Raw genomic sequence first — 144,179 nt, 5'->3', positions numbered from 1 at the left:
CCAATGTGCTATTGTCATCAGTGTGTCTTCAATTTAGGGCATTCAATATTATTTTGATGTTTGTGACTCTCTCCCTTATAGATGAAATTGTCTAACTTTGCATATAATATTCTGAAGTGTGTTCGCATGACAAAAATCATTAACATCAATTGTAGTTGGAACACTTAAAATTAACTGGTCAAAAAGATATATTATGTTTTATTTTTCTCTTTTTTGTCGCTTTCTAATTTTTTTAACCAACAAACCATCAATGTATCCTTCTGTTCGAGTGGTCCCGGATTGTCGCCATATCTTTGACAAACATCGAATAATTCAATAAGAGGCGACAATCTCCGTCCTCTGCTTTGCTCAATGACTAGATGAGCCACCTGAAATAGATATAGCTTGACGCTTGAATTGCTTACTTAGTTGCAGCATTTTTGCCTTATTTAATTAAGTTAATGAGTTGCAGTATTGGGGATTTTTCTTTGGTTTTTTTTGTTAAAATGTTTCTGTCCTTTTTTGTTATACTTTATTAGTTTATTATTACATAGTTGGAATTGATTACATGAATACAAATAAGGATCATTAAATTTGATTTTTATGAATTACATTATAATGTACCATATAAGTGAGAACTGAATGATATTGCTTTGAAATTTTTCAGTATTTACTTTTGTAACAAAAAAGGGGAAATAAAGAATTTATTTATATATATTTAGAAAGAGAATTGAATATACTTATAACTGCCATGTTGGTATTTCCCGATACAAGGGATTGTTCTTTCGAAGTAACGTTGAAGACCAATTACTAATTGTTCAATTTAATTTAAAATCCCTATACACTTGTTTTTAATCGTACTGCCAAGATTTACTTTATTTGAAATACCTTATTTTCAATAGTAACATTTTGTTAATATGAAATATGTGTATTGTATATATTTATCTGTTTATTATTCATAGTATGTGTTCGCAATACAATATCAAAACTGAAAAGCGCTTTGAACGTACATGTATACAATAAATAACGTGTTGTTTTCATTTTTTATTCAATTTTATTCCAACACGTTCATTAATACTTCTCCTTCCCATTATCGTCCTTTTTAATACAAACCTGTGTGTCAAATACATTTTTCAGTTTTATGCCAAACTGATGGTACAAAGCAGCACTGTCTCCTGAACAGGAGTGTATAACCTAAAAAAAGGGAAAATGTAGAATTATATGTATTCATCAAAAAAGTCATTTGGGTAGTACTTTTCTGTTTTTTAATTATATAAGAACTAAAGAAGAAGACCATATTGTCATTGAGACAACAATTTATTTAAAATAATGTATGCATTCATACGTTGTACAACACAATTGTGTAATGTTTAATGTCTTAGGTAATGACTCTTTGCTATAGTTTTTTTTCTAATTCTCCTACTCAAAACCGGTCTCTTATGATATTAAGCTCAGAATTATTATAGATAAACTGTGAGCTTTTTCATGACATTGTAAACATTGCATTGAATACCAATGAATACCGATGCTTCCGGTGTCTTCCTCAGAAAATCAAAAATGTGTTTGTTAAATGTTAAAATGCACATAAGCTTAATTAGTTATCCAAGTTACCAGGGTTATAATTTAGTACATGTACTCCTCAAAGTGCCGTTAGGTCAACCATACACATGCAAGAAAGATCCAGGAGTATTAAACAAAATTCAGACGCTAATACAATCTTATATAAACTCAGTGCCGTCATTTCACATTTGTTAAGTATTAATCAACAAGTTGAAATTAAAAGCAGAGTGCTGTCAGAACAAACCAAATTCAAACATTCAATTTAAATATTTATTTATGGAACAGAACATGTATTATTCAAATCAAGTAAAATATACGAGATCTCTGGGTTGACGCAGCAAATTCAAAAGATATATGGACAGATTACAAACTATATTACCTTTACTGTCTTTTCAGATTGTAATAGATCCTCTACGTGTCCTTCCTTAAATAATTCTGGCTTTAATCTAATATCAAAAAGATAAACTTTGTTGTCCACTGTGCCGATCTGTAATAGAGTCAAAGGGCCTTCTTTTCCCAAATTAACTCCTTCTGCGTCCATGGCTATAAAGTGATACTTAGATAACTCATCAATGATATGCGAAAATCTTTCCGTTTCTGTAACTATCTCTACATTATTACCGGAGGCCATGATTAAATTCTGTAAGAAAATTTACCCAAACATATTGTTTAAGTACGTCTTCACAAAAGTCTCTTAAAAGATATTGCAGGCCTAACTTCTCACTCTCTACACAAATTGTGAATGAATAGATTTCCAAATCTCAATTTTCAAAACATATATTCTCGTTAACAATTGATATAGGACAACAAATTCCCCAGAAATATATACCGTTTGATTTTCCAAAGCTCAGTTTCTTAAATTCAAAGCATATTAATTTTCGGCGGTATGTGTTAAAAAAAATTCAACATTAATAATTTAATATCAAATATATACAAAAATATATTTTGTTAAAATCCATATCTTAAAATTCTCTCTTTGAAGTACCCTTACAACTTATACTGTTTATAGATTGTATTCGTGATTAAAAGGAAAAGTGGTATTTCACTCAATAGAAAAAGTCAAACAAGACATAGATCGTTGATTGAATGGTGTATTTTCCTTACATAAATATTACTTATGAACAGTATACAACATCATTTTTTATTCATTTTCTGCATAAGGAATAACAACAATACTTATTGTTACATCATTAGAAAAAACATCTTAATATATACTAAAATTGAGAATGGAAATGGGTAATGTATCGAAGAGACAACAACCCGACCATAGAAAAAAACAACAGCAGAAGGTCACCAATAGGTCTTCAATGTAACGAGAAATTCCCGCAACCGGAGGCGTCCTTCAGCTAGCCCCTAAACAAATATATACTAGTTCAGTGATAATGAACTCCATACTAATTTCCAAATTGTACACAAGAAACTAAAAATAAAATAATACAAGACTAACAAAGACCAGAGGCTCCTGACTTGGGACAGGCGCAAAAATACGGCGGGGTTAAACATATTTATGACATCTCAACCCTTCCCCTATACATCTAGCCAATGTAGAAATGTAAACGCATAACAATACGTACATTTAAAATTCAATTCAAGAGAAGTCCGAGTCTGATGTCAGAAGATTTAACCAAAGAAAATAAACAAAATGACAATTATACATAAATAACAACAGACTACTAGCAGTTAACTGACATGCCAGCTCCAGACTTCAATTAAAAGATTATGATTTCATCAAATGAATATAAGGCACAATCTTTCCCGTTAGGGGTTTAGTATCATACCATCATAACATATATGAGAAGAACATAACCCGTGTCATGCCAACTAATAACTGAATACTAATAACAACTAGTGATTTTTATTCCTACAAAAGGCGTACTCTTTGATACAATATTGATCGACTGGAGCATGTTGAAACAAAAATATGAAAGTAAATCACGTTCAAAATATCTGTGAAGGAGATACTTCAAATAACACGATTTGAAATCATTTTGTCATTTTGATGCAGCTAAATACTTATAGAAATTCTTGTTTCGTTTTGAATTATGGAAAAGGTTATGAATAGAGGTCGGTCATTTTAATACGTATCAACCGTATCGTTTACGTTGACGTATCCGCATCTGCAGATTTGTCAAAAAACAGTATGTGATCTCGAGCTTCAATTTTATGTACTTTCCATAATGCAAATGAGCAACTGATCAATTTCTAATGCAAAAATTAAAAAAACAATTAGGAAATATCGAGTTTTTGTGGAACATGCAATCCAACTTTTAAAGATATTCCGGATAGTTGGAACAGTTTACAGGCATGATAGGAGCGAATACGGTAAAATCGTTTGTTTGTGTGCTAACTTGTGCTCAAGTAGAACCAAATTGTTATTTGACAAATAAAGTGAAACTCAGTACTGTTTTACTAAATGTACATGTATTTATATGACATCTGAAGACAACTCGTGTTTCTAATTTCTAAAATGACCGACCTCTAATAGTAGGTACATATCGGTCGGTTCAGGACCAAACAAAATATATGGTAAAGACATTTGCTCAAAGGAAATTTTAATACCCAAACTTTTACAAAAGAAAAGTGTTTATTTTTAAATACGACCAGCTCACTCAGAAGATATCTATGACACTTAGATGGTTGCTGCTCACAAGGAAGCTATTAAACCAAGAGTTCCAAGTTGTGGAGTTAAAATCATCCCTTCGTATATTTTACGGACGCTATCACGAGTTATGTAATAACAGTTTCACAGATGATATCGGATATGTTCATTACGTCGTAACTACAATACCCTTCCCTTTTTATCAATGTGATCTACCGATTTAGACTATTCTCATGGTATGTAATAACATGAGCAACACAACGAGTACCACATGTGGAGTAAGATCTGCCTACCCTTCCGAAGTACCTGAGAATACACACCTTATCTACAAATTACCTATATTGAGACAGTCAACGTTGATAATGCATGCATGTAAATAAAGAAGATATTGTATGATTGCCAAAAGGACAAATCTCCACAAGAGACCAAAATGACACATAAATTAACAACTAAAGGTCACCGTACGGCCTTCATCAAGGAGCGAAGCCCATACCGCATAGTCAGCTTTAAAAGGCCCTGAAATAACCATGTAAAACAATTCAAACGAGGAAACTAACGGCCTAATTTATATATAAAAAATGAACGAAAAACAAATATTTAACACATAAACTAACGAAAACTAATGAATTACAGGCTCCTGACTTGGGACAGGCACATACATACATAATGTGGCGGGGTTCATACTGCTGATTAATATAAATTGGCCCTAGAGACAATTTTAATAATATAATAGAAATTGGCCCCAGTGACAATTCTAATAGTTTAATAGAAATTGGCCCTAGTGACAATTCTAATAATATAATATAAATTGGCCCTAGAGACAATTTTAATAATATAATAGAAATTGGCCCCAGTGACAATTCTAATAGTTTAATAGAAATTGGCCCTAGTGACAATTCTAATAATATAATAGAAATTGGCCCCAACGACAATTCTAATAATGTAATAGAAATTTGCCCTACTGACATTTCTGATAGTATAAAAGAAATTGGCCCCCTAAAAGTCCTAACAGTATAATAAATATTGGCCCCAGTGACAATTAAAATAGTATAATTTATAGAAATTGACCCAGGTGACATTCTGGATGACACAAATTGTAATTTGTACAGCCTCTTTTTTTACAAATTATACAAAACGATAGCATGTTTACAACATATATATGTATTAGATCGATGGAAAAGTCTAAACAGAGCTTATTATTATTGTTTCTGTCATTTATATATCGATGAAAAATATTTCAGGCAAATACAGAGTTTGAAGACGAAATTTTCTTTATCTATACATCTGTACTGTATGACGCGGAATTAGGGTCATAAATATCGAATTTAGCATATGCTTAAATCATTTTAGCATATGCTATATTATATTTTAGCATATGCTTAAATGATTTTAGCATAAGCTAAATTCATTTTAGCTTAAGCTTAATTTATTTTAGCTTAAGCTTAATTCATTTTAGCACAAGCTGAATTCATTTTTGCATAAGCTAAAATCAATTAAGCATATGCTGAATTGTTTAGCTTATACATAAATGTTGGCGCGGAATCAAGGTCATAAATATTTAAATAAAAGTTTATTTTAGCATATACTTAATGAATTTAGCTTATGCTAAAATGATTTTAGCTTATGCTAAAATGATTTTAGCTTATGCTAAAATGAATTCAGCTTATGCTTAATTATTTGTTTTATCCAATCAAAATCTCGCTTGCTTAACTACTTTTATAGGACTTTATACTGTTCTCTGGTATAAATAAATAGCCACTTTTCTCAAATTAATAATTTTTTTTCTAATGTAAATTCATATATAAATAAGGGGTACTATGGCCCTCTGTCATTCCGCTAAATCCGTCTCTGCTGCCAATTAAGCTGATTTTGTATAAAAAATTAGGTCTCGCATGTTGGAAAATTTATTTTAAATTCTTGACACGTGTTTGTTGTTTAAATAAAATTCTATGTGTAATTGTGTATACATTGTATTTGATCTTTTAACCCGTAACAGTGCTATAGATACACAATGTGTAAATTTGATGCCGATTTCACTGCTGTGTGGGGTTTAAAGGTCAAAAACAAAATACAATTAGATGACAAGTTGAGATTCGAACAAATGATGTTTTTCAATCTTGTTCAATGATTTAGCACTATCAGAAATACAGGTCAATTTCTATTTGCAGCACAATCCCATTAAAATTTTGTAGTTTTCGAGTAGTCCTGTTTTTAATCATTCTTAACTTTTGCCAATCCTTTTTACTTGTTACAGGAGGGGTCAGTGCCACACCTCCGGGGACTTCGATGTTTTTCAATCTTGGTCAATGATTTAGCACTATCAGAAAGACAGGTCAATTTCTATTTTCAGCACAATCTCATTTGTAGTTTGAGTAGTTGTTTTTGATCGTTCTTAACTTTTGCCAATTCTGGAGGGGTCATGCAGTGAAAAGGGGGGGGAGCTTTGTATCTTTTTGATATTTTGATTCCAGCTTTTGGAAGAAACATATGTTTTTAAGATGAAAAAATATTTGTTTGTTTCAACCTCAGCTAATGCTAAAATTGAAAGAAAAAAATTGCTTTATGTATACTTGGCGCAAAAAAAAAAAAATATTAAAATAAACTTTGTCCGGACAAAATCCATAATCCCCTTTACCACCCCACCGTCTTGAAATCAAATGGTTGCTGCCTTAGTCGTAAAATCACTCGAGAAGAATGAATACATCCAAGCAAGCAGTGCATAAGATCTTGAATAGCTAAATCGACTTCTCGGCCATTCACGAAAAACTTTGGATCCCGTTGTTTAACTGGGTAAGTGACCAAAAAACGTTCCTATTATATTGAGCGTAGCAAGAATTTCTTCCCCTGAATAAAAAAACCTGATCAATTGATTTGATTAAAAACTGTGCACAATGTTGTAGTGCTTAAAAAAAAGGTCAAGCACAGACACTTTTCTCAGAAAAAATATAACTGAAACCTTAATAAAAGTGCCTGTGAGGCCAAATAAATTTTCAGCTCAATTACATTTGTAGTTTTATATCGAAGTATGTTGTTTTCAAATTATGTATCCCCCTTTTTTCCAGATATAAAAGGGGGGATAAATCGAGTCAAATTTGATTAAATGTACATTTTTTGTTAGTGTTAACGAGGCATTAGACGGTGACTGGATTTCCTACTTAGAGCTTACCTATTACCTTAACCATGAAAAAACTTTAAAACAAACCATATTCCATATAAAATATTGTGGGCTTCCATCTAGACTATAAGGATGTTAGCAATTAAAGGCTACCATACAGCCTTCAATAATGACAAAAACCCATACCGTATGGTTGGCTATATTTTATTTTACAAAAAATCAAAAATAAGTCGACAGACATGAACCATCGAAAACCACAGTACTATAATCTTCTAACTTGGGACAGACACATACAAAATATGCATGCAAATATAGTTAAACATGCATGTGAGCGTTCAATTCATCCTTGAACTTGGACAGTGGTGTAACAGTTCAACATAAGAACAAACTGTAAAATCAATTAAAAACAGATTAACTTTAAAGATCGGTACGAAACCACTAAAAAAAACACACTAACATTATTTTTAGATAATAGCTATAGACACAAAGCATCGAAATAAGAATATGTACAATTACTGAAAGTGTGTCCAAAGGCTTTTTTAAGCATTACACTAAGACTGATATAAATCTTGTTCTCTAAGACTCGAGTATCAATCACTACATAACCAACATATTTAGTCAGAAACAGTCTGATGGACGCCTCCGGGTGTGGGAATTTCTCGCTGCATTGAAGACCTATTGGTGGCCTTCTGCTGTGATCCAAAGGTTTTTGAACATCGAAAATTTGCAATAAAAATAAAAGTTAGGATTGACTAGCACAGTTTCTTTAAGTTCCACCATCATCTACATATCATATACTGTCAAGACAAAAATCGACAAATTACTGTATAGTTTAAGATTATTCCTGAAAAAAATCAAATGGTTCAGGTTTTAAGTCCGACTGGTTAAGCAAAATTGAGTTAGGAAAGCACAAAGAAAAAATGTCATGAACACAGCGATTTCTTCCTACCAATTGATTTTGTTTTTACACTTATTGTATAATTACACCAAATGCCAAAATACAAAGTACAGTTCCAATGGTCTAACAGGCCCAGGTGGTACAAGTCATGGTTTGTCCTCACCATAGGTCCAAACGTATGTCTGCAAGGCCTAACAGGCCTACCCCTAATTTTTAAAAATCTTACAAAAATTCCCTTTGGTAAATCATGTTTACCCACAAGGTACAAATGATAGGTAATGGTCTATGGTTCAATGGGCATAAATGCCAAGGTGGGACAATTCATGGTTTGTTTTCACCATAACTCCAAAGATAGATATTTTATGGATGTCTTCAAAAGGTCCGAACTTGGGTCTAAATAGTTTAACATGCCTACCCCAAATTTTTTAAAGAGTGTCAAAATTTTCCTTACTTTTTTACCTACTAGGTGCATTTTATAGGTAATGGTCAAATGTCTAATGGGCCAAAAGGCCCAGGTTGGACAACTGATGGTTTGTCCAACATGCCTACCACTAACTTGTAAAAGTCTGTTAAGTACGTTTGAATCTTATGCAAATTTTAGGTTTATAGACATATCTAATAATCATCGTAAACTTCATTTATGTCATTCAATAAAAAAAAAATCTGCAATATTCGACGGCAGGTTTATTTTCATTTAAAAGATTCTCTCAAAATATATTTAGAAGAGTCCACTGGGGCATTCATTTTGTTTAAAAAGAAGACCTTCTGGAGCGTCCTTGGAGTCGCATAGATATAGCCGGGAACCAATCATTGTCATCCGAGAAACGCAAACACTAAACATATTTTTTCCGAAACATCCCAAAACATTCTGGTGACATGTTTTTATTGTGAACGAATGAAATATGCTTTACTAGTATACAGTAGAGATCACTTCTAACCTGTCTTTAAATCTTTCAGTTTTACTGTCAAGAGAACTGTTCTGGAACATTAAGTAGTTCTCATGACACCTTTGTGGCACCGTTAAAGTCCACAATAATAAGTCCTCACATATGTTTTTATTATTAGAAAATCAGGTTTTATTTTTGTCCCAGTAGTACAATACAAAGCATTGGTTTTTATTCTTAGTAGTTACAAATGTAGATCAATAAAAAAAAAATACAGAATCTATAGAAGATTTTGTTTCGTTAATTCGATTTTTGTATTATGATGATCAGTTCAGTGAATCAAATAGGCCAATTTGGACATCATTTCTGATAAGTTATCTTGTCATTTGTACTTTTACTTATAATAATGGTTTACTTTTACAAATTGTGACTTTGATGGCGACTTGTCTCCTTGGCACACATAGTACTATGGGCGTCATTCGGTTTATTGGAGAGAAATGATAGTGAAAAAACACCTATCGGTGACCATCGGTGGTAAAGTATTACGATCGGTATCAGATCGTGAATTCAACCTTAACGAGTACATATATCCAGGGTCAATTACTAATCTAATTTGATTAATTACATTGACAAAGTTACAACAAAATAAAACTGCCTGTCAACTTGGTTCATCATTATGATCAGTATGTGAGAAAATCTAGTTTTAAAAGTACATCGTTTTTACAAAACTATCAAAGGCCGAATCCTCCTCGACATTTTAATGACATTAAAAATGTAAACAAATATTTTTTTTTATCATAATTCGAATGACAAATTTACTTTTCTCCGATACAGGTCATTTCATTTGAATGAATCAAATATTCTTCAAAGTTATTTTGTGTAATCATTAATCATTTTGTCGATTTTTTTTTTTTACCGAATCATGTTTTATCCTCATTTAACTACTATTGCTTATCACACTTCTTTCTCTTTCGAAAAAAATCAACATCTGACTTATCTGTGGTTATTAAACCTACCGAAATAATGAGATTGCACGAATTTCAGAGAGCGAAATTTCGAACCAATAAAAGATTTTGTGAAACAGTTCTTTCAATACTTGGCCACATTTAAATTAGTTAAAAAATGTTGCATCTCCTACTTGGCAAGACTGAGAAATAATTTTTTTTTATCCTGATTTAGATTAATTTCTCGCAATTTGATTGGCTGATATTGTTCTTATTTTCAGTACAATTTTTTACACACACTGTGTAACTTATAGAATTAACCCATTAGAATACTGCAAACAGGAAAACGTGAACGTGATGCAACCAGACAATTTGACGTCAGAAACTCGTCTTTCTGTCCTTCCCACAATGACACCGATAGAAGAGATTTGTTGAAGACCATCAATGACCAGATCAACACGCAGTGACTATGCAACTTCAATAGAATTTGATTACGCAACGTCATTTGCGAGACAGACATACAGCCGCAACGGCAACTGCTAATCAAATTGCTGAATGCCATTTTGCACAGATTTATGCCTTAAATGTTTCCCTTTAACTGAACTGCCACAAAATCGACTGCAGAAAAACTTTTAAAGCCTTAAAGTTTCAACTGCATAATTGCAAAAACCCATTGTAATGGGTGGAACAACGATAAAATCAAAAGTTGAAAAACAGAACCCAAAAACGTGCCAAACATAATAGGTTGACTCTCTAGCAATCATTTTGGCGTTTGTTACAGACAGTCATTGCTTTTGACGGTTATTCGTTCATTGGTAAGGGGGAAACCAGGGTTTTAGTATAGACCACAATATCTGAACGTTGAAAATGACGTAATCAATTCAACTTTCGACCTGGAATTTTTTTTTAACAATGAAGCAATGAAAGAACTTTTTTTTCACAAAAATTTAATATGTGAAAATGGGAATAACAAAAAATAATCTAGACTAAGTGTTGCGTTTCTACAGTCGGTCAGTATATATGCCTGTCCCAAGTCAGGATCCTGTTTTTCAGTGGTTTTCGTTTGTTAGTGTGTTACATATTTGTTTTTCGTTCTTTTTTTTGGACATAATTTTGGCCGTTAGTTTCCTCGTGTGAATTATTTTGCATTTGCCATATCTGGTCCTTTTATAGCATGGGCTTTGCTCATTGTTGAAGGCCGTATGATGACTTATAGTTGTTTAAAATTTCTATGTTATTTGATCTCTTGTGGAGAGTTGTCTCATTGTAAATCATACCACATCTTCTTTTTTTATATCTACATTATATATATAATTATCATACCAATACTGGACACACTGAAATGTCTTCCCTGTTTCAGTATTTATATCAGTGAGTTTATTTCTACTACATGTACAAGCATTACATTAAATTGACAAATCAATTAACATAATGTCAAGGTGAGATAAATCTTTTCATTGCCCTATAATTTCATTCCATGCAACCAATCAATGTACAAAAATTATTATTGCTTAAACATGTTAAAGGGGCACTAGCTATGAGATACATAGAAAATTTAGATTATGACTTTTTTTGTTCAATCATAAATGAAAGTGAGATAGGGAAACGATAATTCGGTATGTGCTGCAAGTATGGTTTAATTTTTTTCAAAATAAACAAAAAAAATCGATTATGAATAAGCCGGAGTGCATAGAGAAAGCATAGAGCAAGCAACGACCATCGTCATGTAGATAACGGACTATATCCTAGAAGATCGTGATATAGTGATTACTGCATGCAAATAAACTCTTTTGATCACTCGGCAAACGAGGCACATGAATTTCTTTAAATAATAAAAAAAAAAAAAAAAAAGATGTGGTATGATTGAGAGAAATCTCTACCAGAGAACAAATGACATAAAAGTTAACAATTATAGGTCACCGTACGGCCCTCAACAATGAATAAAACATATACCGCACAGTAAGCTATAAAAGGTAATGAAATTTAAAATGTACAGGCGGAAACCCGGTTGAAATAGAACAAAAGAATCGAAGCTCTTTGTTAGAGAAGGCGATAAATGCTTACAGTAATGTTACCTATAGAAACAAACAATTTAAAAGTTAATAGAGAATAAATAAAATGAAAGTTTTCTTCTCAATTCCGAAGTGTTTAATTTTTAAAAACACCATTTGCATAAGCTTTCAATTTATCTATTACATAGTTATTCAGTACAATGAGATATCAAGTCGACGACATGGGTATCTATCAAGTTGGATGACAAAAATGCATAACCTCCGATTTTCTTTTAAAAAATTACCACGAACGGAGAACACATCAATCTATTAGTTCAGTAATTTTCGTATCTGCCCTTCCATTATGTGACTCAAGCACAACGACTTTGTGCACTGTTTTTAAACAAATCAGTTGATCAGTGTTTGATTCCGGGGGAGAGATTCTTGCTATTCTCAATATAATAGGAACTTTTTTGGCCATTTACCCGTTTCAACAACGGGATTCAAATATGTTCGTGAATGGACGAGAAGTCGAGTATGCTATTCTCTCATGCACCGCTTGCTTGGATGCATTTATTCTTCTCGAGTGATTTTGCAACTACGACAGCAACCATTTTGAATAAATACGCCACGTATGCACCAGGTATTAATCATCTTCATTAAGATGGAAAACAAGAAAACTTAAAGAAGAATTTGATTTTCGGTTGGGGTGTGGTGGGGGGGGGGGGGGGGTGTAGGGGGTTTGGGGGCAATAGATTTTTTCCCCGGACTAAGTTTTGTTTTCAAAGACAAGTCGACAGCAATTTTTTTCTTTCAATTTTAGCATAACATAAACTGGCAGCTGAGGGTGAAATAAAACTTTTCCAAAAAATCTTTAAAAAAAAAAACGTCCCCCCCCCCTCAGAAAATCAAATAGTTGCTGTCTTATTTCGATTTTGCATATTTTTTTAAATGTTCTTTTTTGGAGATTTTCGTAAGTCACTATGTTTTTTACTTGATTTTGGTAGATTGTTACTACTGAAGAAAAGTTGCTTTTTATACTCAATCCATCAACACCATCACAAGTAAATACATTGGGATCCTATATCAAAAGGTCATTAGAACTGAGGACAGGGGACACTGGAATATTTACTGTAAATGAATGATTGTGTGGTATATGAATTATGATTTTATTGTTTACTGATTTTGAATGTTACAAAATTAATGTTTAAAGTTTATATGGCAAAAGATATTTGAATTGAATTGTTACTTTGAAATCTGAAAGTGGGTTGGGTCGAAGTCCACGGAGGTGTGGCACTGACCCCTCCTGTAACAAGTAAAAAGGATTGGCAAAAGTTAAGAATGGTCAAAAACAGGACTACTTGAAAACTACAAAATTTTAATGGGATTGTGCTGTAAATAGAAATTGACCTGTATTTCTGATAGTGCTAAATCATTGTTCAAGATTGAAAAACATAATTTGTTCCAATTTCATCTTGTCATCTATTTTAATGTATACATTGTATTTTGTATTCGACCTTAAAATCCCACGCAGCAGTGAAATTTTCATTTATGCAATCGGCAACAAATGTACACATTGTGTATCTATAGCACCGTTACGGGTTAAAAGATCAAATACAATGTATACACAATTACACATAGAATTTTATTTAAACAACAAACACGTGTCAAGAATTTAAAATATATTTTCCAACATGCGAGACCTAATTTTTTTATACAAAATCAGCTTAATTGGCAGCAGAGACGGATTTAGCGGGATGACAGAGGGCCTTAGTACCCCTTATTCATATATGTATTTACATTAGAAAAAAACTTATTAATTTGAGAAAAGTGGTTATTTATGTATACCAGAGAAAAGTATAAAGTCCTATAAAAGTAGTTAAGAAAGCGAGATTTTGATTGGATAAAACAATTAATTAAGCATAAGCTGAATTCATTTTAGCATAAGCTAAAATCATTTTAGCATAAGCTAAATTTATTTTAGCATAAGCTAAATTCATTTTAGCATAAGCTAAATTCATTAAGTATATGCTAAAATAAATTTTTATTTAAATATTTATGACCTTGATTCCGCGCCAACATTTATGTATAAGCTAAACAATTCAGCATATGCTAAATTGATTTTGGCTTATGCAAAAATGAATTCAGCTTATGCTAAAATGAATTCAGCTTAAGCTAAAATGAATTTAGCTTATGCTAAAATCATTTTAGCATATGCTAAAATCATTTTAGCATATGCTAAAATATAATATAGCATATGCTAAAATGATTTAAGCATATGCTAAATTAGATATTTATGACCCTAATTCCGCGTCATAGTACTGCCTATGCAAATAATGCCATTTTTTATATTGATATAATCAAACGCCCAAAAATCCGGTTCTTATAATACGACCTAGATCTATTCCAAACTATCCTAAAACAATGAATAAAGACGGTTTGCATCAATTTATAGTGGGAGATATTATGGACATAATTGTGCAAATCGTGATACAAGCATGAAATTTAGTATAAAGATTAACGAAATGATACTTATAAAAAATCCGCTGCTGGCCAGAAAAAAAAATCATTTTTTCAAGATGGCCACCACACATTTTGAAAATGGCGTCATAACAAATTAGCCATTATTTGTTAATCCTTTGAAAGGTGTGTTTTATGTAAAATCCATTATTAGATTTGATAAAAAGCAAATGACAGTTCATAAATAACCACTAGACAATACATCAATGAAACTTTAGGTGACTTCCGGTTTCAAAATGTCGGCAAAAGAGTAAAAAAAAATGATTTTTTTTACTTTCAAGCAATTTTTCAAGGGATTTTAATCCTTGAAAGATGTGTAATGTATAATCCAATGTTAGTTATGATAAAACGTTAAAAATAGCTCCTTAGTACGACAAAACAACACTTAAATGAAGAAAAATAGTGGTTTCCGGTTCCTAATTAGAGGCAAATACGTAGAAAATATTTTAATAATTTTCACCAACTTAACAAATAATAACACAAGCATGAAATACAAACATGAAATTTGGTATAAAGGTGGACTAAATGATAAGTAAAAGGAATCAGGTGCTGGCCATCAAAAATTTCTATTTTTTCAAGATGGCCACCGATCATTTTGCAAATGGCGTCATATCCAGTTGTTATCCTTGAAAGTTGTGTTATAGGTATAATCCAATGTAAGTTTTTATTTAGCGTTTATTACAGTTCCTAAAGTACGAACAATCAACACATAAATGACAAAAAAATTGATTTCCGGTTTCAAAATGGCGGCAAAATTTTGGAAAATGTATTTTTTTTTAAATTTCACCAACTTAACAAGTGATATCACATTCTTTGTTAAGATTAAATGCCTAATTTTGATAGAAAGACAGGTTCGTGATCTTATAATTATCTGACAGTAGCCAATAACAAAACTCGTCCAAGGAAGGACAGAACGGTAGCGTTTACAGTCACCAACACAACTGGATTTTTCGCCTCCTCATTTCAAAAGTTCCCGACAGGAGGATGCTACTTTAACGGCAGCCGAAGAAGTCATTTTTGGTTCCCAACTGTTATCGATTTTTTTTCTTTCATCCAACCCCAGTGTTCATGAATTGGTACATAAATCAGGCTGAGCCCAAACTTATCCTCCTTGATACGCTGCTCTTTGGATGTGCTCCGGGGAAAAAAACTCTTGTAGGCGGAACTACATCACAATGCCGCTGCTACCTGGGTAAAAATTTACATTGTGCCTCGTTAACAGCAAGTTGTGATGTTGTTCTGTCAGATATGATGCAAACTAATGCTTCATTTATGTCCATGTATGTGTCCTTATACTTCAGCAAAGAAATAAGTACGTCCCTTGCATGTTGAAATACTTCCCATGTCATCCAAACTGACTTATTCCTTTAGTGTTATATCCACTGAATGAATGAAAGGAAGAGTAGCTATACGAGGACCAAACGAATTTGATATATCACGTACAGGAAGCTATTAAAAGTCTTCATTCCTGCCAAAACCTTTTCACAGTTTGTTCCACCATATTTTTGAAGTGCTGCAATTCTTAATACTACTGCATCTGTATCGGTGCTACCTTAAATTACCGTCTTACAACAATTTTCATAATCATGCCGATCATGGACAAACAATCGTATATCTGCTTCTCCATGCTTACAAGGGGTAGCTGGAAAGTATCTTTATTAGTCTATACAGAAGCATTTCTGTCGGCAAAAAAATCGTTTCGTTGTCATCTTCATAGAGAAAACTACTCCAGAACCCAACTTTTGTCTTTTCTCAACTAGCCTTTAAATGATTCATTTAGTAAATCTAGCACAATGTCTTCTCTTGAATACTTATCGATGAAAGATTTTATTTAAGATCGTATGACACAATTGCAAAATCATAAAATAGTGCTGCCCTACAAGGTGGCCTGGAATTAGCCATTGCTGCCCCATCAACGGTAAATGCGTCAGAATTTGCATCTGCAAATTGCAAAATGTTTCAAGTGTATCCATTTGCACCGATTGCATACCACTGTTCAAACTGACATCCGAAGGCAAAAACGGAGGAGCAGTTTGTCTTTATGGATTAAGAAATATTCCAAATCAGTTTGTCCACTGCGACAAGAAATAAAAGTCTAGAAAAGATATCTACAAAACGTTTACAGTTTTATTTTACCGACATAATAGGAAGTTGTTCTTTTTGATCTGGTTATAAGAAACCGGTTCTCAATCGTTTTGTATTTGCTTCAAACGATCTTCAAATTATTTGCCTTTGATCTTTTTAAAGAAATCCTTTGTGTTCATTAAGTCGTTCATCTATTATAGAATGCCTCAAACCACTAGATCTTGCAAATTTATCTGATAGTCTATATAGCTACTGACTTCTGGTCCAGCTACCATCAATATGTCTAAGTGAGGTCTTCGGTTAAGCCTATGACAACACATCGCCCTTTACAATTGTATTATTTTGAGTTTTTTGTCTGATCCATTGTGTTATAAGAAAAATATTTGGTGGTCTTACGTACAGTGAAATTATCATTTTCAAAATCAATTGCCATCTGTGGGTGACGTAAGAGAAGGGAAGCCATAACTTGGAAAAGGCCGGTAGCGATCGAGAATATGTTACACGATCAAGACCTAAATGAATACGGTATCATGCTTTATATGGACTGTTTGTACAAAATCTGACTCATGAAATGAGCATACTACCAAATTCACAAAAAGTTTTTATTTTATGATTGAACGCTAGGAATTGAACTGTGGTAGAGATGACTTTATTTTCTTACACCAGTCTATCAAATCATTGAACATCACAGACATGATTATAATTTCTGTGTTTAGCTTTCTTAAGCCGATATATACAATTCAAGCTAAAACACATAGAGTTATCTGATGCGCGTGTCTAGTCCTAGGTACATTTGAACATAAATACAATAATATGCCGTTCTAGGTGTTGCAATAATGGTTTGAGTTAGGACATATGTCTACTTTCACGTAATATACCACCCAGAATTTTATAACAAGTCATTTCAATGTGAAATCCCCCTGACATGTCGATAAATTTATCTTCTTTGTAAAAATCAGGCGATTCCCACTGAATATCCATTACCAAAATTGGCTGATCTGCCGTTACTATTGATGTTTTTCTCGTATTAACTAAATTTTCCGTCTTATCCATCAAATTCCTGATCAATGAAACTGGATGGGCTTGTTTTTAAACAGTGGCATTATAGATTTTACACTTACTTGCTTTTTAGAGTAATGAGATGAACTACGGTTTGCCCTCGTAGTGCATTCAAATGACTCATTATGTCTATAAATAGTTTGCGCATGCGCAAAATTTTGAAATCGTGTCATAACCTTGAAGAATGTTATTAAACCAAATCATAATATCATTGAAAATCCCAAATCACTTATTTTATAGTAAATAGTTAAAATATTTTTTAATGAATTTTGTTTCATTTTTCGCGCATGCGCAAAACCTGTTTATGTTAAATACTCATGTCTAGTGAATTATTCACATGTAAAGAAGGTAGCTACCAAACCTGACAGCTGTTTTTCACTAAAAGAAGGTAAACGAAGTGTTTTCCAGAAAAAAATCAGTATTTTCAAACTGAAAAACAGTCATTTTAGAAAACGACGGTGGCCATCTTGAAAAAATGATTTTTTTTAATGGCCAGCAGTTGTTTCTTTAAAAGTACATAATAATGATGCTTTGTGGTAATTTTCATGCTTGTATCATCATTTGCACAATTCCCTCGATTTTGCCTGCTAATATCTTCCACTATTATATTGACAAGATGGTTTGTCGCGTGTAATCATGCCCTTTATGTAAAATTGACATCTGAGACAAAAGACTTAAACATTTTTTGACACTTCGTTCAAATCATTTCACTTTTTTATAATTTGACATTATTTTTATATTGGCGCATAATATCTAGAGTCGAAACATAAGACGATCCAAAAACAACAACACACAATTGATTTCTAAACATTCAACCCAAGCAGTATTTCGTCCATAATTTTCTTCTTGAATGCATACATAGTCGGGTAAAGAAGACGCGATTCTATGAAATATCTAGTTGTATCTTAGGGGGAGTGGGATTTACTCTTCTCAGATAACTATCAATATTCTATGATCACATAAAATTTTGCTCAAGTTTAGATTAACAGTTTTTATTTATTAAATCGACAGGAATGTAATACAATACTGTCAATGGCAAGTGATTTTCATCTTTCGAAGACCTTTTATGGTTGAAACAACAATCAGATATGTAGGTTACAGGAAGTTCTATGAATTAATATGTTGGTTGGTGTTAAAATTAACGTATAAAGAACAGTTATAAAGTTTATATCAGATGATATAGTGGTACAACATACACCATTTTTCATAATGCAATGTACAACGAAGGCTAGTGATTATAGTTATCGAAGGTACCAGCCCTATTAGAGATTTCCAATAAAATGACTTTACTCGACATAACCGACCTAACTCAACGTATTTCGTCCTATTGCATTGAAGCATGACGGAGGGGAGCATACACTGCCGTCAAGGAGTAGAGTTGAAAATATTCATCACATTCACCGAGCTACACGAAGGACTAGATAGAATACCTATACCATCAATTTTGTCATTGCAACCATATGGTGTTGCAGTTCCCAATTGTTTAATCCAGTGGTCCTCGTTTTGTCTACGGTGATGCGTTGCAAGATTAGGATTGTTAGAGCTATGGTATATTTTTTCGGTAATGCAAACTGTCATAGAAACGATGGAATGATCGGGCTGATTAAAATGCTGGTAAAGAATGTCGTTTGCATTGAGGTTAATGTCTGATCTATGACCGCAAATACGTTTGTTTAGCCTTCCTTTCGTTTCACCGACGTATACTAATCCGCAAAGATAGCAATCTAATCCGTAGACGACATTTATCGATTAACAATTCAGATCATCGTAACTTCTGGTAAAATATGACTTCTTGGTTAAATTGCTAGTGAATTCAGCATCTGTTATTAAAATTTCACAAGTTTTGCAGCTTTTGTCTCACATTTCGAAATGCTACAGTGTTGTTGTGAGTCATCAAAATCCAAAGTGTCTTTAAGGAGAACTGAACATGGTTGTATATGTGAAATATTGCTATCGTCATAAGTATGATGATCTGAATGAGTCATGTTTGAGATACTAGCCATTTCTGGCGATGAGGGGACACCTGTCGTATCAGACGACACCTTGTTCATGGTGACGTCTGTTTCTGACCTTTTTATACTTGGCGACGTCCGATCCAGTATCCTGTTTGATCTTCGTAATTTCATGCAATTATAATTTTTCTACTGGGCGGATGATGTCCTCGGGGACAAAATGTCCACCAGCAGAGACATCGAACCAGTGGTTATAAAAGAGGGACGAAAGATACCAGAGGGAAAGTCAAACTCATAAATCGAAAATAAACCGACAACGCCATGGATAAACATTAAAAAAGAACAAGCAGACAAACAATAGTACACATGACACAACAAATAAAACTAAAGACAAAGCAACACGAACCCCACAAACAACTAGGGGCGATCTCAGATGCTCAAAAAGGGTAAGCAGATCCAGCTCCACATGTGGCACCCGTCGTGACTCTATAATATATATAGATATTAAACATGAACCTTACCTCATCAGATGATTTCAAATATTTAACTGCTTAATAACCAATATTGACTAATATTCCAATCTCAAATTTAAATAAATGAATGTCTCTTGTCATACAAATACAGTGATAAATGGATATGAAGATACGATATCACACTCGAATTTGTAAAAACCAAGATCGTGCGAATTTTAAGCATTGATCCGCATTATCTAAGCGTATTTTTACTGTTATGAAATATCTAATAGAGTATTATTTATTCAGTCATGGAAATGTTTTTATTGATAGCAGATATATAATTGTTTTCTGCAGGACATATAAAAAAGTCAACCGTACATAGAATAGCAATGTTGTGTTCGTGCTGTGATGTATCAAATCAATGACAAATTTACAATTATTGATTGTTAAAGTTTCGTAATTTTCAGCATTACAGACAGGTTTTTTTCTAATAAGTTAACAGTTTCAGAGCAAGTTAAAGTTTTTATCTATTTTTAGCTCACCTGGTCTCTAATTGTCGACATCTTATAAGGATGACACTATAAAACACTGGAGTCAACATACTTAACTTACACAAATATATATAGTACACGATTAAAAAAAAAACACATCGCATTGTACTTGATTTTTCCAAAAATGAAAAAAAAACAATAAACGAAGAATTTCTTCCATATCTCCATTTATTTTAGTATTTCTACATTCATACAAAACAAAAATCAGATATTGTTATTAGACTTTCAAACGTTTGTTATCCACTACAATGTATTATACATATCTATTCTGAATTTAATGAAGTAAAGTAAAACGCAAAAAACAATTTCAAAATTTATCAGCGATTAGATTGCAAGCTTTGTATGCAGTAGCAAGAAACAAAAAAAAAGTCAAACATCAAACAATTTGTGGCAACAAAATTTTCGATATAATGAGTAAGAAGAAATACCTAAACTTCATGTATTGAAATCCAAAACGTGAATTGAGAGAATGGTAAACATATAAGCTAAGCACCGTATGATGGGACCTAATGATCATCACCGTCCAAAAATGAAAAATTAACGATAAGGTACAAAAAGTTGCTCCTATTCTCGTAAGTTTTGAATACAGTTTCCAGTGTTTATCAAATATATATGAATTAAAGAATGGATAGTTATTGTGTTTATGTTTGATATATTTAAAGTAAGTTTGTAGCATATTTTGAAAATTGTTGAGTATTTGACGAAATATATTATCATTAAGATGACGGTTAATGGTGTTGAATATATCGATTAAATAAAATTAGGCAGAGCATTTGTAGATTGGGAGTCCTCATTGAGATCCATAGTATTTTTTTTAATAATTTGTCAAGGAAGAGAGACGAAAGATACCAGAGGGACAGTCAAACTCATAAATCGAAAATAAACTAACAACGCCATGGCTAAACATGAAAAAGACAAACAATAGTACACATGACACAACATAGAAAACTAAAGATTAGGCAACACGAACCCCACCCATAAACTGGGGGTGATCTCAGGTGCTCCGGAAGGGTAAGCAGTTCCTGCTCCACATGTGGCAACCGTCGTGTTGATTATGTGATAACAAATCCGGTAAATAGTCTAATTCGGTAGGTCACGTTCATGAAAGGGAAGGAGATGGTAGTTACGACGTAAGGAACATATCCGATATCATTTGTGAAACGGTTATTCCATAACGGTCAACCAACTCGTTATGGCGCCCGTACAATTAACGAAGGGATGATTTCAACTTCACCATTTGGAACTCTTGGTTTAATAGCTTCCTTGTGAGCATCAACCCTCTATCAAGAAAATCATGATAGGAAATGCAAGCACGGGAATACCGTATCAATTGGGAGATATATATACCCCGTATGCAGGTGCTGCTGGAATGTTGCTACTTAGAAATGGAAAGTTCACAATTGGAAAGCTGAAATCATCTCGTTCGTCGTGAAGTTTTGTTTTCAACCCTCATTTCTAGATGTAAGTCAAGATGTAGTTGATATCTTGCTTTATTTAAAATATAATAACAAACATTGGTCACTGTGGGTTTTTTTCACGCAACGGGTTGATCAAAACTGTCAGATTTTGTATAGATTATGCATGGAAAAACCAAATTTGGGTGATAAAAAAAAAAATACACCATATAATTTCAAGATAGAATATAAGAATATATAGCTCTATTAATATGCTTTTAGATAATAAAAAAATATGGGGTCACGGGACTCGTATTCTTGTTACATAATCAAATAGGTAAATTCACAACACATTCCATTATAAAAGTTACTGTATCGATTTCCACCCCTTAAATCCGAGGTATCTACTCTTATATGGCAAAACTTTAAAAACAATGAAATAAAAATAATCTAATTTTTGAACAAATACTGCCGTAAATATGATATCACACATAATTTTCTATATAAACATGAAAAGTCTTACGCATGAATTACAGACTTCTCTCGAAGTTTGCGAATTTCATTACATATCTAGACCAATTGTTTTCTGCTTTTTTATAAATCCAAGATAGCGGAAGACACCCGAGCTACCTTAAGACGTTTTTTTTTTACTTTTAAAATTTTGACATTAACTTAATTCCTCTAAATATGATAGAAGGTAGGTTTTATGTAAATCTCTACCGTGGTTTTTTAATTGTGAATAGGCACGCTGATATGTACAAAGATCATTTGTACGAACTTATCATAGAAAATCGTCTGTTTTTGTCGATCATTGGACTATAATGTTGTACACGGAAGAATTCATATTATTAGTTAGTTGTAAACAAAGCACTCATAACTATCATATTTCAAGTACAAAGTTGCAATACAAAAACGAATATAAATGGGAACCAATTGTGTCCCCATTCTTCTTGATTGTTCATTTATTCTCAGGCTGACTTCATACAAGAACATCTAAGGACGAAAGAAAAGAAGTTATCAATTTTCTTTTAACTTTACTTTCCGCTATAAAGGTGATGTTCTCTCACTAAATAATTGTGTTCTTTGATTTTACAACTGTCTTGTTTATGAAAGAAATATGATAACAACTAACATCACTTTAAAGCACAACAGCTTTATTCCCGTTATTGTGTAATTAAATATATATTCATAAATGTAAAGTGCATCAGTATCCAATCAATACTATGTATTTTTTATTCTCGTCATAATACAACATTTCTGACATTATTGATATATATTCAAAGGTATGTTAGTGTTCTGACCCATTCTTTTTTTACATACAATTTGATATCTTTACATAGTTATCATGTTTATGCAACGTATAAATATTGTAAAAACTTATCTATACAAAGCCGAAACTCCTCCATTTGTTAAAAACATAAAACGCATGTGTAGTATTCAAACATTTTATTCAAACGTTCACTGTCATGAATGTATACAAGGGTAACCATAGGTCAACATATATTGGGTGATAACTAGGTACCAAATCTAGACTATAGAAGTTGAATTACTGAAGCGATTTAATGTCCGAAGGGGATATTGAAAATAACAATAAAACCACTCTCAGACGAAAAAAAGCAGTCTTTAAAGAGAAACACTTTATTTCGAAGATATACTTTATTCAAATCAATAAAGACGGCATATATTTCAATATTGCATTAACAGTCCAAAAAGAATAAAAAGACAATAAAAGCGACAAAAACCATTGCATTAACAGTCCAAAAAGAATAAAAAGACAATAAAAGCGACAAAAACCAAAAGGGCAATGTTACTTAAGTCGAACGCAAAATAACAACGTCATAGACAAAAACAACTTGATGTCTTAAACAAAATGGCTATCCATATAAAATATCTTTTGTACGAAGTATTTTGAAAAGATTAGAAAAATTACTTGAAATATACAATTTGGTTCATTAATGATTAGATTCAAATACGCTTTACACTCTTTAAACTTCTATGGATGGGAAAGAAAAAGGCAGGAGTAAATATTCTTTATTTACACAAACATATAATCAAACCATTGAAGAATAAGTACACGATAAAAAAAAAGGAGGACGGGGTTGTGTGGAATATATCCGTCGTCATTTGTGAAACACAATGTCGAATTGGTCTATCTTTGAAATATTTAGTCAGAGGACAACATCTATATTAGAATGTGAAGTTAAATGATTATGCTGATTTTCAATTAAAGCTTCTGTATAATGTGAGCCTCATAGATTATGTAGATTGTTTTTGACAAATGATCGTGTAGAATTTATATATAAGGTTTAATGTGTTTAATTGGCTGATTTAAAACGTTCACAACATAGAAAACCAAACTCTTAGCAAAAATTGATGTTTAACTATAAAGTTTATATTTACTTGTTTAAGAAGTTAAACATCCTTCTCATTTGCTTCCCCCCCCTCCCGACAAATGAGACTGTAAAAAATAGGGTCCCCCTTAGTTACTTCCCTTAGCAACGTAGAGTTGATGTTACAGGTGGTTATTAATAAAACATCTTTGGCATTTATTTATTCATTAGAAATAACAGTTGGGTTAGGTGATGATTTATGCAAACACAATTATTGTATGTTCTTTTTCAAACAGTTACTGCTACTACTATTGAATTTTTCGGTTGAATATTCCTAATGAAAGCAAATGATAAATATTACGACAACATATATGAAACAATTTAATTTCTTCAAGTTGTTATTATATATTCGCAAGCTTGTCTATATTATCAGCGCTTTTTTATAGAGCTTTCGTTCTTACCAGGAAACTAGTAAACAAACTATTTTGCAGTGACAACACTGATGTCATCGTTGTAAATGGTGTGCAGATGTTTCCAAAAATAAGTGTGTCAGTAACTATATGCATGGATAACACATGACAATTTGATTATCAACAATAATGCACAACCAAGCTCGTGTTTACTTTATGCAGACTCTATCCCAAAGTTCGATTTGTGGTAGACGACAAAATTCAATGAGAGCATATGTGTTAACCCCGGTTCAAATGTGGTATAGTTGCTCGTTGTGTGTGTTGCATTTTCGTGTTGTGCTTTTGTTTTGTCATATTTCTCCTCTTATATTTGATGTTTTTCTCTCAGTTTTAGTTTGTAACCCAGATTTGTTTTTCCTCAATTTATTAATGAATTTTGAACAGTGTTATACTACTGTTGCATTTATTGTGCATTTTTTTTCATGTCATGTGGATTTTTTTTAGGGGGGTACCTTTTGTTATTGTGTTGCATGTCATTCTCTGATGTTTATCTTTTTATTTCTTCATGAGATTGAACTTTTGTCTGAACAAGGTAACATTTTTGAATAATTAGATTTTGGATGTAATGTGTCTTCTAATTGGCTGATGTTGTTTTGTTTATCTACTAAAAATATAATGTGTTCATGTGACCGTTGCGTGATCAACGGGTTTTTTTTATAAATTTCGTCGATTTAAAATGGAATTCAGAGGTAAATTATAAGGAATGAATAAAAAAAAATGGTCATTAGTTTTTGAAGGAATTTCTTCATTTTGAGAAATGACAGTAATATTTTTTCTTTCTATTCAAAATAAAATAAAAAAAGTGTGGTGTGCACACTTAATTTTAAACCGCTACGGCGATTATTCAGTGTGCTTAATATTTTTGAAGGTATGTCTGAATAGACAGAAAAAATATTACAGTCCTTCCTTAAATAAAGAAATTCCTTCAAATTTTAATGAACATTTTTTATAGAGAAAATAATTAACGTTTTGATTTCTTATTAGATATATGATATATAAGTTTTAAAAGTAACTTGTTAAACGCATGATAACGGTCAATTGCTAAACAGTTCCATTTTTTGTCACCAAAATAATGAAATTACATCTCGACTCCACTGCTCAATTGAAATCCTTCTTTTGTTTGATTTAAGTTAATCTTTTCAAATTTTGACCTTACTCTTTATAAAATATAAGCTTAAAAATTTGGAACAAAACGAAGTGTTAAATATACGTTGTTAAACATTGTCAAATGCACAAAAAGGCTTATCGCTGACCATCTTAACAAACCAAGCATTGTATCTGCTATATAAATTTATTAAAATAACATGTAAATATTACATCAAACTATTGAGTTTCACTTTTAAAGCTTTAATTTGGAGAAAGCTTCTATATCAAGCCGAATAATTTCCTTTTCCGAACGTTTTGTCTAAATTATCGATATATCTTTTTGCTTTCATTTGTACGTTGTATGGAACTTTTGCACTGCAGTTATATTTTAGCCATTTATATCTTCCTTGTGGTATACTATAGCTTCTCCCAGTGATTTGTAAGTTTTCAATTTCGAAATCTATGTCTTTTTCTTGTTTTTGCCAATAAAGGGATAGTATTATGGGGTCGATAGTAGAGTCATGTGGATTTCTTGGTCGAATACTCTGCAATGCATCTTTCTCGTATGGAGCAATAAAGTTAATGTGTGTATCCAAACTGTACTTTTTTTCCATGCAAGCTAGAAATAGTGTATCTAATGTTTTCTGAAGACGTTTTGCATATGTTTGTATATCTCTATCTGGTAGGTACTGGTAAGCTCGTAGGAATTTATATGACCTCGCCTTTGGAATAAAATTGTTGCCTTCTGTAGACAGTTGATCACTTAATTCCTGTAGTCGTAATTTGATGGATTCAATCTTTAGTTGTTTGATAAATGGGGACACTACTTCTGCTTCATATCTGACATGGTGTATAGCATATATGTCATCCTCATCTGTTATATCGAGGAACTTGGTATCCTTGTTATATTTTGTTCCAATATCTTTTAAGATGCAGTTCACACTTTCATCGATTCTTGTTTGCTTTATTTTTGAAGCAGCTTCATCTATATAGTAGTTGATTTCATCTTCAACCCTTGTCTTATACTCAGGTAGTAATTTATTCTCTTCTAGGAGTCTATAATAAAATATATATATATAGCGCGAGGGAAAAACTTTTCAATATTTGTGAAATCTGTTTATGAAAACTTTTTTGATTGACGTCTTCACGTCTTCAGGTTCTAATTTACCCTTAGCTCTAGGTTGGATTTTTTTATGGCAATTGTACTCTTGAATGTACATCTAATAACAATTTTCAGCATAAACAAATTCTTAAAGTATTTTCTTTTCATTTATAACTGGTCAGTACTTACCACTATGATTACTTTTTGGTCTTTTATAAACTCAAAGCAAAAGTAACTTTTGTCCTTGTGTTATGTCAATTAACAAGTTAATCAGAATAGTATAGACATGCTACAAACATATCAGCCTTATCTTAGTGGTTATTGTCTGTTGATGTGTTCTATTTGAGATATTTGTTTCTCGTATTTCACCAGTCATGATGGGGCGTGCTGTTAAGTGTGAACCATGGCTATGTGTAAAAGGTCGTACTTACACCAATATTCGCTCACGTTTACACTTTGTGACTTGATAAGGGTTTTTTCTATTGTCACTCATACCATATCTCGTCATTATTAGAATTATAGTAAACTAAATACATCAACAAAGATCCTGATTTAACGCTATGCTGACATATAACTAAATGACTGTGACATTAAAGGTAATTGTTTTCGTTTATCTATTATGGCGATGTCGTTTTAAATAGTTCTCATATATCTGAACAATATTGTTTCGAGTCATTTCCAGTCTTTCATTAACCTTTTAGATTTATGCACTGCGGTAAATATAAAATGCCACAGACACTTCACTTCCCGTCAATTAGGATCTGCAAGGCTATGTTCAGATTATTTACGTATTTGTTCACAAAACAACACACTGATTATATAAATGTTTCAGAACAGTTCTTTATTGATTAAACAGTACTTCATTGACCTATTTCGAAAAAAATAATCTAAAGACTGACACAAAGCTGTATGATTTATTTTTCCGACTTTACAGATGCCGATAAAATCAAAATGACCGTGACGCACTTAATTCAATTACTCAAGTAGGCGAACGAACGGCAGTGGTATAAGGCAATTGTAATATGAAAAATGTTATCAAAATAGATATAAAAAAAATCAAAGTGACCACCTTTTCTGATTATTATACACTGTAGGTATTAAGGCTGTGACGTCATTACTAGCGTACTCAATCATCTCAGCTGTTAACGGTCTCCTAGCCCATAGCTCCCCATCTTCATTTGTCCATTTCACCTATTACATAGACACAGTTTTAGAGCCCTATTTTCCTATAGTCCTACTATAAAGGTTGTTCAAAATGCTTTTACTGAATACAAACTCATACCTTTGTCTCTTCGGGACTCTGTTCCCTTAAAACAATTTCCGTATAGAGGGTATGTAATTAAGCCGAACAACACAATGTCATATATTATATAATGATCAAATAAAGGCAATAGTAGTATACCGATGTTCAAAATCTATTCAAAATACACTTGATTATGATATTGCCATTGAAATTTAGGTTTTGTATGTAAAAATTAATCTTGCGTTAATTCTATTTCCTTTTGTATCTTTTTACATTTTCTTTCTTTCAATATTGTTTTGCATTGCATTTTTAAATTCAAGTATACAAACCTTTAATTTGTCTTTCTGATCTAGTGATTGCGGATTATCACTGTACTTTTGACATATATCGCTTAATTTCAAAGTAGGAGGAAATATTTGTCCCTTGTTTTCCGAAATGATAAGATCAGCCACCTAAAATATCCATTATCAATTACAAGTTTCAAGAAACATGCATCGTGCACACAGATAGGTTTGCCTTTTTTAATTCTGATTCATATTCCGAGAATAATTGTTGTGCAAGACATACTGTCCTAAGCCATTTATAATACGCAGTTGTGTATAGTCTGCACACCTTCTTATTCCCTTAAAACTATGAAACAAAAATATTAAAAAGAAAAAATAAATAAAATATAAAGGGTTTGACCACTGTAAACATCATGTGATAGGGACCTCTTAATTAACGTTTTTCATCTTCATTTAAGTCTATTTTTAAAAAAGTATTATTTTTTTGTTTTAATCTGTGATCATTATATTAAACACCTGTCAAAAGCTGGTATTATTATTTAACTGTTATATATCCGTACTTAATTCTCAACTATCACTTTTGATTACTCACTCAGAACGTCACACCTTTACTTTTAATATTAAATTATGAAGAGAAAAAAATTAAATGTTTTTTTTTAATAATATAATAAACATCTCCGATGAACATAAATGAAGAAAAACGGTAAATAAAACATTTTTTTTTTTTATATTTAATCCAAAAACCGTATTAAATTGTGTAAAATTCGAATCCTAGATGAATTTGGCTATTTATTTTAGGTGTTTTTGACATATAGCTCTTCAACGATTGTCGGTACTTATACATCTTTGGATTTCAAATGTTTGGCTTTGAGCGTTCCTGATGAAGGTAAATCTAGAAAAGCGCTTCGGATGCAATAAGTTATTTAACGTGTTGTTTTCCATTTTGTACCAACTACATAACTTATGTAAAAAAAACAAAATGTGGACTATACACGACCAATCTCAATGTTGAAAAGTTATTTAAATAATGTCTATCAAACAAATTTAATGAAGACGTACTATGTTGGTGTTGGTGACTAAATCGCTTACAGCAACGAATTCAATATTTGAAGTTTTATCTTAAATTTCGTTAAACTTTTCAGTTACTTCATCAGGCTCCATATAATCGCATACGTGGTCTCGTTGTAGCTTTCTCGCCTCAAGGTTGGAGGTGAAAAATCTGAATCAAAGTGTCTTGAAAATATGTAATATGTGCTTCTTTGATGATATTTTTCAGGTGGTAGGAGAAAAAAATACTTGTCTGGTAGTACGTTTTAGTATAAAATAACATTAAGAATGTGAAAAGGTTGGGTGTCTTTCTGCAAACTATTAACATGTAAACTAACACTTTCAATATCAGCCAGATGTTATCGAGTAAGAACAAAGAAAATTTATTAATATCGTAAACCTTTTAATATTTTAAATCTTATTATACCAATATGATAAATTGATATTGCAAGTGTACTTAACTTTTTATACTGTAACTTGTAAGTTGTGTCTAATACTGTATTAAGTAATTTCACATGTTTCATCTTGAAATGTGTAAAAATACGTGTGTTCTGCTTCATCTGCACCATAAAACGTCGCGTTTATTTAACATACCTGTGTGTCAAACACATTCGTCAGCTTTATTCCAAACTGGTGTTATAATGCAGCACTGTCACCTGAACATGAGTGTATAACCTAACGACAGTAGAGTCACATAAAAAAACTCATTAATATGTGGATATTATTATCATGATATAAAATATAATAGTGAGGCGGAAGATCCTTATTTCAAACTCATAAGTCGATGATAACACTAGGGCTAAATAAGAATACGGCCAATTACAAACACCAACTCATTTCAAACTCATAAGTCAATGATAACACCTGTGCTAAATAAGAAAATTCGGCCAATCACAAACACCAAAGACATTCTCCAAACTTGCAACTTTTTTTTATATGAGCCCGCTTTCAGACAGTACTTGCAACCTTAGGCGTTACTGTTTTACCGATCAATCAGTGGTCATCGATCAGTCACCGATCAGTCAAGTTCGCGTCAAACTCGTGTCAGCAATCCGTCAGACTTATAGTAAAAGTAATTGACTGATCGGACTGATCGGACGGATAGTACCGATCGACCTTGCTGACGGATTAAACTTTAATACGTCACATGACAAACTAACACAAATTACGGAATCTCAGTTTCGTTTAGTTTAATTAAAATGGCTACCCGTGAAATACGAACGTTCAAGTACAACTGATACATTATTTATTAATTATTTTACATAGTTTTATGAAATGACATGGAAAAAACAGTACAGATAAAAACCTAAATTAGAATATTATTATTTAAGAATGGTCTTTTCCGTTTTCATTTAGGTTATGATGTTTTCAAACCTGGCGAGTTCTAAAACTGTGTCTATATCGCGATTTTGATTTTATTATTTTCTAACACTCGGGAAAACGAAATGAAAGGATCAGTTTATGAAAATTTTAGTCTATTATTTTCAATATTTTAAATTTATGTATCCTTATCATTATAACATTCTGTAAAAAAATGTTGATCACAATGACGGCCTTTCTATATTCTTGTCACAATCGAAACAATAAATTACCAAAAATTTTGGGTTTTTTTAAACAAGAAATATGAATAATTATGAACAATGCAAACAACATTTCATTATATTTTACTTCCAGTCTTTTTTGCCTTATTGAAAAACATAACCATTCTAAAAAAAAATAGTACAAAAACCCAAAGGCGGTCAATATATTCCATAAAAATGGAGAATAATTTCATGTTTGTTCAACAAACACAAAACTTTAAGCAGATTTATTCTTGAATATCCCCGTTGTGTACAAAGTACCTACATATGAAATAACAGCTCATTGCAATTGTAGTTACAATATTTTCAAATATAAGGGAAAATGTTTGCATTTTAGGCAACGCATACAACAATTTAGTATCTTTTCCCTTGAAGATTGCATATATTATGAAGAACAGACAATCTTGATGTTCAAAAAGTACTGAAATAATATGACGGACAGAAAGTCACAGGACAAAAAGTCACAGGACATAAAGTCACAAATTTGGTAGGACAAAAAGTCACAAATAAATTGTTGACAATTGTTTGAATATGTAAGAGAAATATCTTGAAAGATTTACTTTTAAATACATATCTTCATATTAAAGTTTAGATAATGTGTCATTATACTTGAAATATAAAGATTTATTTAATTTCAATCGTGCAAAAGAAAGATTTCTTTGCACCATGAAGCCATTTTTAGGGCCGAGCCACTTTGACATTTTGTTTTTTCAACAATTATTTAATCATCTCTGATATCTTTTTGATACACTTTGTTTACAAAGTTGGTTTGTATACAATAGTTCAAGAAAAATACAAAAATATTTGTGTGTATATAAACGTGTTTTATTCTAAGAAAATAATCAGAAAAAATGATTTGGGACTTTTTGTCCTGTGACTTTTTGTCAGAGACTTTTTGTCTATGACTTTTTATCCTGTGACTTTCTGTCCTACATTCAAAAATTTGTATCAAAATAAAGTATTATCTTCATTTATTTCCACAAAAATAGAAGTTTGAGTTTTTTAATTCTCATTATATCTCAATTCTAATTAAAAGACTTGTCTCGAGATGTTAAAAAATAACTGATTTCAAATAAAATAGTATCATTTTTAATAAAAAGAAGAACAATTTTGGTTATTTTAAATAATGCGAATAAAATTTTTGTATGATTTCTCTGAGATTCTTAAATTTTATGAAAAAAAACTATCTATTCTAAACTATATACAGTAAACAAAATCAAATTGTGGTCAATAATTTCCATTCAAATGAAGAAATGATTGATATCTGATTCAACAAAATCAAAAATAAAAGATACTTATCCTTCAAATATTTAACTTTATACAAAACTATTCATAAAAAGGAATTAATAACAATTGATTGCAATTGAAATAACAATATTTTCAAATATGAGAAGAAATATTTGCATTTTAGGCAACGCGTTCAAAAATTCAATATCTTGTTCCTTAAAGTAAACATAATTTATGAAGAAAAAACAATCATGATGAACAAAAAGTACTGAAATCATATGGCGGTTAATAATTTATATTAAAAAAAATCAATATCTGCGCATGCATTCTAATTCCGCAAAAATAAAAATTTAAGTATTTTAATTCTTATTATATATTTCAATTTTAATTAAAAGACTTGTCTTGAGATTTAAAAATAACTGATTTCCAATAAAAAAAAAAGTATCCTTTTTGATAATATCAAGAAAAGTTTTGGTAATTTTAAACAATTATAAACAAAATTTTAGTATGATTTTTCTGACATTCCTTTTATTCTATGAAAAACAACCTACTCTAAACTATAAAAAGTACAAAAATCCAATCGCGGTCAATAATTTCAGTAAAATGAAGAAATATTTGTAGTTTAGGCAACGCGTACGAAATTTAGTATCTTTTACATTAAAGAAGGCATATTTTATGAAAAAAAGGTACTGAAAAAATATAGCGGTTAATAATTTGTATCAAAATAAAGTAATATCTGCATTCCTATTTCACAAAAATAAAAATTTAAGTAATTTAATTCTTATTATAGCTCAATTCTAGTTAAAAGACTTGTCTTGCGATGTTAAAAATCATTTTTAATAAAATCAAGAATAGTTTGGGTAATTTTGAAACAATTGAGAACAAAATTTCGGTATGATTTTTTTGACATTCCTGTAAATCTATGAAGAAAAAACGTACTCTAAACTTTAAAAAGTAAAAAAATCCAATTACGGTCACTAATTTCAGAAAAAAAAGAAATATTTGCATTTTAGACAATGCGAACGAAAATTTAGTATCTTTTTCCTTAAAGTAAGCATATATTATGAAGAACAGACAATCTTGATGTACAAAAAGTACTGAAACCATTTGGCGGTTAATAATTTGTAGGTTATTTGACTTATCTAACGGATCCTATGGGTCACCGATCACCGATCACTCATCAATCAGTCAAACATCCGTCACCGATCATTCACCAATCAGTCAAGTTCACGTCAAACAGTAACACCTAAGGCTGCAAGTACTGTACCGGAAAATTATTAAAAAGACGTTTATTTTTTTTTTCAATTCGCGCTTCTCTTTAAAGTTGAGTTTTCACTAATAATTCAAAGTTACCTAACTTTATTGAACGCATATATATATATCAAATCAAAGCTTAAAATGTAGAATGAAATTCAATAGGCCTGATATCTCTTATGAAATCATTTAGGTGACACACTATAAAGACATGACTAAACTTTACAAATGATGTTTAGATCAAAATGACCGTTTAAGATTAAAAAAGTCAACTACTAATACTGGTTCAATTAATTATAAATGTTCGTTTAAAAACAACAAAGTAACATCACCAATTAAGTAATTGATCTTCATATGAAAAGAGATTGAAAAAAATAGTAATACGTCTTAAAAACATTCGTTTACCTTCACTAACTTCTCCGATTGTAAAACATCTTTCAGATTCCCTTTCCTTAAGATTTCTTTATTTGTTGCAATATCAAAAAGATAAACCTTTTCATCCACAGTCCCGATCTGTAACAAGGTCAGGGGACCCTCTTTTCCCAAGTTGATGCCCTCAGCATCCAACGCTATAAAGTCCAACTTTAATAAGTGTTCCACGATAGGCAAACATGTATCCGTGTCTGTAACTATCTCTACATTATTACTGGAGGCCATGACTCAATTCTTAAACGACAATAATGCGTTCAAGTCATATGAAACCAGTTTCAAAATATTTTAATATTAAGGCAGTTATTAAACCAACGCAAGCATATATACAAAACTAATTCCTATATGCACGTTTCTCACATTTATCACGAATCTATGACGTATAATCGACGCAAAATATTTCATTATGTTAATGTTGATCGAAGGCGCATTAACTTTTGATTTAATTGCCGAAGTTTAATGTACCGTGACATCCATCAACACAGAAGCAGGTACAAATAAAGGGAGTTGGAAGAGCGATTTATTTTTCTATCCCATATGTGGATAATAAACTATATTCAGCAGCTGTTGTTTAAAGATTTTTACTTTTACTTAGAATCAGTTACTATAAATAGTAACCTTCCAGTGCATGTATGTTAACATATCATCTATCATCATGGTGTTTTCTTGCACTTTCGCTGTACGGGGGCCGAACGTTTAACCCCAGTTTTCGTATTTAAGGTCGCTGCAGACGTAAATATCGCCAAATTAGTTTAAGGGGAATAAATTAATCGCAGTTAGTTTCTGACAATATACTGGTTATCATTTCACTAGAAAGTACACTTGTTCTTTGATACAGCTTATCTTTCTAGATTTTCAAGATTTTTGAATAAATTTTAAGTTTCGTATGACTTTATTTAATGTTATTAATCGTGCAAGTAGTAAACCTGTTTTAATTTGAGTGTGTCAACCAACATCAAATTCTCTTAAGACAATGATATAAAAACTAATCACTGACCCATTGTATATTTTTGTACTTGAGCGTCACTGATGAGTCTTACGTAAACAAAACGAGCATCTGGCGTTCTAAATTATAATCTTGGTACCTTTGATAGCTATTCTTTGTACCAGCTGTTTTTGTCGATCTTGTAAATTTTGTATCAACCGGGATTAAAAACTCGTATGGACACAAAATATGTCAAGGAAACTTTGAAGATATATTATCTGGCCTAGAAATGACAGAAGAACGAAAATGAAAAGTATGTCCATTGAAATAGATGACAAGGCAGGAAATATTTGTACTATTTCTAATATAGTGTATAAACGTCTTAAATGTATCAATCATTTGATCCTAAAAATTAAGGGGGTAAAATGTGTTTACACATAAAGAGACACTAGCTATCAAATTCATGTTCACCGATTTTAACCAAATTCTCATATTTGATTTATAACAATGTAAAACCTTAATTCAAACTATTCCAAGTCTCAAATGAACAATTTACAGGATACGGGTATGAAAATACATAGCTTCGTTTAGTGTGTATTTTAGTCTGTACACCATCTAATTAACTATCGAGTTGACCTCTAAAGACATCCGATGACTATATAAGCATAAATACAAAGTATTGTGAGTTCGGATGTTTATAATTTCTTAAATCATTTAAAAAAAATTGGTACACACTTTTATCAGCATTTTTGAACAAACTTGTAGAAAAAAATGGGGACAAATCTCTCTCAATTATATTTTATGTTTGAATTACTATATTTAAACAAAAGGATAGTATATGATAAAGATAAGACAACAAGAAGGAAACTTGTTATTTCAGATGGTTACTAATTAGAACTTGTTATAATGGAAAGAGTCTCATTTTGGCCACCAGTATCATCCATTTGCAGTAATCATTGTCTAACCAATATAATATTTCAAGTCTATTTTGAGCTTCAATACATTGAAATAATGTTTTTAACAAAAGAGTTTTCTTTGCCTGAAATAGATCATAGAATAACAAATAAGTGAAGTAGAAGTCAGTAGAGCATTTTTGTGGAATATTCATGATTCGTTTTTACTTGTCTGGTTTTGGTTTTAAATCGGTTGAATCAGATACCTTGTTTACAGTTTACAACAAACGATGGAAATTACTGGTCATCGTGAGTAATGTAAATTGAATATAAGAAAGTTTAATAATTTATACAAAAATGTGATACATGACATATTACACCAGTGTTCATCAAAATTGTCTATAAAGTATTTGCTTTAATATTTGAAAATAAAAAAAAGAAACTCACCTTTGCAGATAATTCCAAATATTTAACTAAATTTCGCAATATATTTTACTAATTTTGGAACGTAGTTCAATCTCCAGTTTGGGAAAAAAATATGTCTTCTCGAAAATTCTATAATTGAAGTATTTAAGACTGACTTTTTGCAACATGTGTGCAGTTTCACAACGAAATCAATTATGTATTTATGCAGATTAAATGCTTAACTTATACTTGTTGTACGATTTAATGTAATGTAATAAATAAATATATTAATTACGGATAGGTGCATCGGTATGCAAACAGCATTACATTCTTTCATTCATATTAAAATTTATTTTCTTTTTCCCATTTTGCTTATCCATACAATTGAGAATTTATGTTTAAACTTAATCTTTAAAATAAATCAAATTATGAGCATCTTCTCATATCTTCAAATAAAAGAAAACATTAATAAGACAGTGTCACGAACAATCTAGGATTTGTTTATCCTTGTCATGTTTTCTCTATGCTTATGATGTATTGACGCTAAATAAGAGAGCCGTGGTGTAGTGGTTAGTGCATCGGACTTCTAACACAAAGGTTTCTGGTTCGATTACCGTTTGGGTTGAAAATTTCAGGAACGCAATTTTCGGCTCTCCTTTGACACCATTTGCGAGTATGACCTTAAGGAAACGATGATAGCCCGTCGGAAGGGGACGATAAATGGCTGACCTGTGTTAAGAGAGAGCAATATCTCTTGCAAGTTAAAGACACCCTTGTAGATTTCGAAAAAGAGTAAGCTAATGCCGCTACAATGCTGCACTCGCACCCGCAAAGTGGAAAGAGATTAATATAAGTTGCAAAACTTGTTTCCCAATCCACTATAAAATAAATATGTTTTAACTAAATAAATTTTATTCATATTTTCGTCTGTAGTTACAGGTAAATTACGAGTGCCACATGGAGATCCGGACCGGCTTACCCTTCCGGATCACCTGATATCACATCAGTTTTTGGTTGGGTACGTGTTGCTTAGTCTTCAATTTTCCATTTAGTGTTTTGTTTACCATTGTTTGTCCGTTTAGCTGTTTCTTTGTTAGCCATGGTGTTGTCAGCTTATTTTTATTATTTATAAGTTTGCATGTAAATCAGGACTCTTCCGTCACTCTTTTTAGAAGAAGTTGCCACTGCTGGTGGACGTTTCGTCCCCGAGGGTATCACAAGCACAGTAGTCAACACTTCGTTGTTGACATGAATATCAATGATGTAGTCATATTTACAAACTTCATGTTTACAAAACTTTGAATTTCTTCGAAAAACTAAGGATTTTCTTATCCCAAGCATACACCACTGGGTCGATGCCTCTGCTGGTGGACGTTTTCTTATCCTAGGCATAGATTACCTTAGCCGTATTTGGCACAACTTTTTGGAATTTTGGATCCTCAATGCTCTTCAATTTTTACTTGTTTGGCTTGATAAATATTTTGATATGAGTGTCACTGATGAGTCTTACGTAGACGAAACGCGCGTCTGGCGTGCAATCCTGGTACCTTTGATAACTATTTACACCACTGGGTCGATGCTACTGCTGGTGGACGTTTCGTCCCCAAGGGTATCACCAGCCCAGTAGTCAACACTTCGGTGTTGACATGAATAACAATAATATGGTAATTTTAACAAATTTCCTGTTTACAGAACTTGATTTTTTTCCAAAAACAAAGGATTTTCTTATCCCAGACATAAATTACCATTGCCGTATTTGGCACAACTTTTTTGGAATTTTGGATCCTCGATGCTGTTTCATTTTTTACTTGCTTTGCTTGATAAATATTTTGATATGAGCGTCACTGATGAGTCTTATGTAGACGAAACACGCGTCTGACATACTATATTATTAACCAATTAAGCTATCATTTAATGTTTCGTAGAACATTTTTTGGTTTACTACATATAAAAGGAACATCAGCTACGATAAATAGAAAAATAGAAAATTAAATTATTTTCTTTTCGCGTATTGTATAAGCGGAATCTTAATATGATACTTCATTTTAGGCAGTCGATTTAGCCCAAATTTGTTGTAAAAAAATCAACCTGAACTTCAATTTAATCCCTTAACATGGTTTAGTTTACGCATGGACTAGGCGTGTTTAGCTGTTATTGACAAAAATATGTTCATCGAAGGTAAAACAAGTGTGAACCATTTTATAGAATGATTCGATCCACGTTAAATTATTCTTATACTGGTAAAAACAATAATTTCCATAGTTTTAACCTATAATATGAAATCAAGCAGACCCAGAAAAAAAACATTGGCTCTAGTCGCTATCTGTGTAGATTCATATTAATGTTAATATTTAGGTTATATGGCCGTCGACAGTCTTCGGTGATTCATTCAATGGTTGATTAGTCAGCGTCTAGACTAAAATACACATGAAAAGCTGATGCATTCTATAGAGTCAATGCATGGCTAGTTGTTGATTTTCATTTTTTTTTTATTTGGATAGAAGATGAGGTGATATAGTCCACTGAATACACAAAAATGTTAAATACAATCAACATTTATTAGAACACATTTTTGTTTTACTTTTGCTATCCAAAGTAGACGGATGTTACAATATGTCCTTCTTCTATTGCGTGTTATGTTTTTCTCAAATCTTGTATGATGGTATGATACGAAACCCCTCATGGATTGTCGTGATATTCATATGATGAAAAAAATATTTTTCAATCATTTAATTGAGGTCTTGAGCTGGAATGTCAGTAACGTCTAGTAGTAATTTGTTAAAATATGTATCGTTGTCATTTTGCTTATTTTCTTTTGTTACCTACTCGGACTCGGACTTCTCTAAAATTGAGTGTTGCTGTGCGTACTGCTGTGTGTATGTTTTTGTTTACATTAGCTAGAGATAAAAGGAAGGGTGCGGACATGTTGAAACTGTCGCATTCTTGTGCCTGTCCCAAGTCGGGAGACTCTGGCCTTTGTTAGTCTTTTTTCATTTTTAGATCATTTGTTTTTTTCAGAGTTCAGTATGACTTCAATTGTCACTAAATAGTACAGGGGCCAGCATAAACACGCTTTTGAGTGTGGAATTTTCTCGCTGTGTTGAAGATCAATTGGTGGCCTTCGGTTTTGGCTTTACTGTCCTTTGGTCGGGTTGCTGTCTCTTTGACACATTCAGCAAATGTTATAAAAGTCCTATTCGTTAAGGCAGAAATATAACGTTTCCATTATGTACTGCCTGCATAGATTCATTTAATTGACGTCATTTGTTTCAATAAGATAAAATATTTAAATGTGTGTATACTTTTATAATGCATTTTACATTATGGAACAGTTACTCGTTTTGTATTTTACTTTATCTTTAAAAGAACAAGAGCTTATTTAAATGACATAGCTATTAGTCTTTCATATGTTTGTAAATATCTAGTTGTAAATTTTGTTTGCCAAGTCTACTGTTTTGCGACTATCTGATTAATACTTTTTTTTTATCAGTTTGATGCTTAATGTGAAACTATTTTTCCGAGTTTTAATAATTAACGAAGTATCGTTTAATTGTATCGTAATAAAATGCAAAAAAAGCAAAAAAGTGCTTTATGAAAAAACTATATATAATATCATAACTACAAAATCCAGTCATAAATATAAACTATTTTAAGGAGTCTTGATAAATTAAGGCAACAGTAGTATACCGCTGTTCAACATTCATAAATCGATTGAGAAAAAAACAAATCCGGGTTACAAACTAAAAATGAGAAAAACACATCAAATATAAGAGAAGAACTACGACACAACTGAAACACAACACTTCCTTACTATGAATTTTGCTGGACAAATAACTTCTAATTAATTTGAAGCTTTTGACATTGACCCGTGTTAATGTCAAGCTGAATATTTCCCCTTTCCAAATGTTTTGTCCAAGTTCGCAATGTGTCTTTTCGCTTTCATTTGTATTCCGTTTGGTACATTGTCAGTGCAATTAAACTTGAGCCACTTATATTTTCCAAGTGGTATATTATAGTTTCTTCCATCAGTTTGTAGTTGTTCAATTTCAGAATCTATCTCATTTTCTTGCTTTTTCCAATAAAGGGATAAATGTATAGGATTGATACTGCGGTCATCTTTGCTCCTTGGTCGAATACTTCGCAATGCATCTTTCTCATATGTCTTGATGACATTGAATTCTGTTTCCTTCTTGTACTTGTTAACCATGTCAGCTAGAAATAGCGTGTCTAAGGCTTTTTGAAGACGTTTAGCGCTTTCTTGTATCTCCTTATCTGGGTGGTACTGATAAGCCCTTAGAAATCCATATGATTGCCCTTTTGGTAGAAACCTATTTCCTTCTTTGGAAAGTTGATCACTTATCTCCTTCAATTGTGCTTTGATATCTTCTGTTCGTAGTCGCATGATTAATGGGGATATTCCAACTCTGTCGAATCTGATATTGTGTATCGCATTTATTTCATCCTCATCTGTTATGTCTGCGAATTTGGTATCTGGTTTATGTTTTTGTTCGATATCTGATATGATAGAATCGACTGTTTCATCAACTCTTGCTCGTCTTCGTTTCGAGGGAGCTTCATCAATATGGTAATTAATCTCATCTTCAACTCTTTTTTCAAATTCGTTTAATGAGTTACTTTCTGTTAGTGTTCTAAAACAAAATATACAAGATACAATGTAGGATAAAATTGAGAATGGAAATAGGGAATGTGTCAAAGAGACAACAACCATATCAAAGAGGAGATAACAGAGTTTAGTTTTATAAACTATGACATTATATACATCATTGCCCATAGAGAACTATGAGTTATTTTTCACAATTTTCTTAAGGATTAGGTACCCTTGTGTTGATGCAATGCTAAACATAAGGAAATTTTATAGAAATTCCACAGCCCTTAACCTTTTACCCTCATATTTGTCAATTTGATGACTGATTGATATAGGATTATTGCATGCAGTGCTAGCATCGATTTCCAAAAAAACAAATTTATTAATGTAGTTATTGGTTAAATCAAATAAAAGTATGGACCAAATCATGTACACCTTTTAGGGTGCGCTCGACTTTTGTGACTCAGCATGATGTATCTAGAATTAACAGGTTGGTTAGAACATTTTTGCAGAAAATGAACACTCGCACATGATATAAAGAAAGCAAGTGATCTATCTATTTTTCAAATTTTATAACGAAAACCTCTGTATTAAAGGCTGTGGATTTTCTATAACAATCTTGGTTTATTTGCCACACAGTACTCTTTTTCTAGTAAATGCAACGTTGTGGAAACATCGTCCGCAGCCAAGAAACAACAAAATAATTTATCAGAAGCATTATTATAACTATTGACAAAATCTCACTAAATATAAAGTTATTTCGTGGGTGCTCACACACTTTTTCAATCTAAAATATACTTAGAAATTTAATGAAAAACAAAGAAAATCACGAAATTTTACAAAATATTCAAATAAAGTCATGATTTGTTGCCATGGTAACTTGTTTAATGTCCAAAATTGTTTTGTTTTTTCTGAATACCTTGTAACTTAGATATTGCACAATTATTTAAAAATATGTATTTTGTTTATATAGATTAGACCGTTGGTTTTCCCGTTTGAATGGTTTTACACTAGTAATTTTGGGGCCCTTTATAGCTTGTTGTTCGGTGTGAGCCAAGGCTCCGTGTTGAAAGCCGTACTTTAACCTATAATGGTTTAATTTTTAAATTGTTATTTGGATGGAGAGTTGTCTCATTGGCACTCACACCACATATTCCTATATCTATGATAACTTTTAAATTTGCAGTAATGTTTGGGCCAAATAAGGAAAGCTTACAAATCTTAGAAAAACAGAAGATATAATAGAAATTAAATTACCTTTTCTGATTATTGTACACTGAAGGTATTAAGGCTGTGACGTCATTACTAGCGTATTCGATCATCTCGGGTGTTAATGGTCTCCTAGCCCATAACTCGCCATCTTCTTTCGTCCATTTAATCTAAAAATGATATACAGATAAGTTGAGAGTTACTGTTCATGAGTAAAAACAAACATACAATTTCTTTGATACGAAAAGAGAGTTGAAAATCAGACTGAGCATATTTAATATTAAAACAACATTTGTGTAATAATTTGTAATTTGTGCAAATTTAAAAAAAACAATGACAAAATTCAGATAAAGGAGGTCATCTTGCAGGTAGGTGAATATAAATGCTGATAGCAAGGTTGTTTAAAACTTTTAAATAATTTTAATCGAAATATTGCTTAATTACTTCACTGTATTGTGTTAATTTATGAAGACATTTGAGAATATTACAGCACATATTTTTTTTTATCGGAGGTTTTTCTTTTTTATTTGCTAAATGATTGATTAAAATAGCAACCTCATGTGTCCAAAAATAACATTATACCCTATGTTGTTTTTTATAAGCACGTGTGTTCAAAATAGGAAGTCCCTATTCAAATGACAAAATCAAAAGCTCAAACACATCAAACAAATGGATAAAAACTGCCATATTCCTGACTTGGTACCGGCATTTACTAACGTAGAAAATAGTGGACTTAACCTGGTTTGACTGCTAGCTAAACCTTTCACTTGTATGACAGTTGCATTAAATTAAATTATATTGACAACGCTGTGTGAACATACATAATAGGTACAAATGTCTCAAATAGGAGTACAATGACAATACACATATTAATTTTTTTTTTTTAAATCGGTATAATGCAAATTGCAACAATAAAAATGAATCAATAGTGATTTTAAAATCTTTCGATTAGCTGAATTTGATAAATACTAAAAGCCTTTAATATATTTTTAGCCTTTCACCGATAAATCGTCATGTTGTCGTTTGTTTTTGTTTGTAATCTCATGATACGAAAACATGTATGAATAGAGAACGCTAAGAAATTAAAGTTCAAAATTAAACACGGGTGAACATTGTTCTCATCGAAAAACATATTTTTTATAATTAATCTATTTCTAAATATAAATTACCATGTTCATTTGAAAGTTACTTTCATAAACTACGAATGATAAATTCCAATGGTAATCACGACAATCCTTTTTTCTCGAACTTGATACGACAGAAAAAGACATCATTACTGAGTTCGTACGTACATTACACGAATGGCAGCTGCCATAATAATACAAGTACCTGGTTTTCCTTCAAGAGCACTTTTTATAATGCGCGGTTTTTTTGGTAGAGTTCGTGCTCCTTTAACCTTTATATTTCCCTTTGTTTGTTTATACTATTTTTATCGTATTTTGTTTTTCAATGTGACATTGTCGCCAGTGTGCATTCAATATAGAGGATTCAATATTCTTGTGATGTCTTCTGACTGTCCCCCAATATGAATTCGTCTAAATTTCATATAGTTTTTCTGAATTAAGTTATTATGATAAAAATCATGAACGTCGATTGTTAAGTTGGTTTTTTTTTGTTTTTTTTTTTTGGGGGGGGGGTATAAATGTAAGTGTCAGAAGGATCTTCTTTGTATCAAGGTTTCTCTTTTTTTGTTGTCGTTTCTTATTTTTCAAACCAACAAACCATTAATTTATCCTTCTGTTCGAGAGGTTCCGGATTGTCACCATATCTTTGACATACATCGCATAATTTAATGGCAGACGGCAATCTTCGCCCTTTGCTTTCCTCAATGACAAGATGAGCTATCTGAAATATACATATATCTAGAGGCTTGTATTGCTTACTTGGTTACAGCTTTTTGACCTTACTTAATTAATAAAATGAATTGCTGTATTGTGAACTTTTCTTTGTATATATTTTCATGTTTGGACAATTTCATTGTCTGTCATTCTTTGTAATAATTCATAAGTTTATTATATCATAGTTGGTTTTGATTGCATGAATACACATAAGGATCGTCAAATTTGATTTTTGTATTTAAACTATATCATACTGTACTCTGTAAGTGAGAACTTTATCGATATGTATTTAATTTAATTGGCAAATTTTTCAGTTTTTATTTTTGAACAAGGGGCAATATTTAGAGAGAGACTGGAATCTCTTTATAACTACAAGGGTTGTATTTTCCGATACAAGGAATTGTTCTTTTGAAAACCTTTGAAGGCGTTTCAACATTATCTTTCTTTTCAATTTCAAATACACGTATTTAAATTGTACTGCTTAAATTTAGCTGATTTGAAATACATTATTTATCAATAAAAACATTTTGTTAAAATGAAATATTTGTAATTGTGATATGATAATCGGCTTATTTCTCATAGCATGTGTTCGTAATGAATGTTATATTCAGAAAAAGGCTTCGGACGCATGCAATTATCAACGTGTTGTTTTCATTTTTAATTCAATTCTATTTCTACACGTTCATTTTTTCTTTCGACTTCCCATAGTTGTCTGTTTCACACCTACCTGTGTGTCAAATACATTTTTCAGTTTTATGTTAAACTGGTGGAACAAAGCATAACTGTCTCCGGCACAGGAGTGTATGACCTTAAAATAGAAAATGTAGATTCATTTAAAAAGTCATTTGGTTGTTTATCATAAGTTTTTTATAAGTATACAAGATCCCATGTAAAAAAAAACATATTGTTTTTGAGACAACAATTCAACTAAAATTAAGGTAACCTTTATAAGCTAAAATATGCTGTATACATTCATAGGTTAAACACATAGAATTTTGTAATGTGTTAAGTAATGACTCTTTAGTATAGCTTTATTCCCATCTTCTATCTAAAACCTTTCCATTGCTTTTTCAACAAAACCGATATCATTTTTTGTTACTGTTACAAATCAAAACATGTACATTCATAATCAGGTAAATAACCGAGATCTATGGATTAATGAGTCAGTAAATGCAAACGATACAGGGCATATTACAAAACTTGATAAATAACAAGTTTTGAAAACAAATGTACCTTTACTGTCTTTTCAGATTGTAATAGATCTTCTAAGTGTCCCTTCTTTAATAAGTCTGGGTTTAGTTTAATATCAAAAAGATAAACTTTGTCATCCACAGTTCCAATCTGTAATAGAGTCAGAGGACCTTCTTTTCCCTAATTAACTCCTTCAGCGTCCATTGCTATGAAGTCATACTTGGATAATTCATCAACGATACGCAAGCAAATATCTGTTTCTGTAACTATCTCTACATTATTACTGGAGGCCATGACTCAATTCTGCAAAGAAATTTTCAAAAAAATATTGTTTAAGTAAGTCTTCACAAAAGTATCCAAACGGTATGGCAAGCCTCAATTTCCACACCCTAGAAATATTGTAAAAGAGGGACGAAAGATACCAAATGGACAGTCAAACTCATAAATCTAAAACAAACTGACAACGCCATGGCTAAAAATGAAAAAGACAAACAGAAAAACAATAGTACACATGACACAACATAGAAAAGAATGAACAACACGAACCCCACTAAAAACTAGGGGTGATCTCAGGTGCTCCGTAAGGGTAAGCAGATCCTGCTCCACATGTGGCACCCGTCGTGTTGCTTATGTGATTACAAATACGGTGAATACTCTAATTCGGTAGGTCACATTCATGAAAGGGACGGGGATTGTAGTTACGACGTAAGAAACATATCCGATATCATTTGTGAAACAGTTATTCCATAACGGTCAACCAACTCGTGATGGCGTCCGTAAAATTTACGAAGTGATGATTTCAACTTCATCAGTTGAAACTCTTGGTTAATAGCTCCTAGTGAGTCACTATCAAGAAAATCATGATAGGAAATGCAAGCACGGGAATATCGTATCAATTGGGAGAAATGTACCCCGTATGCAGATGCTGCTGGAATGTTGCTACTTAGAAATGGAAAGTTCACAATATGAAAGCTGAAATCATCTCTTTTGCCCTAAATTTTTGTTTTCAACCGACTCTCATTGTAAATTTCTAGATGTAAATCAAGATATGAAGCCGACTAAACTGTATCTGTAGTATCCTTTATCTCCAGTTCGATGGGATAGATGCGTTCTTGAATCTTGAATTGTTTAGTAAAAGTACATCATCTTTATAGCGGAAAGTATATGAATAGATTTTCTTTGTAAGTATAAAAAACACAATTTGTGATTATAAATATCAAACACCATACCTCCTAAATGTTTTTGATATTTTTACATTTTCCATCAATTTTATTATGTGTTGCAAATTGCTTTTAAAAAAGACAGAAGTAAAACGTTGTCATACTTTTGTAGGAAATGAAATCCTTAAAATGTAAACATTCAAACCTTTAACATTTGGTTGCCAATGTTTCAAAATAACAAAAAAAGACATATAGAAACTAGCCAAATCCATCTAAAGCCAACTTTCCCTGAATAAATTGATAGTATGGTCACAATTATTGAAATAATGCATGGCATAATAACCTTTAAGTATACACATAAAACCCCAATACTGTCAATTTAAGTAAAGGTTTTAGGCCTAATTTTAATGGTAGATTGTACATATCTTCAGACAATTTAGCGCTATCTCTATACGACAAATTTCCTGTTTTAAATTGAAACTTTTATTAGGTATAAAATGTCACAACATGCAAGAAACCTAATATCAGAAATAAAAGAGAGAAAATAATTTGTGGAAAGGAAAAAAAAAGCTGCCGATTTTCAAAAATAAATAGTGATTATCAATTTCAAAAATTCAAATGTAATTGTGAACGTGTAAGAGATAACGACTAGTTTTAACTTGTTGGATATTTTGAAGAGTAAATTCATGGAAAAGTGTCATTGATGAATGATTTCTTATTTTTGAAAAATATACAATGTCCTTCGACATGTTTGATTTTAATCTGATTCCATCTCTGCTGTATATGTCTCGCAGTAATAGATTCTTTCATTGTAGTAAAAAGAATTTCTTTAGGAAGAGACCTGTGATCTTGGTATAGGCATCTTAACATTTGATTCAGATTTCGGTTACTCGGAATGTTTATGTACATGCATGAGAGTCAACGTTTGGTTTTAAACAATAGACAAGCGTGTATGAATAAAAGCGTTACCATGATATGCGAGCAAAAGTATATTTCACACGTTTAATTGATTTTCATTTTCCAAATCTTTATTCATTAAACATGCCCATAGCCCATACCGCTTAGTCAGCTATAAAAGGCCCCAAAATGACAACGTAAAAAAATCAAACGAGAAAACTATGTAGACTTAATGAATCAGCAGAAGTGAAATGAATGCCAATGAGACAACTATCCATGTAATCATAACACTAACTCTTATATAATATACAATATTCATCAGAATCAAAATATTTAAAAATCGAAATTCAATATTGGCATGTTTACAAATTTCAATTTTCCAAAAATGTAACCTTTGTTTACAATTGATATAGGACAGCAAATTCCCCAAAAATATATACCGTTTGATTTTCCAAAAAACTTAAGTTCATTAAATTTCAAAAAATATTGATCGTCGGTTTATTATAAAATTATTTCTCTTTTATCAATATAATGTTAAATATATATGAAAAGTATACCTTTTGTTGAAATCTATATCTATAAATCTCTCTTTGGAGTACCCATAGAATGTAAACTGTTTATCGATTTTATTCGTGTTTGAATTGAACAGTTGTATTTAACTGATAACAAAACGTCAACCACGATTTAGATCATTAATCAAATGGTGTATGTCCCTAGAATAAATTTTACTCATGACACAATCATTTTTTTTTCTTCCATTTCTTCCTAAGAAACAACAACATTTCTAATGACCGTCACATAATTAAAAATGTGATGTTGATTTTGAAACAAAAATATAAAAGTTAATAATTTTATGCAATATATCTGTGAAGAAGGAAATTGAAATAACACGTTTTGAAATCATTTTGTCATTTAGATACAGCTATATACTGATAGACACAATTTTCAATTCCGTTTTGAATTATAGAAAAGTTTCTCGGAAGCATACACATGAATTGTAGATACACATCGTTCGGTTCAGGTCAGAAAAGGATATTAGGCGAAGTCAGTTATTCAAACTACTAGTTAATAAGAATACAAAAACTTGCACACTTGAAGAGTGTTTAATATCTAATATGACAAGCTTCCTCAAAAGACATATATGCCACTTAGGCAAATATGTTCGTTAGAGTAACAAATGCACACTTTGCATTGATCAGTATCATAATTAAATACGGTGGTTCCAAGTTTAAATGACGCTTGAGTCATCAGCTTTACTTTTAACGGAATCATAAAATATACTTCCTTTATCTTTGGTAACAATTCGTTTTCAATGGAGAACTTCGTTGTTGATTTACGTGTTGTCCTATACATACTACATTAGCAATGCGAGCTCACATAAAACAAATGTCGGAATTCGGAATAGTACAAATTCGGTTGAAGATAATAAAACTAGGAAGCTGTTTTTAATGATATAAGCAAGTCTAACATGGCACTGGGGATTTATCGTATCGGTCAACAACACATAACTTTAAAACAAATACAGTACTTAATGATATCCACAATTTTTGTCTATCTGTTCCATTTCTTGTAGTAGGGAAGATTTTTAAAAAGTTATCCGACCAACAATAAATGTCAAATTATTAATGACAATATGACGTCAACATAAAAATAATATTTAGTTTAACGCTTCTGTCTCTGTGATTATTTAAAAATATACTAATTTGAAAACAATTAACTCACCTATTTGGATAATTACATACACAATACTATCAAATAAGCAATTGTCTATAATCAATATTGACAAGTGAGCATATGTAAGTTTTCAAATAACTGTTATCTTTGACCTGCATTTCTCGAAGTAGGGAAAATAAGATAAGGAAAAAAGGAATGACTTTCTGGAAACCGTTTTTTTAATTCAAAAACATCTAATAATATACCTGACGTCATTGGTTTATTGATTACTAAAATAAACTGTGACTGGGGACACGAATGGCCATGCTATCAAGCTTCATGCAAGCTAAAATGGATGGACGATAAACGGACAGACAGATAGTTAAGGGTACCACTTAATGCCCTTGTTGACTACAGCGGGTAATCATTTAGAAAGAAATGTCTGTGATTATTTAATCAACAGCAATATATATTTCTATAGTAAATAAAGTATAATGTCAATTTGCCGGAAAAACAAACAAATAAATACAATCAGACTTTAATTATTATCTTGTGTTGTCTTGTCTTGTTCAGTTTTCTGGTTGACCAGGTGTGAAATATGAAACAAATCCAACTTCGATTTTAACACATCGTTAAAACAATTATCTCAATTGCAAATATTTTACATAAAAAAGTACAAATTGGCTTTATGATAATAACAATGGTGTCAAGAGATAAAAATGTAAGTGCGTATCATAAAAATTCTTAACAAGATTTTCTTTATTTATTTTTAGAAATAAAAAAGGAAAGACAGTTATTTTGTTCAACTTTTAGTTCAACCATGATTTGTCTCATTTTTGTTTTATTCATGGCACAAATAATGTGTGATACATTATTTATATAATACATAAATTCAAAACAATTTACCTTGCCTTTTTGGATATTCACAAAACAAGACTTAATTCATCAAATGGCAACATTTTCAATAAACAATATTGGCACGTTTCGAATTCTCAAGTTTAAAAAATGTAATAAATACCTCGTCCACTAATTATCGATGTAAAGCTAATTTTTTTAAATATATTTAGTTTGATTTTCTGTAAACCATGATATTTGAAATCCTGATCTTTTGTTACATGACTTTATTTAATATGTATTCAGGTATACAGATATTTATCAACGTACCTGAAAAGTACATACTATGACGTCAATCATTTGTAGAAAGGATGTTTTTTTTCTAACAAATAAAAAATCAAATACGTGTATATGTTTTGTACATGTTTTCATTTTGTACAATTTCAATTTGGATAGTATGTGTTCTAACAATTACCCTTTGTACAGAATTTGACTACGATTCATTTATAACTTTATAACATTTTAAAGTATGGAATTTGTTATATAAAAGCACTGCTATCCACTAAAGAATTTTTATTCAATGTCCCTAAAATCAACCTAATCTACAAAATACCGATATGGAGACAGTCAAAGTTGATAAAACATGCATGTAAACAAAGAAGATGTGGTATGATTGTCAATGAGACAACTCTCCACAAGAGACAAAAATGACACAGACATCAACATCTATAGGTCACCGGACGGCTTTCGGCAATGAGCAAAGCTTCAACTGCATAGTCAGTTATAAAAGGCCCAAGTCACTTTATGATAATAGTAATTAACCCCAGTGACAATTCTCACAGTATAATAGGAAAAGGCTCCAGTGACAATTCTAACAGTATAATAGAAAAAGGCCCCAATGACAATTCTACTAGTATAATAGAAATAGGCCCCAGTGACAGTTCTAATAATATATTGGAAATAGGCCCCAGTAATAATTCTAATAGTATTACAGAAAAAGTCCCCATTGACAATTTTAACAGTATAAAAGAAAAAGGCCCCATTTAAAATTATAATGGAATAATAGAAAAAGGCCCTAGTGACAATTCTAGTAGTATAACAGACATTGACCCACGTGACAATTCCGATATTATAATAGAAATTGGTCCCAGTTACAATTCTGATAATACAATAGACATAGACCTCAGTGACACTTTTAAAAGTATAATAGAAATTGGTCCCAGTGACATTTCTGATAGTATAATACACAAAGGCCCTAATTACAATTCTACTAGTATAATAGAAATAGGCCCCAGTGATAATTCTAAAAGTATAATAGAAAAGCCCCCAGCGTTAATTCTAACAGTATAACAGAAAAATGCCCAATTGACAATTCTAATAGTATAATAGAAAAGGCCCAAGTGACAATTCTTATAGTATTATACAAATAGGCCCCAGTGACAACTCTAAAAGTATAATAGAAATAGGCCTCAGTGACTATTCTAATAGTATAACAGAAATAGGCCCCAATTACAATTCTACTAGTATAATAGAAATAGGTCCCAGTGATAATTCTAAAAGTATAATAGAAAAAGGCCCCAGTGTTAATTTTAACAGTATAACAGAAAAATGCCCAATTGACAATTCTAATAGTATAATAGAAAAAGGCCCCAGTGACAATTTTTATAGTATCATACAAATAGGCCCCAGTGACAATTCTAATACTACAATAGAAATTGGCCCTTATGACAATTCTGATGGTATAATAGAAATTTTACCCATCAACAACTCTGATAGATAATAGAAAAAAGCCCCAGTGATAATTCTAATAGTAAAATAGGAAAAAGTCCCAGTGATAATTCTAACAGTATAATAGAAAAAGGCCCCAGTGACAATTTTTATAGTATCATACAAATAGGCCCCAGTGACAATTCTAATACTACAATAGAAATTGGCCCTTATGACAATTCTGATGGTATAATAGAAATTTTACCCATCAACAACTCTGATAGATAATAGAAAAAAGCCCCAGTGATAATTCTAATAGTAAAATAGGAAAAAGTCCCAGTGATAATTCTAACAGTATAATAGAAAAAGGCACCAATGACAATTCTAATAGTATAATAGGAAAAGGCCCCAGTGACAATTCTGATAGTATAATAGACATAGGCCCCAGTGACAATTCTGATAGTATACTAGAAAATGGTCCCAGTAACAATTCTGATATTACAATAGACATAGGCCTCAGTGAATACTTCTGAAAGTATAATAGAAATTGGTCCCAGTGACAATTCGGATAGTATAATAGACAAAGGCCCCAATTACAATTCTTCTAGTATAATAGACCTAGGCCCCAGTGACAAATTTACTAGTATAATAAAAATAGGCCCCAGTGACAATTCTACTAGTATAATAGAAATTGGCCTCAGTGATAATTCTAATAGCATCATAGAAAAAGGCCCCAGTGACAATTCTGATAGTATAATAGACATAGGCCTCTATAAGTGACAATTATAATAGTAGAAAAGAAGATGATCCCGGTGAGAATTCTGATAGTACAATAGACATTAGTCCCAGTGACAATTCTGATAGTATAATATAAATTGGCCCCAGTGACAATTCTACTAGTATAATAAAATTATCCCCAGTGACAATTCTAATAGTATAATAGAAAAAGGCAACTGTGACAATTCTAAAAGTATAATAGAAATAGGCCTCAGTGACAATTCTAATAGTATAATAGAAATTGGTCCTAGTGCAATTCTGATAGTATAATAGACATAGACCCAGTTACAATTCTATAAGTATAATAGATATTGGCCCCAGTGACAATTATAATAGTGTAATAGAAAAAGGCCCCAGTGACAATTCTTAAAGTAAAATAGAAAAAAGCCCCAGTGACAATTGAAATAGTAAAATAGAAAAAGGCACTAGTGAAAATTCTACTAGTATAATAGAAATAGGCCCCAGTCACAATTCTACTAGTAAAAATGAAAAAGGCTCCAGTGACAATTCTGATAGTATAATTGACATAGGCCCCAATGACAATTCTGACAGTATAATAGAAATAAGTCCCAGTGACAATTCTGATAGTATAATAGGCATAGGCCCTAGTGACAATTCTAATAGTAGAAAAGAAAATAATTCCGGTGACAATTCTAATAGTACAATAGAAATAGGCCCAGTGGCAATTCTAATAGTATAATATACATTGGCCCCAGTGACAATTCTGATAGTATAATATAAATTGGCCTCAGTGACAATTATTCTATTATAATAAAATTGGCCCCAGTGACACTTCTAATAGTATAATAGAAAGAGACCACTGTGACAATTCTATTAGTACAATAGACCTAGGCCCCAGTGACAATTCTACTAGTATAATAGAAATAGGCCCCAGTGACAATTCTACTAGTATAATAGAAATTGGCCTCAGTGACAATTCTAATAGGATCATAGAAAAAGGCCCCAGTGACAATTCTGATAGTATAATAGACATAGGCCCTAGTGACAATTCTAATAGTAGAATAGAAAATGATCCCGGTGACAATTATGATAGTACAATAGACATAGGCCCCAGTGACAATTCTAATAGTATAATACACTTTGGTCCCAGTGACAATTCTAATAGTATAATAGAAATTGGCCCCAGTGACAATTCTACTAGTATGATAGAAAAAGGCCACAGTGACAATTCTAAAAGTATAATAGAAATAGGTCCCAGTGACAATTGTGGTAGTATAATAGAAATAGACTCCAGTGCTAATTCTGATAGTATAAAGGAAAAAAGACCAAGTGACAGTTCTACTAGTATAATAGAATTTGGTCCCAATGACAATTCTGATAGTATAATAGAAAAAGGCCCAGTGACAATTCTAGTAGTATAAAAGAAATAGGCCCCAGTGACAATTCTGATAGTATAATAGAAATAGGCCACAGTGATAATTCTGAAGGTATAATAGAAATAGGCCCCAGTGACAATTCTGAAAGATTAATAGAAATTGGCCCAAGTGACATTCAGGATGAAAAAAATTGTATTTTTACAACCACTTTTTGTACAAAATATACAAAATGATACATTGTAGCATTTACACATCAAATATATGTATTAGATTGATGGAAAAGTCTAAACAGAGCTTATTGATATTGTTTCTGTCATTTATATAGCGATAAAAGATATTTACAGGCAAATACACAGTTTGACAACGAAAATTTTATTATGTATACATCTGCACTGCCTTTGCAAATAATGTCATTTTTTTATTGTTATAGTCAAATCCAAAAAAACCGGTTCTTCTAACACAACATAGTTCTTTTTCAAACTTTCCTAACAAAACGAATAACGATATCGATGTTTGGCATTCATTTATATTGATGCAAGATGGTTTGTCACGTGTAATCATAACTTTTATGTAAAATTCACTTCTGAGACAAAAGACTTAAACATTTTTCGACATTTCGTTCAAATCATTTAACTTTTTTATCATTTGACATAGTATTTTTTTATAATGGCGCATAATATATAGAGTCGCAACATAAGACGATCTAAAATAAAAGACACACAATTGATTTTCAAACATTTAATACAAAACCGTATTTCGTCCATATTTTTTTTCTTGCTGCATACAAAATCGGGTAAATAGGACGCGTCACTATGAACTATCTAGTTATATCTTATGGGGAATGGGGTAAGAACTATCAATATCAATATTCTATGATGACATATATGTTCAGTCTTTATTAATAAAAACGACAGGAATGTAATATAATACTGTTAAAGGCAAGTGATGTTTATCTTTCGAAGACCCTTCATGGTTGAAACAAAAATCTTATATGTAATAGTTTACAGGAAATTCTATAAATTAATATTTTGGTTGATGTTAAAATTCACGTATAAAGAAGAGTTATACAGTTCATATCAGAAGATATAGCAATACAACATACATCATTTTTCATAATGCAATTTTCAACGAGGGCTATTGTTTCAGTATCGAAAGTACCAGCCTTATTATAAGTTACGGTAGACGCGCGTTTCGTCTATATAAGACTCATCAGTGACCCTCAGATCAATATAAATAGAAAGCAACACAATTATACTGTAGAAGAGCATTAAGGAGCCCAAATTTCAAAAAGTTGTGTCAAATACGGCTTAGGTAATCTATGCCTTGGATAATAAAATCCTTAATAACGTGTTATAGCATTATTTATTTTTTTATATAAATGTTACTATTTAGTCTGTTTTATTGTTATATACTTGCCCTGACAGTGTACTTTTACATCCTGTCATTGTGTTATTGTTATATGATAATGTTTGTATTCTTTTCTTTCATTTTTGCTGGTGTGCTTTGTCTATATGACTGTTTGTGTGTTTTTATATACATATGACGTTGTTCTGTGTACTTATACATCCTGTCATTGTGTATTGTGCTTTTTCAAATTTGTGTATTCGTTTTTGCTAGTATGCTTTGTCTGTGGGTCTTTTTGTGCTTATTGGTAACATTTTGTAAAAGAGGGACGAAAGATAGAGGGTTTAACTATTATGCTGTTATGGGGCATTTTAATTCTTTGTTATCTGTTATTCTGAAAATATATTTACTGTTAGCTGTTATTGTCTTATTCTTTGTTAGCTGTTATAGGACTATTTTCTATTTTGTTATCTGTTATTGTGATAATCTATTTGCTGTTAACTGTTATTGAAAATTTGAATGTAAGCATTTTGACAGCCAATCTTCCGTAAAAAATGAAAATAATTGAAAATTGTGATTTGAATGGATAATAGTCTCATTGGCAAGCTTACCATATATTCTTACAATGTATATCTTTTGGGGTCTTTCTACTGGTGATATCCGCGGGTGGCCCTGTATTTGCAGAAGAATTTCAGTAACTGATATCACATAAACTTATAAAATCAATTGCACCCAGGACCATTCCAGTATAAATTATTATTATCCTTTGTAATAAATTCCATTGTCTGTGAACATGTAGCATTTTGTAAAAATTATAATTCACATATTACTTGTACAATAACTTATAGTACACCACTATCCCTGATTAGGGGAGAATTAGACACCAACTAGCATGCTAAAGTTGACGCAGTCACATTCTGTATGTGCCAAGTCAGGAGCCTGGATTCAGTGGTTGTAGTTTGTTACTGTGTTACTAAGTTTCTCGTTCACTATTTTGTGGATAAATTAGACAGTAAGTTTTCTCCTTTGAATTGTTTTACATTACAAAGTGGTGTGGGTTTGAATTATATGGCTTTAGGAATAATACAACATCTTTTTCTTTTAGCATTTATATTATAACATGTATAAGCGCAAGTCCCTCTCTTTTCATTTACATGAAAGAGAATCCTGTCCAGCATATTTTTAAAAGCTTTTTAACTGCTTCACATGGCGAAAATTGAAGCTCATAAACCATTGATGCAAATACAGATGTGTCTTCAGTTCAATTTTTCAACAAATACCATTTTTAAAATCCTACAGCTTCTCCAATGCTGTACCCAAATTTTCCATATTCTATAATTTCTAATAAGATACATAATTGGTGTTTCACTTGGTGTCATCCAAATTTTCACTAGGTCCAATTTCTATTATACTATCAGAATTGTCACTTGAGTCAATTTATATTATCAGAACAACCATAACTGGCATGTGTGTTTCAGTTACATGTCCTGTCTCCACTGATCTGGGTATTTTTGTATTTTATATATAAGTTTTATTTTGAGGTCATTAAAAAAAATATTGTGCATCAAATTTTTTTTTTAGTACTTGTAAAGTATATATATATATTGCTTTTTAGAAAAAAAAATCTAAAATCAAATTGATAATAAAGTGTAACTGGCTGCACTATTTTCAAAAATTAAATAAAAAAACCTAAATCATTAAAAATTGATCCCTCAACTGTCCTAGATTAAAAATATCCCTATATCAAAAACAGAAACTAGTAATTTCGTTCAAAAAAAATCAACATGCATACTATAACTTATTGTACAAATTACGGAAAAAATCAGCCAAGGCAGAACTGCCATAACAGCAGAAACATTTTGTTTACACAAATTACAATTTTCTAGGTCCATACCACAAGTTATATACTAAGATCTACTAGTCATCTACTGGATTGGTCCTTTATATATTTATTTTTATATTTCATTAACTGTTATCTGTTATTATCCCTTTTCAATTCCTTGTTATCTGTTTTCCACCAAATCAATTCCCTGTTTTGCTGTTATGGGGACCCCCCTTGCCCCCCTCAAGATACCAAAGGGACAGTAAAAAGCATAATTCTAAAACAAACTGACAATGCCATGGCTAAAAAATGAAAAAGACAAACAGACAAACAACATAAAAAACTAAAGAATAAACAACACGAACCCCACCAAAAACTAGGGGTGATCTCAGGTGCTCCGGAAGGGTAAGCAAATAACTATAACACAATCATGACTGATGTACCCCTATTTTTTTACACTTTGACATGTGTTTTTTTGTTTGGTTTACACATCACTGTCAATATAATGGAATTTAATGCGACTGTTATACAAGTTATATAGAGATTTAGCTACCTATAAACCAGATTTAATTTACCATTTTCTACATAAGAAAATGCCTGTAACAAGTTAGGAATATGTCAGTTTTTATCAGTTCGTTTGATGTGTTTGGTCTTTTAATTTTGCCATTTGATTAGGGGTTTTTCTATCTTAATTTTCCTTAGAGTTTTTTTGTGGTTTACATTTTGAATATTCTTGTGATTGTAAGTAATTGCTCTTTAGCAACTTTCTAGTGTCAAACAAAATACGGGACGGAGGTAGAAAATTGCGAATATATCGGTAAAGGAGCATATTAGACCTTTGGTTTTCCCGTTTGAATGGTTTTACTCTAGTAATTTTGGGGCCCTTTATAGCTTGTTGTTCGGTGTGAGCCAAGGCTTCGTGTGGAAGGCCGTACTTTAACCTATAATGGTTTACTTTTTAAATTGTTATTTGGGTTGAGAGTTGTCTCATTGGCACTCACACCACATCTTCCTATATCTATATATTTTGCCATGAAACAAACAATTTAAGAATTGTCTTAATGGAATATTTATTATCAGCCAGCTTAACACTCTCTCTTTCTTTTTGGATTAAATTTAATGGTTCAACCTGACACGAAAGTTTATTTATGCATTTTGCACGTGTAGACAGACTCCACATGTTAGCAAGGGTTTCACTAAGGATCGGCAGAGGTCCAACGAATATCACAGTTAAACCCTGAAGATATGGATAAAAGACTCCGTCTGCACAATCGTTTGAGGGCTGCTTTATTCAAATTAAGAGACTATATTGACTAAAAATATGTTTTGTGTTGACAAGAAGCATTTGGACTCGAATATATAGCAGAGCGAACCTACTCCTTTTTGTGCATGAAGACGAGCGATATACAGTACAGTTGGTACGTATTTGTCGAATCTATACCTCTTACACTTTTAAGCCAAGATTCCGAAAATTTTAAAACAGGATTTTATACTTTATAGGTTTGTTTTAGCCTATTTTTCTATTCAAAATTACTTTGAACATTACGATTCTCGTATATGCTTGAATAATATAAACTAGTATGACATTCAGTTTAAAGAATCACAAACAAATATTGAGCATATCATTTATACATCTAAGATATAAGCTATTTTTAATTATCAAATATTGGTACACTTTTATGCATGCATTCTCAAATTACTACTACAGAAAACTTCCTTCGTTTTAATGTTAAAATGATGAATATCTATATTATATATATGACACAATGTTGGAAATTAAAAGATGAATGTTTTGTTCAATAAAAATAAATCTTTCATTTTTATATCCTTCTTCAACATACTTGTAGGACCATTCTCACTTCTTTAATTGTGCTTAGTGGCCCCTTTCTTTGCTTTACCTTTTCTACCCATATTACAGGTTGCACAGTCCAGTAGCACTATTAATCCAATCACAGAGATTATGAAAGTTCCACCAATCATTCCCATGAGTTTGGATGACGTTCTCTCATCTGGGGCACTCGTCAGAGATCTCCTGTACTCTAACAAAAATTAATATAGTGTAATTATTATCAGCTAAGAAATCTAAAGTGCTCTTGCTTCCGTAATTCATTACTATGTGTGTCTGTCTTACTATTTTAAGTTTGATATACACAATTAGATGCAGATTAAATAGAAGTTGAGAGGGACGCTATCAGGATTAAGATGTAAGTAACCGAAGTTTAATGCATAGATATTATTTTTTTCTTTTTTCGTACTATGATTTGTGAAATCCGATCGCATCCAAAATCCTGAATAGGTTATTTAAATATGATAACGTAGAACTATTTGAAAAACAATACTTAACAAGGACTATCATAATCTAATTCTTTATACAAGGCTTACTTTGTGTTGATTTTCTCTGCACTGTCAGCTCTATTTTGATCTTGTCTATTTTGTTTTGCAAATCTTCACTTCTTATTGTTGTAGATGTTGATGATGGCTGTGCATGGTTTGATGATGATGTCTGTGCAGGGTTTGATGATGATGTCTTCGCAGGATTTGTTGTTGATGTCTGCGAAGGGTTTGTTGATGATATCTGCGAAGGGTTTGTTGGTGATATCTGCGAAGGGTTTGTTGATGATATCTGCGAAGGGTTTGTTGGTGATATCTGCGAAGGGTTTGTTTATGATATCTCAGAAGGGTTTGTCGATGATGTGTCTTCAAGGTTGGTTGATGTATGTGCAGTGTTAGTTATACATTGCGAATTGCCGTAAAAATTGGCTTTACTTGAAACTGTAAAAGATATGAACCATAATTCTAACATTCTATAACCCTAAATGTTTGACCATATATATGTGTTGTAGAAAATAGTTCTTACTATATAGTATTATTCCTTCAGGGTTATATCTGTTCTATATACCACCTTTGATTTGGTTTTGGTGTTTTGTACTTTCATTTACCTGTGTATCATATTATTGCTTAAGGCGGATTTTGCACAAGCTTATTTTTTATTCTTCTGAAATTGGTTTGAAGACTGTACTTTGATCTATAATGGTTTACTTTTATAAATTGAGACTTGGATTGAGAATTATCTCATTTGCACTCATACTTCGTCTTCTTAATTTACATATACCAAATATGTGTATCTACGCAAAATACACCTTTAATAAAACATTCAAACAAAAAAGGAAAAAGGAATACTGGTGGAGAATTAGTGTTATGCCATATTATAAGAGAAGAAAACAAAGTTTGTATGCATTCCAAATGTATTTTCAGTGCCTCTATCTGATGTAAACAAACTCATCACATTTACCAGGACTAGATTTTAAATATACGCCAGACGCGCGTTTCGTCTACAAAAGACTCATCAGTGACGCTCGAATCCAAAGAAAAAACATGTTCAACCCCGCCACATTCATTATATGTATTTCCCAAGGCAGGAGTCTGTAGTACAGTTGTTGTCGTTGGTTCACGTCTGTCACATTTATAGCCGACTATATGGTTGGGTTTTTTTTGTCATGATGAAGGCCGTTCAATTGTCTATAATTGCTTTCATCCACTCTCACTGGCAATCATACCACATCTCATTATTCATCTTCTTGAACTATGACTTGTTCAGGGTCAATATAATTGCTGACCAATCTTGTTTTTATGGATGCAACATTGAGACTGTTCACCATTTTCTTTTCGACTATTCTTTGTAGAAAAGGGTTATCGTTGATAAATTTGAACAAAGTCACAATATACTAAGTATTGCAAAGAAAATAACTTATGGTTCATTAGAATTAATTTATTTTCCAAAAACTAGCTGGAAGGGGTTGTATATCATATGATGTGTACTTTTTTGTGAAACTTCATAAAGTACATACTATACTCACTTTGCATTTCAGATACCAGTAGTGAATTTGTGATTATTTTGTCAAAATGGTAGAAGGACAAATTGTTTGTCAATAGAACAAAATTTACAATAGAAATTTTAGAAAGTCTGGATTAAAAGAAGTAAATCAAAATAAAACATAGGAATATATCAGAGAGAAAACAAATTTTGACTGATGGTTTGTTGTTTGCTTTCAGTCGCAAATATGTCATGCATTTTTTAGACAAGAAAAAATTGGTTATTTTCAATATGGATTAGTTCTGTAGGGGATTGACCAAAATAAAGGACAGACGCTTGCCATTGAAATGAGGGTATTTTGGATATGGACAAACAATTCCACCTGCGGAACAGCCATAAAAAATATCAAAAGAAATGAAGAGTTCTTAACGTGAAAACAGTATTGCATTTTACTGACATATAACAATATTGAATACCCCCCAAATAATGAGAATTTTAATGTTATACACCCCCATCTAAACAGATTCCCCTCTGCAATATGGGTTTTGCGAAACAAGGCTGTGATGTGATGCAAAGATTGCAAATGAAAATTGGTATTGTCTAAGACTGCTTCCTGATGACCTTATATTGGATGTTAAGTCCATTTGTCTCATTGGCAATCATACCATATCTCCCTTTTTTATATTCTATCCAGATGAATATTTAGAGAAACCAGTCTCCTGGGTGGGCCTTTTTCATGTCAGGAACCTTTATAGCTTTCTATAATGTATGGATTTTGCTCATTTATGAAGACCATGCGCTAACATTTAGTTGCTTCCATCCACGTCGTTTTGTCTGTGGTTGCCAGTTGACTAATGGACAATAATACGACATCTTTTTTTTTAATTTTAGAATAGAACAATTGAAGTTTTATTATATAATTCGTAAAAAAGATCTTCAGCTAAAAATGAAAATCTACAGATCTACAAAGACCATGTAATTTTTAACGCCCATTTTAAAATCATACCTAACAATTCGGTTAAGTGTGCATATCTAAATAGATTTAAAAAAATAACTAGACAGCATTGAGATGGAAGCCATCTTGTTGTTCCCGCTCTGAATAATAAGCGGTAAAAATTGTGTATCTTTACTATGGGACATGTGGTTGTTAACTGAAACTAAAGTGTTTACCTTGATCTTTAACTTAGGAAGTTGTACATACATTATGACACACCCTCTACTGTTTATTTATATACACGTCAAGTATAAACTTTCAAATCATAATAGTTCTTAGAGCGATCTTTACCATAAAACTAGGGGTTGTCAACTGAAACCAAAGTCCCTTATAAGCTACATTTGAGCCAGCTTGTTTGTCGTTAACAAGATAATTACATTAAAACGACTTTAATGGAAATACGTGGAAACGCTTTTAATGTCAATATAGAAATGACATCCCAGCTCTTATGTTCTAACAGGGGTGATCTGAGCCGGATCAGCCCTTGGAGATCATCCCAGTTTGAGTTTCTTTGTTATGCTTTCCTTTGTTCTGTAACACTTTTGCGGGAATGTCAAATCCACTGTCTATAATACTAAAATTACGAAGTCCAATTTTTCAGCCGTCATCACGTAAAAACGACGAATCAAAGAATTCAACTTTATATATCACTAATATAGTACAAAGGTGTAGATTGAAAATTACACCACTCCAGGCTCTTTTGTTTTCCAAGTAATTAATATTGCCAATAATTAAGAAGTTCCGGGTCGAGTCCGATACCGATACCAATAGTATATTCACCTGTTACCTATTACCTAATCTGTACGTTCCGCATCTGACAGGCGCACCACCAAACGGTGTATTCAGGGTTAATATGCTATATACACGGGTCATAATCACAGGGTTAACACTACTAAATTGTCAAATAGCTACCTATTGTAGTATTTTAATCAGTAAGACTTTCTAAGATAACAAGACTGAAAATGATGATCAGTTTTCAATTTTTTAGTGGGCATACATGACGTAAAACAGCGAATCAAAGAATTCATCTTTATTGATAACTAATATAGGACAATGTTGTTGATTCAAAAATACTCCATTCCAGGACCTTTTGTTTTCCAAATAATTAATATTACCAATAATTGATAAGTTCCAGTTCGACGGGTTCAAACAGAAAGATTTGAAAGCAGAGAAAAACTGTGTATCTTATAATCGGCATGACTTTATCAGATGACAATACTAATACTAAAAAAAGGCTTGCGCATAGTTATATACCTTAATTCAGTCACGGACCCGCGATATCACGGGTGTGTTCTAGTGGAACTTATAATTATTTATACGGAAAAGACTATCATCTATCAAAATTCACGAAGAAAAAATCCAATGTATATGCCGGGATTCGAACTCATGACCTTTTGATTAATATTTAATTTTTTACGGTGTGGAAACGAATAAATACCGGAATTTGAAAAAGAAAGCCGACCACCTCCTCAAATGGAAAGATGGTCGGCTTTGAAAAGAAGGTGGTCTTTTCAAAGCCGACCATCTTTCCATTTGAGGAGGTGGTCGGCTTTCTTTTTCAAATTCCGGTATTTATTCGTTTCCGCACCGTAAAAATTTAAATATTAATCGCGCCTCGCAGATTTGTTTTCATTGACAAAAATGGCGGATCGTCAAATTTAATGTTTTCTTTTATTAATCGGGGGAATGGAAAGGCAGATGACGATGGTGATAAGGAAAATTCTAAGCCATATAAGTCAACTAAAACGGATAGTTGAATTGAAATTGTTGAAAATGAAAAACAGTGTAATAACAACAGAAAAGGCACACAAGCAAGATAAACAGATTGGGGACAATCCTAAAATGAGGGATATCCCTTAAATGAGGGACTGTTTCTCAGGAAAGGAGTCATATTACTCTTGAAGAAAAGAAAAAGAAAAAGTTCGATGTTTTTACTTTAAAAGGGGGAAAATCGTTTTATTTGGTACAAATTTTCTAAAAGAGTGTCCATAATGATAAAAAGGTCAGAAACAAATATATGCTCATTTGTTTCTCTTTAAATGTACCTCTCATAAAAGGGATAGTCATTTCATTGAGAGGTTACCCCTAATTTGTTTCTCTTTAAATGTACCCCTCATAAAAGGGATAGTCATTACATTGAGAGGTTATCCCTCGTTTGAGGGGTGGTGAAAAATATGAACAGGACTTTAAATGGATACTCGTCACAGAACGATATTACTGTTCTGTGTGCCAAAAATACAGCACTTAAGCGAGGAACAGGACAGAAACTTGGTTTGATAGGCTATGCATTCGCAGACTTCGTACGAGGAGGGATTCCTGCAAAAGCCAATATGATCTGCTATAGATCTGAGATGCACAAAACTAATTTGTTAAATCATTTAATGAAAGGCTAGCAAAGATAGCAGAAGAATGGTTCAATTCCATTAAACTACTCATCGTGTTTGGGGTCATAAAGGGTATACATCATATAGTAATATATAAATTATATTATAATGGTTGTATGGCGTTCTAAACTAGATTTTATGAATTATAACTGTGTTTCTCGTCTAATCTAAAACAGCTGGGATGTAAAATAGTTATCCCACTCGGACTTGGTGTGTCAGTGTTAGATCACTCTCTGGCCTCCGGCCATCGGGTTGATCTTACACTGACACACCGCTTCCTTGTGGGATAACTATTAAAGATATCACTTCATCATTGTACTTTAGTGGCTTGTTGTTTGCCTTATTTAAGGTTTTATTTTTCTTTGTAATATGTTTGCCACACCTCACATTATTTGATATAATCTCTTCTATGATTTTTGGTAACGATCGCATTACTTATAGTTCTAAGTCCCTAGTTTGTTGTGCATTGCTTTGTGGATAAGTTTGTCTCTTTTTCGTTATGCCATATAAGCGACAGGTTTGGATAGCCATAAAATCAGTTTTAATACACATTTTTTCTTTAAAATGTCCTGTACCAAGTAAGGAATCTGACAAGTGTTCTCAGACAGTCCGTTTCTATGTATGTTGGAGTTTGGTTTTGTTTCAGTTTTGAGTTTCTGTTGTTTTGTTGTTTTCTTCCAATAGTTTATGAGTTTCCCCCGGTTTTTTTTTACCCGGATTTGTTTTGCTTAATCGAATTATGACTATTGAACTTCATTATACTACTGCTGCCACAGCGTGCCAGTTGTTGCTGTGGCATATGAGTTTTGAATGTCCCATCGGTATCTTCAGCTTCTTTGTCAATATTTCATCTTTAAAATTTGATATATAAAATTATACAAATTAATTACATGTAACCTTAATCTTGCAAATAACTTACACTTTATAAATATTGCGAAACTGTCCGCCAATGTATGGTTCACAGCTGAAAACGAGGATATTTTTTAAATATTTTTGGGGTTTATTGTAGTTCTTGCATACATGCAAACACTAACATAACTTGAACTCGAAATAAACATAACTGGATGGTACTATTATTAAGATTTTTATGAAATTTAGTCTGTATAACTAACAAGTAGACCTGCAGTTAGATATTGTAACATCTATTCATGTTTATTGTTAAAACTCTATATATACAAACAACTATAAAAATTCATATATAAACTCATCATAACGCGCGTTTTGTCTAGAAAACACCCATCAGTAATGCTCGAATAAAAAAAATCAAAACGGCCATAGAATATAAAGTACGAAGTTGAAGAGCATTGAGACTAAATAGTTCCTAAAAGTTTTCCCAAATACAGCTAATGCAATCTGTCGAACGTAGAAAAGACATAGCATTTAGAAATTTAAAGTTTTGAAAACTTAATTATCATGACCAAATCAATGCAGATCCTGCTCCACATGTGGCACCCGTCGTGTTGCTAATGTGTGAAGTTTTGATATCTATAGAATTATGATTATCCGACAATTTTCCTCGAACAAATGTCTGTACCAATTTACGTACTTGACAGTTGTTTTCCAGTTGGTTAATGTAGCCAAATATTCAGTTTTGACAGTTTTTATTGATTGCCCCTTGTTGAATTTACCTCGGAGTTTGGTATTTTTTGTGCATTATTTTACATCAGGATTAACGAGTAGATGTAAAGTTTTATTTAAAATATTCACAATCGTAGAAAAGAATGACAGTTGGGACAATAATCATCTGTGACCAATATACTCCATAATGGTCAACCACCTCGTGATGGCTTCAATAAAACGTTTGAAGGGATTAATAAAATAAAATTAAATCAATTAAACCATTTGAAACCCTTGGTTCAGAAGAAGCATACCTGTAAACAGCAACTCTCTATCAATTAAATCATGATTGTAAACGAATGCTCTATTGTATTATATTAAATATAATATCAATGTAATACTGCATTTCAAGGCGCTGCTGGAATGTTTTACATAGAATGGAATATTCATACCTGATAGGCTTACATTATGCCTCTTGTCGTAGAGTTTTGATCTCAAGAGGTGCTCATTGTCAAATTCTAAGAGTTAGTCAAGATATGAGGCATACTTGTATGTATCAATGGTATCCCTTATTTCATGTTCTAAAGATAGATATGCTTAGTAAAAGGACATCATCTAAGTAATGGATTCTAATTTAAAAGAAATTCTAGATTATTAACCCTTTTGCTGAGAAACTCCTGTTTGGGGACTATCTTGTGTGAATCGAAGATGAAATTGACGAGAAAAGAAAGTCAGTTGGTTTTCATAGGAACGCCGATTGTTTGTTAAAAAGCACGTCATTCAAGCGTAACAAAAATGTTGTAAATGAATACAATCACACATTTGGATGATATCGGTTTCACAGAATGTTTTATTTGAAAATGCATGTACCAAGTCAGGAATATGACAGTTCTTGTCCATTCGTTTTTGATGCATTTTGTTATTTGATTTTACCATGTGATTATGGACTTTCCGTTTTCTTGTGATTTTACATTTTGTTTGTTGTACAAAGTATGATGTATTACTTCCTAAAGCAAGATATTTGTATTTGGAGATTTGTTTAAATGAAACAATATTATACTTATTTTTTCAATCTATCTTAGGTGTAGAATGAAGAATACGAGTGTAACGTAAAAAAAAATACCTTTAGAAATGTTTGGAGGATTGCTGAACAGAATGAAAGGCTTGTCTGTTATATTCCTCTCATAGTCGCAGTTGCCTTGTTCATCTCCAACAAGTAACCAACCATAATCAGATTCAATGCAGTCACCAGCTTGTGTTTTATCTCTTATGTAAAAACGTCTACTATAGACACCGATATATTCATAGTTACTTGCTGATCCGTTAATTCTGAAAATGTATTAAAAGGTGGTACCTTACACTACAGGGAGATAACTCTGTAATATCACCTAAACGTTTTAATTACGTTGCATTGTGAAGGCAATGTAAAGCTTCTCAATGATCAAAATTAGTGTTTGTCAAACTGCTATATAACCAGTGTAATTTTTCTGATAAAACGCTTGGTTAAAATGTTTTGAATTTTTTACATTTTTGTAAAAGGGCCAAAGTAAATACTTTGTCTAAATTTTATGAAAATTAAACGAGCCAAATTAATTTTAGGGAAAGTGTTAGGTACCACCTTAAAAGCTATGTTAATGAATTGTAACGTTAATGATATATCCATTTGATGAATGGGCAGACACTACAGTAACAATTCATAGATAAACAGCAAATCAGCAAAAAGTTAATTGATTATGTGAAATCAAATATTTACGATAGAGTTCGAGAAATATCACTACATTCCATAAACTTGATATCACGATTTCGGCGATATCTAAACAGGCATGCTATCCGTAAAGATACCAATTGCTACGCATTTCATGTGACATATTATATTACCAATGTTATTTCAACTGATCGGGCGGAGCTTACGTTTTAATTTGCATAAGGACAGTCTATTTGCAGATGTGTGTGATAAGGATGATTGCCGTTATAATTATACTGGACACTTCATTGATGAGTTTATTCTAAAACACCTATCCATAGATGGACTGGTTTATTATGAGCGAACCGGTTAAACTCCGCTCAGTCAAGTGAAATAAATTGAGTAATACTAATTCAAAATTTAAATGCCATTTCATACTGATGGATGTGGAATTATTTCAGTCGATATAATTTTTATATAGCTGTTAATCAGAAGACCACACTAAAATGTTCATAATATAATAGAACAACAAAGGACACGTGGTATCCATCAATGACACAAAATTAGTACTTTATAAAATTATATGCATGTGCATTAAGAAGTTAACGGATTTTGTACATTTTTCATACACTTTAAAAGAAAAAGTTTGATAAAAGCTTTTTACCGGATAATCATATTCACAACTTTGGGTCAAATGGTACATTTCAAAAGTCTAATGATTTTATTATTTGTTTTTGTTATCAAATTTACATATTCCTCATGTAAGGATGTAAACTTCTGAGGTTTCAATCTCGTTGAATTTCGTTCTGGAAATATTTCTAAAATATGCGATACAAGTGGAAAATTTTCAATGAATTTTCAAAATGTAATAATCAAAGTCAACTCTGTGAAAAAAAATGGGTATTTCCAATGAAAAGTTTTTGAGTAATCATTTTTTCTACTTTCATTAGCAATCTTTATATCCAAAATTTTGAGAAACGGGATGAGGGATACAAAAAATGATTTTACCACAAACATGTACATTCCTTATCCTTATTTTCTTTTCAAATTTCTTAGATATGTATTTTTTCAATCATTTATAACAAAGAAGTTGAAAAAATATGCAATTTGTACTTAAAGCGGAAAGAAATCACAACGCAACTTACAAAATTGACAACATGGTAAATTTGACACAAAAAAGCATCCAAATATGATTCAACTTTGTTATATTAACACCTATATATAGTTTTTTTTTAAGTTAAATTTATTCAGATTGGTTCCCTTCATTTTTATTGAAAAATTAATTCTATTACAAAAAGTTTAATTGTGGAATTGTTATTTTTTTCATGATTAAAGTCCAAAAATTGGCAAAAATTGATGAAAAATGGGAAAATCATCAAAATTGGGTACTTTCAAAGGGCCGTAGCAAAAAGAAAAAGTGCACCACCATACCAGTCATATAAGCACAAAAATGAGGTTTTGAAAACAAACGATTATAGAAATGATTGGCCCCCCAGAGGTGTACATCCTTAAGGTAAATGAAAGGCGGTTTTTTTTGTCAAACAGGAGTAAGATTACAATAAAATTTTAATATCGAATCAATTAATTTTTTTCAACATTACCGATTTTAGGTACTCTGATATGACACTAATGCCCTAAACTGTCACTCACCTGGATATATGTGCAAGTTCTACGATGACCACTCTTTAATAGCAAAGACTGAATTATAGTTCTTGAATAACATCTATTCTTAATTGATATTGTATGTCTTACAGCATTTTTTGTGTAATATTTGTCACAAGCTTATTAAGTTTAATGGCGATAACAAAAAATGAATTAAATTGTATTGGTCATTATGTTTTTGTTTTCGGATTTTGTTTATCTTCTACTATATTTGACTTAAATACAAAACAATCAATCTTTATTTATACGCAGTTACTTCTATAGGAAGTTGGTCGAAGATCTCGGACGTATTAAGAAATTCGAAGACCTTGGCATGTTGCATGTTTTTTTTCAATATTAAGCTTCTCTTTGCCTATGAGATATAATACGCGAAAAAATCAAAAATAAATTTGAAAATGTCATTATTTAGGTATGACTTCAGCAATGGTAAACACACAATTTAAGTTGACTTATTTGTAAATCATGTTCTCCTAAACCCCCTTTGTCCGCTTCATAATCTACTAATTCTGAGAGTATGTTCTTTTCAAAAGAGTCACTTAAAAATAGATTATAGGTTTACAAATCAACAGATAAAGTATTGAGATAATGGAGAATGTTTTTTCTATCTTGGTGTACAGATAATGTCAATGGAATAATTGACATTTCTTAAATTATCAAACGGTGAAATCTTACCCATCCACAGAAAAGGAAGAATTGTTTGTTTCCTCATTCAGGTCACTGTAACTACTATTAATAAGCCGACTCTTATTAAACCAGTTCGTTTTGTTTGTTTCACTTCCATTGAACAAAAGAAACACCTGTTCAATATCTTCAACATAAACTGACACTCTAACCTGAAAACAGATAAACTGTCAAATATAGACTAAAACAACTTCGTTACCCCCAGTAATTCGTAATCCCCAGTAACCAAAGTGAACGATACTTTTTATAGATACTTCTTATGTTACATTATGTTGTTAGTACCAGAAGTAATCAGATTAGAACTCCACTACTTAGTATTGAATTGTAACATAGTAGAAAATAAGATCATAAATAAAGAAATCATTTTATTGATTCATCTGGAAAAACGTTGAATAGTATACATTTCACAATTTTCTATAATTCTACTGCGAAAAACAGGGGGGAAATTTGAATAGAAAATAAAGTTCCGAAAAATGTAACCGCTGGGGATAGGGATTCCCTAAGGAGACTTTTTATATTCCTTTTATATTTTTGTTTTATCCAATGATAATCATTTAAGTTATTCGGTCTTAACATTGGAGATCAATGCATTATTCATCGCCACTGTTATCGTGTTACTACGTTTAAAACTTCTACGTTTCAACAACGTTTTGAATAAAAGTGTTTTTTTTAGTTAGGTTTTACTAGGTTTGTGCTACGTTCTTATTACGTTTTGCTAAGTATAAGTACGTGAAGACCCACGTTTCCACCACGCATTGATACGTAGTTAGCACGTTTTGTTACGTTTCGCCAAGCTTTGATACGTATTTACTAGGTTTCTACTTCGTTTCAATTTTCGCTACGTTTGTTGTTGAATTTTCAAAATGTACGGAGCAGGTCCCGTTTTAAACAAAGGATCACTACGTTTCGATACCCTTCGTTACGTATATTCCCGTTTCGATACTTTCGTTACGTATATTCCCGTTTTTCTATACTTTTAAAACGTAGTAAATAGTATCTCTTGAAACGTGACAGTGTGACTGGGGTCTTTATAATCAAAATTATTTTAGTGTCATGACAGTTTTGAAATGATGGCATTGAGGGCATTTGTTTAATCAAATGAAGGCCTTGATGTGTCAGTAGGAAGAATATAACGGTAATAATAATACAACACTGGACACTTTTAATTTGCAAAACACTCATTTGCAAATCCGCCGCCGCCTCAAATAAGAGCTACAGTATCATGTATATAACCAAAATGTGCAGAATTACATGGGATTCAATAATTTCATTGGTTTTCTACTGTTTCTATTATATTCATTTTGCTATTTGATTTATAAAAACATGGGATTTTCAATATCCCATGGGACAGGGCAAAATCCCATGGGATTTACCATTATCCCATGGGATTTTGGTAAAATCCCATGGGATTTTTTTTGGTCCCATGGGATAATTGTTGTCCCATGGGATATTTGTTGTCCCATGGGACAAAAAAAATCCCATGGGATTATAATTATCCCATGGGATTTTTAATATCCCATGGGACAAAATAAAATCCTATGGGATTCAAATTATAAATATATATAGATATAATTATACAGTAATGTGTATGTTACAATGAATGCTGTTTGGTAGTAAATAGTTTTAAATGTATACAAGTTTTTTTATATTTTATATATATTATATATATTTTTTTTTTTTCATTTTGTTACAACATGTACAAACATGTTTTTTATTTGTTTATATGACAATAAAGATTATTCTTATTTTTGAATGTATAATAATATATACGGTCAAAGAGTAAATTCCTTTAAGTAAAACAAACTGATGACATGTCTAAATAAATGAAAAAAATGTTGTTTTGAAATCTTTTTTTTTGGTCTTTTTATTTTATTTTTAAAAATAGAACTTTTCTTTGTTATAGCATGTATAGTTTCATTGCAATACATGAATATGCAAACAATTTGAATTATATACCTTTGTGGTGTACATAATATTATGGGTATATTTGCAAATTTATAATACAAACACTTTTTCTGTTAAAGTTGTAGTTTTCTTTTTTCATTGCTTGCTATGTACAATTATTCAGTCCACTATACATGCTACATAAGAATTAAGTCAATAAACAGTAAAACTATTTCATCCACCAGAATATTCCTGCAATTCTTAGACAAAATATTTTTTCAATCTGTTCTTCAAAGATCTTCCTCTATACATCTTTATTAGATGGAGCAATTCAAATGAGAAGCAAGTTTTTTTGGACAACAACAAACTAATATTTTTTTCATTCAGTCCTTCTTCCAATTGATAATTCCGTACATTGTTGCATTTCCGTGATCAAGTTCTTGTGCATCTATGATTGTGATGATATGACTCGACCTTTTTGTTTAGTCATTATGTTGAAATTTCCTTTTTCTAATAAAAGTAGGAAAAAACATGTTCCATTTCAAATTCATAAAAAAAGTCGCACTATGGAAAAAAATATCAACTTTAAGTTTTCTGTTTAGTATTGATCTGTTGAATGATGACCATGAAAATCAAGATGTCTGACCTACAAATACACAAAATTCAAAAATTATCAGTGAAAAGAAATACAGCAATAAAATAGCTATTTTATCATGTTTACGAACATTTCGATAAACTTTCATTTGAATGTTCATTGTTAGTACTCTTATTTTAGTGCTTTGTGTCTATGATTTACATATTACCGTTTGTTGTTTGGTTCCTTGATGCAGACTTTTAAGTTAACCCCATTGCAACAAATGTCTACAATTTGTTCAAATGTTGTGTGATGTTATTAAAACCACTGTCGGGTATAAAGTTTGCTCATTGTCAAAGGCTGTACAGTGAACTATTTTTGTTAAATTAATGGGCTCGCGGGTCTAAATCATTTTTTTTTCTTAATATAGGATTTCGCTATGTTTTTCTATAAATGAACTTTATCAAATATTTCAAAGAAAAATAAAATTAAAAAATAGGGTCACCATTTATTTACGCTTACAATGCGCCTTAGAAAGAAGCATACATTTTTTAAAAGGTACTTTTTTTTCTGTTGAACTAATAGGAGAAATAGAGGTAATATCGAAATGAAAAAAGAACTAAATTACGGAAATGGCTTAAATTTTATAATAGTTTAGTTTAAGAACAGTTTATTTGAAAATGATAATAAAAACTAAAGGTCACAGATGAGTTAAAAAAGATATTACAATTCTAATGCTGGAAAATGGCATTTTGGCACCAAAGGGAGATAATTTTGAGCTTTCAATGATACAAATGAATATACATTTTAAAAGTCATCTGGGGACAGTTTTAAATGATTTATGTACCATATGATAAATTAAGAAAAAAAACTGTCCCAAGTCAGGAGCCTGTAATTCAGTGGTTGTCGTTTGTTTATGTGTTACATATTTGTTTTTTGTTAATTTTTTTACATAAATAAGGCCGTTAGTTTTCTCGTTTGAATTTTTTTACATTGTGTTATCGTTATAGCTGACTATATGCGGTATGGGCTTTGCTCATTGTTGAAGGCCGTACGGTGACCAATAATTGTTAATGTTTGTGTAATTTTGGTCTTTTGTGGATAGTTGTCTCATTGGCAATCATACCACATCTTCTTTTTTATATACCCAAGAGCCTCCTTAAATGTCATTTGAACCCTATTGGAGAAAAGTCTAATTGGATATCAGACTGCCTCTTATTTTTATATCAACCCAGAAGTATTATGCCTGTCTAATATCAGGAGCTTGTACATAGTTCAGTGGTTGATGTTGTTTCATATATGTCATTTTGGTTTTTTATAATGTTTTGTTTTTAAAAATTTGTCTGGTATATTTAAGTTTGAATTGTTGCTTTGTTTTAAATTGTGTTAGTGTTGTCTTTTATAGATTACTATATTATGTATAGGGTATGGGTTTTTGTATTACTTACAGGCCATCATTGACCTCTAATAATTAAGTACAATGCTTACATCCACTTAATTGAACTCTGATGGATAGTTTTCTCATTTATCGTACCACATCTTATTTTAATAAATATTTAATCATTGTTCAAGGTCAAAAACTTTAATAACAGTGGACTTACCATTTAGACTTGTTGACCTCTGTAAATCTATTTTTTGTTGATAACTTCTTCTGTTTATAGTTTCCCTTTATCTTTAATGTTCTTGCCCTACACCTAAAAGGGTAAACATTATCTTAATTTTAATGACAAAAATAACTACTATTACATAATTAGTAGGCAACTGAAAATTTTGCCTCATTTGTATATAAAGTTGACTTGCTCATTATTCTTGCTGTTTAAAATTATCATTATTCTATGAAAATGAGGTCACAGTAAAATTATTCTTGGCAGACAGACATCTTCCTATTTTTATATGACACCTTGCAGTCATTCCGTATACAACATGAAGTAGACCCATGCTTATAATATCTGATAAAATGACAAAACCAAGAAAACTTAGCATTGACCCAAGAACCATACAATGTGGTCATGGTTATATGAATCTGCCAGACAGACCTGCACATCTTAATTGTTACATATCCACCAGATATAATCTACTAGTACCTGTAACTTTAAGCATATGATAAACTGACAAAACAATGCAGTGTTTCATTGACTAATGAACTATAAAAATGAGGTCAAGGTCATATAAAATATGGCAGACAGACATGTGCATCCTACAATAATTCCATTCACTAAATAAAGGAGCATTATTGCTTACAGTATCCGGAAAAAAGACTAAACCACAAAAACTAAACATTTTCATAGTTCCTTATACCCTGCCACATTTGTTTATGTATGTGCCTGTTCCAAATCAGGAGCCTATTATTCAGTGATTGTCGTTTGTTTATGTGTAACATATCTGTTTTTCCATCTTTCATAAGTTTTGTACATAAATTAACGTTAGTTTTCTTGTTTGAATTGTTTTACATTGAATGATTGTCATTTCTGGACCTTTTATAGCTGACTATGCAGTATGGGCTTTGTTCATTGTTGAAGGCTGTACAGTGACCTTGAGTTGTTAATTTCTGTTTCATTTGGTCACTTGTGGAGAGTTGTCATATCCCATCTTTTTTTTTTATCATGGATTTGTATAGTAAGGTTCTACCGAGCATTTCCCCTGTTTTGTGCCGAATACAAATAAATTTTATATTTAAAGACAATACATGTATATGTTTTACACTGAAATTAATAAAAAAAAAAAAAGAAAAAAAAAAGTGTAACAAATTGTTAAAAAAAAGTGTTTGGAATTTACCTCTTGGGATACCATTTTGGGGTATTTCCCTATGACTGTAGTCAAGGGGGTAAGACATAGACATTTTAATGAATTAAACAGGGAAAAAGTAATATAACATATGACTTCACATTCTTCTTCAATTTTTAACGTTTTTATCACAGGCACTTGTTTCTGTCAATAAAAAAATTGTTTTCAACTTGTCGCTAAAAAATAGATAATCTTAGATAGTCTTTCACCTAAGGCGAAGAAAAAAAATCCATAGCCCCACCCCCCTTTCGAAAAATCAAATGGTTGCTGCCTAAACCCCATATTGACAGAAACAAGTGCCTGTGGTTTTTATACAGATATTTTCATTTTTCTATTTTTTTTGAATGCGAGTTTAATTGATATTAAAAAAAATATATTAGAACAGTAAATAGAAATAGAAAATAATGCCCGAGGTCATATGTTATAGGACTAACTATTTGTCCTATCAAATTTGTGACTTTATTTTCTGTGTCTTTTTATCCTGTGAGTGTGACTTTATTAACTGTGTCTTTTTATCCTGTGACTTTCTGTCCGTGTTTACCTTCCTTCTAAATCAGTGAACTGAATATTTGTTTTTGCAGTAGTACGGGTAACGAGTCGATATCTGTTATTTATCATGCAACTTGAGAGTCAACACTTACACAATACCTTTTTCAGAGTGTCAGCTAAAAACAAGGAATCATTGGTGATAGGGGAGTGTAACCGATGATTTGATCCTGAATCAAATAAGATTTTCCAAAGCCAGGAGAACCTCTTTTAAAATTGAGCACAAAGTCGCCTGAGGAATTAATAATAATGCTACTAAAAATATTTTATTTCCCCTATATTCCCTATATTTACAAAATCTTCACGCGACTGTGCTTTGCGTGAATATAAAAAATTACGAGGTCCTCACGAATGAATATACAATTGAAATACTGGACCATCGATTAGCAGAGCTCGAGCAGCAGAGTAAACTTCCACATAAACCTCTAAGTTATTTTCGACTAATACTCCTGGAATCAGAATAAAGTTGTTAAAAATACATTAATTTGTGTTTTTACTGCTACGAATTCGAAATACAAATGTATGTGAATCAAATGCTAATTATGCACCAGTTGGACTGGGCAGAGAATTATTCTCAACCAGGAACAGTCTATATATACAATGCATTATATGTCTCTGTCTATACTAAATAAAACTGTTAACAATAAGAATAGAAAGTCCCTGTAAAAAGTCAGTCAAATCCTAACAGAACTATAACTTAATGATACATGCATTTCAAGTTCCAGCACCTCACCCAGCACCCTGGCCCAATACACTGAGTAAGCAAACTTGTGTGTGCAGTGGCGAATCTAGAAATTTTCATAAGTGGGGGCCCACTGACTGACCTAAGAGGGGGCCCGCTCCAGTCACGCTTCAGTGATTCCCTATATAGGCAACCAATTTTTTTCCCCAAAAAGGGGGGCCCGGGCCACCTGCCCCCCCCCCCCCCCCCCCCAATCCGCCTCTGGTGTGTGACTGTCAGTCTTATAATATAAAACTGCGTAGGTTCATAACGTTTGAATCAACGTTTGTTTGGCTATTTTTTTTAGGATCTTTGTAAAACAATATCTTAATCTTTGTTAAAATATACGATTTTAAATTCTTCTATTCTTTTTTTCATAATTTTGTAAAATGTACTAATTAAAGTTTTAAATTTTAAATATAAAATAAATAATCCATTTTGATTTGAGGAAATCTTTTTGAACTGTAATGACATGGTCAGTCAACTGATTTGTTGAAATGCTGATTACAGGTAATTATAACATTCAGTAATTTTCCATTACCCCCCACAGTGCGTGTGCCCTCGGTGTATAACGTATAGTTTTCTAGAGAACATCCTGTCTACGTGTAATACAGATTGATGACATTACACAAAATTTCTTTTGTTAAATGTATCTGTGTCCATTCCCAATTTCAACACACATTTTTTTTTCAAAAAATCATATGAAATAAAGAAGAAAAGTAGCAAATAAAAACTTCAGTAACAGTGCATTTAGAAAACATAAATTCAATATTGCACGAACCAACCCTTGAGAAAACGTATACATGTATGCAGATGTGTTTAAAAAAAACTCAGATCCCATTGGCTTTATTTTACACTAGGACTTAAGATAACCATAACGAAGCATGCAGTGTTTATCCAGATAAATGGGGACCCATCGACTTCCAGTCATGCTTCAGTGATTTCCTATTTAGTCTACCATTTTATCCCTAAGATTAGGGGGTGGGTGGGTCGGAAAAAAACTAAATCCGCCACTGCTAGCCTAATAGGGAGGTCATTTGGTCTGATACACAAAGATATGTATACCTATTATGAACAAAATTAAGAACAACTTCAAATATATGCATGTAAAATAATGGAACGTCTAAAAAACATTCAGGATCTCCTGCTGCAAGCAGGACATAAAAAGTCACTTAGGAAATGTATCTATATAAGTTTTAGTGAGCGTTGAGAGTATACATTCGGTTGATAACTTATTTAATAATATTGTATTTTTTTTTTTTTTGGATAAAATCAGAGACATACAATACATGTATCGAGACTTATAATACATGTAGTATATGTCTCTGATAAAATCAAACCATCTTGAAAGAAGTTATTTAAGTTTGAATCGGCTGTTTTTTGCATTGGGATGCCAACGTTAACCTTAATGTTATTTACAAAAATGCCAAAACCTGCAAATATATTTTAAGCAGAAATAGACATTTTATATATTGATTATTTTTACACCAAACGTTTTCGTAATTTGTTTTAGAAATATTAATTAGTACATGTACATAGTTTAATTGTGTAAATATATATAATTGTGTGTAGTGAGACTTTAATAAAATATTGAATCTGAAACTAGTTTTATAAAGTCCATCATTGCTTCAATTAACCCCTTGATGAAATTTAAATAGCGAGACCCGTTAATAAATTAAGTATCAATCTATCTATCGGTATACGCCGTTATTTGGGATACGTCACCTGTTCACGGATGACCGATGATCATATTCAATACCAATCATCATGTGAGTTTGGTTAATTGATCTTGAACCATTAGGACTGAGTGGAGATGGCATAATGTGTCGCTGGTGATGATTATAATCACATAGAAGTAAACTTTGCCAAAAAAATTATAAAAATATAAATATACTAAATATTTTTTATTTCGTATGTAATAATTGAAGACGTTTAGAAATATAAAAAATCTTCACATAAATGGGAAATTTTCGATTAAAGTTTAAAATTTCATTTAAAAACGTTTAGAAATATAGATCTTATTCGATGTACAATTATATGTGGCCCGCATGGATTGGAGATCAAATCCCCGTTTAATTATATGGGTTGCCTACTTTCGTCTATTTATATTGCCCATTCTATATAAATCAAGGGTTTGTACAAGCCCTTGCTATAATAAAACGAATCTCGTCGCCAATATCACCATAATAACATAAAGTTCAGATACAATCTTCTCCTAAACAGTTTGCCATCTAACAATTCCAACAGAAATTTTGAGTCGAAACTGAAGTATTAAATTTATGAAAAGAATCACTATTGTTTTTTAGCAGTAGATGTCGAAAATAAAACTGTATATATTCTTTTTTTCAAAACTCCTGAAATAATATAACATTATCTATAGACAGCTTATATATGCAAATCTTTTTGGAAGTATGTGAGCGTATAGTAAAATTTGTTTACCCCCCCCCCCTTTTCCTTCTATAAAATGTAATTGTAAACGATTTTGTTTTTAGTTTGTGTTTGCTAATTAACTGGGGTTCATGCTGATAAAAAAATATTTGAAGCCGCAAGAAAAATCAATCATTTCCTGAATTAACATACATTTATCTGTAAATAAAGACAATTCGCCTAAAACTTTCTCTCGTATAATTAAACAATTGTAAAATAATTAATTCAACGACTTAAATTTCTGTCTGTTTACTAATACTTGTCTTGTTCAGTTTTTTGTTTATACCCATTGCTCTTCATATATTCGAATGATAATTACTGATCACAAATTTTCCGGATGCTCTTTTATCCTTTTTTTCGTATCGAACTAATATGTTTACAGTTGAACCGAAATACTCTTTTTTAGAGAATTTACAAATTAAATTTTCAACCACAAAATTCAACACTTTAGTTTTTTTTTGCTCTGTTTCGAATCAACAACCTTTGACCCCGTCTCAAACATAGCCAACACCTCGCATGGCGTATTCGCTATGTTGAGGTATTGACAATATACAATCAAATTTATCAAGTAAGTAATTTGGTGTTGAATGCCAGTAGATTAGAATTTGTTAATTGATTAATTAAATTTTACCTGTTAAAGGATCACTGTCTAGCTGTCAAATTCATGTTCATTTATTTTAATCGAATTCACATAACGTGAAGTGTTGAGTTGTTTATTTAATTTTCACGCACACATAAAACCATTATTTCATGAAACTGCATGAAAAATTGACTTATCGCACAATACCAGAACTAAAAAAAATAACCACCGAAAGTCCACATAAGAGATGTGAATTAACAGAATAGAGAATAACGGACAAAGAAAAAAAGGAATACATAATAGTGAAAGAAAGAGACTAATAGAAAAGTGTAATAATGCCTAAATGGGAAAAAAAGTGTAAGTTATTAAAAATATAGCTAAAAAAAGAAGACAGATAAAGAAGTAAAGAAGACCCCCTCCCCCACACCAATCCCGAGACGATCCTTACTTCAACTGTTATTTGATACTGCCGAGTTGTTTTGAGACACACGTATAAGTAGTCAGCCTGTACCACGTAGAAAGCCTCTTGCATCAATTTGAGGATTACCGATCATCACTGATCATTACCCAAGGTTAATATTTTACGGCGGCTCATTTTATTTTGGCTTAAAAATAAACACAATTGACCAGTTTCTTTCCCCTGCATTCTTGATCGCACATGTAAATAGCACGTTGGTCTCAAATAAGACAGTGATACAATGCAACACTTGCCGTCAGTATTTGAAAATATTGATCAAGAAGGTATAGACAATTAATGCACGCACACTATTATCCACCAAAGGCCTAAATCGGGGCTGATATGGAGTTCAGGGCCCCCTTTTTTGTGGGAAAAATTGGTTGTTTATATTGGGGGTAAGAAAGAATCACAGGAATCGGAAGTTCTATCAATAAAATTCTGTAAATAATAAGGTCGACTATCAATAGAGCTTCTCTGCGTTCTATCAATAAAATTCTGTAAATAATAAGGTCGACTATCAATAGAGCTTCTCTACAAGCTCTATTGATAGTCGACCTTATTATTTACAGAATTTTATTGATAGAACTTCCGATTCCTGTGAAAGAATGGAGGATTTTTAATTACTAAATAACCCAATGGGATTTTATTTTCTAAAACTTTCAAATGAATATATACATGATATAACTTGTAAACTGTAAGAGATAAACTCACGTCATAGTCTACAGAAATGATGCTGGCACAATTAAGAAAAACAAATCACATGAAATATAGGGCGAGTCCCTGGGGGTAATCCATGCCCCTCTGATTTCAGAATATGCTATTATTTTGTAATCGGTCCAGATCTCCACCCCTAAACCATACATATTCTTGAATGGGACGATAAAACAAATCAATTAAAATGAAAGGGAAGTCCCTGGGGGCCACCCCACCCTGTTCAATCTGAGAATGTGCTATTGTCATGTTAACAGTCCAGATCCCCACCCCTATACTATGTATATTCTTTTATTGGACAATAAAACTAATCAAATGAAATTAAAGGGAGGTCCGGGGGGGTCACCCTACCCCGTTCAATTTAGGAATGTGCTTGTGAGTGACCCAAATCCCCACCCCTTCACCAAATATATTCTTGTAGGGGACAATAAAATAAATGAAATGAAATAAAAGGAAGTCCCGAGGGGGTCACCCAACCCCCTCTTGTTTGAAAACTTGTATACGGTCAAGATCCCCATCCTAAACCATGTTTATTCTTGTGTGGAACAATAAAACATATCAAATGAAATATAGGGAGAGTTCATGGGGGTCAACTCCACCGCCACATGTTTGAAAAACTTTTAAACCATTGAGATCCTCAGTGGTAAGGTTGAAAAATTTCTGGATCCCTGATCCCCACCCCTAAACCATATATAATCTTGTATAAGACAGCAAAACAAATCAAATGAATATGGGACCATAGGAATGGCGAGTTATGGAAGCTTTGTTTGGGAGATTTTGTAACAACATCCTGTTACAATTACTTCTTGTTTGAACATAATTTTTATTTTTATTGTGCATGTCTTTCATCTACATATATTTGGATAAATAGACTCATAATCTGTCATATTGCAAGTTGAACCTTCTTCAGTAGGCCTATTCCCATCAGAGACCAAATGATGCACAAGTAAGGTATAGGTAACAATATGAATGCAACTATGAGCAAAATCCATACAAATGGCGGATCCAGGGGGGAGGATTCCAGGGTGGAAAGTTCAACTTGGAACCCCCCTTTTTTTAGGACAGTCAATGCATTTGAATGGGAAAATATAGTTGGAACAACAACCCCCCCCCTCCCCACCCTTCTGTCTTGGGTTGGGAACCCCCTTTTAAAAATGGCTGGATCCGCCTGGGCATACTATCTAGCTAGCTATAAAGGCTTTAAAATATGAAATAAATCAAACAAGGAAATTAATGGTGTAGATATGGTAGACAACTGTTTTGAATTTTTTTAAAAAGCCTTTAATATTACACATGTCTTTGTTATATTAATCTAAAGATCTGTATACTTTTTGGTGATGATTCAAAATTTCATATTTGAGTTATTGAGTATTTTGTAAAAAAAATGGGGGGGGTTACATGTTGTGCCGTATCTCAAAAATTATTTATGATTATTGCTTAAAACTTTACATTCTTCCTCATTATATTAATCGAAAGATCTTTATACTTTTTGGTGATGATTTAAAACTTTATTTTGGAGTTATTGAGTATTTTGTTAAACAGGGGAGGCTTTTTTACATGTTGCGTCGTATCTCAAAAAAAAATTTTGATTATTGCTTAAAACTTTACACACTTCTTTGTTATATAATTCTAAAGATCTGTATACTTTTTGGTTTTGATTCAAAATTTTATTTTACTGATATTTAGTTTTTTGTAAAAAAAATACAGGGTTGGGGGTTTCACATGTCCCGCCGTGTCTCAAAAATAATATATATTTTTTTTCTTTTTTTTTTCCAACCGACCGACCCGAATTTTTTATGGGAAAAATCTGTAAACCAACAAATTAAAAAACCGTGGCCTAGGTTAACAATGTTAAATTTTGTGTGCATTTATTTTTGCTTACTTTCAATAATCATGATAATAAACAAAATTCAGTGATTGATTATTTTAATTTAAGAAAAATCTGCATACATGTTATAAAATGGGAAGTGGAAACTGGGACTTTTTCAAAGAGACAACAACCCAACCAAAGAGCAGACAACAACCTAACCAAAGAGCAGACAACAACCAAAGGTCACCTATGTGTCTTCAATGCAGTGAGAAAATTTCAGCACTGGTCTTCAGCTCATAAATAAATCAAAAATGAGAATGAGATACAGCTCTCAGTTGCTAATAAAAACCTCACAATAACATAAATAAGTTCTGATTATCAGAATATACAGTATTGCAACATTCTCTCTCAAAATTTACACATGGAGCTGAAAAACTAAAATTAATCATGCTAATTTAATATTAAAGTCCTTGAATTCAATCTTAATATGCATACTCCTGTACAACATTTACAAAGGAATATAAGTATGCAATAGACATATATATGGTCTTCAAAAATTAGAGTATTGATGCTATTAATTTATGACAAGATCTTAAGCAAGTAATAATATTTCGGAGGTTAGTATGACCTTCTTTTTTGTGATGAGGTTTTCGTTTCAAGTTGGAAAAAATTGTTTGTACCAACAAAAATAAAAACACAAACATGACAAAGTTAATCTAGAATTATGTTTTTATCATTTTTGTATGTCTAGGTTGTCAGCAAGATGAAAAGAACAAATATGCAGTTAAAAGTCAAAATGTGGATAAGCTTCATGGTTCAAGGTCCTACCTTTGCAGATTTTCATATTTTGCATGAATGAATTTCAAGTTTATATCATGGACGGCAGTGAAAGAAAAAAAATCTTTTCAATTTTCCTGCTACGAAGGATAAATGTAAAGACATCTTGTTTTCGGTAAGTTTTAATTATGTTCTGTTTTTTGGAGGGCTCGCTGGTCTTAACCATTTTTTTTTAATTTAATATAGGATTTCGTTATATTTTTCTATCAAAAAAGAACTTATCTTATACTTAAAATGGGGTCACTGTTCATTTACGCTCACAATCTGCCTTCGATGAGTTAAAAAAGATATTTCAATTTATATGCCCCAAAAAAATGGCATTTTTACACCAAAGGGAGATAACTTGAAGCTTTTTCAATGAGATCTAGAATTTAAAAGTCACCTTGGGCCAACATGAATTGATTTTCATGCCCCACCTACGATAGTAGAGGGGCATTATGTTTTCTGGTCTGTACATCTGTTTGTCCGTCTGTCCGTTCGTTCGTCCATCCGTTCGTCCGTCTGTCCCGCTTCAGGTTAAAGTTTTTGGTCAAGGTAGTTTTTGATGAAGTTGAAGTCCAATCAAACTTAGTACACATGTTCCTTATGATATGATCTTTCTAAATTTTAAACCAAATTAAACTTTTGACCCCAATTTCACGGTCCACTGAACATAGAAAATGAAAGTGCATGTTTCAGGTTAAAGTTTTTGGTCAAGGTAGTTTTTGATGAAGTTGAAGTCCAATCAACTTGAAACTTAGTACACATGTTCCTTATGATATTATCTTTCTAATTTCGATGCCCAATTATATTTTTCATCCAATTTAATGGTCCATTGAACATGGAAAATGAAAGCGTGAGTGGGGCATTCGTGTACTTTGGACACATTCTTGTTTTGAATTATTTTTGTACCATATGATAAAGTAACAAAATTCTACTAAAGGTAACTGATAAAATTTGTAATTATGGTAATGAAAAATAAGTGTTTAATTTTTTTCTGAAAATCTTATATCTGTGAGCCTCCTTAATAGTCATGATAGTGTTTGTGCATTCATCTGTCCAGTCTTTCCTCTAAATTGTAATCTCTTTAAATATTGGTGAGTGTTCGTCATGAATTTCAGTAAGTTACTTGTGGATTTACATGTAAATACTCAAAATTTAGTACTTATATTAATGGGATTTTAGCATGACATCCTGTCAAATGCTCGTTAATCATGTTTATATTCCAGAACATATGAGTATTTGGACTGTACACTTACAGTCTGCCCAATTTTAAGAAGTTGGTCAAGTTTTATATTAGAAACAAACTTACATTACAGATCAATATAACTGAAACCTTTTAATGGATTAATACAAAAAGTTAAATTTGTATTAAGTTTAAATTGAAATAAAAACACATGTTTGGCCCAGCTGGTACTAGACAGTACAAGTATACTCAAATAGTCTGACTGCCATACTGTATGCAAATGGTCGGATTGTAAGAGTATACTTATATGTTCCAGACTGTAAACATACGGTCCAAATACTGATATTGTCTGGAACATTAATATACATGTCTGAAAATTAATATCAACCACATTGGTGTTTGTGAACTTGGTAATAAGTTATTCAATAGATCTGTTATGTTTTGGGATATCAAAAATATCTCATTTTTAATTTTAATAAAGAGGAAGATTATGATGTATGTATAACTGTATATAAAAATGAGACAGCAAGCCAACAACACAAAAAATAAGGATAAAACAATATAAAATTTTTGTAGAAATGTTATAATTTCCAATATTCCAAAGAGTTCTAGTTATTTTTTTATTGAAATAAAGTTGAACTGTCAGAACTTTAAAAGCTTCAGGAAATGTTATTTCTTTTGTCTGCGTTTTGTAAAATATATTGCAAATTCTTGTGAATAATGGATGGTATCATAATTGTCTAAAGTTTTAACATTGACCTTTTTATATATAGCTTGGGAAAATACCAAAAATGTTATAAAGAAGAACACTTTAATTGATTGTTATATAGTATTAGAATAGGAAGATGTGGTATATTGATAATTTGACAACTCTCCATCAGAGACCAAAGGAAGTAGGCGGTTAGCTACTGATGACCATGATGACACTGGACAACCTTTAACAATCAGTAAAATCCATACCACATAGCTATTTTTATTGAAAATCATATTAACACTTCATGTATGCAAACAATTTTGTATAATCAATAACTTCAATTTTTGTTGGTTCTTTTTCAGAAGGATTGAAATTCATCACCTAGAATAAATGAAGAAAACATAGAAACAAGACCAGAATACATTCAAAGACAATGTTGGATCAGTTATTATTTTCATCAGTCAGTCAATGATTTAGAGTTCTTTAAAATACCAAACGATCTTGAAACCACAATGTCAATGTTCTTTGCTGAATGACCAAAAAGTGGACTATACAAACACACAATGCTTGATGATAAGAAACTATTAATGTTTTGTGTGGAGGGATATTGTGAAAAAAAATACATTTACTTAAATAGCTACTAGTATGTTTAGCCTAATAATAGAGTTTTTCACTGATTTCAAATGGTAAATATTTGTGTTTCGAAAAAGTATTCTATAATTCATAAATAAACATATATTGATACTTACAATATCTGCTTTGTTGTTCAAAAGTTAAGTTTTGAACAGTTATAGAACAATATGTTGAATTAACATTTTCAAAGAAAAAAAGATATTCAATTTAAAAGATTCATCTTATAACAATTTACTACCAAAATAGAATATATTGTAACATACACATTACTGTATATTTTTATCTATATATTTATAATTAAAATCCCATAGGATTTTAATTTGTCCCATGGGATATTGAAAATCCCATGGGATAATTATAGTCCCATGGGATTTTTTTTGTCCCATGGGACAACAAATATCCCATGGGACTACAATAATCCCATGGGACCAAAAAAAATCCCATGGGATTTGCCCTGTCCCATGGGATATTGAAAATCCCATGTTTTTATAAATCAAATAGCAAAATAAATATAATAGTAACAGTACAAAACCAATGTAATTATTGAATCCCATGTAATTCCGCACATTTTGGCTATATACATGATACTGTAGCTCTTATTTGAGGCGGCGGCGGATTTGCAAATGAGTGTTTTGCAAATTAAAAGTGTCCAGTGTTATATATCCACTTGTTTTTTTTTTTTTTTTTTTTTTTTAATCGAAATGCAAAACCTTGTAAAACACATTTTTTTAATGGCACAAACTGACAAAAGAGCAAGGTCCCTGACCAAGCTCGCATTACTAGTGATGTTTCAAACTGCATTGAATGGTTATGTTAAATGCTATGTTTTTCTTGTCTCTGGGTAATACAACACAAGCTGCTTAGCACTAAGAAGTAATGTCCGATAAGAAGTCGTGATACATATTACAAGTTTCATCAATCATTAAAATACAGATCCTATGAAAATGTTCAAGTTTTGCCTACAAGGATCCGATAACGCTCCGTTGTGCTTTCTATTTTAAAACCCTTCGAGATCCTTTAGTTTTGTCGGAATAATACTCACCTTCAAAAATGTGTAGGCTGAACTATCATTGGCTGATAAAATAAAAAAACAAAAACGGAATGGTTTAATTTTTTGTTAAACAAAGACTGACATTTTATAAATGTTTAATATATTACTATTATAGTGTGCCTCGTTTTTCTTGTCCCGGATAACATACTATACACCACATGTTGCGCATACTAGTTTACCTTATAGTTCTTATTATAAAGTGCTAGTTTAGATATTTACAATTTTATGGTATACAACCAGTAGACGACTGTCGCTTTTAAAAGATGAATATTTAATTTGATAATGCTCTGCTGAATTTGAAAACAAAATAATTTTGAAGTTTATCTGATTTGGCAAGATTTAGTAGTACTTTACAAGAACCACCCACTCAAGTATGTAACATGCATGAATTAACATGACAGGTTATCAAATACTAGTATGCGTTTGAGATCCAATGGATATTAGATACTAATTGTAATAGATGTGCTTTGATGTGCCTGATTAATTCCCCTTAATTTGGACAGATTAATTATTTAGTATTTAAATGTTTATTTTAAGTTAAATTTGATTTAAATATAGTAGGATAAAAGTAATGAATGTTAATTTAACTGTTTTAGTATTTAACTTTTAACACTGGACACTTTTAATTTGCAAAACACTCATTTGCAAATCCGCCGCCGCCTCAAATAAGAGCTACAGTATCATGTATATAGCCAAAATGTGCGGAATTACATGGGATTCAATAATTACATTGGTTTTGTACTGTTACTATTATATTTATTTTGCTATTTGATTTATAAAAACATGGGATTTTCAATATCCCATGGGACAGGGCAAAATCCCATGGGATTTACCATTATCCCATGGGATTTACCATTATCCCATGGGATTTTGGTTAAATCCCATGGGATTTTTTTTGGTCCCATGGGATTATTGTAGTCCCATGGGATATTTGTTGTCCCATGGGACAAAAAAAATCCCATGGGACTATAATTATCCCATGGGATTTTCAATATCCCATGGGACAAATTAAAATCCTATGGGATTTTAATTATAAATATATAGATAAAAATATACAGTAATGTGTATGTTACAATATATTCTATTTTGGTAGTAAATTGTTATAAGATGAATCTTTTAAATTGAATATCTTTTTTTCTTTGAAAATGTTAATTCAACATATTGTTCTATAACTGTTCAAAACTTAACTTTTGAACAACAAAGCAGATATTGTAAGTATCAATATATGTTTATTTATGAATTATAGAATACTTTTTCGAATCACAAATATTTACCATTTGAAATCAGTGAAAAACTCTATTATTAGGCTAAACATACTAGTAGCTATTTAAGTAAATGTATTTTTTTTCACAATATCCCTCCACACAAAACATTAATAGTTTCTTATCATCAAGCATTGTGTGTTTGTATAGTCCACTTTTTGGTCATTCAGCAAAGAACATTGACATTGTGGTTTCAAGATCGTTTGGTATTTAAAGAACTCTAAATCATTGACTGACTGATGAAAATAATAACTGATCCAACATTGTCTTTGAATGTATTCTGGTCTTGTTTCTATGTTTTCTTCATTTATTCTAGGTGATGAATTTCAATCCTTCTGAAAAAGAACCAACAAAAATTGAAGTTATTGATTATACAAAATTGTTTGCATACATGAAGTGTTAATATGATTTTCAATAAAAATAGCTATGTGGTATGGATTTTACTGATTGTTAAAGGTTGTCCAGTGTCATCATGGTCATCAGTAGCTAACCGCCTACTTCCTTTGGTCTCTGATGGAGAGTTGTCAAATTATCAATATACCACATCTTCCTATTCTAATACTATATAACAATCAATTAAAGTGTTCTTCTTTATAACATTTGGGTATTTTCCCAAGCTATATATAAAAAGGTCAATGTTAAAACTTTAGACAATTATGATACCATCCATTATTCACAAGAATTTGCAATATATTTTACAAAACGCAGACAAAAGAAATAACATTTCCTGAAGCTTTTAAAGTTCTGACAGTTCAACTTTATTTCAATAAAAAATAACTAGAACTCTTTGGAGTATTGGAAATTATAACATTTCTACAAAAATTTTATATTGTTTTATCCTTATTTTTTGTGTTGTTGGCTTGCTGTCTCATTTTTATATACAGTTATACATACATCATAATCTTCCTCTTTATTAAAATTAAAAATGAGATATTTTTGATATCCCAAAACATAACAGATCTATTGAATAACTTATTACCAAGTTCACAAACACCAATGTGGTTGATATTAATTTTCAGACATGTATATTAATGTTCCAGACAATATCAGTATTTGGACCGTATGTTTACAGTCTGGAACATATAAGTATACTCTTACAATCCGACCATTTGCATACAGTATGGCAGTCAGACTATTTGAGTATACTTGTACTGTCTAGTACCAGCTGGGCCAAACATGTGTTTTTATTTCAATTTAAACTTAATACAAATTTAACTTTTTGTATTAATCCATTAAAAGGTTTCAGTTATATTGATCTGTAATGTAAGTTTGTTTCTAATATAAAACTTGACCAACTTCTTAAAATTGGGCAGACTGTAAGTGTACAGTCCAAATACTCATATGTTCTGGAATATAAACATGATTAACGAGCATTTGACAGGATGTCATGCTAAAATCCCATTAATATAAGTACTAAATTTTGAGTATTTACATGTAAATCCACAAGTAACTTACTGAAATTCATGACGAACACTCACCAATATTTAAAGAGATTACAATTTAGAGGAAAGACTGGACAGATGAATGCACAAACACTATCATGACTATTAAGGAGGCTCACAGATATAAGATTTTCAGAAAAAAATTAAACACTTATTTTTCATTACCATAATTACAAATTTTATCAGTTACCTTTAGTAGAATTTTGTTACTTTATCATATGGTACAAAAATAATTCAAAACAAGAATGTGTCCAAAGTACACGAATGCCCCACTCACGCTTTCATTTTCCATGTTCAATGGACCATGAAATTGGATAAAAAATATAATTGGGCATTGAAATTAGAAAGATAATATCATAAGGAACATGTGTACTAAGTTTCAAGTTGATTGGACTTCAACTTCATCAAAAACTACCTTGACCAAAAACTTTAACCTGAAACATGCACTTTCATTTTCTATGTTCAGTGGACCGTGAAATTGGGGTCAAAAGTTTAATTTGGTTTAAAATTTAGAAAGATCATATCATAAGGAACATGTGTACTAAGTTTGATTGGACTTCAACTTCATCAAAAACTACCTTGACCAAAAACTTTAACCTGAAGCGGGACAGACGGACGAACGGATGGACGAACGAACGGACAGACGGACAAACAGATGTACAGACCAGAAAACATAATGCCCCTCTACTATCGTAGGTGGGGCATGAAAATCAATTCATGTTGGCCCAAGGTGACTTTTAAATTCTAGATCTCATTGAAAAAGCTTCAAGTTATCTCCCTTTGGTGTAAAAATGCCATTTTTTTGGGGCATATAAATTGAAATATCTTTTTTAACTCATCGAAGGCAGATTGTGAGCGTAAATGAACAGTGACCCCATTTTAAGTATAAGATAAGTTCTTTTTTGATAGAAAAATATAACGAAATCCTATATTAAATTTAAAAAAAATGGTTAAGACCAGCGAGCCCCCCAAAAAACAGAACATAATTAAAACTTACCGAAAACAAGATGTCTTTACATTTATCCTTCGTAGCAGGAAAATTGAAAAGATTTTTTTTCTTTCACTGCCGTCCATGATATAAACTTGAAATTCATTCATGCAAAATATGAAAATCTGCAAAGGTAGGACCTTGAACCATGAAGCTTATCCACATTTTGACTTTTAACTGCATATTTGTTCTTTTCATCTTGCTGACAACCTAGACATACAAAAATGATAAAAACATAATTCTAGATTAACTTTGTCATGTTTGTGTTTTTATTTTTGTTGGTACAAACAATTTTTCCAACTTGAAACGAAAACCTCATCACAAAAAAGAAGGTCATACTAACCTCCGAAATATTAAAACAAACCAAAATTATTACTTGCTTAAGATCTTGTCATAAATTAATAGCATCAATACTCTAATTTTTGAAGACCATATATATGTCTATTGCATACTTATATTCCTTTGTAAATGTTGTACAGGAGTATGCATATTAAGATTGAATTCAAGGACTTTAATATTAAATTAGCATGATTAATTTTAGTTTTTCAGCTCCATGTGTAAATTTTGAGAGAGAATGTTGCAATACTGTATATTCTGATAATCAGAACTTATTTATGTTATTGTGAGGTTTTTATTAGCAACTGAGAGCTGTATCTCATTCTCATTTTTGATTTATTTATGAGCTGAAGACCAGTGCTGAAATTTTCTCACTGCATTGAAGACACATAGGTGACCTTTGGTTGTTGTCTGCTCTTTGGTTAGGTTGTTGTCTGCTCTTTGGTTGGGTTGTTGTCTCTTTGAAAAAGTCCCAGTTTCCACTTCCCATTTTATAACATGTATGCAGATTTTTCTTAAATTAAAATAATCAATCACTGAATTTTGTTTATTATCATGATTATTGAAAGTAAGCAAAAATAAATGCACACAAAATTTAACATTGTTAACCTAGGCCACGGTTTTTTAATTTGTTGGTTTACAGATTTTTCCCATAAAAAATTCGGGTCGGTCGGTTGGAAAAAAAAAAGAAAAAAAATATATATTATTTTTGAGACACGGCGGGACATGTGAAACCCCCAACCCTGTATTTTTTTTACAAAAAACTAAATATCAGTAAAATAAAATTTTGAATCAAAACCAAAAAGTATACAGATCTTTAGAATTATATAACAAAGAAGTGTGTAAAGTTTTAAGCAATAATCATAATTTTTTTTTGAGATACGACGCAACATGTAAAAAAAGCCTCCCCTGTTTAACAAAATACTCAATAACTCCAAAATAAAGTTTTAAATCATCACCAAAAAGTATAAAGATCTTTCATATAATATAATGAGGAAGTGTGTAAAGTTTTAAGCAATAATCATAAATAATTTTTGAGATACGGCACAACATGTAACCCCCCTTTTTTTTTACAAAATACTCAATAACTCAAATATGAAATTTTGAATCATCACCAAAAAGTATACAGATCTTTAGATTAATATAACAAAGACATGTGTAATATTAAAGGCTTTTTAAAAAAATTCAAAACAGTTGTCTACCATATCTACACCATTAATTTCCTTGTTTGATTTATTTCATATTTTAAAGCCTTTATAGCTAGCTAGATAGTATGCCCAGGCGGATCCAGCCATTTTTAAAAGGGGGTTCCCAACCCAAGACAGAAGGGTGGGGAGGGGGGGGTTGTTGTTCCAACTATATTTTCCCATTCAAATGCATTGACTGTCCTAAAAAAAGGGGGGTTCCAAGTTGAACTTTCCACCCTGGAATCCTCCCCCTGGATCCGCCATTTGTATGGATTTTGCTCATAGTTGCATTCATATTGTTACCTATACCTTACTTGTGCATCATTTGGTCTCTGATGGGAATAGGCCTACTGAAGAAGGTTCAACTTGCAATATGACAGATTATGAGTCTATTTATCCAAATATATGTAGATGAAAGACATGCACAATAAAAATAAAAATTATGTTCAAACAAGAAGTAATTGTAACAGGATGTTGTTACAAAATCTCCCAAACAAAGCTTCCATAACTCGCCATTCCTATGGTCCCATATTCATTTGATTTGTTTTGCTGTCTTATACAAGATTATATATGGTTTAGGGGTGGGGATCAGGGATCCAGAAATTGTTCAACCTTACCACTGAGGATCTCAATGGTTTAAAAGTTTTTCAAACATGTGGCGGTGGAGTTGACCCCCATGAACTCTCCCTATATTTCATTTGATATGTTTTATTGTTCCACACAAGAATAAACATGGTTTAGGATGGGGATCTTGACCGTATACAAGTTTTCAAACAAGAGGGGGTTGGGTGACCCCCTCGGGACTTCCTTTTATTTCATTTCATTTATTTTATTGTCCCCTACAAGAATATATTTGGTGAAGGGGTGGGGATTTGGGTCACTCACAAGCACATTCCTAAATTGAACGGGGTAGGGTGACCCCCCCCCCCGGACCTCCCTTTAATTTCATTTGATTAGTTTTATTGTCCAATAAAAGAATATACATAGTATAGGGGTGGGGATCTGGACTGTTAACATGACAATAGCACATTCTCAGATTGAACAGGGTGGGGTGGCCCCCAGGGACTTCCCTTTCATTTTAATTGATTTGTTTTATCGTCCCATTCAAGAATATGTATGGTTTAGGGGTGGAGATCTGGACCGATTAAAAAATAATAGCATATTCTGAAATCAGAAGGGCATGGATTACCCCCAGGGACTCGCCCTATATTTCATGTGATTTGTTTTTCTTAATTGTGCCAGCATCATTTCTGTAGACTATGACGTGAGTTTATCTCTTACAGTTTACAAGTTATATCATGTATATATTCATTTGAAAGTTTTAGAAAATAAAATCCCATTGGGTTATTTAGTAATTAAAAATCCTCCATTCTTTCACAGGAATCGGAAGTTCTATCAATAAAATTCTGTAAATAATAAGGTCGACTATCAATAGAGCTTGTAGAGAAGCTCTATTGATAGTCGACCTTATTATTTACAGAATTTTATTGATAGAACGTAGAGAAGCTCTATTGATAGTCGACCTTATTATTTACAGAATTTTATTGATAGAACTTCCGATTCCTGTGATTCTTTCTTACCCCCAATATAAACAACCAATTTTTCCCACAAAAAAGGGGGCCCTGAACTCCTTATCAGCCCCGATTTAGGCCTTTGGTGGATAATAGTGTGCGTGCATTAATTTTCTATACCTTCTTGATCAATATTTTCAAATACTGACGGCAAGTGTTGCATTGTATCACTGTCTTATTTGAGACCAACGTGCTATTTACATGTGCGATCAAGAATGCAGGGGAAAGAAACTGGTCAATTGTGTTTATTTTTAAGCCAAAATAAAATGAGCCGCCGTAAAATATTAACCTTGGGTAATGATCAGTGATGATCGGTAATCCTCAAATTGATGCAAGAGGCTTTCTACGTGGTACAGGCTGACTACTTATACGTGTGTCTCAAAACAACTCGGCAGTATCAAATAACCGTTGAAGTAAGGATCGTCTCGGGATTGGTGTGGGGGAGGGGGTCTTCTTTACTTCTTTATCTGTCTTCTTTTTTTAGCTATATTTTTAATAACTTACACTTTTTTTCCCATTTAGGCATTATTACACTTTTCTATTAGTCTCTTTCTTTCACTATTATGTATTCCTTTTTTTCTTTGTCCGTTATTCTCTATTCTGTTAATTCACATCTCTTATGTGGACTTTCGGTGGTTATTTTTTTTAGTTCTGGTATTGTGCGATAAGTCAATTTTTCATGCAGTTTCATGAAATAATGGTTTTATGTGTGCGTGAAAATTAAATAAACAACTCAACACTTCACGTTATGTGAATTCGATTAAAATAAATGAACATGAAATTGACAGCTAGACAGTGATCCTTTAACAGGTAAAATTTAATTAATCAATTAACAAATTCTAATCTACTGGCATTCAACACCAAATTACTTACTTGATAAATTTGATTGTATATTGTCAATACCTCAACATAGCGAATACGCCATGCGAGGTGTTGGCTATGTTTGAGACGGGGTCAAAGGTTGTTGATTCGAAACAGAGCAAAAAAAAACTAAAGTGTTGAATTTTGTGGTTGAAAATTTAATTTGTAAATTCTCTAAAAAAGAGTATTTCGGTTCAACTGTAAACATATTAGTTCGATACGAAAAAAAGGATAAAAGAGCATCCGGAAAATTTGTGATCAGTAATTATCATTCGAATATATGAAGAGCAATGGGTATAAACAAAAAACTGAACAAGACAAGTATTAGTAAACAGACAGAAATTTAAGTCGTTGAATTAATTATTTTACAATTGTTTAATTATACGAGAGAAAGTTTTAGGCGAATTGTCTTTATTTACAGATAAATGTATGTTAATTCAGGAAATGATTGATTTTTCTTGCGGCTTCAAATATTTTTTTATCAGCATGAACCCCAGTTAATTAGCAAACACAAACTAAAAACAAAATCGTTTACAATTAAATTTTATAGAAGGAAAAGGGGGGGGGGTAAACAAATTGTACTATACGCTCACATACTTCCAAAAAGATTTGCATATATAAGCTGTCTATAGATAATGTTATATTATTTCAGGAGTTTTGAAAAAAAGAATATATACAGTTTTATTTTCGACATCTACTGCTAAAAAACAATAGTGATTCTTTTCATAAATTTAATACTTCAGTTTCGACTCAAAATTTCTGTTGGAATTGTTAGATGGCAAACTGTTTAGGAGAAGATTGTATCTGAACTTTATGTTATTATGGTGATATTGGCGACGAGATTCGTTTTATTATAGCAAGGGCTTGTACAAACCCTTGATTTATATAGAATGGGCAATATAAATAGACGAAAGTAGGCAACCCATATAATTAAACGGGGATTTGATCTCCAATCCATGCGGGCCACATATAATTGTACATCGAATAAGATCTATATTTCTAAACGTTTTTAAATGAAATTTTAAACTTTAATCGAAAATTTCCCATTTATGTGAAGATTTTTTATATTTCTAAACGTCTTCAATTATTACATACGAAATAAAAAATATTAAGTATATTTATATTTTTATAATTTTTTTGGCAAAGTTTACTTCTATGTGATTATAATCATCACCAGCGACACATTATGCCATCTCCACTCAGTCCTAATGGTTCAAGATCAATTAACCAAACTCACATGATGATTGGTATTGAATATGATCATCGGTCATCCGTGAACAGGTGACGTATCCCAAATAACGGCGTATACCGATAGATAGATTGATACTTAATTTATTAACGGGTCTCGCTATTTAAATTTCATCAAGGGGTTAATTGAAGCAATGATGGACTTTATAAAACTAGTTTCAGATTCAATATTTTATTAAAGTCTCACTACACACAATTATATATATTTACACAATTAAACTATGTACATGTACTAATTAATATTTCTAAAACAAATTACGAAAACGTTTGGTGTAAAAATAATCAATATATAAAATGTCTATTTCTGCCTAAAATATATTTGCAGGTTTTGGCATTTTTGTAAATAACATTAAGGTTAACGTTGGCATCCCAATGCAAAAAACAGCCGATTCAAACTTAAATAACTTCTTTCAAGATGGTTTGATTTTATCAGAGACATATACTACATGTATTATAAGTCTCGATACATGTATTGTATGTCTCTGATTTTATCCAAAAAAAAAATACAATATTATTAAATAAGTTATCAACCGAATGTATACTCTCAACGCTCACTAAAACTTATATAGATACATTTCCTAAGTGACTTTTTATGTCCTGCTTGCAGCAGGAGATCCTGAATGTTTTTTAGACGTTCCATTATTTTACATGCATATATTTGAAGTTGTTCTTAATTTTGTTCATAATAGGTATACATATCTTTGTGTATCAGACCAAATGACCTCCCTATTAGGCTAGCAGTGGCGGATTTAGTTTTTTTCCAACCCACCCACCCCCTAATCTTAGGGATAAAATGGTAGCCTAAATAGGAAATCACTGAAGCATGACTGGAAGTCGATGGGTCCCCATTTATCTGGATAAACACTGCATGCTTCGTTATGGTTATCTTAAGTCCTAGTGTAAAATAAAGCCAATGGGATCTGAGTTTTTTTTTAAACACATCTGCATACATGTATACGTTTTCTCAAGGGTTGGTTCGTGCAATATTGAATTTATGTTTTCTAAATGCACTGTTACTGAAGTTTTTATTCGCTACTTTTCTTCTTTATTTCATATGATTTTTTGAAAAAAAAATGTGTGTTGAAATTGGGAATGGACACAGATACATTTAACAAAAGAAATTTTGTGTAATGTCATCAATCTGTATTACACGTAGACAGGATGTTCTCTAGAAAACTATACGTTATACACCGAGGGCACACGCACTGTGGGGGGTAATGGAAAATTACTGAATGTTATAATTACCTGTAATCAGCATTTCAACAAATCAGTTGACTGACCATGTCATTACAGTTCAAAAAGATTTCCTCAAATCAAAATGGATTATTTATTTTATATTTAAAATTTAAAACTTTAATTAGTACATTTTACAAAATTATGAAAAAAAGAATAGAAGAATTTAAAATCGTATATTTTAACAAAGATTAAGATATTGTTTTACAAAGATCCTAAAAAAAATAGCCAAACAAACGTTGATTCAAACGTTATGAACCTACGCAGTTTTATATTATAAGACTGACAGTCACACACCAGAGGCGGATTGGGGGGGGGGGGGCAGGTGGCCCGGGCCCCCCTTTTTGGGGAAAAAAATTGGTTGCCTATATAGGGAATCACTGAAGCGTGACTCGAGCGGGCCCCCTCTTAGGTCAGTCAGTGGGCCCCCACTTATGAAAATTTCTAGATTCGCCACTGCACACACAAGTTTGCTTACTCAGTGTATTGGGCCAGGGTGCTGGGTGAGGTGCTGGAACTTGAAATGCATGTATCATTAAGTTATAGTTCTGTTAGGATTTGACTGACTTTTTACAGGGACTTTCTATTCTTATTGTTAACAGTTTTATTTAGTATAGACAGAGACATATAATACATTGTATATATAGACTGTTCCTGGTTGAGAATAATTCTCTGCCCAGTCCAACTGGTGCATAATTAGCATTTGATTCACATACATTTGTATTTCGAATTCGTAGCAGTAAAAACACAAATTAATGTATTTTTAACAACTTTATTCTGATTCCAGGAGTATAAGTCGAAAATAACTTAGAGGTTTATGTGGAAGTTTACTCTGCTGCTCGAGCTCTGCTAATCGATGGTCCAGTATTTCAATTGTATATTCATTCGTGAGGACCTCGTAATTTTTTATATTCACGCAAAGCACAGTCGCGTGAAGATTTTGTAAATATAGGGAATATAGGGGAAATAAAATATTTTTAGTAGCATTATTATTAATTCCTCAGGCGACTTTGTGCTCAATTTTAAAAGAGGTTCTCCTGGCTTTGGAAAATCTTATTTGATTCAGGATCAAATCATCGGTTACACTCCCCTATCACCAATGATTCCTTGTTTTTAGCTGACACTCTGAAAAAGGTATTGTGTAAGTGTTGACTGTCAAGTTGCATGATAAATAACAGATATCGACATATAATGAAGTTGTTAATTTATCATATGGTACATAAATCATTTAAAACTGTCCCCAGATGACTTTTAAAATGTATATTCATTTGTATCATTGAAAGCTCAAAATTATCTCCCTTTGGTGCCAAAATGCCATTTTCCAGCATTAGAATTGTAATATCTTTTTTAACTCATCTGTGACCTTTAGTTTTTATTATCATTTTCAAATAAACTGTTCTTAAACTAAACTATTATAAAATTTAAGCCATTTCCGTAATTTAGTTCTTTTTTCATTTCGATATTACCTCTATTTCTCCTATTAGTTCAACAGAAAAAAAAGTACCTTTTAAAAAATGTATGCTTCTTTCTAAGGCGCATTGTAAGCGTAAATAAATGGTGACCCTATTTTTTAATTTTATTTTTCTTTGAAATATTTGATAAAGTTCATTTATAGAAAAACATAGCGAAATCCTATATTAAGAAAGAAAAATGATTTAGACCCGCGAGCCCATTAATTTAACAAAAATTGTTCACTGTACAGCCTTTGACAATGAGCAAACTTTATACCCGACAGTGGTTTTAATAACATCACACAACATTTGAACAAATTGTAGACATTTGTTGCAATGGGGTTAACTTAAAAGTCTGCATCAAGGAACCAAACAACAAACGGTAATATGTAAATCATAGACACAAAGCACTAAAATAAGAGTACTAACAATGAACATTCAAATGAAAGTTTATCGAAATGTTCGTAAACATGATAAAATAGCTATTTTATTGCTGTATTTCTTTTCACTGATAATTTTTGAATTTTGTGTATTTGTAGGTCAGACATCTTGATTTTCATGGTCATCATTCAACAGATCAATACTAAACAGAAAACTTAAAGTTGATATTTTTTTCCATAGTGCGACTTTTTTTATGAATTTGAAATGGAACATGTTTTTTCCTACTTTTATTAGAAAAAGGAAATTTCAACATAATGACTAAACAAAAAGGTCGAGTCATATCATCACAATCATAGATGCACAAGAACTTGATCACGGAAATGCAACAATGTACGGAATTATCAATTGGAAGAAGGACTGAATGAAAAAAATATTAGTTTGTTGTTGTCCAAAAAAACTTGCTTCTCATTTGAATTGCTCCATCTAATAAAGATGTATAGAGGAAGATCTTTGAAGAACAGATTGAAAAAATGTTTTGTCTAAGAATTGCAGGAATATTCTGGTGGATGAAATAGTTTTACTGTTTATTGACTTAATTCTTATGTAGCATGTATAGTGGACTGAATAATTGTACATAGCAAGCAATGAAAAAAGAAAACTACAACTTTAACAGAAAAAGTGTTTGTATTATAAATTTGCAAATATACCCATAATATTATGTACACCACAAAGGTATATAATTCAAATTGTTTGCATATTCATGTATTGCAATGAAACTATACATGCTATAACAAAGAAAAGTTCTATTTTTTAAAATAAAATAAAAAGACCAAAAAAAAAGATTTCAAAACAACATTTTTTTCATTTATTTAGACATGTCATCAGTTTGTTTTACTTAAAGGAATTTACTCTTTGACCGTATATATTATTATACATTCAAAAATAAGAATAATCTTTATTGTCATATAAACAAATAAAAAACATGTTTGTACATGTTGTAACAAAATGAAAAAAAAATATATATATATAATATATATAAAATATAAAAAAACTTGTATACATTTAAAACTATTTACTACCAAACAGCATTCATTGTAACATACACATTACTGTATAATTATATCTATATATATTTATAATTTGAATCCTATAGGATTTTATTTTGTCCCATGGGATATTAAAAATCCCATGGGATAATTATAATCCCATGGGATTTTTTTGTCCCATGGGACAACAAATATCCCATGGGACAACAATTATCCCATGGGACCAAAAAAAATCCCATGGGATTTTACCATGGGATTTTGGTAAATCCCAAGGGATTTTGCCCTGTCCCATGGGATATTGAAAATCCCATGTTTTTATAAATCAAATAGCAAAAAAATTATAATAGAAACAGTAGAAAACCAATGAAATTATTGAATCCCATGTAATTCTGCACATTTTGGTTATATACATGATACTGTAGCTCTTATTTGAGGCGGCGGCGGATTTGCAAATGAGTGTTTTGCAAATTAAAAGTGTCCAGTGTTATACATTCAATTCTCTTTAGTTTTAAAATTGGTTGAAAATGGTTGTGTCAGTTTCAGTTTGTTACCCCGATTTTGTTTTTTCTCCATGGATTTATGAGTTTTTAACAGCGGTATACAACTGTTGCCTACAAGCCCTTTGTCTTATTTTGATACTAGTCTAAAACGATTTTGATAAAAAAAAAATATAAAAAAAATAATGGATGGTGATTGACTAGTGTATAAGAGTTTTAAAGAATGTAGATGTATATAATATTTGTCTGTTTATTATCCCTAGACTATAAAATGCTTTAACCAAATATTCACATATTGATATGGTGTTCAAATTCATCATCATTTATTGTTTAATGTAATGTGACTATACTATAGATATGCGTATTAGCATAACAGCTAGTATGATTGAATAATATCTTTTGTTTAGATTTTTAGACACCTTCTTTGGATGCCTGCATTGACTTCTGGTTTTATTACCCATGATATTTTATTAATACTAAGTACAAATCAATCAGAAACTTAATAGCAGACACATAATTGCTGTATTTGTTAGATAAACGTAGATATAATATATTTGCCCAAAAGAACTGTATGAAAGAAATGATAATGCAATTTAGAAGGTCTTTGTTATCAAAAGCTATTCATAGGGTGAACACTAATATTCAAACCTGATGTATTCCTATTATGGACCAGTAATTGACGATATCCGACTTAAAGTGTTTCTTCGATGGATTTTTAGAACAGTTTAATGACATGGCTTCTTCGTCATAAACATTTAATGAATAGTTAGACATGAACAAATTGTAAGCACTACCATTTCCTGAAAAGGAATATAACGATCATTATAAATGAGGACAAAAAGATCTCACTTTGTGGAAGAAAATCTATATATGTCTTTTACTCACATGATTCGGATTTTGTGGACGAAAATCTGTGTTTGTCTTTTACTCACATGAATCGGATTTTGTGGAATAAACTTTTACTCACATGAATCGGATTTTGTGGAAGAAAATCTACATTTGTTTTTTACTCACATGAATCGGATTTTGTGGCACACCTTTAAACCTGTCGTTTGCATTGAAATCGATAACATCTACAGATACCACGTTTGGTGGTCATTGCCTGAATCTTTGAGGTACCATCTGTCGTGTAGTTAGTGTGTCAATACTGACAGGATATGAATATTACATTTTGACTGAAGAGTTTCATTTTTTTGCTGTGAATTTATACTATAGAGGTTCCAGTTGTAGGAACAACTTGTTAGAATAATTTATTATTTTTCGCTTTTCTGTTTATCTATTTATTTTTGGCTTTAACATCTTTTACTCTGGAATAATTAATCCGGTTTCAACTCACCACAGGCAAAGCTGATCTCAAGTTGTTTTGCTTTTTTTTGGGGGGGGAGGGGGCGAGGAGGAAAGGTCTTTGTTTAATATGTTAATATATCAATGCACTATGTATGTCAAGACTTTACAAAGATGAACAGATGAGCAATATGTATGCAGTTTTGTATAAATCAAGAACATACATATAACCATAGTTTGATGCAGTAAGGTAATTAAACGATATCTATTGAATTGTTTAAACATGCTGCATTAATGCAATCTGTTATCAAAATTAAAAGCATTTTACATGGTAAGAAACTACAGTGTATGGATATATCACCTCCAGTAGCTATTTTGTACACAAGAGTCCAGCCTTCCTCGTCGCCAAGAGACATACAACTATGCAGGCTCACAGCTGTATAGATCAGCAAAACTGTAAATTTATTTTTACGTTATATAAATAAATTGTGTTGCATAAAGTTTTAAAATTCTAGCATATCACATTATTACAAAACCTACTGGTAACTTTTTAAAACATCATTAAAGATTCAAGGGTTATACTTTTGTACGCCAGACATGCGTTTCTACTACATAAATCTCTTCAATGAAACTAATAAAATATAAAAAGGCAAACACAATTACGAAATTGTAGACTATTGAGAACCTAAAAGTATTGTAAAAAATTAATCACAAAAATACTGAACTTAGAGGAAAATCAATTCGGAAAGTCCATAACCACATGGCCAAATCAAATGACAAAAAGCATCTAAAACGAAAGGACAAGAACTGTCATATTTCTGACTTGGTACAGACATATTCAAATGTAGAAAATGGTGAATTAAACCTGAAATACAGTTACGAGAAAGTATTTCTGGGTTAGAAAATTCTTACATTTTAGATCAATTTGAAGTTTTGAAAACTAGTGATGTATGAATATTACCACACCAATGACACGGCATGTCAGCATAGACGTGCTGACTATCTGCCTCCCTGGATAAAACTTTTAACAGAAGTGGCATAGACTAGTGGTTGTAAACAAAAGTAATCGAATATACTTTAGTGATAATGTAGAATTGTGATCACAAGGCGCAATAAATAATGTTCCCGTAAAATTGATAGAAATATTTTTTGTGGTCTAAGAACAGGAAAAACAAGCTTATTAGAATATGAGTTTTACTATTAAATTACCTATTATACCAAAATTGGTACTGTTTATATCTCCTTTTGCGTACAATTCTCAATTTTGATTAACTGTTTTTATTTTCGTGATATATCATGTAATATTATTTTTAAAAAAAAATCATTTTAATTAAGAAATAATTCATGGGGGCTTGAATATATCGTGATTTTACCACGGGTTGGCCCTTTATGACAAACATTTTACCCTGAGCGATAGCGAGGGGTAAAATATTGGCATAAAGGGACAACCCGTGGTAAAATCTAGATATATTTAGGCCCTCATGAATTATTTCGATTCTAATAAGACTAATACGTCAATTATTTTGGATCAAAGCGTTCAAGGTGGAGTCAAATATTTGCCGTTCCCATAAATTAACGCACTTTAAAATTGGCGGTAAAGAACGGAGCAAACAGAATTAGTGACGTGCTTTAATGTAGCACAATACAAAGATTTTTTTACTTCCAATCACTAACATTTGAAATGCTGTAACTTTCTTATGAATGCATAGAAAATAATGAAAGAGGTACATATAGATAGGTAAAATATTAATCTTTTAAATGAATGTAATATTTTTATTATGCAATCATTATGTAATCAATTATTATGTAATTAGTGGCAAAATCTGGGTAAGGTCACTTGAATTAATTTAGCTCTTTCATCTCTTTAACTATACAGAAAATTTTAATGAAATCTTAATCAACACATCATGGGCATCAAAAGGGTGTCTCAGATTGTCTCTATGGTTTTCTATTCTCTCATAAATCTCCAATTAGTGAAACATCCTAACCACATAAAAGAAGATAATGTTTAATTAGGTGTAAAATTTGTTCTATACATTCTATCTGAAATCTGAGACACTCTTTTGTAGATAATGGCCATAGGAACAACATATAATAAAATCAAGCCTCTAGGGATACCTATGCAGAAGTTAATTTCATTTGAAAGTGGAAATTTGGTGAAAAATATTTTAGACACCGTTAACATTATAATTGGTTACATAATTGTTGCATAATGCTAACATTGCATTAATTTGAAAGAGTAATCTGTTAGCTATCCAAAACTACCACTTTTATAAATTTTCAAGCATTATTAAGAAAGTTACAGCATTTTTAGAACTCGGTAGTTGGAGTTATAAAATCTTTGTATTGTGCTACGTTAACTATTTACAATAACATATTTAGATTGATTTGGATGAATTTTAATGATAATTTACTTCTATGTATATAAAAAAGAGCTTATACCACATTTTAGCATTGTTTGTTTACGTATCCTTCTTGTGATGATTTGACGGTATCAGAAGCTTGTATTTTCCCGTAAAATGCTTAAATTATTACGTCATCATTCTATGACGTCGTATACTTCCTTCATAAACAATCATATAACGTGGGAGTACAATTGTAACAGCCCAACCAATATATTCATATTTTACCACGGGTGTGTACTCAAAGCGTTTGAAGGACGTCATGTTAGAATTTCTAATATACATTGAAGCAATAAGATACATTGTGTATTCAACAAATTAAATAACGATATACTTAAATTCTCACCTGTTTGTATAAGCTGCATGTTCAGATAAACATAAAACATTTGCTACAAAGTCATGCTTTTTAAACTACTGTATAATTAATATGTTCGTCGTTTAAATAATAAACAGAGCATCATTTACAATGTTTCGCTGAGTTTATTTCAGACATTCGTTGATCTTATATTTCTACGCTCAACATCTGTCATTAGCATTGTTTTTGTATACCACGAAAGATGACTCTGGCTGATTTTGAATCAAAGTCATAGTATGTGATACTTAGGAATATTGTTCAGTTGTATGGCATCATTACTCACATTATATAGCTTAAAACTGCAACCGTTGTTTTAAGTGCTCACAAGATTTGCTACAAGACCCTTCCTTTTTTTCCTTTCAATTATTTCTTTCTTACTCATTTATATTTTCACTGAAAACTGCCAGTATACTGATTGTCATCTACATTTTTGGTTTGGTTCGTGTTGCTTAGTATTTAGTTTTCTATGTTTTGTCTTGTGTACTATTATTTGTCTGTTTGTCTTTTTATTTTTAGCCATGGCGTTGTCATTTCATTTTCTATCTATGAGTTTGACTGTCTCTCTGGTATCTTTCGTCCCTCTTCTACAGATGTCAGTATAATGGTAATCTCTTAGATATAGCATTCAAATTGTTAAAGGGACAACATTGAAAAAGAAAATAAGGCAGAGACATGTATCAAGTCTATCATTGTCTATGTGCTCATCTCGAATGCAGGATGTCGTATATTCTATTTCCGGTTAGGTTAAATCAAAGATTTGAAAATTGCATCGTCTCCGCTGAGCAAAAAGCATTATTACGAAAGGTGTGTCTATGGAGGTGACATTTATCCTTCTACAGACTGTTTATGACTTGGGGACAACCACTTTGGAAATTGCTTGTTGTTAAATTACTAACCAAAGTTCATTTCAATATCACATTAACAAGTTCTCGACCTGATTTGTATAACATATTGGCCACTGGAAGCTCAACATACACCAATGCATTAATGCGATCGGCAGCAGTCAATCTTGTCAGAAGTTTAACCCGTCTACATTTAAAAAGGGAAACAGCATGTTTTAAAAGTAATAACAGAATCAAATCGGTAATTGAAAAATAGACACTTGCATGTAATCATATCAATCAATTAAATTATGCAAATAGAGAACCACTATCAATTTGGCTGGGGAATACTTTATTCATTTCACATTTGCACGTCAAGTGAAATATAAAAGTGGAAGTTTTAAGTTAATTGAGTTTGTTTAATTGTGCCCTCGTCCAACTCTTTGGTCGTATCGACAAATATATTTAGAGACATCCTGTTATGAACAGAACACGCACCTGTTGTCGCTTTTAATATCAGGAAGTACCATGTATAAAACGATAATTGTATTTTGAGTCTGATAATTGATATTAGTTTTGTTTAATTATTTCAATCTTCAACTCGTTCATTTTCAATATGATATGTTTTAGGTCCAAACTAAATTTCATTTTATATTTATACTTTTTTTAATCATACGGTACCAGGATTATAATTTAGTACGCCAGACGCGCGTTTCGTCTACAAAAGACTCATCAGTGACGCTCATATCGAATTATTATAAAGCCAAACAAGTACAAAGTTGAAGAGCATTGGAGATCCACAATTCCAAAAGGTTGTGCCAAAAAAGGCTAAGGTAATCTATGCCTGGGATAGGAAAATACATATTTTTTTCGAAAAATTCAAAGTCTCGCCTCTCCAATAAGCACAATCGATATATATAAAATGTAAGATAATATCTAAAACTCATAGTCCAGTCATTCTATGGTTATACCTCAAACTAATTGCAACAGAAATGTTTTTTTATCAATACATTAAACAGGAGTCAGTCTATACAGAATTTCAAGTGACTATTGAAATTCATAAATGAACTACATCAAAGGGGCATTAGCAACGAAATATGAAAAAAAAATAGAATATGATATTTTTTAATCAGTAATAAAAGTGAAATAATATTTTTGTACAAATAAAGATAGACAGATCGCTTTATTTTACTCGGAGTTCAGTATTTTTTGTGTTTTTAATTTTTATGAATTAATCAATTTCGAGTGAATAACACATGAACTAGTCTTGTTCAGCCATTAAAAGGAAAATGAAACAAAGTTGAACAATTTCGTTAGCTGATTTACAAAAACGCATTCTTATAAAGGTTAAAACGACGATTAACTTATTTTTTAATCGATTATATGAAATAAAACAGATCTAGAAAAGTCCAATTGACGGATGTCGTTATCTATCAATATCTTTGTTTCTGTTTATATTGGGTAATGTGACCGTCAACAGTCTATAGATGTTATCCCGACAGTTAAAACCATTACGTCTAGACTAAAATACGCACGAAAATCTGTTGTATATCATTGAGTACATGCTTTGTTCACAGTACATTTCAGACTTATTGTAACATGGATATACGTTTGAGTATGTTTTTTAATCACACATGAGAATTTGAGTCAAATCGGTGAACACGAATTTAACAGGTTTGTACATACACACATATCATATGAATCATCTGAGAAAAAGCATATTAACTTTTGTTGTCAACTAAAGTTTTAAGATTCTGCAATATAATATGAATGGTTTCTTCAAAGCATTTGCTATACGCGACAGCTGACTTACTCTTTCAGTGTATTTAATAAAGAAAATAAACGAAGGTCTTGCAGTGGTTACGCATAAGTAGTCTTTGTAAACGTTTTGCAGACTTAATAACATTTGGATCATCAATTTTGGAGCAAATGTAATACGAAATACTATCAGGACAGAATTTATACGTTTCCAGATAACTATAACCGGAATGACTAGAGTGGGATCCGCGTTGACGCTGGAGATCTTTTTGTATCTGCAATCAGCATTCATTGTACTACCAGATGCGTATTTGTAACATCAGATTAGTTGTTTCTGTACCAATATATGAGATATTGGGATTTAGATAATTATGGATTTCAGTTTACAGTTAATGTACATCCAGGTCAGCAGTCCAAACAAATAAGCATACATGAATAGGTAAAGTCCACATGATTTTAATAGAGTCCAAATTTAAAATAACCGTGTCACAAATAAGTAATTTTAGACCAACGGAAAATAAATCATCTTGAAAATCCGATTGAAGTTCATATGCTCTCTTCGGCATTTCCAAACAATTTCCCCAAATAATGAGTTAAGTGTCAATAAGTATCTTATAGCGATACTAACAACAAAGTTTGAAATGAAGATTTTTCAAACAAAAATTAGATCTATTTTGTTTAGCGAAGAGAATTTTTTACACGCATGTTTTGAAATAAAGATAATTGTTTCATGTCTTTTCAGTGATGTTGTTGTTGTCTCCAATGTAGAATGTTGATTGCTTTCTTGCTTTAATAATATAAAAACATTCATGACTAAAAACAGCCTCGAAAGATATATAGGCTTTTTCATAGAGAAAGTATCAACGAAATCAAATGATTGATATATTTGTTTTAATTTCATATGGATCGGTTTATTTAGTTCAATTAGTTCCTTTTTACGCATGTTAGTAGGTCAATATAACATTTATGTTTCCAAATATTTTGTTTTTTCTTTAATAACATTTGAATCTCTTACGAATTACCCTGGACATCATGTGATAAGAGTGTAATCTCTTTTTCAATGATTTCAGTAAATCTACTATAATTTAAATTAAATTCAGTTAGCTCAATCTGTAAGAAATTAAAGAATTGAATCTGGTATATACAATTGCATTATTTGATGAGATGAGGAATCGTTCCTTTATCAATATTAGTTTGACTGGTCATTTTTAAAGTTCAGGTAATAACATGTTAGCTTTTTTGTAACTGCCAATTGTTAATGTATCATAAATATTTTACATTCTCCATTCTTATTATGGAATCGACATAAATATCGTACTGCAAAAACAAAATATTATTATAATGCTTTCACTTTCTATATTCCAAACAATAATGAAAAGGTAAAATAATGCTATAACAAGCTAGTTATCGCTGTCAATAAACTACTTATTTGATATCATAGCGGCAAGTGTGCTTTCTTGAAAAAGAAACAATCAGTTTTTCCGACGAAAATCGGGATTTGTGAAACATAATGGGCAAAATCGAACTTGAACATGCCTCCCACATTTTTGCTTTTTACAAATTTTAAGGAATATTATTGATTTAGTCATTCGTATGAGGGATGAAAAGAATTTGATATATATTGTTGAATATTGCTGGATAAAATTTAAATTACTACGAAACTGGGGTTCGAATAGTTATCAAAGGTACCAGGATTATAATTTAATACGTCAGACGATCGTTTCGTCTACATAAGACTCATCCGTGACGCTCAGATCTCAATAGCCAAATACTTACCAAATTCCAAAATGTTGTGTCAAATACGGCTTAGGTAATCTATTCCTGGGATAACAAATCCTAAGTTTTTCGAAGAATTCAGAGTTTCGTAAAAGGATGTTTCAACTCATTTAGGCAAAGCTGACCTTGAATTAATTAATCTTTCTTTTAAGTTCCTTTCCATCACATATTCAGCACTGATTTTAGCAGTGGGTACCAGACTAATCAGGTGACTTGTTTTATTGGTTTCAAAAAGTTGAAGTCTCATTGACATTTGTTATGCGTTTACGTTTATTCATATATAGATATAAGAAGATTTGGTATGAGTGCCAATAAGACAACTCTCCATCCAAGTCACAATTTATAAAAGCAATGCGTTGTCAGTTTATTTCGGCTGTTTAATTGTCTCTATGGTATCTTTTGTCCCTCTTTTTTTAAACTTTATGCAATATTTGAAATAAATGTTCTGTTTATATTGATAGCAAAAAAATTGGGTGGACCGGAAGAAAGAGTATGAATTTGCCGCAATGAAATTATTGTATTCTGGATAGGTAAAGAAATTTAGACTTGCTATATTAAACCTACTAATCCCTCACAAAATCGCCAGAATGATCCTAATTGCGCGTAAACTGGCACTCTATCTAAACAAGACATATGATATAACGTTCCCTTTGATCGAATGTGGGTGCTAATTACCATCTATCGGTAATTTGTACGTTTTTCCTTTGATATGTACTCACTGATAATGTAAGTATCAGTGGACTGGCCGTGATATTAGAATTATTGGGTTAGTACGCAAATGACATGCGCTAATGCAACGCGTAAGGATCTACTCCCTCTTTCATTCACAAAATTGCGCTTGATTTTTTTTGCGCAGAAACGCAAGAGATTTTTGGTGAATGAAACACATGACATGGTTTGAAACTTTCACAAACTTTCAGTTTAGCCTTTTTAAACGATCGTTGCGAAAACGTGAACAGAAAATGCATGAAAACTCTGATAGACTTTTAAAAAATGCGTCATATGAATTTCAATTAACATATCGTCCATGCTGGGTTTTTAAACCCAAAGTTTTTGGTCCAGGTAGTTTTTGATGAAGTCGAAGTTTAATCATTTTGAAACTTAGTAAACATGTTCCCTAGGATATGGTCTTTCTAATTTTAATGCCAAATTTACGCATTTTCGAAATTTTTATGGGACCATGGTCATATACAGTTTTAAAAGATGTGGTTTCATTGTCAATATGACAGATATTCATAGAACAGAAAAGTGAACTGTGATATTCAAATGCGGATCTAGGATAAATTTTAAAAGGCGGTAACCGGGGACACTAAACTATAAAAGTCTGCTTTGACCAGAAATGTAGCCTTTATAAGTGGCTGTGACCCGGGTCGCCTACCCCTAAATTCGCTTCTGAAATTAAAGGTAACTTGCGCAGGGCCTTTAAACTACAAGTTTCATATTTCTGGTCCGTGTTGAAAATAAATGAACATGACTTTGTCTGCCTTTAAAAAGCAAGAAATATAAACCTAAAGCTTAGTGACGTCTATTAAAATGTTTGAAATAATTATGAAGTCGACAGGAAATGAGCTTGTTCAGATAATTTACAGTCAGCTTACATTGCCGCCTGTATAAACGTCTCCTTACAGTGCTTTTTTAAAATTATTTGAAATCAATTTGATCGTGTTCATGATGAACACTGAGCAAATAATGACTAAATAAATGTAATACTCTATCCACTAAACTAAGTACAATATAACTATAACTTGTCGTTGAACTCAACATGATGATCGATGAAAAATAGAGATTTGACTTACCGGTATGCTACATTTTTTTTGTCATTGTTAGTGTCCAAAGCAGAATATTAACGAAACGCATGCACATATTCCTTTTCAATACTTTGTGCAAGAGAACGCCATGTTTACTGTACTGTGACAAAGTTTATAATGACGAAATACAGCCTGTGACGTCAAGTGTGATTCCCCGTGATTCGACTCGAAAAGGAAGTTTGTTATTTTCCCTATTATTGTAGTAGTTTTTTGGTTTTTTTTTAAATTACCGATATACAGAATAAAGGACTTTTTGCTTTTGATACTGACTTGATCACAGTGAAATATCAGGCTCGCCCAAACTGTGATAAAGTCAGTATCAAAAACAAAAAGTCCTTTATATCATATATCCGGCACAGCCAAACAGAAGCTGTGTTTAACATTTCAATATAAGCTGAAGTTTTTGCTAATCATAAACAAGGTTCAACCCGCTATTTTTTCGTAAAATGTTCTGTACCCAGTCCGACACTTGGCAGTTGTTTTGAAATAATCAAGGTCTATGTATTGTGGCGTTTGTTTTTGTTGCACATTAGTGCTTTCGATGTTTTATTGTGTTCCGCTTTATGTAGTTGATGAGTTATTCTCAGATATAATTTGTTAACCGGATTTTTTTTCTCTCAATCGATTAATGACTTTTGAATAGCGGTATACTGCTGTTGCTTTTATTTACACCCCGATAAAATTACATTGCTTATGATTACATTTTCATACTAATAAGACAGACAATGAAAACAAATGTTTTTCCTTTTATTTACCTGTGCAATTTTTTGTGGAAGCACGTGTCATCTTGATTAAAACACTGCATTCTGATATGAGGCGCGTTTATGAGGCATGCACCAAGTCAGGAATATGACAGTTGCTGTCCATTCGTTTGATGTTTTTTATCATTTGATTTTGCAATTTGACTTTTTGTTTTGAATTTTCCTCGGAACATATTTTTTTTGTGTATTTCAATCAAACTGACGGATTCTCGAGAATTATCAATGTACTGTTATTATACATGTGTCAAATCGATGACCAATTTTCAACTGAGTTTTATTGTTGATTGCTGAATGTTTCTGTCATTCTCAATCATAACGAAAGACATGTTTAATCATAATAAAGTTTGAAGACAGATTTATTCAAATTGTTTTATTTATATAGCTGTACTGTCTATTCAAACATTGTCATACAATGATTTATCTTTCATATAAATATAATTAAAAGCATTAAAATAACTTTTTCTAAGATTTGAAGTAACATGGAACAGTTTATTTACTGAGTCCTATATTTTGAATGGGATATAACATGATATCTGACATTTATTTGAGCAATGTTAGTTCTTCTGAACCGCTCGATGGATAGAAATCGGCATGATACAAGGAAATGCTTATCAACATTTGATAGCCGTTAGACGTGTTTTCTTTCATTTCTTTAAATACAAACTTGTCCTTGCAAAAGAACTTCATCTTTGTGACACTGAGTAACGATACTGAACATCAATATGTATTGGTGTAATTCAATTTGTCGTGTATCATCAAAACTTTGAGATATTGACATTTGGCGTACTTTTTCGTTGATATATTCGTCTTTTTATGATTTGACACTAATTGCTTCTTGATTCTTGACATATATACACGATGCGTTTCGTAACATGATTTTAACCTTAACCTGTGGTATTCAACGTAAAACAAATTGATTTGAAAGTTTTCAACACCACACCGTATACATACATATATCAAATGCGTTTTGTTAAAATACACTTTTTCACTATTGTGGTTTTGTTGACAGTATTGTTTGTGCCGTATTTAAACCCTTCTACAACGAAATTTGTTTTAAATGCAGGCATATAAAAAAAATTTATCCAACGAAATTATAGGTTTGAATGTAGTTTTCAATTAGACTTGATTATTTTTTTTCGTTTGGGCTTGTTTCATATTTTCCCTCCGGTTTATATGATCCGTTCATCCGTTTTCGACTCTTTAAAATCAAGAGTCTATCCTAAATCAGGTAAATTACGTCTTCCAAATACCGTTTCGATCCTTAACATTAATGAAAAGATATTTTGTGTCGAAATCCGGATCTGGTGTCCAATTTTTTTGCACCTCATGTTTGTGATATAACATTTTTGTCGCAATTTATTGTTTTCTGATAAGTAATAAATTAGTATTTAGATCCATTTTGTTACCTCACGTAATCAATTTATTTGGCAATCGTCATTGGCAGTCAGCATGGCTTTAAGATCGTCAGTTATCCGATCTGTTAGTCAAATACGTTTTGTTAAAATACATTTTTTCACCATTTTGTCTTTTGGAAAATGTGTGTGCTGTATTAAGACACCTCTACAAAGAAATTTGTTACTTGAACACGCAAACAATGGCGGTTTTTATCCAATACAATTATATGTTTGAACGTTGTTTTAAATTTAAACTTGTTTATATGTATATTTTTTCGAAATAAAAAGAGATTATTTTAATTGTTCACTAAGGGTTAGATCCTGCAGGTCATCCCCTTTCCCTTGTATAATCACTTGAAGGATGTTTCAGATGCTATCACTATATCATATAGATATAAGAAGATCTGAGATGAGTGACAATGAGACAACTCTCTATCAAAGCCACAAGTTGTAAAAGTAAATCAATGTAGGTCAAAGGTCGGTCTTCAACCTGAAGCCTTGGCTCACTCCAAACAGCAAGCTATAAAAGCCCTACACAATTACTAGTTTTAACCCATTTGAACGGGAAAACCAACGGTCAAATCTATATTAAAAAAGAGAAACAAAAATATGTATGAACTACATCAACAAACGACAACCACTGAACATCAAGTTTTTGGCTTAGGACAAGTGCAAACAAATACAGCGGTTTCACACGTTTTAATAGGTACAAACTTTCACCCTTTCTTGAAACAATATTGCAACATATAAAGACAAACTTTATAATATAAATTGAAATGGCTTAACTCCATAAAAAAACATAGAAAAACAAACAAGCGAATATACACTAAACGAATAAATTTAATCTATGTAATAATGTAAAAACAAAATCAATAACATAAAGGTTGAAATAATAAACAATTTCAGAAAGTCAACCGAGTCATGCCTGGAACAACGTTCTGAGGACCAACAAGATAAAAATATTTGTAATTTACATCAGAAAAATAGTTGATTGGTTGATTTTGTTCGATTCATGTCCAGTTACTGATTTGTTATTGATATTTTTAAACAACTTAATAATCTATGCGAAAGGTAACTTTAGAAAATTCAGATAAGCGAGAGATGTGACACATTCAAAATCATAAATCGTAAATAAACTTACAACGCCATGGCTAAAAACAACAGACTTACAGACATATAATAAACACAAAATACAACATAGAAAACTTAAGACTGAGCAACACGAACACAACCATACACTTGGGTTCATCTCTATGAACGTCGGAGGCCAACGTAAAATTTGGGAGCAGAAATTATGTCTTGAAACAAGCAACTGAATTTGGTGTTTCAAGACAGCTCTACATTCTGTTTACTCTGTATACTGTCGGACAGGAGATGTCTTTACGGTCATCATATTTCTATACCTTTTTTGTCGAATGAACATATAATATTGAACCCAGATTCTTAAACTTTATAAATGGGATATCATAAACATTGAAGTGGAGTGCTAACTATTAAATGGTGTTTAAATCATTTCAAAAAAGGTAAAGAAAACATTTTTTCTGCAATATTTCAATAGGCATTACACTTTGCTCACTGTTGTCAAACACAAGGATTGCAAGGAAATTTAAGTGTTGAATTGACATTGAATTGTTTGAGGCATTTGTATGTTTTAGTCTTTGATCTACTATATATTTCTTTTTGATAGATATGCTTATTTTATTCGTTGTTTTTGGATTTGGGCAAGCTATCAGTAAATGAAGTACTATCAAATCCGTACTAAGTTTATGTTTTGTTGTTGGGATGTACCCGGTCATGTCCACTCTGTGTTTTTGGTATATGCATTTTTATTTGTATTCATCTAAAGAGTTTAGCCTTTTTCGTCCGATTTTTATAGCAACATCTTAGGTTATACAGTTACACAACTATCCCAGGTTATGCCGGGTTAGAAGAGGGTTTGTGTACCGCTAACATGTTAAACCCTGTCACTTTGTCAATGTATGTGCCTGTCCCAAGGCTAGAGCCTGTTATTCGCGATGGTTGTTATTTTGTTCATAAATAAGGCCATCTGAATATGGAGCTCATCATTAATATATTTGTGATTTAAGATATTTTATACTATCAAATATAAAGCATGTGAATGAAAATTATGCATACTCCACAAATAAAAATACAAAAAACTGAGAGCAACATTCCTTCATTTTGATATAAGAATAGACTAATATGTATATATATATATGTTATGTCACTATCTTGCACAACATCAATCAATATCATGTAGAAACACATTTTAATGTTACTTAGTAGCGGCTTTCTTTGCTTTACCGTTTCTACACGTATTACAGGTGGCGCAGTCCAGTAGCACTATTGATCCAATAACAGAGATAATAACAGTTCCACCAATTATTCCCATTATTTTGGATGATGTTCTCTCATCCGGGGCACTCGTCAGAGATCTCCTGTACTCTAACAAAAAAAGTTATAAATGTTATTATAAGCAAAGAAATATTGAGTGCTTCTTGTACTCGTTCTTTGTAACTATTTGTGTCTTCCATTTTGTTACGTGTACAGTTTAAAGTTTGATATACCTAATGAGAGGATGATTAAGAGTAGATTAAAATAGATGCTATCAGAAATAATACGTTAGTAATAACAAGTGAATGCATAAATGTTATGTTGGGGGGTTGGGTTTTTTTTAAGTTTTATATTTCGTTTCATCCAAATTCCTGAATGAGTTACTAAATATAATTACTTTAAAATTTTTTAAAGAAATATTATTCAACATGGACTATCATAATATGATTTGAGGAGACTATTCCTTATACATGGCTTACTTTGGGTTGATTTTCTCTCTACAGTAAGCTCCATTTTGATCCTGTCTATTATAATCTGCAGATCTTCACTTTTTGTAGAAGAAGATGTTGATGATGTGTGTCTAGGGTTTGTTGGTGATGTCTGCGCAAAGTTTGTTGATGATGTCTGCAAAGGGTTTGTTGATGTTTGCGTAGGGTATTTCGAGGTTGTCTGCACAATGTTTGTTGGTGTTCTCTGCACACGGTTTGTTGATAATGTCTGCACACGGTTTGTTGATGATCTCTGCACACGGTTTGTTGATAATGTCTGTGCAGGGTTTGTTGATGATGTCTGCACACGGTTTGTTGATGATGTCTGCACACGGTTTGTTGATAATGTCTGTGCAGGGTTTGTTGAAGATGTCTGCACACGGTTTGTTGATGATCTCTGCACACGGTTTGTTGATGATCTCTGCACACTGTTTGTTGATGATCTCTGCACACGGTTTGTTGATGATCTCTGCACACGGTTTGTTGATGATCTCTGCACACGGTTTGTTGATAATGTCTGTGCAGGGTTTGTTGAAGATGTCTGCACACGGTTTGTTGATGATCTCTGAACACGGTTTGTTGATAATCTCTGTGCAGGGTTTGTTGAAGATGTCTGCACACGGTTTGTTGATGATCTCTGCACACGGTTTGTTGATGATCTCTGCACAATGTTTGTTGATGATCTCTGCACACGGTTTGTTGATAATGTCTGCACACGGTTTGTTGATAATCTCTGTACACGGTTTGTTGATGATGTCTGCACACGGTTTGTTGATAATCTCTGTGCAGGGTTTGTTGATGATCTCTGCACACGGTTTGTTGATGATCTCTGCACACGGTTTGTTGATGATCTCTGCACACGGTTTGTTGATGATCTCTGTACACGGTCTGTTGATAATCTCTGTACACGGTTTGTTGATGATGTCTGCACACGGTTTGTTGATAATGTCTGTGCAGGGTTTGTTGTTGATGTCTGCACAGGGTTTGTTGATGATGTTTCTGCAGGGTTTGTTGATGATGGATGCACAGAGTTTGTCGATGGTGTTTTCACAGGGTTTATCGATTGTGTCTGTGTAGGGCTTGTTGATGATGTCTGTGCAGGATTTGTTGATGATGTCTGTGCAGATTTTGTTGATGATGTCTCTGCACGGTTAACTGTTGCTGTCTGCGCAGGGTTTGTTGATGATTTCTGTGCAGAGCTTTTTGATAATGTTTGTGCAGGGTTTGTTGGTGATGTATGTGCAGGGTTTGTTTGGGATATCTGTGCAGGGTTTTTTAATGATGTCTGCGCAGAGTTTGCCGATGGTCTGTCCGCAGGGCTCGTTGATAATGTCTGTGCAAGGTTTGTTGATGACTGCTGCATAGAGTTTGTCGATGGTGTCTGCGCAGGGCTTAATGATGATGTTTGTGCATAGTTTGTTGATGATGTCTCTGCAAGGTTTGTTGATGATGTATGCGCAGAGTTTGTTGATGGTTTCTGCGCAGGGTTTGTTGATGATGTATGTGCCGGGTTTGTTGATGATATATGTGCAGAGTTTGTTGATGATATCTCTGCAGGGTTTGCTGCTGATTTCTGCGCAGGGTTTGTTAATGATGTCTGCGCAGTGTTTGTAGATGTTTGTGCAGGGTTTGTTGATGATATCTCTGCAGGGTTTGCTGCTGATTTCTGCGCAGGGTTTGTTAATGATGTCTGCGCAGTGTTTGTAGATGTTTGTGCAGGGTTTGTTGATGATGTCTGTGCAGGGTCGGTTGGTGATGTCTGTGCAGGGTTTGTTGATGATGTCTCTGCAAGGTTTGTTGATGATGTCTGCGCAGGGCTTGTTGGTATCTGTACAGGATTTGTTGATGATGTTTGTGTAGGTTTTGTCGATGTCTCTGCAGGGTTTGTTGAGGATTTTTGTGTAGGTTTTGTTGATGTCTGTACATGATTTGTTGATGATGTCTGCTCAGGGTTTGTAGATGTCTGTGTAGGTTTTGTTGATGTCCGTACAGGGTTTGTTGATGATATTTGCACAGGATTTGTTGATGATGTGTGCAAAGTGCTTGTAGATGTTGTCTGCGCAAGGTTTGTTGATGATGTCTGCGCAGGGTTTGTTGATGAAGGCTGTGTATGGTTTGTAGATGATGCATGTGTAGGTTTTGTTGATGTCTGCACAAGGTTTGTTGATGATGTCTCAGCAAGGTTTGTTGATGATGTATCAGCAAGGTTGGTTGATGATGTCTCTGCAAGGTTGGTTAATGATGTATCAACAAGCTTTGTTGATGATGTATGTGCAGGGATTGTTGATGATGTCTCAGCAAGGTTGGTTGATGACATCTCTGCAAGGTTTGTTGATGATGTCTCAGCAAAGTTTGCAAGGTCTGTTGATGATGTATCAGCAAGGTTGGTTGATGATGTCTCTGCAAGGTTGGTTGAATTCTGTTCAAGGTTAGTTATACATTCCGAATTCTCGTGAACACAGTTCATGACAAATGGACTCAAACAATTGGCTTTACTTGAGACTGTAAAAGATTTTTACCATAATTCTAATATTCTATAATCCTATATGTTTGACCACAAATTCAATCGGTTGCAAGTGCCTCGGACTGTATTAATTAAATCATACATTTTGTTTTTAAATTAAGCTTTTGTGCCATGACCAATGTAACACATTATAACATTTTCGCCGTGAATATGTCTGGCTATAACTGTTCTCATTGTTTCGTGCTCTGAGATTATTTTTTTTTCGAAATTGTATCACCTAATGAATATAAGGGTGTATACATTCATTTAACGTTTTCGGTTTTTCTTTTTTATAAATAAAACAAAAATATTAAAATGTTTTATTCAAATAAATTGACCATGTTTGTGATTTATTTTTTTTTGCTGTAAATTAAGCCACAGAAAGCATATTTGAAGGTCAAAATACGATATTCATAAAACAAGGTCTTCTTCAAAATAGTTGCATTAGATGGTTGAATAGTTGCACATTTCTGTAAATTTTCGGTACAACCTGACTCGTTCCCCTATGTGAGGTTCGTTTACAGTCTGTATTCAAAAGTAATTGTATGAGTGAGTGAACCTAGTGGTGTGTGTGCTTTTAAAAAAAGTTCATACTATCGAATTTAATTCCTAAAACAAAATATGTGTATCAACGTAAAATACACCTTTAATAATAACAAAAAGGCAGTAGTGTTTTTCGATATTACTAGAAAAGAAAACATTAGTGTGTATGCATTCCAATGCAATGTATTGTCAGTGCCTGCATCTAATGTTACAAACATGTTACCATATATCATATATAGACCCCACCATATTCTTTTAAAGTTTGTCCCAAGTCTGTAGTTCCGTGGCAGTCGTTTATTTACGTATGTCACATTTGGTTTTTATAAACTGTTTTGTTGTAATTAGCCCGTTAGCTTTCTTAATTGAATTTTTTTATTATTATTTTATGTATTTTTTTTTAGTCATGTTTTTTATATCGGGACCTTTTATAGACGACTATTCGTTTTTTCATTGATGATAGCTGTTCGGTTGCCAATAATTCCTTACGTCCGCTCCATTTGAACTTCAGTGTATTTGTATCTTTGGTTATCATGCCACATCTACTTTTTTATATAATGGTTCTCAAAATACTGAGCGGGCATGATCTGTACCATATGACATGGGGTTGTCAACTGAAACCAGAGTCCCTTATAAGGTAATATTGAGCCAGCTTGTTAGTCGTTTTAACATTATTAGAATAGGAAAAATAAGGACCTTATTGTAAATAAGTAAAAACGCTTTTACGGGCAATCAATGGAAATAGTTATCAAAGGTACCAGGATTATAATTTAGTACGCCAGACGCGCGTTTCGTCTACATAAGACTCATCAGTGACGCTCAAATCAAAATATTTATAAACCCCAAAAAATGTCACTTCAAAAGTGCATGTTAGTTGTTATAATTTTCGTCGTTATATTTTGTAACACACCTGATTTTCTTTGATTTTTGGTAACGAACGTGTAACGCAGTCGTTAGTTTTTATGCAGTGCTCTTTCTCTTTTGCCATATAAGCGAGAAGTCTTGCTAGCCATAAAACAAGGTTCAACCTACATTTTATCTTTTAAATGTCCTGTACCAAGTTAGGGATCTGGCAGTACTTTTAAGACAGTCTTTTCTGATGTATGTTGATGTTTGATTTTTTTTTTGTAGTTCAGAGTTTTTAGTTTTTTCGTTGCTTTCCTCTTATAGTTTATGTGTTTCCTTTGATTTCAGTTGGTTCACGGATTTATTTTGCTTTGTCGAGTTATTACTGTTTAACAGCGGAATACTACTGTTGCTTTTATTTGTCATAGCGTTTCAGTTGTTTCTGTGTATATCCCATCGGTATCTTCCGCTTTCATCCTTAAAAATGATATTTAAAATTGCACAATCTAATTACATAACTTACACTTTACAAATATTGCCAAACTGTCCGCTAATGTATGGTTCAATGCTGAAAATTAAGATAATTTTTAAATAATTTTTGGGCTTAATTGTTGTTTTTGTATGCATGCATACACTAATATAACTTGAATTAGAAATACACGTTATTGGATGGTATTTCAGACTTTTATTTAATACAGTCTGCATTGCGAACAAGTATAACTGCATCCAAATATTAAATGGTTGTTTATCGTTTACACTTCATAAATACAAGCAAGTATAAAAAATTCTAAATAAACAGATAACAGATACCAGTATTTAAATTGTGTACACCAGACGCGCTTTTCGTCAAGAAAAGACTCTTTTGTAACGTTTGAATAACACCAAAGATATAATGGCCATATATAGTACGAAGTTCAAGAGCATTGCAAAACTCCTAAAGGAGTTTTTAAATACAGCTCATGCAGTCTATGTCCGTGGAATTACAGCCTTAGTATTACGATATTTCACAGTTTTGTAAACATGTAATTTATAATTATAACCCAATCAATGACAAATCATTTCAAAACAGACTACTGAGCTGGTAGCACTGACATCAGTACAGAAGCTGTACATAAACTCATATATAAAAAAAAGATTCTAAATCAATTTAAATGATTCAAAATTAATCAAAATTTACCATCACCACTTATTCTTTGAGATCGGTATTTTTTTTTGTACCTTGTTTAACCTTATAAGTAGGTCTGATTCCAAGTGATCAAACCCGTAGAAAATAAGACAGTTTGATCATAGAAATTGTCAGCTGTGACCAAAGTAAATCATTATGGTCAACCAACTCATGATTGCATCGACAAAACTTTCGAAGTTATGACTTCAACCGAACATTTGACACCCTTGGTTCAATACCTTACCTGTACAGCAACTCATTATCAAGAATTCTGATTGAAAAAGCAACGTCTATCGTATAATTTTGAACATGTCAGGCGCTGCTGGGATGTTTGTTTACAGAAACAGAACATCCACAACGTTAACTGGTAGGCTTACATATCTTTTTGTTCGTACAGTTTTGATCTTAACCGGTGCTCATTGTAAAAATTCTAAAAGTGAGTCAAGTTAAAAGGCAGACTTGAATGTATCCGTGGAATCCCTTATTGTAGGTTATATGGATTGATATGATTAGTAAGAGGACATCATTTCAGTAATGGAACGTGAAGTTAAAAGAAATTCTAGATTATTTGCCATTTTCCTGAGAGACTCCTGTGTAAATAAAGGAAGAAATCGACGAGTTGGTGTTCAAAGGAATGCCAATTGTTAGTTTAAAAACACGTCATATAATCGTTACAAAAATGTTGTAAAGTGACATAATCACTAAATTAGGCATTTTGATGATATCAGTCAGAGTGAAATTTTATTTAAATTTGAGTGCGATCTTTTTGTGTTCAAAGTATGATAATTTTATCTTCCTTTTTAATGAAACAAGATTGGACTTATTTGTTCAATATATCTTTAATTGCAGATTAAGGAATACGAGTGCAAAAGATAAACAAAATTAACCTTTAGAAATGTACGGAGGTTTGCTGAATAGAATGAAGGGCTTGTCTTTTATGTTTCTCTCAAAACTGCAGTTTTCTTGTTCATCTCCAACAAGTAACCAACCATTATCAACTGTGTAACCATTACCAGTTGATTCATTTCTTATGTAAAAACTGTTTCTATAGTAGTCGACATTATCATAGTCCGAAGAATTTCCATTTGTTCTGAAAGTGGATTGAAATCTATGTTATTTAAGGACAATACTTTGTGATGAGAATACCTTCGACGAATCAGCAAAGCATAAAAAGAAATAGATTTTTTTAAAGCGACAGGCGTATAATAAGCACATGGCACAGTTCTTTATTTTGTTAATTGTCAATCTGGCTCAGAATTATATTTCTTTAATTTCAGAATATACAATGGTTCACGATTATGACATAATTTCTGTTTCAATTTCTGGTGTTACAATTTGCTTGAAATTCACTCAGAATTACCAATTAGGCATCGTTAAAATCGTAAGGGGAGGGCATAAATAATCACCAAAGTTTCATGCAAATATGGTTAAAGTGTTTTGGCTTATATTACAACATGTTGACGACGGACGGATGAATAGACGGACAGACTGCTGGACAACGGTATACCATAATTTGTCCGGTAAAACAGCGCTGAAAGACTGTACTGTTTTAAGTGTGTTTTCCTCATAAGGGACACATGTTTCTTTCATCGTCTAGTTTGTTTGAAGACTTATCTATTTGATACGCTGTGCGCTTTACATAGTCTTGATTCTGCAATCTTATTACTTTTCATATACCACTTATAACACACATTCTAATTTTTTTGAAAGGGTTAAAAACCATAAATCATTATTTTTCTTGAAATAACTTTCCTATAAACTGATAAAAATAAACATTTTTACGACGTTCGAAATAGTTATAAACCGATAACTGACTTTTCTTAAATTATCAATCAATGATGTCTTACCCGTCCACAGAAAAAAAAGAAGAGATAGTTTGCTCATTCAGATCACTGTAACTACTGTTAATTAACCGACTCTTATTAAACCAGTTCGTTTTGTTTGTTTCACTTCCATTGAACAAAAGAAATACCTGTTCAATACCTTCCACATAAACTGACACTCTAACCTGAAAACAAATGAAGAGTCAATTATAAGTTATAGCCGCTTCGATTCCTAAATTACAACAAAGTGATATATTTTTAATGTTATATGTTGATAAGTAGCTGAGTCAGATTAGAACTGAATTTAAAACAAAGATAATAAATTTTGAAATCATGAAATGGATTCAACGGGTTTAACTTTTAATGGCAATATGTTTCACAGTTTCCAGTAATTCTTATGCGATAAAGCATAGAAAATACTCTACTCACCAAATTCAAACAGAAAAAAAGTTACGGAATATTTTGCAGGAGTGGAGAAGTGAATATCATGTCGCTAGTGCCCCTTGAAGAACTGGTATTTTGTCTTTCAAATCATATTTATATTAGTTTCAGGATCTAATTTCTAAAGTAATGGCATGCACTGCATTCATTTTCAATAAATGGAGAGCTTAGTTAAAAGAATGACGGTAATAATGACATGCTGATTATTATTTTAAACTTTATTTGTACTCTTTATGGCAGTGACAAAATTGCTACATATGAGAGGTACACGTAGATAAAGTATGTTGTGTACTCCAACTACTGTTTGATGTTTATGATAATGCAATAAATTTAATAAAAAAGGGAGGTAAGATTGTCAATGAGACGACTCTCCACAAAGACCAAATGACACAGAAATTAACAACTGTAGGTCACTGTACAGCCTTCAACATTGAGCAAAGCCCATACCACATAGTCAGTAGGTTCGTTTGATAAAAAAAAGTTCATATTGCAACACTTATGCTTAGCACCTGATCTATTCCTATTGTGGACCAGTTATTGATGATATCCGACTTAAAGTGTTTCCTCGATGGATTTTTAGAGCAGTGTAATGACATGGCTTCTTCGTCATTAACATTTAATGAATCGTTAGACATGAACAAATCGTAAGCACTACCATTTCCTGTAAATGATAATAACAATGAGTTAGAATAAGGACAAAAAGATCACATTTTGTGGAAAAGTATCTGTGATTTGTTTATTACTGCATGAATCAAAGTTAAATTGATATTGATACAATATGTTAATATCACAACTACAGATGGTGGTCAATGGTGAAATCCTGGTCTACTTTGGTGTTTTGGTTCATTTTGATTAGACATTTTCAGCAAGTTGTTGTGTATTTATACTAAAGAAAGACGGTTGCAACTTTTTAGAACTAATTGTTAATTGTTTGGCTTTATTGCTCATTGCAACTCTCCTTATGCAAAGTATACCTTATTTTAGTTGGTCTTTTTAGGTAGGTTTTTTTGTGAACTTGGTTTTATGTCTTTGACTTTCCTACCTCTCAAACTGCACTAAAATGCAGTCACATTATTTTTTTTATTAAAAAAACGAATATTTGCATTTACAAAGACAGTAACAAAAAAAGTAGCGCAATATTTCGTCCAAGTATTGACGATCGTATAAAACCAATAACATATCTATAACCATAATTTGAAATAAGTCTGTTCTTTGATATCTATTCAATTATTTATGTATGAGGCATTAACCCATTCTGTTAATATCTAAAAGCAATTCAAATAACAAGGAGACATAAATGAATATAAGTATATTACCTCCAGTTGATATTTTGTAGACAAGGGCCCAGCATTCCTCTTCACCACATGACATACAAACAGTCGGGTTAACAACTGAACAGATCAGCAAAACTGTAAATTTAGTATTTACATTATATAAATCCGTTAACTGTTTGCCAACTTTTGATTTCTACCATATCAAATAATTACAACGACCACCGGTTTATTCAAGGGGTACAATCAAAATCACGTGATGGATAAACACTTAGTTTTTCGAGCAATTTGAAGTTTTATAAACTATTGATGTATGGATACTACCATGCTACGTCATGTCAACATAGAAGTGCTGATTATCTGCCTGCTGGGAGCAAACTTTTAACAGCAGCGGCATTGGCCCAGTGGTTGTAAACAAACGTCGTTGAATATACATCAGTGATTATGTAGAATTGTCATCACATAGTGCAATTGATAATTGTCCCGTAGAATGGATATAAATATTTTTGTCTCGATAATTTCAGAACAATGCAAAACGAAACCATTCATAGGAGATCGTAATTATACATGTATTGTCGGCATTCTATAGCAGATTCGTAGTACTATCCGTGTTTATGATACTTAACATATCAGTATTTCTAAAGGATTCCAGTATAATAAAAACGTATCTTCGTCTTGTCTATGGTTATTCGTGTGGTTTAAGAACAGGATATCCAAGCTCATTATAATATGAATTTTACTATTAAGATTAACTATACCAAAATTGGACTCTTTTTCATCACACTCACATTCCCCAATTTGTGTACAATTCTTATTTCAAGTTAACTGTTCTTATTTGTGCGATAGATCATGCAGCATTATTGCTAATAAAGACTTTGAATCATTTTTATTTATAAAAAACACCAAAGCAATAAGCTACATGGTGTACAATATAAACAATTACGAATTATTGCATCAAAACTAATTTGGTTCGTTTTAAGATAATTCAAACAATTATATAAGTGATATATTTTTATTAAGTTCTCACCTGTCTGTATAAGCATCATTTTCATGTTAACGTTTAATTAATTGTTACGAAATCATTCTATTTAAACAAATGTATAATAAAATTCGCCAAATAAATAATTCATGAGGAATCAGTTACATTTTTGTCGATGACCTGTTTTCAAAGTTCGTGCATCTTATGTTTTCTACGCCCAACATCTGTCATTGTTTTGAAAATCAAAGTAAAAGTTTCCGTTTTACTTTGGATCAAATTACATTTGCATGTTATGTGATAATGAGGAAAACCTCTCAGTTACATCATATAAGTGTAGAACTACAACTGTTTTGTGATAACTTTCTCACCTAAAGTACCGGAAGTTACAGATTTTATTCCCGATCAGGTTAAAGCAAAGACAGCTACGGGGTTTTTTTACGCATCGTCGGTAGAGAACTAACTAAATTTCATATAAACATCACATTAAACAAGTTTTCGATTAGGTTTGCATGAAACATTTGCAACTGGACGTTTAACAGTAATTTATACATTAATTCATTATCAACCTATGTCAGTAATAAATTTAGCAGTCATAGATTATTAACTAAATAGATGCACGTCTACTATGCATCCTTCATAAAGACTGAATAAACTTATATATGTTTGACATTTTTACCTATTCAGTCAGGTTGTTTTGTTCACACAATGTTACCAATATAATGAAATTGTATGCAATTGTAATACAAATAAGAGGTTTAGCTAGCTAAAAAAAGGTTTAATCCTTCATTCTTTAAATAATTGAATGTCTGTACCAAGTCAAGAATATGACAATTGTTATTCTTTTTTTTTATGTGTTTGAACTTTTGAGTTTTAGAGTCATTTGTTTTAAAAATATTACTGTTTTGAAATTTGTTCAGTCAACAAAGAATGAAGTGGAATTGTCTAATTTATGAAAATATTTAAAGTTCGTCACAGATATGAAATTTATATGACAATCATTTGAATGACTTATACTTTGTAGTCTTGTCTCCAATTATATTTTAAAATTTTATGTTATAATAACATGTATGTCGCGAAAACGCGAAAACGCAAAATCTCGAAATCATTAAGAAAAATATTTCGCCTTTTAGCGTTTTCGACTTCGCCCTTTCTCGTTTTCGACTTCGCGTTTTACATTTCCGACTATTCATTTGCGCGTTATCGACTTCGCGATTTCGCGTTTTCACCCTATAGAATATGAAAGCCGAAAACGCAAAAATGCGAAATGGCCTTAATCGGCCACCAAGTGTCAGAGACAGGTTTTTTTCTGTTTTCCGATAGAAATATGTCAACACCTCTATTTTCCTTATCATTACATTGAAAAATGGTACTTTTACATACCTCTTCAAATTAAAATTCTGAGCCTAAATGGCCTATTTTTTTTTACCAATTTGAATCACCATCTGTAAAGATTAAAATAACAAAAATACGGCATTTCTGACAGAAACTTTAAATAGTCCCGAGTCACCTTAATAGATATTCTGTAATGAACAGAACACGATCCTGTTGTCTTATTTACTAAATACCAGGAAGTACCATGTATAAACGTTGATTGTATTTTGAGTCTGATAATTGATATTTGCGTTTGTTTAATTATTCATGACTTCCAGTCGGTCATTTAAATTCATTTCATTGAATAGCATATGTTTTTTGTTTCATATAAAACATCCTTTTATATGAATAATCATTTTAATCCGAATATATCTGTCAATAATTCAAGGTTTTGATAGTCAGTGTTCATCTCTTCAATAAGTATAATCGATATATATAAAATGTAATACAATACTTCATAAAAATAGAGCTCTTCTAAACAGGATTTTAAGGTACTATTTTAGTGCATGGATAAATTACATTGAATGGGCATTACTTATAAGATATGAAAAACTAGAATATGATTTTTTTTTTCAATCATTAATAAAAATGAAATAATGGAATTATGATTTCATTAAATAACCAATTGGTTCAATTTTGTCCAAAAAAGTGATCCAAGATCGCTCATAAATTATTAGTGAATAATTTGACCTTATTGAATCCGTACTCATTTTACGTACGAATTATTCGTGTTCAGACATTTAAAGGAAAGTGGAACAAAGAAGAACCATTTCGTTGACCGATTCAGCTTACAACAAAATCATTCTTATACATGTAAAAACGGTTATTAGCCTATTTTCTTAAACTATAATATGAAATGGAACAGATCTATAATAGTCCAATTGCACGAGATCGCTACATATTTCTATAATTGTTTATGTTTATATTGGGTTAAGTGACCGTCGGCAGTCTTTTGAGATCATTTCGATTGTAAATTAGATAGCGGCAAGACCAAAATGCACACGCAATGCTTATATATATATATCATTGGGTACATATGCATTGTTAACTGTAAATTTTAAACGTGTGCGAAATTAAAGAAAAAATATATCATGGCTCTATCAATTCACTTATTTGTCACGTGCTTTGTGTTGATTATCAATGTCTCGATCCGTTAATCGTCGACAATAAGAAGTTAATTAGCTTGCGACTTACAATGGCTGAATGAGATATTGATTGTTGATAATACGTTATGGAGTCGTTATAATCGTAAAAACGCACATACATTCATTGTTTTAATAGTTTTGATAGCAATATAATTGCAAGAACTGGTTTTATATTACTTTGAAATTTGATACATCGTCTAAATATCCTCTAAGAATAAGAACACTGACTTTTGGTTGTCATCTCAAGTATTAGAATTTCTATTTAAATTTCAGCAACAAAATATAAATGATTTATAAATTCATCATGAGAGGATAAATTATCTCAATAAAACATACGTTTATAAAAAAGGTATAGTTCTGTCGGGCTGATTTTAACCGGTTTTTTTCCCTGGTGTTGTGTTGTTACACTGCTGTCTAACGTAAGGGAATGGTTTCAACCTAACTACATTTATTCTTCAAGTACTTTTAGATCCAATCTTTGATCTTTTGTCCTTTTATTATTTGATTTTGCAATTATTTCATTGTTTGACATTACTGTTAGGAAGGATAGGAAAAGTGATTAGCGTTCAAACATTTTTTTTGTTAATTTGTCATTTTTGAACAATGTTGATCTTTTTATCCTTTCTTTTATTTGATCAAAGTCAAGAACATGACCGTTGTTATCCGTTAGTTTGATGTGTTTACACATTTTGATTTTGCCATTTCATTCAGGACTCCCCATTCTGAATATTCCTTGGAGTTCGATATTTTTGTTATTTTACTTTTTTTCTTACGATGTGTTATTTCCCAACTCGTTCGACCTCGAATACTTATAAGAAATTTCTTGGAGAACACGTTATTAAGTTAAAATAAAAAAAACTTGTGTTTATACATAAAGAAAGATGTGGTATGAGTGTCAATGACAAGTAATCTTAATAATCCATTTGTCATTTTTTAACAATAAAATATGTTTTAAATTATTTGTTTGATTTTTGAAAGTTTAAAACATACTGTGGATTCATTTATTTTCGTGGATTACTGAAAACTTACATATTCGTGGATATTTGATTTCGTGGTTTTGCCACTCTCTGTATACAAAGCCTATTGAAAACATGATATTCGTTGAACATTTGAATTCGTGGTTTACCTGTACCCACGAAACCCACGAAAATTGGTATCCGACGAATAATAATGAATCCACAGTAACTCATTGACATTCATACCACATCTTCTTCTATTATATTGTTAATCACTTATAAATTGTTTGGTCCATCTGCATCCAGCCAATATATGTATTTTTTTCATTACACAAGGTCAAGCTTTCAAGTCATCTCATGACGCCTTCGTACTAAATGCGTTGAATATGTACTTTAACATTGTACAGCATTATTCATTGTTCGTTGAGAAAGAGCTGAATTGTTCAGATTCGTAACAACATGAAACCGACCATACTCGATAGTCTTTAATTGTCACAAAAATTGATATAATTTCCAAACTGATGCGTTTGGAAATTATATCAATTGTTGTGACAAAGAACCATTTTTTGTTATATACGTTGTTTCATGTTATCACAACGATCAATAGTTCAACCCATTGTATATATTTTCATTGCATATAATTGTTAAATACGGGAGATATTTTTACTGTTGATTTTTTAATTTATACAAATATCTCATTAGTTTTATTAGAAGTTGTGTATCTAAAATTTATTACTAAGTACAGGCTAGCTAAAAGCAAATATTCATTGTAATAACATAAATCGCCTGTATTGATTATAATGAAAATGCTTTACAATTAAAGTTTTGACAAGATATTTCCATTTGGTCGATTTGGGATTTATACTGTTATACAGGTATACTCCTATTCGAATCTTTCTAATAAAAAAAAACAATCAATGATTTTTTATATATATATATATGTATACTATCAACCAGAATTTTCGAATCACTTGAAATGCTTGGCATGATGCTGGACATAACTGGTAAATATCATTTTAATAATAGTAAGGGATGTTGAAATAATTATAACCTGTGTCAGAGGCTTTAAATAAACATTTAATAAAATTTAGTTTACATTTGATTTGATTGAATTTATGTTACCATTTTGCCATTTTAACTTGTTCGAACAAGTTAAACCAACTCTCTGTTATGATAGCGGTTTTATCTTCAGATACAATTTTTTTGTCACTGTAGCGATTGGTTGTTTTTCCCAGAAGGAATGAGTTGTAATTTTTAGACGGATGGCTTTTTGTCTGTGTAGGGATTGTTGTCTCTGTATGAACGTGTTGTTGTCATTTACTAGATTGGTTGTTGTCCCTGAAGGCCCGTATAGGGATTGTGTTTGTCTCTGTTAGAACGAATTGTTCTCTATAAGGACGAGTCATTGTCACTTTAGGGATGTGTTGTTTTAATTGTATACGTAGGGATACCCTTATTTTTGTTCTTCCGGTTAACTGGATATATTAAATTAAGGATTACTTGTTCTCTTAATTAAATATAAAATTGAAAAAAATATAGTTAATTAATTATTTACAACTAATCTCTGTTCCATCTTTTAACGTTTATTGCAAATATGGATGTGACCTATTATCTATTTGTTGCATGAAAAGATATTTCTCGTATCATACGGCACGGATTTTGATACGAAAAAATGGATATCGCTTAATAGCAACTCTCGGTATTTAATTTGAATTGTACAGTCAAACTTGATTAAACCGGACCCTAAATAAACCGGTTTCCTGTCCATTCCGGCCGAAAATGAAAGTCCCATATTTTTCCATTCAAAGTCTTTGTTAAAATACCCTTTGTAAACCGGACCCTGTGTATTCCGAATTCCGGTCACAGAAGGCCCGTTTATTATTATATTGAAATTAGATAACTCGGATTGATATTAAGCGATACCCAATTCTCACTAGTAATGAAACCATAAACAAACATAGAACAGTCAGTAGTAGTTGTCGATTGTTTATGTTGTTCATAAGTGATCCTCGTTTTTCGTTTTTTATATAGACAGTTGTTTTTCACACTTGAATGATTTTACACTTGTCAATTATTTGGGCCCTTTATAGCTTGCTGCTCAGTGTTATCCGTGTTGAAATCCGTACTTTGACCTATATGAGTTACTTTTATAAACTGCGACTTGGATGGAGAGCTGTCCTGTTGGTATTCATACCAATTCTTCTTATATCTATAATAAGAATATAAAAAGCAGATGTGTTATGCTTTCTTTGATTGAGACAATTCGCCACTTGACACCAAATGACATAAAAGTTAACAACTAATGGTCACCATACGACCTTCAACAATGAGCAAAGCCTAAATGTACCTTGTTAACCCGATTAAAACATGTTTGACATTTTTGCAGTTCCAGTTTTGATGATGATGGTGATTAACATATGTACTGGGACTACAAAGGATTGGAAACTTGTATTCAAAGTGGCAACTGGAGGTAAGCATAACAATATTAGAGTATTTTTCTTTCGGAACATTTGAGTATTTGTCCTTAAATCGTTGATGATAATTAATGTCAGAATAAAACGTTAATATTTATGAACTTGTGCCATTTTTACATAACGAACATAATGAAACCCGGCAACGCCCACTTGTATTTTTGTCCATCTGATTGGTTAAACCTTCTTCATCTGATTTTTATAGTTCGTTCTTATGTTGTACTGTTATACCACTGTCCCAGGTAAGGGGGTTGGGATCCCGCTAACATGTTTAACCCCGCCACATTATTTATGTATGTGCCTGTCCCAAGTCAGGGGCCTGTAATTCAGTGGTTGTCGTTTGTTTATGTGTTACATATTTGTTTTTCGTTAATTTTTTTTGATATAAATAAGGCCGTTAGTTTTCTCGTTTTAATCGTTTTACATTGTCTTATCGGGGCCTTTTCTATCAAAGAACCTACTGACTATGCAGTATGGGTTTTGCTCATTGTTGAAGGCCGTATGTTGACCTATAGTTGTAAATGTCAGTTTGGTCTCTTGTGGACAGTTGTCTCATTGGCAATCATACCACATCTTCTTTTTTATATAATGTATACATGCAATGCGGTATGGACTTTGCTCATTGTTGAACACGGATCGGTGACTTATGTTGTTAATTTCTGTTTCATTTGGTATCGTGTGGAGAGTTGTCTCATTGGCAATCATACTACATAATCTTTTCTATGTAATTCTAGTGTTTCATTGTTTTGAGGATAACCCCCTTACAAATAAGTATCTTTTTCCGGAGAAATGTGTTCATGTTGTGACTTGTTTTAAAACAAATAGCAAAATCGGGGTCAATATGCAAAGTACGGTTGTATGATTAGCTTGTCGAAGCGAACCACTTGGTCGAAACACCCAAGCTCTACCCTCTATTGCTTGTTTTGTTTTGACCACTGAGTCGGTACTTCTGTTTGTGAACTATCAATTTCATCTCGGCGCCAAACAAGTAATACCTCGTTATTTGCATGGTTTTGGTTATTTGTTCCAGAAATTGATTATCATTGAGCATTGTGCTCTGAGAGTAAAGTTGTAACTTCCCAAAAGAAAGTTGATATTGAACGATATAAGTGGTTTTATTTTGACCTTTTCGTTTTATACTACAGGTGCAGGTAGTTTTTACGACCTTTATATGGGAACTGGCACGCTTAATATGAACAATAGTGAAGCACAATCCCTTATAACACCAATCAAACAACATTTCAAATCAGACATTATTAATTCCTGGGATTCACTACAGATAAACCAGGTATGGTAGATGTAGTCAGTACACTGTCGTCGTGGCAACATTTCTTCGAAAGTAGATATATAATTGTCTCGATTGGTAATAAAATGTAAAATAACAAAAATACCGAACTACTATGAAATTCAAAACGGAAAGTTCCTAATCAGATACCAAAAAAAACTGATAAAATACATCAAACGAATGGACAACAACTGTCATATTCCTGATATAGTACAGGCATTCACAAATGTAAAAAATGATAGACTGAACCTGGTCTGATATCTCCAAGCCTCTCACTTGTATGACATGCGGTTTACAGAAGAAGAAAATACAGCTAAAATTTAAAAAAAAAAAGGATAGAGCATAAATGAACAAACAAAATAAAAAACCAAAAATAATTGGATGTAAAGAACAATAATGAAAACAATGTAAGGCAATCCAATGCTGATACCAGAAACGATTAATGAATAATCAAGTAAATAAAGACAACAGTAGTATACCGCTGTTCGAAATTCATAAATTTATTGACAAAAAAAACAAATCCTGGTTACAAACTAAAACTGAGGGAAACGCATCAAATATAAGAGGAGGATAACTACGACACAACAGAAACAAAACATTAAAATGTAACACACACGATAACGAACTAGAATATAGCAATGGCCATTCTCCTGACTTTGTACAGGACATTTTAAGACAAATGGTGGGTTGAACCTGATTTTATGGCATGCCAAACCTCCCGCTTGTATGACACTGTTAGATATAACATTAAAATGATAACATTACATGACAGGACATAGAAGTTCAATAAAATCTTTTCATTAGATTTTACAGAATAAAGCGTTATATCTAAAGATGAAGAAAATGCCATAAAAAATTAAAGGAACGCAGTCAAATCAGGGCATCATGTCTAGATCCTCGTAGTTATCAAAAGCGTTGTACTATCACATATAAGATATGTCATGTAATTTTCGTCATGACTTGTTACCTCAACTGTGCTTACAATGATACGAGTTTTTTATGACTACAGGTGAAAGTCTCAGTATACAAGAACGGTACCGAAAGAGCATTTTTCCTTTTCAACGGAGTAGGGAGCAGTGGGACAAACTGGTTCGGGAAAAACAGACTACTTAATACAAGTTACACTGACCTTGACCAATCAACAACAGTAAACTATTTCAGTATCAACGGGTAAATGTAGTTATTATGAATTGCATTACATTTAGAGTGCAATTAGTATCAGCTTATCGATATTACTGCTAGGGACTGTTATTTCTGAATGTTATCGTCAGTTCAAGAGTAACTACTTCTGTACTGATATTCTTGTATTCCGCAATGATAACTTACAAAACTATCTAGAAAACTAAACTCCTTCGTGCATAGCTGAGTTGTGATAAATAGTGCTATTATATTTATGTTCGTTTTGATTGTATAGCTGAACACTTTTGTTTTATTATTTAAACATTTCTTTTTAATATCTAATATTCATAATATCTAGTATATGGGAGCGTTTCTGGTGATAGTAAATCCAGAAAAGCACTGTGGACACACAATGTATATTTATAGATAAATCTTCTTTTCAATTGCGAGTTCATGAACATTTGCACATGGTAATTTAAGGTAGCACAATACAAAGATTTTTTTATAACTCCAACTACTAAGTTTTAAAATGCTGTAACTTTCTTAATAATGCTTGAAAATTTATAAAAGTGATAGTTTTGGATAGCTAACAGATTACTCTTTCAAATTAATGCATTGTTAGCATTATGAAACAATTATGTAACCAATTAACTGTGTCTAAAATATTATTCACCAAATTTCCACTTTCAAATGAAATAAGCTTCTGCATAGGTATCTCTAGAGGCTTGATTTTATTATATGTTGTTCCTATGGCCATTATCTACAAAAGGATGTCTCAGATTTCAGATAGAATGTATAGAACAAATTTTACACCTAATTAAACATTATCTTTTTTTATGTGGTTAGGATGTTTCACTAATTGAAGATTTATGAGAGAATAGAATACCATAGAGACAATCTGAGACACCCTTTTGAAGCTCATAATGTGTTGATTAAGATTTCGTTAAAATTGTCTGTATAGTTAAAGAGATGAAAGAGCTAAATTCATTCAAGTGACCTTACCCAGATTTTGCCACTAATTACATAATAATTGATTACATAATGATTGCATAATAAAAATATTACATTCATTTAAAAGATTAATCTTTTATCTATCTATATGAACCTCTTATATTATTTTCTATACATTCATAAGAAAGTTACAGCATTTCAAATGTTAATGATTGGAAGAAAAAAAATCTTTGTATTGTGCTACCTTAACGTAACAAAGATCATATAAATATTAATGATAGGTTTGACAATTTATTTTAACTTTTTATTCATTTCCCATCTGTAGTGAAGATTATCAAATAAGCGAATACGCTGTCTATTTCTGTTTTAAAATTTGATGACCACTTAAATAATTTTCCAACTCAGGCATACGGCGTATGTAGGCAACTTACAGACCCAGTTTTACCGTCGATTCTTCATCAATTCTAACTATGGTGGATGTTGCTGTGATAAAGGCTGGTTGTTTGTATCCGATATATACAGCTACGGGCTTTGTGACTGGGAACACTTATACCTACCTCAGAAACCGTTTATTATCTTCAGTCCGCAAACTACAAGCAGTCAATATTCAAATGGTACAGTATGCCTGGTGGTTTTATTAATTTATTTATCATAATAATTGATGATTTACTATTAATGTTAAGATATCCTGCAATTCTCTTTCGAAAAATCTGCAATATGAATATATATTCTGTGAATATATATTTGGAATTTTCCTTTATATTATAGATAGCTATCCTGCAATTCTTATCTGTAAAAAGCTTTCCATCAATTATCCTCTATAAATAGCTATCCAGCAATTCTACTCCAAAATTTGCCTTTCATATCGAAAAAAACAATGCAACTTTCCACCTTGCAATTGCGTTCAGAAAACATATTGAGTACCAAATTTCTTTTTCAATAAAAGTATGACTACCTTTTGAAAGTCAATAAAGAGTAGAATATCGCACTTACAACATTCTAAACTGTTTTATGATTTATAACTCATATTATATGGATAATTATATATACATCGTGAATAAAAACCGCTAGACGTTTAAGCAGCCATTCATCTTCATCATCTTGCATAACTATACTATTTCTTTTAATCTTGAATGAAAAGAGATGAAAATATAACGCACTGACATGTGACTCCTATATATCTTACGTACATTTCAGACAGAAATGATATTCTTGCAGACACCTTGGCAATATTTGTTAAACGTAAGTATCTAATTCATAAACTTCTTAATGTAGTACCCAAACATTGGGTCAAGTAAGGAATATCATTTGATATGAAGTTATAAGTATTCTTGAGCTTAATGTCTTTTCAAGCAAATGTTGCTAACCGATCGAGAACTACAATTTGAATTGGTTCCTATGCCGTGCATCGTCCTTAAAAGAGGGACGAAAGATACCAAAGGGACAGTCAAACTCATAAATCTAAAACAAACTGACAACGCCATGGTTAAAAATGAAAAAGATAAACAGAAAAACAATAGTACACATGACACAACATAGAAAACTAAAGAATAAACAACACGAACCCCACCAAAAACTAGGGGTGATCTCAGGTGCTCCGGAAGGGTAAGCAGATCCTGCTCCACATGCGGCACCCGTCGTGTTGCTTATGTGATTACAAATCCGGTAAATAGTCTAATTTGGTAGGTCAAATTCATGAAAGGGAAGGGGATTGTAGTTACGACGTAAGGAACATATCCGATATCATTTGTGAAACGGTTATTCCATAACGGTCAACCAACTCGTGATGGCGTCCGTAAAATTTACGAAGGAATGATTTCAACTTCACCATTTGGAACTCTTGGTTTAATAGCTTCCTTGTGAGCAGTAACCCTCTATCAAGAAAATCATGATAGGAAATGCAAGCACGGGAATATCGTATCAATTGGGAGATATATACCCTGTATGCAGGTGCTGCTGGAATGTTGCTACTTAGAAATGGAAAGTTCACAATTGGAAAGCTGAAATCATCTCTTTTGTCGTGTAGTTTGTCTTCAACCGACCCTCATTGTCAATTTCTAGATGTAAGTCAAGATATGAAGCCGACTTAACTGTATCTGTAGTATCCTTTATCTCCAATTCGATGGGATAGATGCGATCCACATAGTCACCAAATTTTGAATTGTTTAGTGAAAGAACGTCATCTATATAGCGGAAAGTAGAGTTAAAGGATATTGCTAACTTCTTATCTTTCTTCCTAAGAAGTTCCTGCATGAAGTCAGCCTCATAATAATAAAGAAACAAGTCAGCAAGTAGAGGGGCACAGTTTGTTCCCATTGGGATGCCGATTAATTATACATGCATGTTATTCAGTGTTTGTCGTTTGTTTATGTGTAACATATTTGTTTTTCGTTAATTTATTAACATATTATTTTTTAACATAAATAAGTCCGTTAGTTTCCCCGTTTGAATGACTTTACATTGTCATTTCGAGGCCTTATATAGCTGACTATGCGGTGTAAGCTTTGCGCAATGTTGAAGGCTGCACAGTGACCTATAGTTGGTAATGTCTGTGTCATTTTGATCTCTTGTGGAGAGTTGTCTCATCGACAATCATGCCACATCTTTTTTTTATAAGAAATATTTTCCCCTTGACAGCTTAATCTTCATGTTCAGTGCATATTTCCACCTGGGTTTTAATTCTTAACGTTTATGAAAGACAGTAATCGATAGGCACTTTTAATTAAGCTTGAAAAACTAAGGATTTTCTTACCTTAGCTGTATTTTGCACAGCGTTGTGGAATTTTGGATCCGCAATGCTCTTCAACTTTGTACTTGTTTGGCTTTATAAATATTTTGATATGAGCGTCACTGATGAGTCTTTTGTAGACGAAACGCGCGTCTGGCGTACTAAATTATAATCCTGGTACCTTTGATAACTATTTAAACATAAGGAATGCACATATCTAGTAGAAGATACATTGAGACTAAAGCTACGGGAACCATCAAGAAATAATGCATCTGGAGACACCATGAAACAAAACAATAATGTTTTCCTAAAAAGCACACAAATAAATTTCTTTTGATACAAAGACTGAAATGTTGATGCAATGAAGTACATGATACAATGTACACTGTGTAGATGAAAGTTGTATATTATTTTTGTAAATTAAAGGGTGTTCAACTTTAATTTTACAGTTGATTCCTATGAATGTCCCGTGGTACAATCACCACCAGTACAATTAAATGAAAATACCTACTGCTATTTACCTCAGAACAGCGGTTCTGTACCAGAAACTACAACCGAAATTGCGGTTGAGCAGACTACAATGGCCGAAAGTGTTCTCCAAGATAAAGTAGCTAAGCTTAAGCAAGAACTTACTGTTACACCAAAAAGTACAAAAAGTAAGAAGAGTGTTTAGGTTATGCTGTATTGTCAATATATAAAGAGAAATCAATCATTTTATTGTGTGAAACTGTATAGTAATTTAAAAGTAAACATTTAAACACTTTTTGAAAATATTTCTAGTGTGAAATAATTTTAAGGGCAATCGTGTTTTTTCTCTTTTTAAATGTGTCTTTCGGCAAATGTAAATCAAGTGACCGACAAAATTTCATTGTCACCTGTGTATCCAACAGTGAAAACAGGTCATGATTGCTTTTCTCTGTCTTAATTCATGTACCCGTCCAACTTTTGTCAAAGCTTTTCTTGGCTTCTATAGAATGGAATGATTTTAAATTTAGCTAGAGCGTCCCGAGTTGAGAGAGAAAGCATTTTTTGAAACCAGTCCTTCAGCTATTACCGGTTTGCAGGTTCGGATAGTTTGAAATTTTGCTACACTTATTGTACAATGCAAGTTAGATTCAAGCTTGAAAGAAATCATCTGTTATGCTACAGTATACGTGTTACCGTAACCAACTAAATACAGCGACACAGGTCCAGACCAGTTATTGCCTTGTTGAATTTAAGAATGAACATATTACAATGCACATATATGAAACATTTAAATGTGTTGTGTCGTTAATGAACCTTGGGCTTTTTCTCGTATATAGTATGAAGACTCAGAAAGATTTTATTGCTTCGGTTATCTATCTTCAAAATAAATCGTAGAATTATACTATGTGCTTTTGATTTCTTCACTGATACATTTTTACATTTTTTCAAACATCTATTAATGAATACTTTTTATTACAGAGTACTTCAGATCGATAGTGAGTGCTCCTGACGAAAGGTACTCATCCAAAGCCTTAGGTTTACTCGGAGGAGTTATTATTTCTGTTGTGATTTCATTCTTTGTGTTTCTAGACATCATGGGATGTTATCCAGAGATACTCAATGATCAATAGTTATGATATTTTGATATACCCGTTATATGTAGGACAGCACTTAAATCGTACTCCGAATTGCGAGTTCATGCCATTGTTTGACACTGAAAGTGCTATTTTCTAACAACGCTTCTAAAATATAATCCTTCATTATCGAAATGTTGGTGAAAATCTCCTATTATTAGATATTTTTCTTTCTTTTTTTTTTTGGGGGGGGGGGGTGATTTTGTTTTTTAGCAAGATGTCATTTTGAGGAAGCAAATTGTCTCCCTTACTTCAGACAAAAGTATATAGAAATCATCTAATATCTTTGTAATCAGTATGAAGAAACCAATGGTTGAAGGCCAATTTTAAGAAAACTGCAGGTAGCATCTTATCGATAATTGATAATGTTATGCTGATAAGACCTTCAATTGGGATTTAAGTGTTTTGTTTTTTTCCTTCCGCCACCTTTTTTTTGCGAGAAGATTTTGAACCTCACGATTGGATATTCGGTATATGCTATAAAGAAATAATCTGATTAAACATTTTCATATTGCGTCCTTAATGATCTTAAGATTAGTATTTTATTTGGTACTTTTTTTCTGATTCCATTGTTCTTAAACTCCCTACAATTAATCTGTATAATTGTAAATTTGATATAAGGAAAAAGAATCAGTTTTAGATAGTCACTTTGAATCAAAAGAATTTTAATAGTAATAGGAGATCTGAATGACATATAGAAAACTGAAACTACGAATATCTAATTGACTGTAGTCAAAAGAGCTACAATGAAGAAGGAAATAAAAACAAAAAAACAGTCTTGGAAATCATGAAAAAATGTTCTTCCAGAACATTAATTTTTAATTACAATAAATTGACTATTTCTTCCAAAAAAAACTCTGTACTTGTTTTGAATATAGTTATCAAAGGTACAAGGATTATAATTTAGTACTCCAGACGCGTGTTTCGCCTACATAAGTCTCATCAGTGACGCTCATATCAAAATATTTATTAAGCCAAACATGTGTTGAAGAGCATTATGGATCCAAATTTCCAAAAAGTTACGGCTAAGGTAATGCCTGGGATAAGAAAATCCTTAGTTTTTCGAAAAATTCTAAGTTTTGTAAACAGGAAATTTGTAAAATTGACCACATTATTGATATTCATGTCAACACCGAAGTGTTGACTACTGGGCTGGTGATGCTCTCTGGTACGAAACGTCCACCGGCAGTGGTATCGACCCAGTGGTGTAAATAGTTATCAAAAGTACCATGATTATAATTAGGTACGCCAGACGCGCGTTTCGTCTACATAAGACTCATCAGTGTCGCTCATATCAAAATATTTATTAAGCCAAACCTGTAAAAAGTTGAAGAGGATGATACCTGATAACTCGTCTTATTTTCAAATAATTCACCCCCTGACAAGAAAGTTTTCTTTTTGGGGGGTAAGATTAATAGTTTTGTTGATTTGGATTTTTTTTAAGATATTAAATTAGACAACTAACCTTTATGTTTGGGTCTTGATAGGGCTTAAAGAATAAAAAATAGTTGGCAAGCAAATAATAACAACAGGGATTCTTCCAAAATTAAAAAATACATAAAAAATTGGCTTTATAGATATTTTGATATGAGCGTCACTGATGAGTATTATGTAGACGAAACGCGCGTCTGTCGTTCAAAATTATAATCCTGGTACCTTTGATAACCAATTAAAATGGTGTGTTTAAGTGTTCCTTGTCCAGACCCTTATAAGATAGCAGTTTAAATGTTTAAATAAAAGCATTACGGGACAAAAATAACAATCAAAACATGTATCTCATATTTCGACGAAAACATGCCCAACCCCTTGTTTACATCTAGCGACTGTTTGGCTATGTATGATATCAGACACGCCCTGATGTACAGTTACCATGTGTTTTTTAGTGTTAAACTACATTTGCAACCTTGTATGCGGCATACATGATTATCCGACTGTCAAGCAAGTTAGGGGTTTAGCTAGCTATAAGCCAGGGTTAGATCCACAATTTTCTACATAAAAAAAATGCCTGTACCAAGTCAGAAATAAGACAGTTGTTATCATTCGTTCAATGTGTTTGAGCTTTAGATTGATTTTGGCATTTGATTAAGAACAATCTGATTTTGAATTTTCCTCGAAGTTCGGTATTTTTGTCATTTTACTTTTTGCATAACCAACCTTTTTTATTGATTGTAAATTTGTGTTTGTCCTTTCTAAAAATGAACTTGACGTTTTGCGAAAATAATCAATCAATTTTATTGTAAGTACAAAACATTTACAAATGGAAGAAACGTTAATAAAAAAGAATGAACATAAACATCACCAGAAACGCCTCACCTAAATACGTCTTGATACTATTAAGCCAATCTTCATGTTATTTCATTTGATTGAACGTTAAGTTGTCCACTCCCCTTCTCTGTACTAAGGTAGGGGAGTGGATCGTACCCCTTGGCTAGCGAAGATGAGAATGGCCAGACTATGTGTGAATAGTAGTATTATGGGTTATCATCCAGCGTAAACATTCTTTTTAAATTTTGAAATCCTTAATAATCCAAGAAAATTTTCGTTTAAAAAAAATGAGTTAAGAATGTCGAGCTCTTTCATCTTAAATTTCACAACAAAATGTCCTACCCTTAACCGCTCATGGATATTAATACCACTAAAACTGGTACGAAGACACCAAAATAAAAATTAGAAACAGTTCAAAAACTCAAATTCAAATTTATGAAAAGACAAACTCAATCAAAACAGTTTAATGTGATAATGTCTCAGTCGACAAAACAAGGAATGACCTCGTTGATATTACTATTTGACAAAGAGAAGCGAAAGATACCAGAGGGACACTCAAACTTCTAAGTCAAAAATAAACTGACAACGCTATGGTTGATAAAGGAAAAGACAAACAATATTACAAACAAGAACTATCTTTAAAAAAGATATCCGACGTATTTAAATTTGAGTAAAAGTTTAAAACTATCATTTCGATAACCTTCAGAAGCACAATGACTTAATGATGCAGGACCTCTTTAATTTTAAAATCTTCATATTAATAACGTTTTCTCTGTTTGTGTTCAAAGCAAAATGAGTATGTTAAATTTGATGTATGCCTTTTTGTGCTTCTTCGTTACATTTGTTGTTTTTATAGTGATGCATGTATGTATGCCTTCATACTTTGAACGACAAAATTATTTTTATGTCTACCTGTACGAATTTCAAACGCGCAGTTTTACACCAGCAATGAAAACCTTCTTTCCTTTACGGGTAGACTTTATATACATAAATAAAGTGGTACAAGATAAGCAAAATGAGTATGTTAAATTTGATGTATGCCTTTTTGTGATTCTTCGTTACATTTGTTGTTTTTATAGTGATATTAAGATGATAACACAATATTGACTGCTGTACCCCTATTTTTGACATTTTTACTCTTTGAGTATGTTTGTTTTGTTCATACATCGTTGACAATGTAATGGAATTTGATGCGACTGTCATACAAGTGAGAGGTTTAGCTAGCTATAAAACCAGGTTCAATCCACCATTTTCTACATTAGAAAATGCCTGTACCAAGTCAGGAATATGACAGTTGTTATCCATTCGTTTGATGTGTTTGGACTTTTGATTTTGCCTTTTGATTTTGGATTTTCCATTTTGAATTTTCCTCGGAGTTCAGTATTTTTGTGTTTTTACTTTTCAGTATGCTCGGTGCTCGTATCTTTCTAACATTCTGTTTGCATTCACCAAAACCCCAAGGTAATCTCACATGCGTAGGTGCGTTCTTAAATTCATGTACGTTCGTACAACAAAGTTTACATTAAAAATGATATAATTGTCCCGAATAAACAGCTGTCATGGATGTAAAGAGCTATTGGAGAAACAATTATTTTAATAAAAATATAAATCTTTGTAAGATTTTTTCAAACACAACCAAATCACCCACCATAACAGCATTTTGTCCAATAACAGAAAGGATTTTCGAGCATGCGTATTCTGTTGCCATAGTTTAGCGTCCTTAAGTTCATAGAGCACAAACTTAGATTATGTATGCGTTGTTTATATTGGCACGGGTATGTAGTTAATACGAGACATTTCTCGAGATGTGGATCATTTGAAGAAAAAATGATACTGTTAATATATTGCCATAAATATATAAAAGTTAATCATGTAAACCAAGTGCCTGGTAATATTTGATAAGACTGAACAGCCTTGATGCTGCACTGGTTTCATTATAAATATCAATTCCAGCAGCATCTTTAAAAGCTCTTCTAGCATTGTGTAAATCACCCAAAAATTGATGAGCTATTCCACACATAATAACTGAATTTATGGAATCAGGACGTGACACAAACATATGATTATTTGATAAAACCATTTCAACATGTCCAAGTTGCTGTAAAGACTGTAGACATGATTTAATGTCATGTCGATGGTAGTGACACAGAAAGCTGAGGAAATGTGAATATGGTAATGGATGAAATATAGTAGAAGGCTTTTTAACATCTTGTTGTAATTCTTGTGGAACTATTGATGAATTATGGTCCAGTTGAAAAGAATAAATTGTTAATGATTTTAATATTGTATGAAGTTTTTCTTTTTTCACCAGTTTCATCACATGTTGTTTGATAGAATCAAATTTTCTATTATTTAATAATCCGAGATAAATGTTCTCGGCTGTACATTTCTTCACTGTATATGCTATTACGGTTAATGAGGATAGGTAGTTTTTTCTGAACATAGAAGAAAGAAGCTAACATCAGCAATCCTGATACTGCGTCTGAATGCAAACCGATCATTAAATGACTAAGATCATGTCTGTATTTAACGTAATGATATTTATTGCCTGAGCTATTTGGATACCGTGTTGCTTCCGGAACAATCATAAATGCAGCAGATAACTGTAAAGCGAATAACCCACTTGATAAATTAGTTCTGTGGTGATGTAGAAAATCGTACATCAATCTCCAAAATCTATCTACTCTATCAACACAGTATACATGACGTATTATAGAAAATGTTGGTAATAATTGTTGTAAGAATACGTTGTTACGTCTAATAAATGGTTTGTTGATCCCGTATGACTTGTTTTGTTGATTTTGTAGGGTATCAGTAGATGCAAAGCAATTGATTCCTTGTTCGTATAAATTCACGAGCATGGTGGTTAATTTGTTTTTGCTATGCGTATTGAACCGTAAAAAGAACAAGTTATTATCAGGAATAAAATAATGTGGCAATATTGAATATCGTACACAGTACAGCAGTCTTTCTAAACAAGCCATAAAACAAGGTATTAAATTATCTGGTCTCCATACATATGGGTCTGTTTCTTCCGAAATCAATGTTTTTAAGAAATAGGAACACAATAAACCTTTCAAATCTTCATGTTTTTCTATTATTTCTTTCAGCAAGATTTTGAACAAAGCATAACATAATAATTGTGTATGGCTGAAGGAAAATATAAGAATTTTTTCCGCTTCAGAAAATGAAATTCGCCATTCAATGTTTTCATGTATGGATCCCTTGTAGCCAATTGGCACAAAAAGCACACCATAAGATATTATTTTATAAATAAGTGTAGGTGCAGGCCATGCTGTACGCGGTCTACGTATCCATGGCTGTGCTTGAAAAATCCATGAGTCGCATTTTAGACAAAATGCACAATCATAACTATCATTTCCATCTGTTACACACGGGCCATGAATTTTTGCAATCTGTTCTGCTCCAAAACTTGACAGTTTAAATAGCTTATACTGTTCACTTGAAAGCACATATCCCAAATATCTTTGTTGCAACATATTCAGAACTGACCCATAAACCTCTGGTGTAAGATTTTGAGTAATATGAGTATTAAGATATAATTGTGTGAAACATGGTTGTGTGTCGTCAGTATTCATAACAAACGGTATCCCTTGGCCTTCAATATAGACGTCTGTTACTGATTCGTACACTTTATATAAACAATCAACAATCATTACATCTATGTCACTGCCATTTAAATTTAGTCCTTCGGCTTTACTCCCACTACTGATAAAAGTATCACTTTG

General features: G+C 31.9%; 4 protein-coding genes, 4 long non-coding RNA genes and 3 pseudogenes across 9 annotated transcripts in view; 3 read left to right on the top strand and 8 right to left on the bottom strand.

Moving 5' to 3' along the window:
- The window catches only part of LOC134700594 (uncharacterized), a 5,325-nt pseudogene extending 3,155 nt beyond the window's left edge, over nt 1-2,170 (bottom strand).
- Nucleotides 2,171-26,156: 23,986 nt separating this feature from the next.
- Nucleotides 26,157-27,482, bottom strand: LOC134700592 (uncharacterized). Its single transcript, XM_063561970.1, has 2 exons — nt 27,406-27,482; nt 26,157-26,928 (listed from the first exon to the last, which is right to left on the bottom strand). The coding sequence occupies exons 1-2, from the start codon at nt 27,480-27,482 to the stop codon at nt 26,157-26,159; spliced, it is 849 nt and encodes a 282-aa protein (XP_063418040.1).
- A 12,096-nt stretch (nt 27,483-39,578) lies between these two features.
- On the bottom strand, nt 39,579-49,801 carry LOC134700606 (uncharacterized; annotated as a pseudogene).
- Nucleotides 49,516-53,515, top strand: LOC134700591 (dentin sialophosphoprotein-like; annotated as a pseudogene).
- A 4,825-nt stretch (nt 53,516-58,340) lies between these two features.
- On the bottom strand, nt 58,341-69,550 carry LOC134700615 (uncharacterized). Its single transcript, XR_010103942.1, has 5 exons — nt 69,404-69,550; nt 66,509-66,714; nt 64,748-64,792; nt 59,019-59,408; nt 58,341-58,675 (listed from the first exon to the last, which is right to left on the bottom strand). It is a non-coding gene; the product is annotated as an uncharacterized LOC134700615 (long non-coding RNA).
- A 2,089-nt stretch (nt 69,551-71,639) lies between these two features.
- LOC134700607 (uncharacterized) lies at nt 71,640-75,590 on the bottom strand. Of its 2 annotated transcripts, XR_010103937.1 has the most exons (3): nt 75,296-75,590; nt 73,472-73,564; nt 71,640-71,942 (listed from the first exon to the last, which is right to left on the bottom strand). It is a non-coding gene; the product is annotated as an uncharacterized LOC134700607 (long non-coding RNA). The 2 variants fall into 2 exon arrangements; XR_010103936.1 differs by lacking the exon at nt 75,296-75,590 and having other exon boundaries at nt 73,472-74,792.
- A 3,748-nt stretch (nt 75,591-79,338) lies between these two features.
- Nucleotides 79,339-85,298, top strand: LOC134700622 (uncharacterized). The gene is made up of 3 exons (XR_010103946.1): nt 79,339-79,669; nt 82,658-82,858; nt 84,965-85,298. It is a non-coding gene; the product is annotated as an uncharacterized LOC134700622 (long non-coding RNA).
- A 2,465-nt stretch (nt 85,299-87,763) lies between these two features.
- On the bottom strand, nt 87,764-93,436 carry LOC134700626 (uncharacterized). The gene is made up of 3 exons (XR_010103948.1): nt 93,193-93,436; nt 89,988-90,188; nt 87,764-87,883 (listed from the first exon to the last, which is right to left on the bottom strand). It is a non-coding gene; the product is annotated as an uncharacterized LOC134700626 (long non-coding RNA).
- A 20,883-nt stretch (nt 93,437-114,319) lies between these two features.
- LOC134700590 (mucin-2-like) lies at nt 114,320-124,611 on the bottom strand. The gene is made up of 7 exons (XM_063561969.1): nt 124,587-124,611; nt 122,798-122,949; nt 121,872-122,032; nt 120,912-121,114; nt 119,383-119,427; nt 114,962-117,472; nt 114,320-114,593 (listed from the first exon to the last, which is right to left on the bottom strand). Exons 1-7 carry the CDS (start codon nt 124,609-124,611, stop codon nt 114,424-114,426), a joined length of 3,267 nt encoding a protein of 1,088 aa, XP_063418039.1. The 3' UTR covers nt 114,320-114,423.
- An 8,635-nt stretch (nt 124,612-133,246) lies between these two features.
- LOC134700589 (uncharacterized) lies at nt 133,247-138,162 on the top strand. The gene is made up of 5 exons (XM_063561968.1): nt 133,247-133,299; nt 134,242-134,450; nt 135,034-135,078; nt 137,014-137,220; nt 138,011-138,162. The coding sequence occupies exons 1-5, from the start codon at nt 133,247-133,249 to the stop codon at nt 138,160-138,162; spliced, it is 666 nt and encodes a 221-aa protein (XP_063418038.1).
- A 4,616-nt stretch (nt 138,163-142,778) lies between these two features.
- The window catches only part of LOC134700588 (uncharacterized), a 1,524-nt gene continuing 123 nt past the window's right edge, over nt 142,779-144,179 (bottom strand). The window contains exon 1 of the mRNA XM_063561967.1: nt 142,779-144,179. This exon is cut by the window's right edge and continues 123 nt beyond it. Within this exon, the coding sequence (XP_063418037.1) occupies nt 142,779-144,179 (1,401 nt within the window).

Source organism: Mytilus trossulus, unplaced genomic scaffold (assembly GCF_036588685.1).
Source record: "Mytilus trossulus isolate FHL-02 unplaced genomic scaffold, PNRI_Mtr1.1.1.hap1 h1tg000164l___fragment_2___debris__unscaffolded, whole genome shotgun sequence".
NCBI classification, from domain to species: Eukaryota; Metazoa; Mollusca; class Bivalvia; order Mytilida; family Mytilidae; genus Mytilus; species Mytilus trossulus.
The sequence above is the reverse complement of the archived record's forward strand: the minus strand, read 5'-3'. Positions and strand labels throughout refer to the sequence as shown.

Excerpts from the sequence above, each read along its gene's own strand:
- LOC134700592 (XM_063561970.1), bottom strand. The coding sequence starts at position 27,482 with ATGACGAGATATGGTATGAGTGACAATAGAAAAAACCCTTATCAAGTC. Across the intron at positions 26,929-27,405 it reads AAACGTGAGCGAATATTGGT|ACTCCTAGAAGAGAATAAAT; the intron begins GTAAGTACGACC and ends ATTTTATTATAG.
- LOC134700590 (XM_063561969.1), bottom strand. The coding sequence starts at position 124,611 with ATGAAAATGATGCTTATACAGACAG. Across the intron at positions 122,950-124,586 it reads AATGATGCTTATACAGACAG|GAAATGGTAGTGCTTACGAT; the intron begins GTGAGAACTTAA and ends TATCATTTACAG. Across the intron at positions 117,473-119,382 it reads TTTGGCAATATTTGTAAAGT|TCTCAAGTAAAGCCAATTGT; the intron begins GTAAGTTATGTA and ends AATCTTTTACAG.
- LOC134700589 (XM_063561968.1), top strand. The coding sequence starts at position 133,247 with ATGGGAGCGTTTCTGGTGATAGTAAATCCAGAAAAGCACTGTGGACAC. Across the intron at positions 134,451-135,033 it reads AAGCAGTCAATATTCAAATG|ACAGAAATGATATTCTTGCA; the intron begins GTACAGTATGCC and ends CGTACATTTCAG. Across the intron at positions 135,079-137,013 it reads CTTGGCAATATTTGTTAAAC|TTGATTCCTATGAATGTCCC; the intron begins GTAAGTATCTAA and ends TTAATTTTACAG.